This window comes from Fundulus heteroclitus, chromosome 11 (assembly GCF_011125445.2).
Source record: "Fundulus heteroclitus isolate FHET01 chromosome 11, MU-UCD_Fhet_4.1, whole genome shotgun sequence".
NCBI classification, from domain to species: Eukaryota; Metazoa; Chordata; class Actinopteri; order Cyprinodontiformes; family Fundulidae; genus Fundulus; species Fundulus heteroclitus.
In genome coordinates, this window is record NC_046371.1 from 21,304,283 (window position 1) to 21,443,794 (window position 139,512).

The 139,512-nt window shown below is 41.1% G+C and overlaps 11 protein-coding genes across 21 annotated transcripts in view; 9 read left to right on the forward strand and 2 right to left on the reverse strand.

Annotated features, from left to right (window-relative positions):
• Positions 1-16,250: 16,250 nt before the first annotated feature.
• On the reverse strand, positions 16,251-42,186 carry slc47a1 (solute carrier family 47 member 1). 2 transcript variants are annotated; one of them, XM_036143095.1, is made up of 17 exons: positions 41,917-42,180; positions 41,493-41,594; positions 38,198-38,266; positions 37,970-38,118; positions 37,580-37,622; positions 31,502-31,546; positions 30,978-31,075; positions 30,225-30,322; positions 28,634-28,747; positions 26,086-26,153; positions 25,790-25,898; positions 21,448-21,523; positions 21,295-21,364; positions 21,073-21,205; positions 18,370-18,464; positions 17,045-17,149; positions 16,251-16,938 (listed from the first exon to the last, which is right to left on the reverse strand). In XM_036143095.1, the coding sequence occupies exons 1-17, from the start codon at positions 42,127-42,129 to the stop codon at positions 16,570-16,572; spliced, it is 1,956 nt and encodes a 651-aa protein (XP_035998988.1). In that variant the 5' UTR covers positions 42,130-42,180; the 3' UTR covers positions 16,251-16,569. The 2 variants fall into 2 exon arrangements, with proteins under 2 accessions (XP_035998988.1, XP_035998989.1); XM_036143096.1 differs by lacking the exons at positions 16,251-16,938; positions 17,045-17,149 and having other exon boundaries at positions 18,371-18,464; positions 21,073-21,192; positions 41,917-42,186.
• Positions 39,094-56,772, forward strand: tmigd1 (transmembrane and immunoglobulin domain containing 1). Of its 2 annotated transcripts, none has more exons than XM_036143097.1 (6): positions 39,094-39,400; positions 52,337-52,423; positions 52,553-52,837; positions 55,491-55,778; positions 55,924-56,027; positions 56,113-56,772. In XM_036143097.1, the coding sequence occupies exons 1-6, from the start codon at positions 39,256-39,258 to the stop codon at positions 56,125-56,127; spliced, it is 924 nt and encodes a 307-aa protein (XP_035998990.1). In that variant the 5' UTR covers positions 39,094-39,255; the 3' UTR covers positions 56,128-56,772. The 2 variants fall into 2 exon arrangements, with proteins under 2 accessions (XP_035998990.1, XP_012710672.2); XM_012855218.3 differs by lacking the exon at positions 39,094-39,400 and adding an exon at positions 51,128-51,243.
• A 3,189-nt stretch (positions 56,773-59,961) lies between these two features.
• LOC105919817 lies at positions 59,962-66,612 on the forward strand. Of its 4 annotated transcripts, none has more exons than XM_012855221.3 (6): positions 59,962-60,091; positions 62,667-62,991; positions 63,069-63,370; positions 63,459-63,554; positions 64,169-64,207; positions 66,016-66,131. In XM_012855221.3, the coding sequence occupies exons 2-5, from the start codon at positions 62,695-62,697 to the stop codon at positions 64,197-64,199; spliced, it is 726 nt and encodes a 241-aa protein (XP_012710675.2). In that variant the 5' UTR covers positions 59,962-60,091; positions 62,667-62,694; the 3' UTR covers positions 64,200-64,207; positions 66,016-66,131. The 4 variants fall into 4 exon arrangements, with proteins under 4 accessions (XP_012710675.2, XP_021167867.2, XP_012710673.2 ...); XM_021312192.2 differs by having other exon boundaries at positions 66,028-66,121; XM_012855219.3 differs by lacking the exon at positions 64,169-64,207 and having other exon boundaries at positions 66,016-66,612.
• Positions 66,613-68,120: 1,508 nt separating this feature from the next.
• On the forward strand, positions 68,121-77,103 carry cct8 (chaperonin containing TCP1, subunit 8 (theta)). Of its 3 annotated transcripts, none has more exons than XM_012855223.3 (16): positions 68,121-68,271; positions 69,458-69,548; positions 69,643-69,722; positions 69,817-69,966; positions 71,896-72,076; positions 72,163-72,224; positions 72,311-72,448; positions 72,691-72,869; positions 74,833-74,899; positions 74,976-75,063; positions 75,171-75,286; positions 75,375-75,446; positions 75,544-75,708; positions 75,797-75,916; positions 76,161-76,292; positions 76,823-77,103. In XM_012855223.3, the coding sequence occupies exons 1-15, from the start codon at positions 68,212-68,214 to the stop codon at positions 76,266-76,268; spliced, it is 1,677 nt and encodes a 558-aa protein (XP_012710677.2). In that variant the 5' UTR covers positions 68,121-68,211; the 3' UTR covers positions 76,269-76,292; positions 76,823-77,103. The 3 variants fall into 3 exon arrangements, with proteins under 3 accessions (XP_012710677.2, XP_021167807.2, XP_012710679.2); XM_021312132.2 differs by having other exon boundaries at positions 76,161-76,288; XM_012855225.3 differs by lacking the exon at positions 76,161-76,292.
• A 694-nt stretch (positions 77,104-77,797) lies between these two features.
• On the forward strand, positions 77,798-89,774 carry rskrb (ribosomal protein S6 kinase related b). 3 transcript variants are annotated; one of them, XM_036143099.1, is made up of 13 exons: positions 77,798-78,183; positions 80,445-80,735; positions 80,846-80,929; positions 81,774-81,842; positions 82,242-82,311; positions 82,946-83,053; positions 84,075-84,115; positions 85,330-85,357; positions 85,609-85,698; positions 85,831-85,919; positions 86,108-86,218; positions 86,308-86,478; positions 87,481-87,563. In XM_036143099.1, the coding sequence occupies exons 1-12, from the start codon at positions 78,154-78,156 to the stop codon at positions 86,473-86,475; spliced, it is 1,179 nt and encodes a 392-aa protein (XP_035998992.1). In that variant the 5' UTR covers positions 77,798-78,153; the 3' UTR covers positions 86,476-86,478; positions 87,481-87,563. The 3 variants fall into 3 exon arrangements, with proteins under 3 accessions (XP_035998992.1, XP_021167777.2, XP_012710680.2); XM_021312102.2 differs by having other exon boundaries at positions 77,799-78,183; positions 80,448-80,735; positions 86,308-86,421; positions 87,501-89,774; XM_012855226.3 differs by having other exon boundaries at positions 77,800-78,183; positions 86,308-86,421; positions 87,501-89,774.
• Positions 89,775-93,056: 3,282 nt separating this feature from the next.
• On the reverse strand, positions 93,057-95,278 carry LOC118564555. The gene is made up of 3 exons (XM_036143100.1): positions 94,698-95,278; positions 94,174-94,327; positions 93,057-94,085 (listed from the first exon to the last, which is right to left on the reverse strand). The coding sequence occupies exons 1-3, from the start codon at positions 94,851-94,853 to the stop codon at positions 93,157-93,159; spliced, it is 1,239 nt and encodes a 412-aa protein (XP_035998993.1). The 5' UTR covers positions 94,854-95,278; the 3' UTR covers positions 93,057-93,156.
• Positions 95,279-97,528: 2,250 nt separating this feature from the next.
• Positions 97,529-107,521, forward strand: aldocb (aldolase C, fructose-bisphosphate, b). The gene is made up of 9 exons (XM_012855227.3): positions 97,529-97,668; positions 104,096-104,212; positions 104,383-104,594; positions 104,704-104,758; positions 104,843-105,003; positions 105,568-105,651; positions 105,749-105,923; positions 106,124-106,323; positions 106,428-107,521. The coding sequence occupies exons 2-9, from the start codon at positions 104,101-104,103 to the stop codon at positions 106,518-106,520; spliced, it is 1,092 nt and encodes a 363-aa protein (XP_012710681.2). The 5' UTR covers positions 97,529-97,668; positions 104,096-104,100; the 3' UTR covers positions 106,521-107,521.
• A 2,530-nt stretch (positions 107,522-110,051) lies between these two features.
• pigs (phosphatidylinositol glycan anchor biosynthesis, class S) lies at positions 110,052-123,256 on the forward strand. The gene is made up of 12 exons (XM_012855228.3): positions 110,052-110,176; positions 111,968-112,107; positions 112,190-112,301; positions 112,396-112,485; positions 112,587-112,678; positions 112,938-113,178; positions 113,285-113,427; positions 114,230-114,344; positions 114,441-114,586; positions 115,841-115,941; positions 117,592-117,802; positions 122,664-123,256. The coding sequence occupies exons 1-12, from the start codon at positions 110,149-110,151 to the stop codon at positions 122,940-122,942; spliced, it is 1,698 nt and encodes a 565-aa protein (XP_012710682.2). The 5' UTR covers positions 110,052-110,148; the 3' UTR covers positions 122,943-123,256.
• Positions 123,257-124,321: 1,065 nt separating this feature from the next.
• srsf1b (serine and arginine rich splicing factor 1b) lies at positions 124,322-128,553 on the forward strand. 2 transcript variants are annotated; one of them, XR_004931921.1, is made up of 5 exons: positions 124,322-124,805; positions 126,017-126,213; positions 126,339-126,511; positions 126,942-127,616; positions 127,965-128,553. XR_004931921.1 is itself a non-coding variant. In XM_012855229.3 (4 exons), exons 1-4 carry the CDS (start codon positions 124,615-124,617, stop codon positions 127,122-127,124), a joined length of 744 nt encoding a protein of 247 aa, XP_012710683.1. In that variant the 5' UTR covers positions 124,322-124,614; the 3' UTR covers positions 127,125-128,553. The 2 variants fall into 2 exon arrangements, 1 of the variants encoding a protein (XP_012710683.1); XM_012855229.3 differs by having other exon boundaries at positions 126,942-128,553.
• A 2,981-nt stretch (positions 128,554-131,534) lies between these two features.
• On the forward strand, positions 131,535-133,066 carry dynll2b (dynein, light chain, LC8-type 2b). The gene is made up of 3 exons (XM_012855230.3): positions 131,535-131,671; positions 132,089-132,233; positions 132,316-133,066. Exons 2-3 carry the CDS (start codon positions 132,102-132,104, stop codon positions 132,451-132,453), a joined length of 270 nt encoding a protein of 89 aa, XP_012710684.1. The 5' UTR covers positions 131,535-131,671; positions 132,089-132,101; the 3' UTR covers positions 132,454-133,066.
• A 1,993-nt stretch (positions 133,067-135,059) lies between these two features.
• heatr6 (HEAT repeat containing 6) overlaps positions 135,060-139,512 on the forward strand; it is a 17,559-nt gene continuing 13,106 nt past the window's right edge. The window contains exons 1-4 of the mRNA XM_012855231.3: positions 135,060-135,378; positions 135,458-135,565; positions 137,978-138,118; positions 138,579-138,694. Of these exons, the coding sequence (XP_012710685.2) occupies positions 135,085-135,378; positions 135,458-135,565; positions 137,978-138,118; positions 138,579-138,694 (659 nt within the window). The 5' untranslated portion in view covers positions 135,060-135,084. The remainder of the gene's footprint in view (positions 135,379-135,457; positions 135,566-137,977; positions 138,119-138,578; positions 138,695-139,512) is intronic.

Sequence of the window (139,512 nt, forward strand, 5' to 3'; positions counted from 1 at the left end):
TTTTCTCCAAGGTCAACCAGCTGCCACAGTCAATGATCCTTTTTCAGCCTGTGAGCAAACAAAGCAAAGCTGCTTCCAACCATGAATTTGTCATCAGCCCCCCCCACCCCAACCCACTGAGCCCTCAACAAACAAAAACATGTTTAAGAGCTTAATGAACTGCTTTTCACCTACTCATTCAAGATGTCCTCAAAAACCTGTTTGCTTTTGATTCTAGTTTTTTTTTTTCTTTATTCTAGCCCTTGTTTTTCCCCCTTTCTCTTCCCACAGTGGGCAGTCTCCATTGTCGCTATCTGTTTGTGTTTACTGCTGGGAAACCGACTCTGCGCTTCATCAGAGGTGTTACGGAAAGGACAGTGTGTCATGACGTACCGAGCAGCGCCGTGTCACACTGTTTTGGACACCGGATGATTCACGGAAGACAAATCGGGGCTGGTGGCATTTCAAAGTGGGCTCGTCCATTGCATTAGGACGGCGCTGGTAAATCAACAGCGCAATCATAATGTGTCCCCGTAGTGCCTGTTTTAGCAGGTCAGACATGAAATTGATTAAGGCATCGTCCAACCTAATTACGGGGAGAGGCTCCTTCACCGTTGCATGTCGTGACTGTAATTTATTTTGGGGCTTTTTCTCTCTCTCTTCATAAAAGATTATAAAAATTCCTAAAACATCAGGCCTGTATTTATAGCACCTACTTTTTACAATTTTACTGTTTCAAGTAATTTCCATATGACTCACCAGACTTACCACTCATACATCAAATCATGAAAAGAGCAAACTCTCGCCTGCTTTAGTCGTGGCTGAAATACTTTTTCATCTGGGTTGTCATTTTTTTTTTTTTTTTTTAAACATGTCCATGCTTCAATTGTTGGAAATTTTGACATGGTCAAGTGAAATGCTTGACACTGTGTGTCGATTTAAAGAGAAAATATCGTCACAAAATACGCTAGGCAGACAGACCCCACCCCATTGTACACCTCCCACTACTTAACTGAGGGGTTATTTTTTTTTTTTTGCCACTTTTCAAAATAATGGCTCTCAGCAGGGTTCTCTTTAGTAGATGCCTTAGATTTTTTTTTTGTCTGTATGACAAAAGAAAATTACACAAAATTGCCCCTTTATACAAGAGGTGCAGCTTTAAATGCGTTGGTTTTGTTTTTGCACTCTCAGGTCACAGACACGTGAATGTCAAGTATATGCAGCTGAATTTAACCCTGCTTTTTTTTGCCTCCATGTATCCACCTCTGTCTTCTCTTTGTGTCTCGCTGGCTCGCTCCAACAACCCGTCACACACACACACACACATGCACGCTGCCGACGTGAGAAAACAGAGTCTACGTATCTGGCGCGTGACGGCCTGTGACGTACCCCGTCACGTGCCGTTGGGTTTTAGTGCTCTGCGAGAAGCTGATTTTTCTGGTTTTTCTTTTTTTTTTTTTTTTTTTTTTTTTAATCGTCCGGGGGCATCAAAATCATCATCATCGTCGTCGTCGTGGTTGCTATCAGCTGGAGCAGATGTGGCTGGTCCTTCTGCGTCATGGTTTACTCCGAAACCTCTAAAACTATCACCGCCAAAGCTACCATCACCAACCAAATGGGCTGGAGAAAGGGGGTTGGGAAGAGGATGTAAAAAATTACGCTGCTGCTCTTTTTAGTTGTGTTTCCTCTCATGCCTACCACCCCCATTCTCTTCTCTCCAACCTCTGCTTCTCCATTAAATGTTCGCTTCTTTTGTTTCATCCACTCTTTCTTGTTCCGTCTCACTCCATCTTTCTGCGTGACATCCCTCTGCCCTCATCCCTCGTCCGGCTCCACCATTGTCTAAACCACCTATCTCCTCATCTCGCTCCTCAATTCCTATCTCTTGTAGTCAGGGCAAATTTTATATCTGAGAGAGACAGATAAACCCATCACCACCACCAAAAGAAGGAAAGAAAAGCTTCCCCTGTGCACACAGACCCCCCCACCCACCCCCCTGCACCCCTTCATCGCCAGAACCTTCTACTCCCCTAATCCCAATCACACCACAACCGTTTTCATTAGCCCTTATCTCCCTCCACCAAATCTGCTCTGACTCAAAACAATTTCCTATCATTTGTGTCTGTGTGTGTGTGTGTGTGTGTGTGTGTGTGTGGTGAGGGGGGGGGGGGGTTCAACCACCCGCACCCCCTGCCTCCTAGAGCCTCCTCCGCCCCCCTACCCTTCTCAAAGAAAAGCCCATATTCCTCAAAAAAAAAAGCTAAAATCACTCCCCATCCAGCACAAACCCCACCCAAAACACACAAATGCAGGGAGTGTGTGTGTGTGTGTGTGTGGGGGGGGGGGGGGGTGCACATTGCAAGTGTCACCATTAAAGAGTGACTGTTCGGCATGTGTAAGCGGCGACTTGCCAGTGTCATCCAGCGGGGTGCGAGAAGAACTGCAGTGTGACGTCACGGCACACGCCGGCCATGATGGTTGGTAGAGCGTGTATTACGTGTGCGTGATTCTGTGTGTGCAGTTGGGAAGGGGTGGGGTGTGGGGGGGGGGATTTGAGGAATACAATTTGGTTGGTGGGAGGACCCGTTGGGCCTTGCTGCATCATTGGGCCGGGAAAATGAATGAGCACTAACATTTAGTGTCCCCCCACACACAGACACCCCTTCATTGCCTGCTCGTCTTTGTGAATCCTTCCACTTTCCCCGTTGTTCCTCCCAACCAAGGCAAAAAAAAAAGGAGCCCTTGAGTCCAGGAAAGTTAACTGTTCGACAAAATCCTCTTCAGTCGTTTGAAGGGGACCCCCTTACGGTGTTTTAATGACTGAACCCAGCAGAGAGGGGGGGGAGGAAATAGTCATTAAATGTTTGATTAACTAATAGGGAATCCATTCAAAGTTCAATGAAGCAGGCTGGTGTGCCAAAAAAAATTTTAAGTGTTTGAATTTGAGCAGGTACAAAAACAGCACCACCCACTGGGAGAGATTTATACGAGAGGCAGAGAGAAGGGAGAAGAGCACCTCACCGTGTGAAGTATGAAGTGTTACCATGGCAGAGCAGAGGACGACGTGTACGACATGACGGCTCAACGGGAAACAAGTGTGCGCGTGTGTGTGTATTGCTTTACAGTGACGGGGTGCACAGCAATACAGAAAGAGAAAAATAAGATTGTTCCTGAGAGGGGAACATGACACGAGGTAGTTCTGCTGTCTCAGCGGTCAGTGAATGCATCGTTAGATTTCACTAAACTGTTAATCCCAAGCTGTTGGGTTAAAAGTTTGTTTGTTTGTTTAATAAGACCACTGATGATTTTGTACAATATAAATTGACTGCATCATGTTGTAACCTTCATCTTGATTTCTAATAGCCTGGCTGTACAGTTTGTTTCAGGCTTTTGTCACAGTACCTTGTTCAAGCATTCATACCTGTTTAACTTTTTCACCTTTTGACACATTGCAGTCACAAACTTCTGTGTTTTATTGGGATTACTGTTATATTCCAAGAACCAATAGTGCATAATTATTATGAATGACTATTTTCCACCAATAAGATAAATATAATACCTGTAAATACATTTTTGGACAACTAATTGCTTTCAGTTACTTAGTGAAGTGACGGTAGGCCTTAGAGAACTTAAAAACTGGGTTAGGTTACGTTTGATACATCTAGTTTTGAACACCAAGTGGAGCTCTGTTTCATCCATCATCGCATGGTGTACGTTTATTATAGGACTGCAAACCACAATGGCATACTGCAAAAAAGGGAACTAAAAGTAAGTAAGATTTCTAGAAATTAGTCTATTTTTCATTGATTTGAGCAGGTAAATAAGACTATTTGCCAATGGGATTAGTAGTGTTATCCCTAAAATAAGATATTTAGATATTTTGCACTTGAAACGTGATAATGGGATGAATTGTTCCAACTTTTAGAGCAAAAATCTTATTCCATTGGCAAATAATCTTATTTACCTGCTCAAATCAAAAAAATGCACTCATTTCAAGAAAAAATTACTTAATTTTAATTCCCTTTTTGCAGTGCATAGCCGTCTACCTAAACTGGATGAAACGATAGTAAATCCAGACAATGCAGTGAATGTGCACTGTGGGTTTTGTTTGTTATGGTGCAAAGAGAGGCTTAATCACAAAAGCAAAATCTATCAACAAAGCGATCTATCCGTTGTGCTCTCCACATAGCTGGGCTTTAAGTACAAGTGGCAACAAGAAGGTCGTTAGAATTCCTGTTTGCCATAAGCCATGTTGGTGACACATCAAATATAAGGAATAAGGTGCTCTGGTCAACAAACAAACTGTGTGGAATAAATCTGACTCTGCACATGAATCTGAACACACCATCCTCATAGTGCGACATGGCGGTGGCAACATCATGCTGAGGGGATGGCGTTTTTTTAGCAGGGACGAGAAAGTTGGTCAGAGGGGAAGATAAGATGGAGCTAAATACAGATCAATCCTAGAAATAAATGCTGTTAGAGATTGCAAGAGAGTGGAGGTTCATTTCCAGCAGTACAACAACGCTAAACATACTGTCCGTCCTATCATTGGATAGATCAGGATCAAAGGGTGTTTATGAGCTGGTCTGTCTCAGATAAAGTCCGGATTTTAGTCCAGTTATGATTACTCTTGACCTGCAATGTTTTGACTCAGGCAGGCTAAATTCAAATGCACTCCACACATTTCAGATTATTATGTGGGGGGAAAATAAAATTTAAACCTATGTCAGTCCAGATCCACTTCAGAATAGTGTGCCAACTTATCATCTGTCACATATAAATCCGTTAAAATACACTGAAGTTTCTGGTTGTAAAAAAAAAACAATCAAAATGCAAAGTTCAAGGGCTGTGAATACGTTCACCGGCCACTGCAGCATTTTTGGTTTGGCTTTATCAGCTCAATAAGACGCATAGGGATCAGCATCCCTAACCCTGGGTTCAGAGTAAGCTGGCGGTTCAAGTACGGCACTTTAAGCATCTCATGTGTATCTACCCTGCAGAGTTATTACATTTTTTATACCATAATCTTTAATGTTTTGTTATGTATTTAACATATTTGTTTTGGTGTGTTTTGTTACATGACCAGAAGTTTACAAGTTAAGTTGTTGTTATTCTTTTCATTTACTTGTTATTTTGCCTAAAGTGTTGGTTGTGTATTTTTTTCTCTTTTATGAATATCTTTTATTGTAACACATTACAACTGAGTGAAAGCTCTTCTGCTCATACATTCAGTTTATTCAGGGTTATATATATTCATAATCTGAATCAAAAGCATTTTATTCCTTTGAACATTTACAAACCCTTGAAAATTTGTGACACCTCTCTGACATTTTGGCACAGTTTCTTTCAGAAGCGAGAAGCTTGTTTACGCGCCGTAGCAGCACAATTGCCTGCTGTCCATTCTTAAAGTCTCTGTTATTGATTATCCTGCTGGTAATTACTTATTGATCACTCCGAGCTTTTCTCTCCGTTTCTGATGTGAGATTTTAGCACGCGATTATAATTTAGTATGGCACTGATTCTTATTTTCTGCAAAACCTCCTCTGAGAATGAAAGATTTAGGGAGCAAAAAACACAAAGTGGAGGAGTAAGGAGACGGCTTGAAACAGACGAATCACCTTCTTTGCTGCTCTGAGTGTTGACTCATGCTGCAGATCCTGCCTCACGAGCAGGGAGCTAAAAGAAAGAAACGCAATCGTTATATGACATTCAGATGCAGACGTCTTATTGTTGTGGAGATGGCCAAAAGATCCAATGCGAATGGTACAAATGAAAGAAACAGATATCGTGCATTAATTTTTCAACCTTGGGATCGGCCTGGATTCCAGATTCTTCTTTAACATTTAAAAAAAAAACAGTTTACACTGCAAACGTGATTATTTTTCATTTACCAAGACTATTTTTTAAAAAAACACTGTCATTATACTAAAAATATAAATATGTCAGTGATCTGATTGAATGGCTTGGAGGCATAATTAGTTTAGTTTATTAATTAGTTTAGTTATTCTTGAAGAGGCCATATGGAGGTTTATACAAGATTCTAATTATTTTAATTAAACAAATTCCTCACAAACGAGTTTTCTAGACATCCTTTTTTGCATACTTGGCAGATGTTTTCGTATTCTACATAAACAAAGTGCATTTGCAGGTGCCCTATTGGTATTTCAATTTTCGGTGATTACTATTCATTGCACAAATTGACAAGTTAATAGATGTCTGCATTTAGGTTCCTTTGTCCAAACCTTTTAAGGCAGAAAAACTTGTCAGAAACCTTCTTGAACGATCATGAATTATTTTATTTAAAAAAGTGTGACACTTAATGAAAGAGTTTCAGACACACAGAGGTACGGCAGCGAACTCAAAGCAACACAGCAGCTCCCACAGCAAACAGGAGAGCTTTCTCCTCAAACAGCATTTCTTCAATGATTCAAATCCATGTGAGATACTATTATTTTGTCCCATTCAGGGTTATAATATCCGAGCCTTCATTAGCAAAGACTTATTTTTTTTTATTGTTGTGGCAACACTGTGTATCTATGTAAAATGGACCCACCCCTGAACTTTGACATTTTCATCTTCAAAGAGACGGTTTTACCCGGCGATTTAAGATGACCTTCTAGATTTCATTTTGTTATGAGACTAAAATTGTAGTTTAGATGAAATAAATAATCTTTCAGTGCGTTGCCCTTTTGTGTGTAAGATAATTGGTGTGATGATTCCTGTCTGTTCCTACCTAAGAAGCAGTTTCTATGCAGTCCCATGATGTCACTCCCTGCACTGCACCGGTAATTAAGTCTGAGTGGTTAAACTTGCGGCAGCTCCAATTACTGGGAGTTGCTGCACCTGGTAGCAGGGGCGGTCCTAGCCTGTTTGGTGCCCTGTGAGAACAACTTCACCGTACAGTGGCACTTTGTAAAAAGAAGAAGAAGAAGAAGAAATGGCACTTTGATAGCGATGTAAATCTTACTGGACAACTGGAGTGTGTGTGTGTGTGTATATATATATATATATATATATATATATATATATATATATATATATATATATATATATATATATAAAATCAGCCCTAGGTTTTGAATTATTGTAGGGCTAATTGCAAAAATAGACTTAAAGACAGCTTCTTTTCTGAACCTGTAAAGGCAATCATCTCACTGTAATTACATACACTCATATGCCATCTGACCTTCACTCTCTCACACACACACAAACAAACAAATTCAATCTTGTGAGCGAAACAAGCGACTTGTTCCATGACAGCAAACCCAAAATAATGTTCCTACCTGAGAAGCAGCTTCTGTGCAGCCCCATGACGTAACTCCCTGCTCCCCGTGCTGCACCGGCAATCAAGTCTGAGTGGTTTTTAAGGGGAGCTTGCATCCATCACTGTTGCACTACTGCCATCTTTTGGATTTACTTCTCATTATTTCCTCCTCAAATTCTCTTCATGAGTCCAGTATCTTTCAAAAGCAAAATATATTTTCTTTCTCTCCATAACTATTCAACTGAGCAACCATATTTTCAAATTTCAACTCTTTGTTACAACTTATTTCCACACTGAGTAATCTTCTTTGACTCTCATGTTTCTTGCAGTTAATAAAAATGTGTTCCATCATTTCTATGGTATTGCACCAATTTCTGAGTGGTTACACCTGCGGCAGCTCCAATTACTGGGAGTTGCTGCACCTGGGCTCAGAGGAGCACTATATGGTCTTGGCTCTCCCAGTGGGTAGCCGCCAGATTCTTGAAAGCCATTGTGTGAGTAGACCATCCAGTGTTCCTTGTGTTACCTCCTGATCTCGACTTGTCTAGTTCCTGTTTACTCCTGCCTGCCTTGCCCCTGTCTAGTTCTCCTGTTGGCTTCGGATCTCTGGACACTGACCTCCTGCCTTGGCTCTCAACCAAGTCTGCCTGCCTCTGCCCCTGTTTGGATTTACCCGCCTATGGTGTATGACCCAAGCCTAGATCCCGGACCTGTCTCCTGTCTTTACCCTGCTTGGAAACTTCTGGAAGGTGTGCGTGCCTCCTGCTACCAATTATCTCGCCTGGATCCCAGATTCCGCTTTCGCCTAGCCCTTCTGGAAACCTCTGCCCTGTGGACCGTCTCCCTGTGCATGGCACTAACTGACAACAACCTCCCCGCTAGCCTTTGCCCTGTCTAGTATCATTAAGATTTAGATCAGTCACCTAGTTCTCCAAATCATTCAGACAGAGCCGCTAGGATCAATCATCAGAGCCAGTGCTACCTTCCCAGCATCTGAGAAGGTTAGTGGCTTTTATTCAGCGGATTGTCATCATTACTGGGTTATTCTCAGCCACTAACACTGCTCTTCTCCCTGCAGCACTACTTAAAGTTACCACAGCCGTGAAGTTCACGTCAATGTCAGACTAATCTCTGCTGACCAAGGTTTTTATTCTACCAGACATTGACTGGTAATTAGTACAGTTGTTTCGTGGCACCCTGCCTTCTCTTTCCTTTATTTTTTAGGGTTGTCTGATTTTACCACCATTCAGACATTGCTAAACTTCTGTTTGATGAGTGAACATCTATTCACCTGTACAGCCTCTCTGAAATATCACTCCCTCGCACAATGCTGCTCCATGAGGCTTTTCCAGTTGTGTGCAACGCCATGATTTGTCCTGTTTCCTTGCTGGTTCTCTGTTCGCCGCGCCCCCGGCCTTCACTGGATCCCTCATTTGAACTGCTGCACTTGTAGGACTGCTCATTTGCTCCAACTCTACCATCTGTCGCTTGTCTAGGCACTGGCTTCGAAAAAAAAATCTCGTGTCTGTTTCAAATATCAGGTTCTCTGCTTATCAGAGCATAACACAGTCCTGGTCTCATTAGACCTGTTCTCAGCTTTCGTCACTGTTAATCATGCAAAATCTAGTTTTTTTTTCCATTCATTCTCTTCCTCTTGCAGTTTTTGTGTGTTCACAGACACACAAGAATCCATCTTGTACTGCTCCCACTTCAATCGTTTGTGATGAACCAAAAACGGTTTGGGCAAATCACATTGAAGCAGTACGGTTTAAGGCGGGACATTTAGCTATGATGAAAGAAAGAGCTGCTGAGCCCACAGCCAAACCAACAAAAACATGGAAGTACAGGAGGACGCACGCATAGCTGCTGCTACCACATCTGTTTTGTTTCACATTCTCCACAATATTGACATTTTCCAGTATTGAAGAGTACTTCCAGGCAAAGGGGTTTAAGCCTACAAAATATTTTCCTGAGTGTGCACTTTTTGCATAAATAATTAGATTCTGAATCTAAGATTAAGAATCCCCAGATATCCAGAACAGCACAAAGGACACCATCTACAGGTAGATCTAACAAAATTGAACATCGTGAAGAAATGTACTATTTTGTATCACTTATTTCAAAATACGAAACTTGTAATTGAAGAAGCTGATAGTCTTTACGTTTATCTGATGTAACATTTTGGCTCCAGTTTGATTTTCTAAAAACGCTGATTCGTCTGCAGGGTTACTCTTATTAATTGTCTCGATCACGGATGGGGTAAGCAGGTAGCCAGGTGAACCTTTTCCACAATATCAGTGCATCATATTCACACAAAACTGCGGATCGGCATCATCGCTAACCACACATCAAGTAATTCAGGGATTTGTTTTGAGCTTTTTTACAATTTTCTCTTTTCTGTTTGCCATAAAGACTCACTCAGTGGCGTGCGTCGATCTTTATGGCTTCTCCGCAACTCAATTCAGCTTCTTGGGTTTGAGCGTGTCTTTTGTATCCGCATCCATACAGGCTGCACCGAACGGTTGCTGAGCAGCATTGTCAGTCTAATTAACCCCATTTAGCAGGGTGGAATTTTGAAGCCTGCTTTCTTTTTCCAGCTGCAAGAAGGTATCTTCAGAATCAGGTGCAATTCAGTCGCAAAAATAGAGACTGCAGGTTTATCGAAGGCAAGATTTCTTTATGTACTTTGTGAACCACTAAAGAAGCATCTCGTCGCTCGTGCCACCGAGGGAATTGGGGGGATGCCAGTATTAATTAAATCTCAGTCGGTATTCTGGTTCTGGGATTTCTGTGACAACACTTTCATTTGCTGTGTTCTTGTTTGCATATATCCACTCCAGAGAGCAAATAATTTATGTGACTAAAGCTTAACCAATGTCGCTAGATTTGGATTTATAAGTAAATAAGATAAAATGAATCAAAATGAAACCCTGAGCTTTGAAATGCACATATACAAATATAACAACTAATTTACACAATTGATCATTTATTTTTAGACTAAGATAATGTGTCGTAATATAAAACACCTAACACATTTCTGCTGCCACCAAAAGATCCACTACAAATATTTGTTTTGTCAAAATAATCGTTTTGTTTTATTTGCCTAGAGATAACTCAATGTATAAATTTTAGTATGTTGCACAGATTTGTTGTGTTGCAAAGTTGTGCGAACTAAAAATAAGCTCTTTTCAATGTTTTGTTATTTCTATGACGCTTGAAGCCATATTCAAAATAAATGATACGTTTGAATAAATATGCATCCATTACTTACTACAGATATTGATGGGTTACTTGTATCAAGGTCCTGACCTATACCAGCTAGTTAGAAACTCAAATGTCCTCTCTTTTTTGAGTTGATTATTCAGAAGCCCTACTGGTGACAGCAATACTTCAGTGTGGATGCAGTTAGTAGGGCTGGGCAATATATTGAGAATTTAAAAATATTGATTTAAAAAAAAAAAAAGATATAAGATGAGACTTTATTGTTTCTAACGATATGGTCTATGTTCCATTAGGTTCTATTATAATGCTTTCAAGTATTCCAGGTTATTCTTTCAGCCGTTTCTCATATTTATTAACAGCTGTTTAAGGAAAATGTGCCTGTGAGACATTTGGGATAAAGCTTTGATTCAGAGATGCCATTTTATAAGTACTTTATAAAAAGAACAACATATCGAGACAAATATTGTATATCGGCATTCAGCCTAAATATATCGAGATATCATTTTTGGTCCATATCGCACAGTACTTGCTGTTAGTGAGTTCGAGTCAAACAGCTATTTTCAGCATCAATGAGGTGTTTGGAATAACATCAAAGGAAGCAGAGATATAAGAAGCCATTTGTAAGGAAACCGTATTTAATTGGACATGTCAGCAGTTCATTTAGGCTGACACAGACCTAAAGCAGATATCAGACTTGAAGCATATAATAGCAAAGTTGCTCTAATTTTATTGTTTCAACTTCTCTGTATTGGAACATACTGAATTTAAAAATGTTGGCTGCCTTTTGAAAATCTCTAAGTTAAGATAAGGATCTATGCTCACAAAGCTTAAGATAAGATAAGATAAGATAAGATAAGATAAGATAAGATAAGATAAGATAAGATAAGATAGGCTTTATTGATCTCACATTGGAGAAATTCACTTGCCACATCGGCTCATTAGTCAATAATCAGAAGAAGGTGCAAAAGTAGGAAGATGCATCAGTTATATACAGTGTATCTTCATATATACAGTGAATCAAACAAAAAGAGAAAAATAAGAATAAAAATACAAAAAAAAAATAGGAATGGGCAGATGATCTCTTCTTATTTACATTCACGGTGATCTATGCTTAGATCTATGCTTGCAATGCTGCTCAAGCCAATTACTAATACAAGACCATATAAAATGTCCCCTCTGCAATCAGTTTTGCTTTGTTGTAAAATATCGGTAAAAACCCATCTTACAGAAACAGCTGTCTCAGCACTATACGTCCACCACCACCACCATTTTCTGTTGAGTAAAAGTCAATAAAGGCCACAAATTGTGTCAAAAATGAAACCCTTTAAACTTAAGATTTTCAGAAAGTTTTAATACTGTGAGAATGTCATATCAGCTTATGTCTTCTTTGGTGTGTTCCTCAATCTTCTCTTATTTTCATAGGTAAATTGAACAAATGTACTATTTTATGCTATTTTAAAACAAAACAAGAAATAATAATTCTTTACAAATTGTAGATGAATCCATATCAATAATTTAAACAAGACTAGGCTTTTATTGATAGATTTATGTGCAGCTATTACATTACTGTATTTGTTTTAGTTTCTGATAGCAAAACTAGTGATTTCTGCTACCCTAATCTGAACTATACATTGTTGTTAAACCTATAGCATTTAACATTTTTACAGTAGCTTTACATGTGACAGAGGATCTTTTTTTTATTATTCGTTATCTATCGTTAAATTTACACTGAATGATGAATGATGTCTCCTCTGCTCTCCAGACAACTGCTTAGTGAAACAGTGCTACAGCATTGTTACTATGTGCCTTTTAAAAGCTCAAAATCTCTCATTATATCGAAGCATTTTTCTGTTCTAGAGCCATGTTTACAATTTAGACTTTAGCCATGATTTTGATAAAATGAAGAAAAATGTAAAACTAAAATATATTTAGCTTTTTCCCCCCATTCACAAGCAGTGTGAGCTCGTGATGATACATTTAAATAGAAGCAATAATTTAAAACGGTGTTACATGTTATATTTAGGCTACAGTGCCTTTTTTGCATGTGTGCTTTCATCATCAAGACACAAAGGCTGTTTTTTTTTTCCTCTTTGATTTATTTTTTTCTGTCCTTTGATCTTTGTTGCCAAAGTTGATTCTAATGAAATGTCTGTGTGTGCTCTCTCTGCAACGTGCCGGATAAAAACATGTCCCACTGAGCAGATCGACCACCTGTTCCTCTGCCAGAGCTGATAACTAGCTTGCTATGGCTTATCAGCGATGAACAGGGTATACATTTCACCCTGGTTAACCGTGAACAATTTGCCATGTTGGATTTTTTTTTTTTTTTCTAAATGAATGAGTTTGTTCCTTGTCTTTTGGAAAATAGTTAATGTCATCTCTGTTTCTGATAAATAAATAAAAAGACAATAAGGTATAGGATGGTTAAGAATAACAAGGTTTTAAAAAGTTCTACTTTTAAAACTTCAAAAACTTTTATAGAGTTTGGTTTTGACCACCGTATGGAGCAGCATTGCCCCTCTCTTATCTGGATCTGCAGCTGCCAGTCAGCTGGCTGAAAGAGGGCTACTACATTTTTCGCTTGCTCACAAAGAAAAAGTTTTGGCCCACTTCTTAAATTATAAATACAGTTTGATTAACTGAATTGTTTTTGGTTCAGTTTCACCAGCCAGACCAAGACCTGACTACTTTTGTGGCCGGGCCAGCCAGACTGACAAACGCGGAGTAAGTCAGTCTGGTAAGGCTCCATTCCCTCCGACTCAGAACAGACCGGACCAATCACAGCGAAGAAGACGGGACTTTATGATGCATCACTCCTAGTGGCTGAATTACCTATAACGCAGCAGTGCTTTTCTGCTACCATAACAGCCAAGATACATACGGAGATTTTTGTTGGTCGGTGCCTTGGAAGACTAAGGAAGTGCATGTGGATACACCATGTATCCTTCTGATTTTTTTTTTAGACAAAAGCGGTAAAAAAAATGTTAATTGGAGAGTTTGCTCGATGGCATGACATGTTTCACGGACTACAAATTTAAAAAACAGAGCGCGTCACTTGGAGTTTTTTTAGCCGATTGGTTCTAACCTGATGATGTTGACCCTGTTAGTCCCACCTTTGAAACAGGGCTCTACCAGCTCCTTACCAGACATATACAGCGAAAGTCTGGCTGGCCAGGCTACTACTTTTGGGCCTGTAGATTCAAGAAATCCCTATCTGACAACTTGAATTTGGCTAATAGATCACAAAAAGCAATGTATCATGCCCAATCTAAATAAACTAATGAAAAGATGAGAAACAGACTTCATGAGACTTTGACTTTGGGACTCCAGGGAACGACTGTGAGAGCCATTATCCACAAATGGAGAAAACATGGAACATCAATAAACCTTCCCAAGAGTAGCCGCCCTGTCAAAATTACTCCAAGAGTCCATCAAGAACTTATTCAGAAGGGCAACAGGAACTCAGAACAACATCAAAAGCACCAATGTGGTCACGTGCTTGAGCTAACCTGTTTGGAATTCAACGGTTGGAAAAAGACACACCGTAAACCCTACAAACCTAAAAGTCCAGAAATGCCCGTCTCATATTTGACAAAAAATATGTTGATTATCCTCAAGACTTTAGGAAAATATGCTGCTAATTTCAGAAGATTGAAGTTAATTTTTTTACAGCATGTGTGTGTACAGTTACATTTGTCAAAGACCTCAGGAGAAAAATTTACATAACACCTTGCTGACAATCCAACATGGCGGTGATAGTGTGATGGCCTTAGTCAACTTTGCGTCTTCAGGGTCTGGATGTCTTGCTGATATTGACACCATGAATTCAGCAAAATCCTGAAGGAGATTCTCCGGCCAGTTATTTGTTATGCAACAACATATTGATCCAAATAAACAGCAGCAAATCCACATCTGAACTGATAAAAACACACACACACGCACACACACACACACACACACACACACACACACAACATCAAGGTTTTGGAGAAGCCTAGTAAAATTCAAAACTTAAACCTGATTGAGAGGCTGCAATAAGACCTTAAAAAGGCTGTTCATAGTTAAAACCCTCCAATTTCTTAATGAAAACTGATTTGCAGGAGATGAGTGGGCCAAAACTCCTCCACGACACATTTAAGTGTCACAAAAAATGGGGGAAGAACACTATTTCAAGGTATAATACTATCATCTGGTGCAAGTAGTATTAACAATTGTTTTGTGTCTTCCCATGCATCCAAATGCTTCTTTATATGGTGTACATTTCGCTACATGTTAGTAAAGTAAATATGGTATAGCTGTTAAATATAATGGCTAGTAAGGTTTACTTTCAGCACTATATTGTATTCTAGTGGGTTATGACATGAATACAGAAAGTCCTGGCCTACACAGTATTAAACCAGTTTATTTTCAAGACATTATGTTTACAGCAGATACTTCTTTGTTTTAGTCCCACAAAATGCATACTACTTTGTTATTATTCAATATGTAAAACAGGTTGGATTCATACATAGACACATTTTGCTCATCAGTGGAGATCTTGCCAGAGGCTCCTCACAGAGACTGCAATCTTGGCCCACTTACCTCCAGAGACTGCAATCAGTAACATGCTGTGGCATCATTAACAAGCAAAAAGAGACAAAAATCCCCTGTCTGAATTTTATTGCAAAGAGTTTATGGGGCATTGTGGTAGCCTAAGAAATATATTACCTTATTTGATGTTATTTTACAGGGAAATAATACACTTATGGTAAGTCACATCCAGTATGTGTGTGATTATTTTTAATTGTGAAATAAATACATGAAATTCAGCTATTATCCAAAATCAGAGCAAATTTTTTAATTCAGTGCATCATAGAAGTCATGATGCATGAATTTATTGTACTTTCTGCAGTGAATTTGCACTGCAGGACCTTTGGAAATTGCTGGTTCAAATATAAAAGCAGGCATTTCAGAATATGAAAATGATATACTTTCATATTTTTAATGAAAAACGTTTAGATTTGTCTCTATTGTAGTTCAATACCTATTTTTTCATTTTATATAGAGAATTCTAATTAATTATATTGACCATGTACGTCAAATACAAATAAAATCACATGTTAATCTAAAATATTTAAAGTAATCAGTTATGTCAAGAGAAAACTCAGGAACGATTTATGATGGCACAAAAATACAACCATTTAGTTTTATGTATTTACATCTGTTCATGTACATGTGTCATGTGTACAAGATAGATATTTACATTCAATACTTAGTTTGTTAAAACATGGGAAATTGATTTAAGGGTTAAGCTTTTCCACACAGAGCAAAAATAAATCAAAGAATATATTGACGCTGACAAGTATGGAGGTCAATGAATTAAGGTCAATAAATTAATACACAATGCTTGATAGAGAGTCATGGTTTGTCACGCAGTTTGTTTTGGTCTACAGACAGTGCTCAACAGCCCACCCAGCGGTGAAGTTTCACTTATTGCTCCTTTAAAGAATATCTGAATCTTCATGTTAAAATATTTGTACAATTTAAATGGAGCCAGGAATTTCCCACTATGCTGCAGGGAAAAAAAGATATGTGTGCTTACTGGTCTTGAAGGAAAAGAAATTTGCTACAAGACCAAGTAAATATGTAGCCAGGACAAGACTAAGACTAAGCCTGAAAAAGAAGTCTCAAGACCTGTGTTGGTACCATAACACTAGATGTTGGAGTCTATTTGATGAGCTACTTTGAGAATTTGAACATTTTCACGGTGCTCTTCACTACAAAAACCAAGAAAAGCTCAAAATATTGCAAAGGATTTTAATATGTAAAAACATATTTCTTACGATATAGTACAATATGAAGTGGTGGGTGTATTTCTGTTTTTATTTAAACTTATAACAGGTATATACAATATCATTACTTAATGTTTTATTTATCACGTTGCAGCTTTGGCACTTTCTACATGGTGTGTTTGCGAGCAATTTGTACCGAGGCTTGTCAGCCTAGCTAGGCACCCACAGACCAAGAGGGTCACAACCCAAGACATTTTACGAGACATTTGTTGACGATGGAGCCAGTGCAACAACCTCGTGCAATCAGCAGGTGTATTCATTTCAAGTAGCTTACAAGATTGTTGTCAGGTTCAGTGCATTCAGTGGTGTAGGAGTTGAGAAATTAAACCAGCTTAAGGTGACATTGGCCACGCTCTGGGGTTCTGGAACAGGAACGGCGATGTAGAACGCGACTCCTGTGATCAATATAAGAACTAAAAGCAGCACCGTTAGTCCCCGACGCATGATCAGCTGAGAGGTGGAGAGCTTCTCTGCAGCTTTGGTGCCGGAAGATTCTTTGCTCTTTTCAGCATCATTCAGAGTTACTGAAGCATTCGTGTGGTTTTCCTCTGATTCACGAGCCCCCCTCAGCTCCTGGTCTTGGGTATTAACACGACTGTAGCCCTCTGTTCTGAGAACAGTTTCACTCTTTTCCTGGGCCTTTAAGGTGAAAAAATAAAACACATTGAAAAGGCAAAGCACGGTTTGTACAGCACTGTTCATATGCAAGGTTACTCAAAGGCTTCATAGATAAATGTATACTTACTGAATCCGGGCAGTCGATGGCATCTGGTAAAAGGGCCTCATTTAAAACTGTACTAACAGGACGCACTGGGGGCACAACCACAGGTTTCCCTGCTCGCCTTTGAGCCTAAAGTATTTTGAGTAGACATTCAGTTATGCACAGCTGCAAAAGTTCATGCAAATTTGTCATTTACAGAAACGAGCCAGAAGATAATAAAATATCTAGTTATAAAACAGATTAACTTTAGTGGCAATTGTGAGCACATGGGCTGTTAGTTTTCCAGACATTTTCCACATTTTTTTTAATGAACTTAATGTGTTTAGAAAAGAACATGCTGGCCATTTCAACCCTTTGTCATTTCATGCTTTTGCAGTTTTGGTCATTTGGTAACAAAAAAATTTTCCAGTTCAAAAACAAAAAGTTTTATTTTAACCATACATCAATTTGTACCTGCCAAGGGGACCTCTTGTCCCTGCTTTGATAACTCTAATTTCTAAATCTAAGGTAAAGAAACGTGGTTTGGTGAGTCAAGTAAATACCGTGTTCCATAAGGGTAGTTATTTGCGTTTATTAGTTTAGGTTTGATAATCTGTGTAGAAACCACAAACAACCTCCTTTCTGACTTTTCACCCAATAGAACAATCTCTTCCAAGAGAGGATAGACAACTTTAAACCTGGTGTTCCAGCTGTTAATATGTGATCATTCCAGAGCGTCTACACTGTGAAACTGAATTATAATCACAAGATAAGTCCCGATAGACACGTCTCAAAGGAAATTAAAAGTAGCATTGACCGTGACTCATTTAAAAAATATTCTGCTATATCTTTACTGTTTTATAACAACAGGTGAAAATGGGATCAGAACCACGATCCGTTTAAACACTGTGGAATATAAAGTCTTCAAATAAATAATAAACAATTAAATTTAAGTATATGTGGATTTGAGTATTTTTATGACAGTTTTGCTTTGCAAATAGACAAAAATATATTATAAAAGGTAAAATATAACTATTAAGATGAGTATATATACCACAGCATAAGCGCATAGATATGTAATTGTTTATTTTATTTGAAACAGGACAGGTGAATTGGCAATGTGTGGGGAAAGAGAAGACTGACCCAAAGTCTTTGAAAAATTCAGATATGAAAACTTAAAACAGCAGAAAAAGCAGTCAGCTTGAATAGATAACTGATGGACAAACTGCACCCTTTGCTCAAGAAGCATAAAGGGAGGACCAAAAACTTTTGGTTTGACCAAAACAAATGTAGTTTTTTATTTAAAATTTAATTCACCTCTTAATTGTAAAGTTTTATAAGTTTGTGCAGAAAAAAAGAGAGCATCTCACCTTATCCGTCACTTTTTTCCAGTCAGCTCTAAAGATCAGTATAAGGAAGACGCTCGTCTGAATGAAGACACAAATCAGGAGACCGAGCCACAAGCCTGAAAAAAAACCCACATATTTGCATATATGATACAGTATTTACCATGTTCTTGTAAGGTTTTTACTTAATATACACAACAAAATCACAGTTCATACAGACTACCAGTGTGCAAAAATAAAAACTTAAACTAATTTGATATTTTTAATTAAGTAAAAGAATGTGGCTAACCAAAGTGGGTTAACTGAATTAAATGTCCATTCGCTGAGATATTTTATTTTTGATTCAAACCCAAGTACTAATCAGCCCATAATTACCTTTATTGGGCCTATTTCTGGATATACTTAAAGTAAGAGGGCTAGCAATAATCAGACAATTACAATAAACTCCAAACACACCGTCTGAGTTACTTTAAAGAGAATTTACCTTCAGTTTGAGAATAATTAAAAACTGTGAAATGCATATGTCCAAAACACTTTCCCAAAGCTCATCATGAATGTTGTACTTTCTTAAGAAAGGAAATATTTACAGAAGCTATAATCGTCTTGTTTCGTAAGGTCAGAGGTGTGATGCTCTTTAGTGCAGCCATGCTTTAAGTGGACGGGAAAGAGCTCCCCAGTGGCAGGGGGTAAATTGTGAACTGCAGGGAAGAAAACTGATGAATGGCTGGAAGAGCCGCGGAAGGACTCGGTGGGCTTTGTAAATCCCTTTAAGTTTAAATATGGAAATCCAACATAATTTTGAATTCATTTCCTAGTCGGTGGTCATTAATGTCATAATTTGTGGTGGTTATTGTTGGACCCAAATGCAGAGAGTCAGAGGCAGCGAGTAGCTTTTGGTGGATTTAATGAAAATCACTCACAAAAAACACTGCAGGATGCAGGAGCCAGAGCAAAAACAAAATGTAGAGACAAGATTGTGCAAAGTGACAGGAAGCAAACAGTAGAAACCAGCAGTGAGTGGGTAAAATGAGAGGAGCTTAAATACTGGGAAGAACAATGTTAGGTTGTTGATTGGCTAATTGATGGCAGTTGTGGAGAAGGAGCTGGAGGAAAACCTGAGGAGAGAGAGCGAGGGATATATATATGCAGATAGATAGATAGATAGATAGATAGATAGATAGATAGATAGATAGATAGATAGATAGATAGATAGATAGATAGATAGATAGATAGATAGATAGATAGATAGATAGATAGATAGATAGATAGATAGATAGATAGATAGATAGATAGATAGATAGATAGATAGATCGATCATGACATGGATATGGCTCATGTATAGTAGGTGCCGATATGCATCTAAAAGCCAAGGTTGCAATCTGCTATTAAAAAAAAGAAGAAGAAGAAGAAGAAGAAGAGCGAGCGGCAACAGGGGCGAGCGAGAGCATCAGGGAACAAGGGAGTGAATCCAAATGTAACTGTGGATAACTAGACACAAGGAATAAACTAAAGACCTGAAACAAGGCTGATCTGATAAATATAAGAAACACAGGACAACCAGGGGGAAACCTCGATGTAAGGAAAATAACTTGGACAACTAAGAAAAGACTGAGATATCAAATAAGGAATAAAACATCTAAAGATACTGAAATGATAAAACAGGACAAAAACCGAAAACTGTGCAGACCATGACAATTAAGCATACAAGAACTAATAATGTACCTATAAAAGACATTAGCACAACATACTGATTAATGAAAGCTAAATTTATGATAACTTTTACTGACAGCTGGAAAAATTACACTTAAAATCTCAATTTTAGTTTCTGCCAGGGTAATATTACCATGAAGTGTCCACTAAACAGATTACATGTGACTTTTCTAGCATCAGACTGTTTGCTTTGTTTGTAGTATCCCAACAAAAATGTTTGCCTGATGTAAAAAAAATAAAATAAATGTTTTTATAAAATTACTAAAACTAAACCCAGACACCCTACAGAGAGATCTCAATACAGCTGCTTGAGTCAATGATCTATTTCTTTCAGTAAGGATCCATATCTAATGACCGTAGATGAAGACTGTAAAGTAGATGAACCAGTAAATCAACAGCTCTACCTTTCAGTTCAACTCTCTATTTACCACCACAAAGTGACATCCTCATCACTGCAGACAAAGCCCCAATAGGTCCATCCAGCTTCTACAAGACACCAAAATACTTCATGCTTTCCTTGAGGCAGATACTCCTTTGACACAGAAGGAAGATTGCAGCTTTTTCCAGTTCAGAATCATGTCCTCCTAAGGCTTCACACCCAGCTGTGATCTGCACTGGTACGCCCTGAAGGTGCTGCCTTAAAGACGCCAGCAGAACAACATAATTATGAACTAGGTTTAAAGAAAAAGAAAGCGGAACCCAGAAGTGTGTGAATGTGGCACCCGGACAGTTTATTGCAAACACTTAAGCTCCGACCCAAGCACCATGCACCCTCTGGAAGGAAGGAAAAACTTGCTTGAATAAGAGCATTGGGAAATATTAAATATAGGTGAGGATATGGCAGATGAGATAAGTTCCATGTTCTAATGTAAACAGACCTCATGGATAAATCACACAATTTACTGAAAAGCCTTAAAAATTTTGTTAGGCATTTTTGTAAGTAGTGATGTGGTGATATGGACTGCAAATTAATCCTGAGCATCAAAAAATGTATGAGTAAAAAAATGAGTAAATTACCTAATACTCTCAGCTGTGCATAAAACATCAGTCCTATTCCCACAGGTAAGCCGATGAAATAGTAAAACACCAAGTTTGATAGGGCAGCAACTTTCTGCATCCCACATCCAACAAGAATTCCTGTGCAGACACACTGAAGGGTCACAAAAAGAGATAGAAATACTTATAGATGAAAAAATAAAACGCAAACATTTAGCATAAAAGAGGACAAAAAAAACATACCAGCAATGCATCAAGGAACTGAAGAAATATGTAAACTGACATGTTTTCTGACACGAGCCCTGCGATGTTTCTGCAGAAGACATGGAGAGATCATCAAACCAGAGCTGGTTCTTCACAGCGTGGGAACAAATCTGTGTTGGTCTGAAGACTTACTCGTCTGAGGTGAATATGTGGCCAATGACGGACTTAGAGCCAGCAAGGACGAACGCCTGTAATACAGCGAACACTCCTGCAGCGGGAAGAAAGAACATAGCACTACAAATTATATGAGTCCATGGTAATTAGGGCTGGGTATCATCTAGGATGAGCCGATTCGATACGATTCTCGATACACAGCTCACGATACGATACGATTCTCGATACATGGCTCAGCTTGCTTTGATTCCAATATCGATATTTATTACTTTGAATTAATGCTCAGTGATTCAATCACCAAAATCAGCCAAATATTATGTTTATGTTCTATTTATTGATCACAGACATATTAACAGGAAAATAAAGTGCATTTGCTTCAATGCATTTAACATGTCACAGAAACCAAAAATGTGCCCAAACATCTGATTTTAGGGACAAAGGAGCTTCTAAAATCCTGTCGGCGGTTCCACAAATTCATCTCACTTGCTCTCCTTCGCTGTGAACTGTAATGGTTGCGCTGTAATAACGCCCCCTAGAGGTTGGGAGGTATATCGATATTGAAAGCCAGAATATCGATATTAAATCGTTTTTAAAAATATCGATATTAATCTTTATATCGATTTTTATGCACAGCCCTAATGGTAATGTTAAAATACGCAATTATCAGAACTATTTTAGTTGATAAACTGGTGCCCAGTTAGCAAAAAGAAAGCCTTGAAGCTGTTTTGATTTTGAACTTAGACTGTGCCTTGCAAAAACATTAATAAAAATTTGGTATCCTGCTGTCATCCTGCTATCCGCAAGTCTTGTTGTCGCTGCTCACAGCCTTTTCTTTATTTTCCAGTCGGCATCCTGAGTCCTCCTAGTTCCCGGTCCCAATTCCCAACCTCTTATCATAAGTCACTCTTCTCAGTAAAATACATTTTATTAACTGAAGCCTCTGTTTGTTGCTTCTGGGTCAACCATGCAAAACATAAACCTGACAGAATGCTCTGACCCAGGAGCACATAATATACGGAGTACAGTCACATCAGGGAGTACACCTGGGACAACATGAGGCTTTCCCACAATCTGTGAGCTAACAACAGGATCAGATTATGCAGATCCTAACTAATCTCACCAAGCAGGTTTCAGGATATTCGAGTTCAGACACTGAGTTCGTTTACCGTTCCTCTGGTTCTCATCTACCCCGTTTACACTACCATTTTTTAACCGAGCCGAGACCAGTCCGAGCTCGGTAACCGAGATAACTCTGGAGTGTAAACGGTAAGCAGACTGAAACGGACCGCGCTAAACATAACCGGACCGCGCTAAATGCAGACCAGTTCCTGAGTAGGTCTCGGCCTGTTTTTATTTTGTCCCGGTTATCTGATAACGAAGAGCACATGAGCAGACCGCGTCATCCCCTTACAGTCAGCTGACTGTCAGCGTTTTTTCCGGCGTGTCTGGCTGCACGTCCCGATTCACACTCCATTCAGACAAATTTCAGACATTCATAATAATACTAGCTTCCTTACCGTGCCACACGATTTCCAGAGATGATTCTGCTTAGCAGCGTGATGAACCTCAGTGTCTGTCGTTGTTTCCTGCGTCTGTAAATCCTTATTAGACGTTTGTTTGTCTTATCCACGTCCCAAACGCTGACTCTCTTCAATCCCAGAGAGAAGCAGTACCGCTGATCGTCACTAGGAGGCGAGGAGCAACCAAGGAACCGGGATAGTGTGATGTGTAAATGGTCGTCAGAACGAGGCTCAGCTTGGTTAACTGATCCAAGCTCGGACTGGTCTCGGCTCGGATCGGTTTAACAAGGGTAGAGTATATGGTTCTCATCGTTTCCCCTACCACAGCCGCGTGTGCGTCCTCTGTTGGACGTGTCAGGAACGGAACTGACAGACCCAGAATTCGGCCAGACATTGAAGGTATATTTTAAGAAAGTTTATTAAAGGACAGGCTGTGGGTAGGAACCGGGATGACAGAACTGGAAGAAGTGATAAACAGGGCAAGACAGAGCTCGTGGTCGACAACAGTGCTAAGACAAAACCGGGTTCAGAGTCGGTAAACAGATCCAGGTTCGATACACGGGCAGGTTAACAGGCTAGACGAGATCAGGCAGGTACACAAGCAGGCAAGGTAAACAGACAGGAGTCAGGCAACCGGTTAGCAGTCAGAATCAGGCAGGAAAAACAGGTATGCAGGGGTCAGGCTGGCTTTGGTATCCGGAGGCAAATCGGGTCGGTATGGACTGAGACGGGTATAAATAGTGGAATGAACAGGTGACCGGAGCTGAGTACTAATGGCAGGTGACAGGTGGAAATAATCAAAGGGAAGGTGGGGACTGAAGTGAACCGAACTGATTGGTTACTGACTGGTGGCAGGCAAACAGAATGGGTGGTGAAGTGAGCTGATGACTGAGAATAAAGGAAAGTGCAAAACAGAACCAAAACAAAACCAACCTGTGACAGAAACTAAAACTACGACAGAGACTAGAATCATGACAGAACTCAAACTATGGCCAAGCTCTGTTGTAGGCAGAATCCATTATTAATGAAACTACGATAGCAACTTTCTACCACGGCCCTTTTTTGACTCTGGTTCCAAGCAGAACCTCATTAGTTGTGTGCTGGTGTCCAAGCTTAATTTTCCTACCGTGGTTCTTCCTGCGTCCGTTAAAGTGGCCACACTCGACGGTAATGTCCTCCGATCCATTTCCCACAAGACTGAACCCGTACATCTGATCGCTTCTGGTGACCACCATGAGTAAACAATGTTTTTTTTTCTTTTTTGTTTCCTACTCGAGAATCCAGTGTTGTCCTGGGGTACCCCTGGTTAGCCACTCACAACCCTCACATCGATTGGAGGGATTGAGACTCGGAGTCCGTTTTGTCTTGCCACCTGTCTCCAATCCACGGCTACCCTCAGTTCCTCCAGTCCATCTGATCCCTGCCTTGGTGCAGATCTTCTCAAGGTGCCATCTGAGTGTCATGACCTTCTGAGGGCTTTTAGTAAGGACCTCGCTCTTTCACTTTCTCCTCACCGTCCTTACGATTGCTCCATCGACTTTCTCTCTGTTGCTCCATTACCCTCGGGTCGTTTGTACTCCATTTCAGGAGCAGAATGTCAGTCCTTGGTTAGCTACATTAATGATTCTCTCAAGGCAGGCGTCATTAGAGCATCTTCTTCCCCTGTCGGTGCAGGTTTCTTTTTTTTGTATCTAAGAAACATAAAACCCTTAGATGATGCATCGACTTCCGAGAGCTCAACCATATCATGGTTAAGAACAAATATTCTCTACCTCTGCTGTCTTCTGCGTTTGAATCAGTCCAGGGTTCCTCCATTTTTTCCAAGTTAGTTAGTTATCGGCGTTATGAAGACCTTCATAACACCTGTCATCTTGTTCACATCAGGGAGGGGGACTAATGGAAATCCACCTTCAAGATGGCCATCCGGCATTATGAGTATCTTATCAGGCTCTAGTTAATGACGTCCTCAGGGACCTTCTTCACAACTTTGTATTTTGTTACCTTAATAACATTTTCATATTCTCTAAATTAAAAAAGAAAAAAAAAGAAAGAAAGAAAAAGAAGTGTGTGTTTCATATACCATCTATCTTTCTGGGGTACATCTTTGAGAGAGGACGAGTTAGGACCGACCCCAGTAAAGTCCAGGCAGTTGTGGCCAGGCCAACTCCCACCAACCGCAAGCAGCTCCAGCATTTTATAGGATTCGCCAACGTCTACAGACGCTTTATTAAGGATTTCAGCCTGATCTCCCAACCTCTCACAACCCTCACTTCCACCAAGACCTCATTCTCCTTAATGGTCTGGAAAGGCCGAGCTTTCCAGACCATTCAGAGCTGCTTCACCTCCACTCCCATCCTCACTCATCCTGTCCAACAGCGTAAGTTCACCTTGGAGGTGGACACCTCAGACTTTGGAGTAAAGGCTGTCCTGTCTCAACGCTCTGAAAAGTCCAATGATCTTCGTCCCTGCCCCTTGGCTCAGCCAGACACCACCACTGCCGGCATTAACCCTCCTCTGGAGCCCAGTCATCCTGCCATATGTAAGTCAGCCTCTGCTCCCCTCTGTCACCTCCTGGCTTGTTGTCAGTGCTCATTGCCTTTTCTTTATTTATCAGTCGCTGTCCTGCGTCCTCCTAGTGCCTGGTCCTAGTTCCCAAGCACTTATAAATCATTCCTTTAAATAAAAGATATTTCATTCATTGATGTCTCCGTGTTTGTTGCTTCTGGGTCAACCATGGAAAACAGAACCGTGACATTCACCTTTCAGCAGGTCTACCCCAAACATAGAGCCAGAGCCATTCAATAAACATTTCATAAACACTACAGTATGTGTCTTTATACCTGATAGAACTAGAGCAACTTTGCAGGTGATTTTTGCTCTGGATGTGTTGCCGGCCCCCAGAGCATTCCCAACACGAACACAGGCTGCAACGTGGATGCCTAAAGGAAACTGCAAGAAAACATAAATTAATTCACGTTTGTAAACAAGACCTGGTTCTCAAATACTTTGTAAAAAAAAAAAAAAAATTTAAGTAAAATAAAAGAAAAACATGATTGATGTAAATAGCTATTTATACTGTCTAGATAACAAACATATTTCCAAACTTATTCAACTCTGACATATTTTTAATGCTGACCATGTATGTTATGGCTCCTATTTCTACCATCACATGCTGAGCAGCCAGATCTTCTTCCCCGAGCAAACCTGGAAAAATAATACCAAGTTTTGGGATTGCACTTAATAGTTTGTGCAAGAGCAAATCAGCAGTAATTGGTGGAGCAGTCCAAAAAGGATATAATACACGATAACAAGTTAATTTCAGCTTTATTAAATAAAATATAACTTGAATCAATTAGAATGTATGTATTGATTTGGGGTCTGTCTGTATGATTCAATTTCATTTTTGAATCATACAGACAGACCCCTTTTTTTGTAAAGTTCTTTGAGACATTGTGTTGGGAACTGGCACTATATAAAATGTATGAAAGTGAACTAATACTCACTGCAGTTACAAATACTAACCCATGTTTTTTTTATACAACCTAAATAGATCCTTGTGTTCTGTTCTTTGTACATTTTGATTCTGTTTTTCTCATTTTATCCCCAAGGTTTGATTGTGTCTTTGAGGAAGGAAGACTTATTAATGAAATAAGTACTGTAGAATAAACACAGTCACCCTGCAATCTTCTGTCCCAGCTGTGTCAAGTTATCTCATGTTTAGTTCACCTGCATTCAGTGTCATTCTCCACTCGTCCCTCAGTATATGTGCTCACTTAGTCTCATTATTCATTGCTGGATTCTTCCGTTATAAAGCCTCATTTTCTGTTTTCTATCTGCTCTATCTGCTCTTGCTGAATCCCAGTTCTCCTTGAGCATTGACATTTATAACTTTTTCTATTTTTATTATCAAAAAAATTATGTTGCCAGGTAAACTATGTTGCCAGTTTGCTTTTAACCAACAAACATGACATCACTGTGACTATCACTGGAAAAACTGTAAATATGAAAGTTCATTCTCTCTAAAAAGCACAGAAACACTTGAGTTTTACCTCAGCATATAATTGTTTACACCTTTTCATATAGACATTAGCAAGTACCTGCCATCTGACATTTTGTCTAGGTATTGATTTGATTGGTCAGTTCTAAAAGTGGCAGACGTTTGCCATGTAGTTTTGATGTCGTTAAAAGAGTTCAGCTGCTGCCTATGTATAGCATTGCTGTTCAAAATGAACCCAAGCAAACATGACCTTTATCTCCAAGCTCATGCCTTTACAATATAAACATCCCCCTCCTCTTTGGGTTTTCCCTGTTATCAGACATTTACCCTGACCCAAGCCTACTAGGTCCTGTTCTGTGGTATGTGTTTCACTGAGAAGATTATCAGTAGTACACCACCACCTACATTAATTGAATAACCACAAACTCCTATTCATGAAACCATGTTTTGCAAGCCCAGCAAGGGTTTTATGCTTCATAATATACAATTTATATAAACCGCTCTAAAATCTTAGCATTTGAAGTTGTTTAAAAATTAAGTTGCCTCACTTCTTTTCCAGAAACAGGTTGCAGGTAAGTTATTAACTGCTCATAACCTTTCAAGAAAATCTAATTTCTAAACCACCAAATTATTGCACTAAAATCGTGGTTCCAAGCTCACCGTCTTACACTGGTGAAACTTGTATACCTCTCCACCACCATAACGGACTCATGAAAATTAGTGCAGACACAGACGCACAATGCACAGCAATAGAAAAACATTATTAATTAGTCATATTTTATTGGTGATATTGACACTTGTTTTTTCCATCTGCGAAAGGATCAAATTACAACTCCAACATGCCTTTCTTCTTTTTCTAACTCTTTTTCTGGGTTTTTACGGCACAAGTGGCTCGTTTTTCATAAAGTAGACTGACAGGAAAGGGGGTGTGAGAGAGAGAGGAAGACATGTGGCAAAAGGACCTCAGGCCAGAATCGAACCCAGGTCAGCCACATCCAGCACTAACCCTGCATTATCGGAGCACACTCATCTTTTTTTTTTTTCTATAGCTGTCTCGAAACCCTTTTCTCCCTCAAAAACAGCTTATAAACGTATAAATCCATCACAATGAATGGAGTTTATGTTCTCAGTATCACAACTTTTTTCCAGAAGCAGCCTCTGTATAAGACTTGGTTTACTCCCAAATTATATTGCAAACCTGTGCAGGAAAGATACTTTTTGTTCATTTGTCCACAATGATGAATTCCATCTGCCTGATAATTTCACTGTGAAGTGTAAGTATTTTTGCGGGCGATGCTGGTTTCAAAATAAACAAAAAAATTAGCTTATATTGTATATTTAATTAATTAATTTAGTTTAATATAATTAATTCAGTTTGATTCCATAAACAGACTTGCAATTGGCAGATGTAGGTGTAAAAGCAACATATGATGAGTTAAAGTTTAATTGTTCCTTTTAAATATTATGAGTGTGTTGTAATTTTTCATGTGCAAAACAGTCCACAGCCTTTTGGCATTAAAGCCTCCCAGGTTGAGATCAATACTCCATACCGGGAAACCAACCAATTTAAAGGAACTCTACCAAGTCTGACAAGAAGACTGGGGAATTGTCTAATCATAATTATGATGTGATAGGGATGATACAATCATACAAAATAAAACAAAACAAAAAAAACGACAACCCTTACCTGCAAGAAAACCTCCAACCTCCCAGACCCACCACTCAAAACAGATCATGAACGCACTTGGAACAGCCAGCTTCATGTAGGAGTCCCAGCCCTGCAGACATTCAGTTGACCAGCCTGCAAAGAGTTTGATTGAGAATATTAGTACAAAACAGGTTGTATGCACGATTCCACTGACCCAGATGAACATCTGTAATATTTCTTAGTCTATCAGGAATCCATACTTTTCATAAACCTTCATTGAACACAGAGTAATAACTTTCAAGCATTTATTTTTATTAATTTGGATAACTATAACTAATGAAACCCCAAAATTACATTTAATGAAAACATATATCAATGTTTTTATTACATTTTAAATAAATCAGATTAGTAAGAAATACTAATTTCTGATATAGAAATTGTATGTCACATCACACACAATAATGCAGAAAACGGCTATCTCCCCCGTTGTTCAATAGACAGTCAAAGACGAGGAACAAAGCTGAAAAAGGATGATGCTAAATAAGCTAGTGTATCCAAGCTTATTAATGGAAAGTTGAGTGGAAGGAAAAAGTAGGTGATCAAAGGTACAATACTAACAAGTTACTGCAGCCTTGACAGGATGTAAAGCAATGTCCTTTCAATTTAATTTGATTACAAGGTCTTCCCCATACAGACCCATCCAGAGTACAAACTATTTTATTTCTTGAGCTAGGCCACACCTGAACCAGAGAGACATCAGAAGCGTCTTGTCTGGGCTAAGAAGAAAAATTATTGAACTGTTGATGAGTGGTCCAAAGTCCTCTTTTCAGATTAGGGTTAATTTAATCATTGCGTTTGTAAATCAAGCCACAGCGTCTGGACGAAAGTGAAGAGACACAGGGCACAAGCTGCTAGAGGTTCGGTGTTTCACTGTCAGTGAAGACAGTGAGGACTATCTGCTAGTGCAAGTCCACTGTGTTTTCTGAAGTCCACAGCCAACACAGACATCTATCAAGTAATTCTAGAGCACATCATGCTTCCTTCTGCTGACAGGCTTTATGGAGATGCTGATTTAATTTTCGAGTAGAACTTGGCACCTGCCCACACTGTCAAAAATACTAATAACCGCTTTAACGACTTAGGTCTCACTGTGCTCGATTGGCTGCAATCTCGCCTGACCTAAACCCCATGGAGAATGTATGAAGTATTGTCAAGAGGAACATGAGAGACACCGGAGTCAACAATGCAGAGGAGCTGAAGACCTCCATTAAAAAAAATCTGCAGAGTTACCGGCTGATCACCTCCATGCCAGGGAGCAGTGATGCAACAATTCCTGCTAAAGGAGCTCCATCTAAGGACTGCATGGATTTAATGTACAGAACATTAGCATATTTTATAGAAGACATTTCTCTTGTAAAAAAAATCTTTACTTTTATTTCTCTAAAGTGAATTTTTTTCACTATCACTATCTGCAATTGTCAGAATTAACAGAAATAAACACTTAAAACACTATATCCCTCTGTGTGTAAGGAATCTATATGTTTCCCTTTTTCAATTGAATTGGTTGGATTTAAAACAATATATATATCTTTTCTGTGACAATTTATTGAGGTAAACCTATAGATCTCACCTCCCCATGTCTGCTCATACAGCTTCTTCCACCTGATGTAGCCAAACAACAGAAGGCAAATGATGATCTGAGAAAGGCTGTTGGCCACTGCCGATCCACTGGAAACACACACACACACACCAGAATTTATTTATGTTCTAATCTGGTTTTACGGCAGACAATTAAAAGCTTTCATTTTACAAGTGTATCTCCGCAGAACCATACAGAGGGGAAACATACACTCCGCTTTGCGCATAATGGCACAGTAAAAATCGTTCAATAGGCCCTGACAGTTAGCAGGTGTCCCTGCTTGATACGGAGCAAGAGAGGAGGAGAAAGACACGATCCGAACAAGGAGGCCCGACTGGTCAAATTGCTGGTGAATCAAATATTTGTCCAGCTGGAATCTGGAACAGGCTGTAACGTTTCTTTCTTCCCTGTCTTTGCCCTATTCTGACCCTTCCTCTCGAAATAAAGTTCAAAAATAATAAACCTCGGTGAACTGCTGACTCAGTCCGAACAAAAAACAAGTTACCCTTCAAAGACAAACAATGAGATAAAACGCAGGGGGGGGGAAAATGCTCTGACACGCTTCTTTTTTTTTATCTCTTGGATGCATGACCCAATAATTTTCTTTTCTCTCTGAGTTTCTGCTATGTTGGGGATCTTGATTGTTATATAGTTTATCTGTTCTGCCTATTGAGGCCTGATACCATATCAGTCGATGCAAAGTCCACAAAAATTTCAAAGGTAAGAAATGCTTGGTGCGCTTACATTACACCCAGGTCGAGCGCATGAATAAGGAGATAGTTGATCCCCAGGTTAAAAATGTTGGCCACAGCAGCCGTGTACATCTGAGGTAGAATGATGCCCTGACAGATAAAAGAAAGCATTAAATTCATAGTTAGGAAACAAAGATGCAGATGAATGAGAAATAATAAGAATAATAGTACATCAAACTTATATAGCACCTTTTTTTGGACACTCAAAGACGCTTTATAATACAATGAATGAATTTGAATCTTGGATATCGTAATGATTAAGTCAGATAAACCAATATGTGATGTCATGGACATAGATGGGGGAAAAAAAATGAAAGATTTGACGCACCGCTAAACTTAACAAACTAAGTACATATGGAAAAAAAGCAAAACATTACAACAGGATTAGAGAGTATATTTTGTTATACTGCCAAAAACAGGTTGTGTATTTCTTACCCCCTTAGAAAGTTTCCACAAACATAAAACTGTTGCGATATAATGTTATAGAGTAGAAGAATACTCCATACATACAGTTACCTGGTTTTGTAGATAGGAGACCTGCAGTTGGTGCAAAAACATAGCCTGTAACACAAAGAGCTGGACGTCAGTGTTTGTTGGACCAGTCTGGCATATCCCCTGGGATGCAGTTCTCTTTTTAAAGATTATAATTTGTTTTTGGTTTTTTAAATAAGAAATAAAATGAAACATTACAATTTAAGAATTGAATTGGAGCTTGTGGTTTTAAAATGTCTTGATTAGTGATATGTATATACTGTAAGAAGTTATCTAAAAAATAAATTTGTTTTAATGCTGTGTATCCTAATAGGAGACCTCAGATGTGGACAAGTTTGTCGACACCCCTGGTAAAGGTGCATAAAAATCCTTAAAGTAAATTCATCTTTCATTGGAGTAGGATAACCTCACATAAGGAGACCAATTGTTTAATTTTCGAGTCTTTAAGTGGATCAGAGACCCATTTGTTCTAGCCATTGTCCCACAAGGCTACAGAAGGACCCTATGCTTATCTTGCCTCCATGCACAGTGAAAAAAGGCCTGTCTGCTGCTATTACAAAGACAAACTTATGGATGTTTCTGTCTGTTGGATGCTGAAAAGCTAAAGAAAGCACAGCAAAATGGTGTTACCTGTTGTTGTCTTAGGTATCCCTGATAAAATACATACATAATGTGCAACAGATATGAGAAAAACGAGATTTTGATGCCATACTCAGGCAGTAGAGGACAGTGGTCCAACCTGGGCCTGGTTACAGTTAAATTTAATCTGAAATAGAGAATGGCAACTTTTTAACCCAACTGCAGACAAGAAAATACACAAAAAAACATTGAAAAATAAATTCTAAAGTCGTTTTCTTTCACAGCTTTTTCTAAGACTGCATGTGATATGCTGTTGAGTTGTATGCTGTATGAGTTTTTAAATAAGATAGTTGTTAGTTAAAGAGCTTTAAATTCATAGATGGCAAAACGAGCCTAGTACTCTGTCTCTGGTATTTTGTTGAAAGTCTGCCTTGATGATAACAGTTTAGCCCCCAGCATCGTCTGTAAAATGAAAACTGTGTTTCTTATCCATCTCAGTGTGCATTTGAATAATTGCATTACTCTTATCTTAGTTCATTAAAAATATGAATGGAACGATAAACAGAATTGACAGAATTACCATGCCAACCAATTCCTGCTTTTCTAAGCTTTGCTTTGAGTCTGAGCAAGGACCTACAGGCATGGCGAAAAGAAAGCACACCCCTGTTAATATTCGGAGATTTATAATTGATTTACTAAAAACAGCACACATACCACAGATCCAGCCATGCTGTTTTGTTTATCAGAGATGAGGCCAAAAAAGAAGAATAAGACAGATTTGTATAAAAATTAAGACTCTAGACCAGGGGTGTCCAACTCAATTTGGTTTAGGGGCCGCATACAGCTTAATCTGATCTCGAGAGGGCCACACGAGTAGACTCATTGCAAGATTAAATAGAACTAGTAAAAGTGGACTTGTTGTTGATTTTTATATTAAATGAATTTCACTTTTACACAATATATTATGAATAACCTCAGCGTTTTTAAGAAAAATATGTGCAATTTCAACAATACTTTTACTCAGTTAAACATTTACTTGTGCATCATGCATAAGAACAGATCACAGTGATTGTACAATGTTGGAAAACATTTATTCACATTTTTTGGAACTTAAAAACACTGTCCTGCACGACAAAATACATCAAACAGATAAAAATTAAGAAATGATTTAAAATAAATTTTCCAGATCTGAAGCTCAGTGCTATCATCTGCTGATTAAAACACAGCGCCCCTCGTGGACAATATAGGAACCGCAGATTTTCAATTAAAACGAAGTACATGTTATTTTCAATAATTGTTTTATCATTCTCTTCCTTTTATCTCCTCTTTGTTTCACCTTTTCTTTTTTCTTCTTGTTCTTCCCTTCCTCTCCTACTTTCCCATTGTAGTGTCCATATCATTTGAGATATTCCCCGCATGAATCATAATAAAACTATTCACATTCATAAATCAAGCGGAGCACTATGGCAAAAGCAGTACTGCTCCACTTGTGAAAGTCAAATCGGATGAGCTCCTTTTGGCATTAAGACAACAATTCTTATTGCCACATTGACATACAGGTCACTGGGGAAAAAAAAAAAAAAGAAAAGAAAAAAAAAAGATTTTTTTTTTTTGAATAATGATAATGCATTTAGCCACCGGGCCGGACTGAATTGTTCGGCGGGCCGGAACCGGCCCACGGGCCATATGTTTGACACCCCTGCTCTAGACACATACAAAACGTGTAAAGCTCTATGGTTTGAACACAGCTAACCTGGCCAGCCAGATTTACAATGCGTAGCACTCTCCATTCTGCACATTATCAATCTGGGACTTCTCCCATCAAATCCGTTTGGGAAAAGGAGGAACGTGCAGCAGAACTCTCCGAGCTGATTGGGTGATGCGACACCTAGTGCCCACCTACCAATGGTTTATTTTAGCCAATCAGAGTATCAAATCAATATGTTGTAAGCAGCAGGCACCATGAGGAACCACAACAGGTTACCCTGGTCAAGGCGCCCCTCGTTTGAATAGTTTTTGGCCTTAATGCAAAACCCTCTATGTGGTGAAAAAAATAACACGGAACATCATACTGAACACGCCTTCCCCACTGTGAAACATGGTGGTGACATCCTTGTGCTGTGTGCTTTTTGCTAGCAGGGAATCTCAGACATCTTTCTCCCCAGTGACAACTTCCAGCTCATTGTGGGGGACCCAAGGTGTTCCCAGGCCAGACAGAATATATACTGAGTCCCACCAGCAAGTTCTGGGTCTTCCCCGGGGTCTCCTCCTGGTAAGTGCCTGGAAAACGTCCAAACAGAGGCACCCTGGGGGCATTTTGATCAGACCTCCTAACCACCACACCTGACTCCTTTCAATGTGGAAAAGCAGCAGCTCTACTTTGAATCAACCCTGGATAACAGAGCTCCTCACCCTCTCCCCAAGGCTGAGCCAAGCCACCCTCTGGAGGAAACTCATTTTGGCCACTAGTATCCAGCATCTTGTTCTTTCGGTCATGATCCATACCTCATGACCATAGGTGAGGGTCTGAACAAAGACGTACCGATAAACTGGGAGCTTTGCTTTTTGGCTCAGGTCTTTCATCACCACAACAGACTAGAGCATGCCTGCATTAATGCAGACAAAGCCCCAATATGCCTGTCCATCTCTCGTTCCAACCATGGGCGTAGGTTTGTATAGGGACCATAGGGACATGTCCCTACCAATAATTCGATGTGAATAACATGTTTATAATTTACAATACATCGTTGTTACAGCAGTCGCTTATTTTCCTCTCGCAGCTCCGCTGCTTGGCGGCGGCTGCTGCTGCAGCTCCGTCTGCCAGCCTGCGTGTCCAGTCGGTCTTTCCTGTCGCTTTAACTTAGCAGCTCACGTAACTGTGCTGTGTGCTGTTTAACTCCACTCTCATTGGTTGTTTTGCCTTAAGTCCCGCCTTCTCTCTCCCTGGTTGGTTGTTTTCTAGTGCGTGCATGTGCGTGCATGCTTGCAGCGCGAAATTTAAATTTAATTCACACTAGAATACTGCGGTTACTACAACGATTAAAAAAAATATATTATCCACGCTATAACAGGCGATAGAAGAAGCAGGAGAGAGTAGTTTTCATTTGTGGAACTTAAGAAATGTAAGTAACCAACGTTAGCATCTTAAAATAATATTTAATTCTGAAGTATAATACATTTTATCAACAAAAATATTCAGTGTCAGGCAGGAGTTCTGAAGACTGCTGGAAAAATCGACAAGCAAAGAATGTAAGCTTTCAAAAAATCCCTTAAAGGCGGTTCAGATATAAATAGCAGGTGTTATTCGTTTTATAGAGTATAACCAGAGTGCGAAATACGGGGGGGTCTGGGGGGGCTCGACCCCCCCCCCCCCCCGATTAACCCATGAGTCCCCCTGAAAGCCTCAAAAGCAAAATTTAAAGGGGGTCTTAAATTGTGTCAAAAATATTAAAGATTAAATATTTTTTTGTCACTCATGGTCACTAAAATGTTTTTAAGCTCAACATGTCCAGTATTTAAAATTCAAAACATTTATTCACACATATGTTCTGTTTTTTGCCAAGTGGATCCAGCCAATCCTGTTTGCGTATGCAAATTAGCCATGTGTGTGCCAAACGGAAGAAAGACGTAATGTTGACAACAATTAATACTAAAAATGGCTACCAAGCTGTCAGGAAGATAAATTCTCTCCCCACAGCCACATCCTCCAGGTTGTCAGGACAAACTGTCTCCTGCACTACTTTACTGTTCTTTTGCACTGTTACTGTTACAAATATATCTTACATAATTGGTAATAATAATAATAATAATAATAATAATAGTTTTTTCTGCTGCCATTATCATCTGTCTTGTTGCACTAGCATAAGTATTGTATATTTTATATTATTGTACATTTTATTGTGAAATTTAATGTTTAAATGTTAGTATTAGTAACTGATCTTATCTGTTGTGCCTGTGCACTTTATCTGTTTCACTGTTGGTGAATGAGGAACGTCCTCTCGAGTCCTTGTATGTCTGGTGAATGTGAAGAATTGACATTAAAGCTGACTTTGACTTTGACATTTTAATGTTATAGGCCTACTGCATATTGAGAAAATTTAGATTGGTATTGCGCAACAATCGGGAGATGGGGACCCCCCCAAATATTGAAAAGTATTTTGCACACTGAGTATAACAATACGAGATGGTGCCTAAACATTGCTATTTTTTGTTTAGAAAGCATAATTAGGGTTCAACATAATAATAGTGTTATTTAATTATTTCTACTTTTGGAAATAGGATAAAGTACAAACAGAGGAACACATTGGTTTGATTTTACATAGATTTCCACACAGTCCATAAGTAAATTAGTACAAATATTAGTGTCCGGTAAAAATGCTTGAATCTGGCTGTTTATTTTGGAGATTATTACATTACGGATAAGATAGTGTTATATTTTATTTTAATAATTGTTAAAACCGATTTTATATTTGAATAAAGTTAGGCTCATGCTTAGTGTTGTGATTGTAGATGATGCCACCAAAAATGAAAAGAGACATAAGGAGCTATTTTAACACTCAGACAGTAAGTATCATAGGATGATATAAAAGGTTGTGTTACATTTAATCCTTTAATACTAAAAACACACTTGTATAATAGTAACATTATATGATTATAGGAAACACAGATATCCAGTAATAATGATGCAGGGCAGCTTGGATGTGAAGCAGCTGGCCCTTCAGTGCTTCAGGTGATGTCTAATTTATTTTAATTACAAATTAAGGAGCAGCTTTTTATTTATATACAATATATATAGTGCTTATAAAATTTGTATTAATGTAGCAAAAAATACTGCTTTTCTCTTTAAACGAAATGTCCCCTGATGCTCATGTCAAGTATAAAAAAATAGGGGCATGCATACTGCGTAGGACCAATGACATCAAACCAATGAAACTTGAGACCAGTAGTGTCCCTACCAAAGTTGAAATCAAACCTACGCCCATGGTTCCAACCTACCACAACTTATTACTTATGAACAAGACACCAAGATATTTAAACTCCTCCTCTTGAGGCAGAGACTGCCCGCCAACCAAGAGGGGGTAAGATCACAAAAAGACTCAGACTTGGAGGAGCTGACGCTCCACAGCGAACCACTCAAAGGTACTTTGGATGTCATGGCTCAAAGAAGCCAACAGAACCACATCATTTGCAAAATGCAAAGCTAACGCTCCCAAGCCAAACGCCCTCCTGTCTACGACTACGCTTTAAGATCCTCTCCATGAACCCCATAAACAGGATCGGTGACAGCCATGGCGGAGTCCAATGTGCAAAGGAAATTTTCAAAAACATTCCCTCTTTTTCCCTCCACATTACAATTATCCACCATAACCAGTTGGTCTGTCACATATTTTCCTCACCATGTGCAAAGATTCACATGAAACTAAAAACTAGCAAACCCACTGAAATAAAAAAACAACTACTTTTTAAATATGAATTTACTCCGGAAAAAAATAGAAGTAGATGAGTTTGGTTTATGGTACTCACGGGAACAGCAGGAAGAAACGCCATCACATAAAGGTAGGCTATTCTGAAACATTTCAAAAGAAAAAATACTTTTTACAAACTTCCATAAACACAGATACTATACTGTATTTTGACTTCTTGTGCTTCTGCTGTACAAAAGTAATCTATATATCCAACACATGGGCAAACCCATTAAATTAAGGAGATAGAAATCTGCACTTGGGGTCATACTAGATTTAATAAACTAGTAAAGGTACATACAAACTGAAAAATAAAATATGAAAAGATAAATTAGCAGTCAGTTCTACTAATAGCCTTAGCTTGAAAGATTAAGACAAGCCATTTAGCATTAATTCTCTAATCTCACCCAAACAGATTTTAAAGACAGTGCATCAGTATAGTATGACATACCGGGCCACTTCATGCTCTTGGTGGAGGAGAAGCAGTAAATTGTGAGAGTTGATGAGGAGACCCCAACAGGGCAGACAAAACAGCAGCAGGATCAGGGTACTTTTCTGTAGAATAACTCCCACACGTTTCATGTTCTTGCCGCCGTATGTCTGCAAAACAGAGACGTCTCTCAGCACATCGTTCCAGAACCACAGTAGCAGCGGTTCAGGGATGGAGCGCTTCGGTCACCTGAGATATGAGGGTGTCACAAGCCATCGTAAGGCCATAGCCTGGTGCAACTGTGGTCACAGTTATGGTCTGATGGCGAGAGACAAAAGCAGCCAGGTTAGAATTCAGATATAAGACGTTTCACATTGAACATACCATTCCTGCAATTATTTGGATTTGGTCTAAACTGTGATTTAGGTCGTTTCAAGAAGTTGATTTGTCATGAACTTCACAAAATCGGTTTTAGCTTGATGCCAATCACGCATAGGAACGTTTTCAGATGTGGGCTAAAAAAAAAGGACTTCCGTTTAGGACTGGAGTTTTACTATCCTACAGACGGTTGAGGGTTGAGGCTAGAGGTGAGTAGATCTTTATAAAGTGAATGGAGCAAAGAGTAGCCTACTTTTTCATGCATAAATCTAGCAACTCTCTTAAGCTGGGGCTCATCTCTCCTAAACTGCTTTTTATTAAAAACAATTACAAATAGTTAGGCTATATGCATTTAAGGCTGTGTTGCCAGAGTGAGAGGAGAAGTAGGTGGATTTCCTATCATATCATCTATAGGGATGATATGACAGGAAATCAGAAAGGCATCTCCCAAAAACATAAAACAATCTTGACATAGTATTTTTTTTCCACTCATATTGTGACAATTTAATGAGGGGTGCTGAGATTCAACGTCTTTGAGGTTGAAAGGTCTCCATGCCATAACGCTAGTCTTCAGCTCCCTCCACAGGTTCACTGTCAGGTTTAAGTTTGGACTCTGACTGGGTCATGCCGACAGGTTAATGTTACTTTTGTCCGGAGAAACATCTTGGTAAAACCACAAGATTAGTTCAAATCCAAATCTCCCTGGGGTAAGAATATGTTTAGGCTTAACTGCATCTGAAAGGCACACAGGCGAAGTTAATGACTGTCCGCTGATTTGTGTGAAACATTTGACAGACCAGAGTTCTGGCAGATTCTTTATGTTTAATTATAAACCAGTACAAATCTTGCTTCTAGCTTTTTTTGCTGTCTGTCTCTGGTATGTTTGAAGGCCCTTTGTCCTTCAGACACCCAAGGTGTTTTAAAGCATAATGTGCGTCACGATCCTCCACCGACACACCGTATTCTACACACCTGACATGCAAACACTCGAACACCAGGAAACCAAACAATGTCCGGAGCGTTACCTGGAAAAATGGGCAGGTGAACCAGAGACACTACACATCAATCATTTAAGTAAGTAAAACTTTATTTATACACCTTTCAAGATAAAAATCACAAACTTAAGCACAACTTCATCTGCCGAATCTTTGTGAGTCTTCTTAAAAAAGAGACTTCAGTCCCTAATGCAGTCACTGACGATGGAATTTAATTTAATTAGTGCTAAAGTAAAGTGCTAATGTAAAGGAATAGATCTGTAGCCTTTGTTAGCTAATGGGAAAAGGAATTTGAGTTAACAACTCCTTATCTACGGTTTTCATCGTGTCATTTATTTACCAATGAATGCACAGAAAATAAATTCATCCAGCTGACCACACCAATAATATCTAATAAAGGTACTTCCGTTTCTATATAACTCAGTACAGGGTCATTCTAATAATCCCAGTTTGTTTAAGGAAAATGATTTCATCAAATATTATATTTTTTCTCCCAGAAGAAAAACTTTAGTTTAAAGGTTAAAATCTTCCTGCAGATCAACAGGGACATTAATGATGTCTGTAATAAAATATGTTCTTCTGTATGAGGCGTTCTCTGCTCTACAGCGGTTCATGTACATTTATGCTCCGAATTGTTCGGAGTGTTTTTTATTTTCTGGAAGTAATGTTAATGTTTCAGAGTGTCCCAGCCAGAGTCCTGTCTTGAATCTGTTAGAGAATCTGAGGAGATTAGGGTGATGGCTATGAGGTATTCCAACCAAGACTTGTAACTTGTAACAAAAATAAATTGTCAAAATACTCATGGAAACATACATGGAAACATACTTTGGGCGACACCTTCTCATTTCCTATGAGAAAAAAAACTTCTTGGCTGAGTTCAAAAACAATTCTGCCCGGTGTATGAATAATTGTGGACCTAACTGTATAGTCTTCGCATCACAAAGTTCCTTTACCTTTGTAGCCAAAAATTCAAGAGCGAAAACCTTTCAGAAATAAACCGGAAACAATTGTTTAAAAAAAAAAAGAAAAAAGAAATTCGAGGTTCTAACATTTGTCACCTTTTTGTCAGAGCTTTTTGAGATATATAAAAAAAAAAGTTCTTTGTAATTCCCAATGTGAAGAAACGAAAAGAATTTGCACAAATAAGTCCTGCCACATATACGCTAGTCATGCATAAATCACCATGACCACTTGCCTAATAGTGTGTTGGTCTCCTTTTGGCTGCCAAAACAGCCTTAACTCTGTGGAGAGGTGGACTCCACCAGACCCCTGAAGGTCTGCTGTGGTATCTGGCACCAAGATGTTAGTAGCTGATCCCTTAAGTCCTGCAAGTTGCAAAATGGGGCCACCACATATAAGACTTGTTTGTTGAACATATGAGATATATAAATGAGATCTGGGGGAATTCGGTGGCCCAAGTTCACACCTCAAACGCGTTCTTCTCCTCAAACTATTCCTGCTCTCATTTTGCTTTGTGGCAGGGTGCTTTATCTTCTAAAAGTGAACCTTCAAAGAAATTCCTTGGAAGACAAAATAACACTGCCTTCACTGTTTTGCTTTTTTCCCATTATGCATTCTTGTATCATAAGCTTCTCGGGTACATGTTGTTGGGCTATACCACAGTTTTTTCATGGCCAAATCTTATAAGTGTAATTCTACATTGAACCTGAATGTTTCTTGAACTGTAGTGCATTGGTTAAAACACAAAAAAGAAAAGAAAATTCCAAATATAAAGATGTGACTCTCTCACAGGTCTTGAAGGAGGAGCTAGCCAAAGGTAGCATTCACGCAATGACCACCACAGATCAGGAAAAAAATCTTGTTTGCATTACAAGTCCCTTTATGTCACACAATAAAACTTACAACAATTTTTTTCTACTTAATTAGAAAAAAAGTCCCAGTGGAAGGACAGAGAAAAAGAGACGCTGCTGGAAACAAAAGCAAGCATCCCTGCTGCGATGCATCATTTTCAAAGCTGCAATTTGGTGACATGCAAAAATTCATTGGATCCATCAGTAAGAATGCATTCTGTGTTTGGGGAACTGCGACTCATACTAATGATTTAAACTCCTTTCATAGTTCCAAATCTCCTAACCCACACTTTCACATTTTTGAAGTTTACAGCATTGTTAATCTGCAGAAATAAAAGAAAGAAAAAAACAGTTTCATACCGCCGAGGCAAGGGCATATCCAGCCAGCTCTGCATTTCCAATGTGACCACAGAAAATGGTGTTAACAAAGGACAGGAGAAAGTTCAGAACCCGGGACAGCAGCTGTAGAAACAGAGTTTGGACTCTTTTAGTTATTGCCACAAACTGCAGCCTGGCAACTGCAAATGTGAAGCCATTCTGTGAAATTAGTTAAACAAATTTGTTTCTATAAGTAAAGCATGGGCCGTTTTTTTTTTTTTTTTCTTACTTATTGCACACTCAAAACATTTCACAACCGATTGCTCATTTAAACTGGGTTATGCACAGCACATTAAACAGTTAATCTGCAGCAAAGCAAAAAGAGCAAGCAAACTTAATCTAGTCGCAGCACTTTGGAAATTAAAGACAGTTCCCTTAATCGACACTTCAGCCGCCCTCTGCTTACCAGGGGCCCTGTGAGCCGTAAGATGTGGTAAAGTTCTTCTCTGTAGGCCAGTGGCAGCCAGCGCTTCACACATGCACACCAAAACAGTTTGGAGCTGGCAGGTTTTGCCCCCTCATCCACAGGAGGCACTTCCATTTTGGCAACATGAACCCCAGCAACGGGCTCTGCACCCGGCAAGGGGGGTGCAGGTTCCAGAGAGCCCGGCTTCTCCATTCAAGCCCGGGGGAAAGAAGACAGGAGAGTGAAGGAAAGTTACAGAGCAACAGAGGGAGGGAGGGGAGAGGGATGAAGGGAGGGAGTGAGGAAGAGAGGGCAATGGTAAAAGGGGGCAGGAGAGTGGGCCTGTGTGTGCTAAAAAATACTGCTCAGGCATTTTATAGAAGTTATTGATTGCATAGTGCTGTGGGAAGGAGGAATACAGTAATGAGGAGAAAGTAGAGAGATTCAAAAACAGGTGTTTGACACTTAGAGTTACTGTGACTTACAAAGTCATTAGACTTGATTACATACATGCCGTTCATTTTTTTGAAAAGCCAACAAAAAATTATGACAAATAACGATGCTGGCTAGCCAAGAGAACCCCTGACAGAGGGGGGGGGGGGGTCAAATCAGGGCCACGGAAGGTGGGTTATTGTTCGGGTTTGATGAACACTGGATGAATGTTTGAGTTACATACACACAGTGAGAGAGCGACTGCTTTCAAAGTGCATGTTTTGGTGTGTGGGTTCGTGTGAGTGGTGTTTGAGTCCTCTGTAGTAATCTGATGAGGAATGTCAGTTTGTTGCTCGTATGCAAGGAGCTCCGATGGCCAAAAACGCTGTGGGTTTAAAAAAATAAAATAAATCCAAATGTTGTTTATGTTTGTGTGAGTACTGGCATGCAATTTTTCTTCTCTTTTCTTTCTTTCTCTCTTTTATTTATTTATTTTATCTTATTTATTTATTTTGCATGCGCATTAGGCACTGATCTTATCTAACTCTCCATGTACTTTGCCCACCACCTGGATGCCTACGTTCTCCCTCCCTCCCCCTGTAATTTCAACACAAAGGGACGGAGTCATATGCACACACAAACCTGCTCTTATCAATGATTGCTGGCTCAGCTCTGCAACTTCATAGAAACATTAAAGGTAACTTTTCAAGATGGCAAGGGAATCGGTAAACAAGTCGGTTCAATCATGGGTCGCTGATTTAGGCGACTGTGGGTGTGAGTGTGGAAACGTGCAGCCGCACACGGATTACAAATCACACCAACAAAAGTCTATAGGGGTGTGTGTGTGTGTGTGTGTGTGTGTGTGTGTGTGTGTGTGTGTGTGTGTGTGTGTGTGTGTGTGTGTGTGTGTGTATGTGTGTGTGTGTAAGGAAGGGATTTGCATATACAGAGCGTGCATAGGTTACAAGCACGATTGTTGTGCAATCTAACGTAGAAAGAGCATTCATTTCAAACCAGTATTGTGTTGAAATAGCAGCTGACCCTTGACCCTTGATTAAACCGGGCACATAGTGATTTCCTGAAAAGAAAGAACATGGAGTTTGTAATGGCATAAGCAAAATAGTGTGACGTTTAAAAATACTAATGAACTGGGCATACGTGCTCAGCTACCTCAAGATAAAGGATTTTGGGTTTAAAAAAAACAGAATAAGAATAATGTGAACAGGGAGACCTTTAATGACTTCTCACTTTGAATTAATTTGGGAAAAGCATACAAATAAAATATGAATATATATATATATATATATATATATATATATATATATATATATATATATATATATATATATATATATATATATATATATATATATATATATGGCGTTCCGATCCTCGGCTGCAGAAGCTGGCTCTTGGGACGTGGAATGTCACCTCTCTGGTGGGGAAGGAACCTGAGCTAGTGTGCAAGGTTGAGAGGTTCCCACTAGAGATAGTGGGACTCACCTCGACGCACCGCTCTGGCTCTGGAACCAGTCTCCTTGAGAGGGGCTGGACATTCTTCCACTCTGGAGTTGCCCATGGTGAGAGGCGCCGAGCTGGGGTTGGCATACTGGTTGCCCCCCATCTCGGTGCCTGCACGTTGAGGTTTTCCCCGGTGAACGAGAGGGTGGCCTCCCTCCGCATTCGTGTGGGGGGACGGGTTCTGACTATTGTTTGCGCTTATGCGCCAAACAGCAGTTCAGATTACCCACCCTTTTTGGAGTCCTTGGAAGGGGTACTGGAGAGTGCCCCTCCTGGGGACTCCCTCGTTTTGCTGGGGGACTTCAACGCTCACGTGGGCAATGACAGTGGGACCTGGAGGGGCGTGGTTGGGAGGAATGGCCCACCTGATCTGAACTTGAGTGGTGTTTTGTTGTTGGACTTCTGTGCTCGTCATGGATTGTCCATCACAAACACCATGTTCAGGCATAAGGGTGTCCATATGTGCTCTTGGCACCAGGACACCCTAGGTCGCAGTTCAATGATCGACTTTGTTGTCGTTTCATCTGATCTGCGGCCGCATGTCTTGGATACTCGGGGGAAGAGAGAGGCGGAGCTCTCCACCGACCACTACCTGGTGGTAAGTTGGCTCCGATGGCGGGGGAGGAAGCTGGTCCGACCGGGCAGGCCCAAACGTACTGTGAGGGTTTGCTGGGAATGTCTGGCAGAGTCCCCTGTGAGACGGAGCTTTAACTCCAACCTCCGGGAGAACTTTAAACACATCCCAAGGGAGGCGGGGGACATTGAGTCTGAATGGACCGTGTTCCGCGCCTCTATTGTTGAGGCGGCTAGTCTGAGCTGTGGCCGCAAGGTTGTCGGTGCATGTCGCGGCGGCAACCCTCAAACCCGCTAGTGGACACCAGCGGTGAGGGAAGCTGTCAAGCTGAAGAAGGAGTCCTACTGGGCTTTTTTGGCCTGTGGGACTCCGGAAGCAGCTGATGTGTACCGGCAGTCGAAGCGGCAGGCGGCTCAGCTGGTCGCCGAGGCAATAACGTGGGAAGAGTTCGGAGAGGCCATGGAGAAAGGCTTCCGTACGGCTTCGAAGCGATTCTGGTCCACTATCCGGCGTCTCAGGAGGGGAAGCAGTGCAGTACCAACACTGTTTACAGTGGGGGTGGTGTGCTGCTGACCTCGACTCGGGACGTCGTGTTTCGGTGGGCGGAATACTTCGAAGACCTCCTTAATCCCACCAACACGTCTTCCATTGCAGAAGCAGAGCCTGGGGACTCTGGGTCGGGTTCTCCCATCTCTGGTGCTGAGGTTGCCGAGGTTGTTAAAAAGCTCCTCGGTGGCAAAGCCCTGGGGGTGGTTGAGATTCGCGTACCTTATGGCTCTGGATGTTGTGGGGCTGTGTTGGTTAACGCGGCTCTGCAGCATTGCGTGGACATCGGGGGCAGTTCCCCTGGATTGGCAGACTGGGGTGGTGGTCCCCCTATTTAAAAAGGGGGACCGGAGGGTGTGTTCCAACTATAGAGGAATCACACTCTTAAGCCTCCCTGGTAAGGTCTATTCAGGGGTTCTGGAAAGGAGGGTCCGTCGGATAGTTGAATCTCGGATTCAGGAAGAGCAGTGTGGTTTTCGTCCTGGCCGTGGAACACTGGACCAGCTCTATACCCTCAGCAGGATTCTGGAGGGGGCATGGGAGTTTGCCCAACCAGTCTACATGTGCTTTGTGGATCTGGAGAAGGCATTTGACCGTGTCCCCCAAGGGATCCTGTGGGGGGTACTCCGGGAGTATGGAGTAGGCAAGGCAAGGCAAGGCAAATTTATTTATATAGCACAATTCAGTACAAGACAATACAAAGTGCTTTACATGATTAAGATATACCAAAATAATAAAATGTAGATAGAAAATAGAATAAAAGCAAGTAGGGATAGAATGTAGTAACAAAAAAGAACATTAAAAACAGTAAAACTGTTTAACTAGAACAGTCAAAGGCAATTTTAAACAGATGTGTTTTTAATCTTGATTTAAAAGAACTCAGGCTTTCCGCACTTTTACAGTTTTCTGGAAGTTTGTTCCAGATAAACGGAGCATAGGAACTAAATGCTGCTTCTCCATGTTTAGTTCTGGTTCTAGGTATGTGGAGTAGGCTGGAGCCAGAAGACCTTAGTGGTCTGGAGGGTTGATACACTGATAACAAGTCTGTGATGTATTTAGGTGCTAAGCCATTTAAGGATTTATAGACTAACAGAAGTATTTTAAAGTCTATTCTCTGAGATACAGGGAGCCAGTGTAAGGACTTTAGAACTGGGGTTATGTGCTCTACTTTCTTAGTCTTAGTGAGGACGCGGGCAGCAGCGTTTTGGATCAGCTGCAGCTGTCTGACCCACTTTTTAGGAAGTCCTGTGAAAACACCGTTGCAGTAATCAATTCTACTAAATATAAACGCATGGATTAGTTTTTCCAGATCCTGCTGAGACATCAGTCCTTTAATCCTAGAAATGTTCTTCAGGTGATAGAAAGCTGACCTTGTAATTGTCTTTAGATGCTTTTGAAGGTTCAGGTCTGAGTCCATCACTACTCCCAGATTTCGGGCCTGATTGGTGGTTTTTAGCTGAAGCGACTGAAGCTGTGTGCTAACTTTTGATCTTTCCTCTATTGGTCCAAATATTATTACTTCAGTTTTGTTTTTATTCAATTGGAGAAAATTTTGGCACATCCATGCATTGATTTCTTCTAGGCATTTACTCAGTGCCTGAATTGGTTCATAGTCACCTGGTGACATGGTGATGTAGAGCTGTGTGTCATCTGCATAGTTATGGTAGCTGATGTTGTTATATTTTATTATCTGAGCTAGAGGGAGCATGTAGATATTGAATAGGAGGGGACCCAGGATGGACCCTTGGGGAACCCCACATGTGATTTTTGTCATCTCTGATGTAAAGTTACCTACTGATACAAAAAAGTCCCTGTCCTTTAAGTAGGATTTAAACCAGTGGAGAGCTGTACCAGAAAGGCCGACCCAGTTCTCCAGGCGTTCTAACAGGATGGAGTGATCAACAGTATCAAATGCTGCACTGAGGTCCAATAGAACCAGCACGGTGGTTCTTCCACAGTCTGTATTTATATGGATGTCATTAAACACCTTGATAAGGGCGGTCTCTGTACTGTGGTGAGCACGGAGTACCGGACCCTTTAATAAGGGCTGTCAGGTCTCTTTATGACCGGTGTCAGAGTCTGGTCCGCATTGCCGGCAGTAAGTCGGACTCGTTTCCAGTGAGAGTTGGACTCCGCCAAGGTTGCCTTTTGTCACCGATTCTGTTCATAACTTTTATGGACAGAATTTCTAGGCGCAGCCAAAGTGTTGAGGGGATCCATTTTGGTGGCCTTAGGATTGCGTCTCTGCTATTCGCGGATGACGTGGTCCTATTGGCTTCATCAGGGCGAGATCTACAGCTCTCACTGGAGCGGTTCGCAGCCGAGTGCGAAGCGGCTGGGATGAAAATCAGTGCCTCCAAATCCGAGACCATGGTCTTGAACCGGAAAAGGGTAGAGTGCCTTCTCCGGGTTGGGGAGAATGTGCTGCCCCTAGTGAAGGAGTTCAAGTATCTTGGGGTCTTGTATATGAATGAGGGGAAGATGGAGCGGGAGATCGACAGCCGGATTGGTGCAGCGTCTGCTGTGAAGCGGGCGCTGTACCGATCCGTTGTGGTAAAGAGAGAGCTGAGCCAAAAGGCGAAGCTCTCGATTTACCGGTCGATCTACATTCCTACCCTCATCTATGGTCACGAGCTTTGAGTCGTGACCGAAAGAATGAGATGCCGGATACAAGCGGCTGAAATGAGTTTTCTCCGTAGTGTATCTGGGCTCTCCCTTAGAGATAGTGTGAGGAGCTCAGTCATCCGGGGAGGACTCAGAGTAGAGCCGCTGCTCCTCCACGTCGAGAGGAGCCATTTGAGGTGGCTCAGGCATCTGCTCAGGATGCCTCCTGGACGCCTCCCAGGTGAGGTATTCCTGGCACGTCCCACCGGGAGGAGGCCCAGGGGAAGACCCAGGACACGCTGGAGGGACTATGTCTCCCGGCTGGCCTGGGAACGCCTTGGGATTCCCCCGGAGGAGCTGGCCCAAGTGGCCGGGGAGAGGGACGTCTGGGTCCCCCTACTGAAGCTGCTACCCCCGCGACCCGACCCCGGATAAGCGAATATAGCTCTGGGAGCTTGGGGGTACTTCTTAGGATCTTAGCTGTTCCTAAGACTGCGCTCTTCTGGACTGAAATGTCTGATGTTTCTCCGGGTATCTGTTGGAGCCACTTTTCCAGAGTGGGGGTTACTGCCCTGAGTGCTCCAAAGACCACAAACACTACTGTTGTCTTCACCTTCCAGGCTCTTTCTAGTTCTGCCCTTGGTATTTCTCCAGTTTCTCGTGCTCTTTTTCCTTGATGTTTCCATCACTCGGGACGGTCACATTGATCACAACCACTGTCCTCTGCTGCATATCAATGATCACAATGTCTGGCCATTAACATTTTGTCTGTTTGTATCTGGAAGTCACAAGGAATCCTAGCTGTGTCATTCTCCACCAACCTGGGAGGTGACTCTCATTTTGACCTGGGGGTCTCCAGTTGGTATTCAGAACAGATGTTTCTGTCCGCTATACCAGTCACTTGGTTATGGTGTTCCATGTATTCCTTCCCTGCTAGTATCTTACAACCTGCTGTGAGATGCTGGGTGGTTTCTGGATGCTGGATGGTGAATAGCCTGCACCTCTATGGCTCTGGTGCTCAAGGTCTGCTCCTGTGCTCCCATGATCAGTGCTTCAGTGCTGTCCTTTGGTCCAACCCTCTCTAGCCATTGGTAGGATTTGGTAGTATCAGCCACTTTAGCTATCTGTTGGTGGTACATCCCATGCAGGGGTTTTTCCTCCCATGACAGTTCCTTCAGTTCCTTGCTTTCCAGCTTCCATGGTCTGATACATTCACTGAGCCTTTCCTCCCTTTGGACCATCTTCCTAATATATTCTTGGAGTTTGGATGTTTCATCTCCAGTGGTTGCGTTGATGCTCACTAGGCCTCTGCCTCCGTCTTTGTGCTTAGTGTATAGCCTCTGGATACTGGATTTAGGGTGGAATCCACCATGCATGTCTTAACATCAGTGGTCTGGATTTCATTTGCTGGCCACCTTATTATCCCAGGAGGGTATCAGATTACTGGCAAGACATAGTTGTTGACTGCCTGGACCTTGTTCTTACCATTGAGATGTCTTCTCAGAGCTTGCCTTACTGGTTGCAGGTATTTGGCTGTTACTGCTTTCCTTGTGGGCTCTTTGTGGTTGCCATTTGCTTGTGGTATTCCAAGGTACCTATAGCTCTCTTCAACATCTGCTATTCTCCCTTCTGGAAGTGCAATCCCCTCTGTGTGGATTACCTTCCCTCTGTTTGTCGCCATCTGGCCACATTTCTCCAGCCCCAATGACATTCCGATGTCCCTGCTATAGATCGTGGTGGTGTGGATCAGCGAGCCAATGTCTCACTCACTCTTAGCATACAGCTTTATGTCATCCATGTACAGGTGGTGGCTAATAGTGGCTCCATTTATGAGTCAGTTCTGGGCCCTTCCGCCATAACATCCATGGGAGTTTTGATAAAGGTGGGAGCCGAAACACAAAATACACTTTTTGTTTTGAGAGCAAGCTGCACAAATTTTCCGTCAGCCTTGAAGTCTATGTCACTGGGCTCCACGTGGTGAATCCAATATTACACATTTGTTGGGCTTTTCCGCCTTGAAGCAAGCGTGCACATCCAAGATTTTATCCCCTCTCACCTCTCAGTTAAACAACCGCTGCCAGCCGGCGTCCCATTGCATCCAGTTTACGGTTCTGCTCGTCCAGTTTACGGTTCTGCTCGTTCACAGCCCTTGTGAGCGCATCAAATGCTGATCATGGCCATAATTGCCACCGACATCCTCTGCAATTGTAGATACATCAGGTATCCTCCAAATCCAAAAAGAAGAAATCCGAGTATCATGAGTCCAATCATGTTCCAGTAGCCCACTTGTCGTCAGTGCCCTGGTTCCTCAACACTTGACGCAGACCTTTTGTCACCAGGCGACGTCTGAGGTTCTCTGTTTATGCACTCTCATCATGTATATGAGGTAGGCAGTTAGCCTTTATGGTTTTGCCCAAGGGCCAACACTGGATGATGTCATAAGCTCACTATATGCTATATGTACATATGCATATATCCTTTTCTTCAGTAGTGATGGGGAAGCTGGCCAGGAATACTGAACAGTGAAAAAAACTGTTCGGGACTGTAAAACGCTTTGGAGTGGGACACAGGCAGGCAACAACTCCAAATACACAGCCGGTGATTATATATATGTTAAAATTTCTGGTACAAAGACCAGACCTGGAACTAATAAAATATCTGTGAAAGACTTGAAAGTGAATGTTCAAAGTGGCTTTCCACCCAGTTTTATTCATTTTTCTTCTACTTTTCAAAAGGATTTGGCAAAAAAAAAAACAGTCTCTGGATATGTAAAGCAACAGAGACAAACCAAAAGAGTTATTGACTTTCTACCCAAACCTTATCAATTCGTTTTTGAGTCTAGAATCCAGCCATAAGGAGGAGTTGGTAAACTGAGGTTTGCCAGCTTCGTGATCAGTTTTATAAAAGCTCTTGTATCAGGGTGTTGCATAGAGCTATGCCAGGGCCACAGCACAGTCCCCAGATCTGCTCATCCTTTTGACAAATTGAAGCAAAACCATTGGTCCTTGTCTACAGCAAGTAGTCTGAGTTTAACAAGAAAGCAGAGATAAGTCCAAAAAAATAATAATAAAATACTTCAGATAATATTCCTAAATACTTGTTCTGCTGTTTACAATAACTAAGACTCTTCCATCCCAATTTCTGTAGTTTCATGTTAATTTTAGCAGAAATTACAACAAAAACAACCATTTTGTTGTTTGTATGTTTTTTTAATTTTTAAATACGTCTACAGGAATCCATAAGGAAACGCCAAAGCCCTAGAAAAAGGGGAGGAGGGTGGAGAGACTCTTGTAAAATGTGAAGTTTCAGCCCTTAATCCACACCCATCAGGTTTTAGTGCGACTGTAATGACTATTGCCAATAAAAAGATTCCTTGTGTTTGCACATTATAACAATATGACAATAAAAAGGAGGGATGAAATAAAATCAGGAGTGGAAGGACTGAGAGGGTGTTGACAGGAACGGGTAAATAAAACCTGAAGGGGGAAAAAAAAGTTCTTTTGGAACCGAGAAGTTATAAAAGTGTCCTGAGGAGGTATTTAAGAGCTGCTGAGCATTCAGGCCACCTTTCATATTCTCGTGTTGACGCATTCTGATCAAGGCAAGGAGGAGGAAGAGGAACAGGTCAAATAAGAAACAGAAACTTGCAGGTGAATAAATCTCCTTTTACAACAAGCTTCCATAAAGTTTAGAACATTGCAAATGGATTTTAAGACCTTTTTGGGATTTTTTCCATTTAATGTATTTATGAAAACCTCATTGTGATTACAAAGCCTTGTTATGAAACAGTTATGCCAAGGAGCTAACATCTTACACAGAGAGTTTCTTTAAATGTATTCTTTTTTGAAAAAGACTGGAATCAGTCCAAAGATAAAACTAATTTGTTCCTCAGACTTGATAATTTTCTCTTTAAAAATAAGGGCATTAAAATTAACCACTTTAAAAAGAATACATGTCCTCATCAGTTTAATTAAAAAATATATATGTAGTGGCTGGTCTGATCTTTGTTGTTTGCATGCTTTAAACAAATGGGTTAATAAACTTTTTATTTTTATTCTGTTACAATGTGTACTTTTCCTATTGTTAGTTGCTGCATTGTTTGAATTCAGTTGTTTTTTCATGATGAAAAACATTTTTACATGTTATTGCATGAATATACATGTTGAAGGCAAAGAAAGTAAATAGTAGCCAAAACAATACAAACAATTCTTTTTTTCTCTTTTATTTTAAATTGCGCCGCAGCTACAGCCAATCCTTACCTGTCCTTAGGGTGTTTCCTCGATTAGAGGTACAGTATTTAACATCCTCAGCGAATCTTAATAAACCCTTAGCAAAAACCATAAAGAAATAATTACTGACTTTATAAATAACGTCAAACGGAAAGGATAGTTTGGCAGTTTGTCCATCTGAACAATTGCACTGCAGAGTTCAGCAATGGCGTTACATCATTTTGTCTTCAGGCTGCAGATTATGGGTTTAATCTTTATTAAAGAGGGGTCTCTCCTCTCGCTCAAGTTTATTTTGGTCAGAGCAGAGAACGAATTGCTCTTTAAATTATAAAGGTTGCTGATCTCCTCCGTAGAGACGTTACTGACATATGATCAGATTACAGTAGACTCACCAATCAAAATAAACCAAGCATCTTTAAACAGTTTTTTTTTTTTGTATCAATGAGCCAAACCTAATATATTAAAACTTCAAACACATTGTTTGGGTGTTTTATGGTTATCCTTACTTTTTCAGGTTTATCTAAGAACGCCATCAAAATGAAGCTGTTGTTCAGTGTTGTTCTTTTGCTTTTGCTGCCCAACCGCACAAGCCAAACATCTGGTAAGCTTTCCTTGTCACCTCTTCACAGCACATAACATATTTGTTTCCTCTTTGCTTTCAGGTTTTCATTGTTTACAGCTCATTGTCCTGTCAGTATTTGACGTTTTGTTTTTATTTCTTCTTTCCAAGATGTCAAAATTGCGGCCATTCCTCTGCCAAGCACTGACGGTGTGATCCAGACGGAGCTTCAGAAGATAGTGTCTCTGCTCTGTACTCTTGAAAGTGGCGCTCACGACAACAAGGAGTTGGTGTGGCTGAGGAATGGAGCTGCGGTTAATCTGATGGATGGAAACAAGGAGAATCGCAGCAGTGTGTGCATCAGTCCTGTCATCTATGAGGACGAGGGTGCCACTTTCACTTGTCACCTGAAGAGCAACACCTCCCACACGGCCTCTGTCACCCTCAATGTCACATGTGAGTCCCATTAAAGGATGTTTATGCTAAGCTACTAATACTAATGATTAGGTTTACTTAAAAAGCTACTAATGTTTAAAGTTTATAGGTTGAGATTATTTTAATATCTCACTATAGGAAAAGTACTGACTATGGCAATCCTCAAACTTCGTCTTTATGCCAATAACATTTGGAGCTCTATTTAAATATGTTTTCATTTTCATAATGTTGTTAGCATGGTCTTTTTCATAAAACTATTAATTTTTGTTATTCCCTTACTTTTTATCTACAAAAAAAATTATTTTGATTCAATTCTATCTAAACTTATATCCCCCCCTATGAGTTTCTGGCTACATTCTGCATTGATCAGACCCATACCAATTCCCAGATATCTTGAGGTCTAACCCGATGGATCTAGTTTTGACTTTTATTTTTATTTGTTGTTTTTTTTTTTTTCAAAGTGTTGCCTTTCCAAGAACTACTGTATGGTATAATACATAAAAGAGAAAAAAAAGTGTTGCAGGATCAATGATTTAAGAGATGGTTTTAAATCTAAGAGGACATAACGAGATTACAAGAGTCAGAGTATGTATCAATACCTTTTTGCTGATTTGTATTCGACTCAGAAAAAGACATCAAAGAACAAGTTGGTTGACGCAGTTAAAGACCGAAAATAATGCAGTTCTTAGTTTTGATGCATTTCAGAAAAAGAAATGTCCCAGGTTTTCAGTGTTTAACATGTACAAGAAAGAAATAGCCAGTTCTGATTTCTGGCCAAGTGATTGGTCTATAAAAACTTGTCTTTTTCTTTTTTTCATCAGTTTTCTGACAAGCCCAATGAATCTAATATAAACCATTTCTGCCTGGCAGACATCGATTACTAAATTAATACTTCTTATTTTGCTTGCACATATTTTTTAGTGTCGTGTCAAGAAGTAGCACTCGTCATATTCTGCTAATCAATTCACATGAAAAGGTTAGGAAACCACATTAAAAATATTCAATTCATTCAAAAGAAATGCTGAAATATTAATGTCTAAGCTTCTTTATTTTGCTCTGGAAAAGGTAATTAAATTACAGGTCAACACCAAAGATTCACCCCATATCATGTAAAATCTGTTCATAGATCGCTGCAGAAACAGGCAGGACATCCTACCCCCTAAAGCCTGTATTACCCACTGTGGTTGAAGTAACTTCAGTGAGACACTTCTTGTACACATAAAGCTGAGATCCTTCTGAAGAACGTTTACCCCTTCCTCACTTTTAGCGGTGAGACATTTGAAGGGTTTCTTGCATGTGTAGCCTTCTAAAGTCATCCCCACAGCATCTCAATGAGATCGAGACATGGGCTAGAGTTGCCCTAGGATCTCTTATTTTTTAACCCTTAGCCAGACCTTGGTGCATTTACTCGTATCTGTTTTGGGTCATTGTCATGTTACAAGGTCCAATTCTGCTAAAGTTTTAATCTTTTGCCATTTTCCTCAGGAAACATCTGATAAAAAGTAGAACAATTTCTTTTAAGAAGGTGAGCCAGCCAGGTTTTACTGCAGCAAAGCCCAAACCATAACATTTCTACCTCCATGCTTTGCAGTCTCTTTTTCTAGAATGCTGTATTTGTTTTTCTTTTTGTTTGTTTTTTTCAAACAAGCATTCTGTTCACGTAATTCCATTTAATATTAATAACAATAATGCATTTTATTTATTCTTACTAACCTTTGTTAAGTTTGTAGTATTCTACTTTAAGGGAGAACTTGCTTGGATTGGCCAGACCTGTGCAAGTTTGCAGTTTGTTGCATTCTAATAACTAGCCAATCAGAAGAAGGTGTCACTTTGGGAAACAAGTTGTCAAAAAGAGAAAGGAATTAATTCTGTTGGAAAACAAACATCTGTGGATTGCATGGTGACCCATTTTCAAGCATGGGAATGTGGAAAATTAGTTCAAAATGAAATTATGTGTTATTAAATAGTGAGGGGGGGGGGCAATGGAGAGGTTCTAAGCCAAAAAGAAAAACTTGAGGTGGCATCTGAGGTTGAGATAGAAAAGACAAAAGAGAACGTAGTGATAGAGGATCAGGAAGGGATGATGGTACCAGGAAAGGAGAGATTATAGTGGCGCCGTAGTTGGTTTGACTGTACAGGTTGGATGCCAAGAGGGCCAACCTCCAGGAGAATGACGCACCTAGATTTCCTTAACTTCAAAATGAATGTGGCCCAGTGTCTGGTGGATGTCAGGAATCCATTGGCAGCAAAGCGTGGAAGACCCAGCTCATCTCCTGATCCACACCGTGTCCACGGTGTTCACAGAACACATGTTCGGGGCGTAAGGCCTCCACATGAAGTGCAGCATGACAGGGTTGACCAAATTATGATGACAACATACAGGCCACCAGATGCAAGAAGCCATACTGCACAGGAGAAACACTTATTTTTTGTGACAAATGCGTTGTGCTATACCTAACCTGCTTCAAGGCTGCTCATCGAAGATGAGAAATAATGAATATACACGCTGGTGCTTTGTCAGCTGTTTGGTAACTGTACATGTTTAGTTTGCTATACTGAAAACTATGGCAATGCATCTGGAAGTTCTACGATAAAACATTGAAGGCGAAAGGCATTTTTTTCCAAAAGCTACATTACGTTTTAGCAACATTATGTCTTCTTTAACTTCCCTCAGATCAGGCAGACCTCTCTGGTTCAGAGGAGGTCACAGTAGAAGAGGAGGCATCTCTGGTCATGCAATGCAACACGAGGGCCAACCCGGCGCTCACGTCAGTGTCTTGGAAACTGAACGGAAGCCTGGTGGATCTATCACAGGGGGGCTTCATGGTAACCAACGACGGCATTACCAGCAAGCTACATGTCGGCAAAGTGGAGAGAAGTCTGCATGAAGGCTTGTACCAATGCACCACAACCTCTCCCATGTATGGAGAACGTAGCAAGACGTTCCAAGTCACTGTCACGGGTCTGTTTCCCCACCGAGTGCATTTAAATGTTTACAGAAGCTTTGTCTCTGAGTTTGATGCTTTTCTGGTGTATTATCTACATGAATAATAATCCTGCTCAGGGATGTGAGAGCTGAATCAAATTGAATTTGTCTTTGGCCACAGAAAAGACCATCAAGTTCCCACTGATGCCGATGATAGCAGGGCTGGTGGTGGTGGGCGCCACGGGGCTTCTCGCCGTAGTCTCGCGATGGAAGAAAATCACACGGGTAACACACATAGAATAAACTCAAACATTGCTTCATCAGATTCTTACTGCGCCGATTTCTGAAGGCTCTCTTTGTCTTTCAACAGTGCTGCAAAAAGTGATCCAAAAGAACCTGGTCGTCTGCATTTTCATCAAGTGAGGCCAACCACAGAGGCAACATATCACTGCATCGTGCAAGAGACTTTGATTAGCCATCTATGTGGCTTTATCTTATTTAATTTTGTTTACTTTTAGACTTCAAAGCAAGACATCGCCAATATAAATAAATAAATAAATAATACCTGACTCAACTCAGACCTGTAGGTCTGTGGGCTTTAATTTGTGTTAGGTTATTTTTGCAAAAGTTGAATAGATCGGAACCAGATTTTTTTTTAAGTTATTGTATTTTTCCTCTTTGTTCTAATATTGAAATATACTTCAAAATCTGACTAAATGTATAAGCTTTTGTATTAACAGTAAGGTATCTGGTAAATATGTTGTAATGATGGATTTCAGAATTGGGTAATGAGACATTAAAAGTAGACACTGTAATCATGAAAGAAATTAACCTATTTGTGTTTTCCAAGAAAGAAAAACTAAGAATAATCAACTATTGAGGTATACATTGTGTAAGAAACACAATGTAAATATAGAGTCAGCAGAAGAAAAAAAAAGGTTTTGACTTTAATCCAGAAGGTTGTGTCTGAGTTTAATGTTTGGTTAGAACAACAACAACAAAAAAGAAACATCTAAACATAACTTAGAACTAAATTACATTTGGAGTCGAATTATGTTTTGGGATTCAATTATTTTTTCATTCTTGCTTTACTTTTCTTTTTGCCAAAGTTGTCATATCAACTTAACTACTTGAACGGTTTTTCAAGCAATGTTTCCAACATTTTACAAAACTTCGTAGCTCAAATATCCAGTGCCCTGTCAATTTTTGATAAAATTCTGGAAAATGTTTTACAGGACAGCTTTAAAGTTTAAAGTTTCACTTCAACCACAAAGCCATTTTTCATTATTGTAAAATGGTTTAGATTTAACATATTATACCAGTTAAATTTAACAAGCTGATTATTAATTGAAATGTAAAGCTCAGTGTTGTTTGTTTTGGTCAGTTCTCGAAATATTTATCCGTGTATATGTATATTTACTCAGATTCCCTTTTTGTCCAAAATATGGACAATATGGCACGAAGCGATGATATCAGTTAAAAGATGGAAATCAGAAGCTCTCTGATTATTTTTAACATTCATATCGGGGTGATAACATCTGCAGCTTTTCGTTTAACCAGAACGATATAGTTTGTTGTCTTGAAGAGCATCTTCTTGTAAATCTCATTTTTAATCTCTGCTGTCCACATGTCCCCTGAACTTTAGCTCCTGACTCAACAATACAGCCCAGGCTTGTTAAAATCGTGTTATACATTTACTCTTAATGTGACAAAAGGACGGGGATTATGAGGTTGCGTGGGTCAAGGTCTGGATCTTTGTGTTCTTGCCCATGGACAAGCACTCGGAAAGGTTACATGAAACATGCTGTGATGTCATCTACGTCTGTGGATGAAATAGACAACACTGAGACATATTTTCTGTGTAATATGAGACTTATTGTGAAAGTTGAAGAATCTTTTTATCTTATGATTCAATAAAACTATGAGTTGAAAAATGAATCTCCAGTGGGAAAGCCTTGGGAGCCACTGCCAGAGCCAAAAGCTATGTCTAAAAACAGCCCTACAGTAGAGACATTCTCCATAATGTGTACAAAGACCTTTAGAAACAGATCTCTGCCCTCTGTCACATAGCTGCAAATTCACCGTCCCTTGAAAGTATTCAACACACAGGTGGCGTCTGCCAAACGCATTACCTTCGAACCTGTCCGTGGAAATGTGATTTACGTCAAAGTGTAAGCAAACAAACACAAATATCTATAAAAGTAACATAAGTATCAAATGACTGAGGAGAAATGTGAACTCCCATTAATCATTTTGTCTCCATACGCCACACAAACTAACAGGGCAGTTGTGAAAAACAGGAAACTTTAAGTTTTAAAGATTCATGACATTAAAGGAGTATCTAATTCTGACTTTTAGTATTCTTTTTGATTTCTAGGTAACTAGAACCGTCAAAAATATTATTGGGGTGATCAATGCAGTTGTGTGGAAGTTCAAGTTTCGAAAAATAAAATTAACATTGTGACATAAAATCTTCACTCTTTAGTTTTTTTTTCTACTTTATGTGTAAGTAACTTGAACTTTTGCATATAATTAATTTGAGCAAAAAGGAAATGCATTCTTTTGCACAGCTGAGGTTCACTGATTTTGTTGTAACTTATAAAACAATAAATGAAGTGCATGTCTATAGTTCTGCTATGGCAAATCAGCCCCGGTCCATCTCACTGTTATGATGCTCTTTTTCTGAAATGTTACACCTCCCCGAGTGTTTTGCCTTGTCAGTCCACATAATATTTTGCCTAAATATCCTGGATATCACCAAGATGTTTAAGGGAAATATTCTTTTCTTTTGATCTTTTGATCTCTCCCAGGGAGGCCATTTTTACACAGGCTCTTTCTTATTGTAGAACTGAGGCAAGTGTGGCATTATAGATAGTCCTTGATTCAGCTGGTCACACAGTATCCGGCCTGGGTAAAGAATAAGCTTATGGAAAAAATTATATTTACAACAGCTAGTTCATGATTTGACAAAAAGGAGTCAGTTACAGTTTCACAGAGTGCCAGGTTATTTTGAAAAAACTTTTCCCCCTTCAAGTAATAAAATTGTCATTTGAAAATTACCTTTTGAATTTCCTTGGATTGTACTATACTATCCACCTGATTCATCTGTTCATGATCTGTTCATCCTGGCTGCTAGTCTTTATTTTTGATATTTATTTATTTTATTAGTTGGAATATCTGAGTGTGACAAAGAAAAGTAAAAACAAAAGATGCGAGGTGCATCTATAAGAAGGAAAATGTCTTTTCACAGCACCATGACGTTATTGTATGAACAATCTCTGCTTTAAATTTGTATTTTTATCTTCTTTGAATGGATGTGGAACATTTGCATCTTATTTTTAAAGATTTTTTATTATTATTATTTCATCCATACATACATCCATTGTTTATACCTGCTTGTTCGTGCAGGGTAGTAGGGTGGCTGGTGCCTGGTCAGGTTGCCAGTTCATCACCAGATGACAGACACGCAGTGGACAAACAACCATGTAAACACTCACACGCAGAACTAAGGGTAATTTAGGGAGACCAATTAGTACTTCCTCCACCAGTCCATGATATTTTTGGACTGGTGGAGGAAGTACCTGGAGAGAACCAGGCATGCAAGACAATCATGCTGCCACTGTGCAGCCCTTTTTTTTTTGTCACCATGTGAAAATGGCCCACATTAATTGGTATATTGCAGGTTATGGCTAATAAAGAGGCTAAGTAGCAGTAGATAGTTTGTGTTTTTGTTTTTCTATCAATTCTTTAAAGTTCAAAATTATTGTTAGCAGTCAAGACATTTCCCAGGATCATTTGTAAAACAATTATTTCCGTTCTGAAACTTCCACCAATTTCATATTAATTTGTGGTCAACAACCCAAATACACGACAAACTTTGTTAAATTACTAAAACTGGGATAATTAAAGGACAAAAAAAATGTAAGGACGAACCGGTATCGGATAATATTCAGTGTTTACCTTAAAACCTTTCGAAAATGAAAAGAAATATGGAAATCCTGTTGCTTTAGGTATGTCACTGTGACAAAGACAGTAGCAGGGAGAGAGGAAAAAAGCATTAAACAGTAAAAGCATTGCACAATAAAATAAGAAAACACTACAACAAAACACGATGAGAAAAGCGTGTTTAGGCCAGTGGTTTAGGCTTTATCGAGAATAGGCTTCACGTAAGCGCTCAAAAACGTCACAGACGCAGCGTGTTGCGTCATCGCCTTGCGTGGGGAGCGTGGTGATGTGGTTAGGACGCTGCGGTCCGCGGCCAAATTCAAATCGGAAGGGAAAAAAGGGGGAGAACAGGAGCAGCTGCAGGGAGCAGAGGACAGACGAGTCTCACAAGTGTCCGTTTAGAGGTAAGATATTATAATTATTATTACGCAGCGGGAACGCGTTTGCTTCCTTCTTTTTCAAGGCTTGCTAAAAGCTGCCCTGTTCGGAGAATGTGGAGTTATTATTGACTACGGCTACGAGAGCAGAGGCCTTTAGAAAATGAAGCTCACGAAGCAAACTCCCTTCTAAAGCTAACCGCTATGTTTGCTTGTTTGTTTAGTTTATTGTTGGGTTTTACCGTCTAACGCACCGTTGCTAGGAAATGTAGAACCTCTCTTAAACTTTTAACGTGAATAATCTGGGTTGTTTGTCTGGGAAGCGGCTGAAGTTAACCAGGGCAGGGCAGCCTACACACACACACACACACACACACACACACACTGAGACAACAAAAGAAACGCAGCTTTCACTAACACGATTATCGCTGCTTGATTGTGAAGTTTGTTACGGGTCATTTTCCCCATTTTTCACACTTTTTTCCAATCATAGTCTAACTTTGAATATTCCCGTTAAAAGATAACGTGAAACCACTTTTTTTTTTTTTAATTATTATTATAATTGTTAATATTATTAGTAGTAACTTATTATTATTCAAGATTACAGCTTATTATATCAAATGAAAAAAATAAATAAAAAATTTGACATCTAACTGAAAAATCTTGTTTATACCTGAACTCATGAGCTCATAAAGATAACCACGCTGCAAAAATAGAACTAAAAATAAGTAAAATGTTCATGAAATTAGAGTATTTTTCCTTGATTTGACCAGGTAAATAAGATTTTTTGCCAATGTAATAAGATTTTTGCACCTAAAATAGTACCAATTCATCTCCATCATCTTATTTCAAGTGCAGTATATCTAATTATCTTATTTTAGGGGTAAAAATACTCATTCCATTGGCAGATAATCTTAATTACCATCTCAAATCAAGGACAAATACAACAATTTCAAGAATATTTTACTTATCTTTAGTTCTCTTTTTGCAGTGCAAAGCGAGATCAGTCCTAAATAAGTTAATTGAAAACCGTGTTCATAACTGTTCATAATGTGTTCGCACATTGTTTAGATTTATTTTTGCTTGCTTGCCGGCGCTGCATTCCAAGTAATACAGCACTGCCTTTCGCTCACTTGTTGCTGCACACTTCCCGGTCAGCTGGCTGAATGGAGCCTTGCACACAGTGTCCCTCACCGACCTGAATGACAGATCTGGCCTTTTGGGGAGAATATTCTCGGGTGAAAAACACGTCGCGAGTGGCAATGCTTGTTAACCACCCGACTGAGGCCTGGCTACCTGATTAGACGGACTGCCTGACTTATTAAGAGAGATACACCTTGCAGGTGTTTCCTGGTTTCTGACATAAGTGCATCAAAGTAACAGTCGTATTCAATAAATGAAAAAATTGCATTTCTAAGAGACTTGTTTGTCAGATGAAAAGGACCTTTAAAACAACAACAATCATTTAGCCATTATTGATCATAGTTTTCATTAAGCCTTCATTTCTGCATGGAAATAAAGAGCTTTTTTTTCTATTAGTCTGATGCAATATTCTGATCTTACATGCTTTATTTTTATTAGCTGGAGATGGGGGAAAAAATCATAACTAACAGAAATAAAGGCTTTTTAAACATCAGTCTATGTTAATAGATATGTGTCTCCCTTAGTAAATTGAGATACTGAACTACATGAACTTTTCAGTGATATGGTAATTTACAGTACATGGTGTCGGTTGAGGTATTCGGTGACTGAGGATGGTTGGAAATCCTGCGTTTGATGGATGCAATGAGGAGGAACAAAGGTGATCAGGATTTTTACACTGCAAAAACAGAACTAAAAGTAAGTGAAATTTTCTTGAAATCATTGTAATTTTCCTTGATTAGAGCAGGTAAATAAGACTATTTGCCAATGGAATAAGATTTTTGCACTTAAAATAAGAACAGTTTATCTCCATCGTCTTAGTTCAAGTGTAGGATGTCTAATTATCTTATTTTAGAGATGAATTGTTCCGATTTACATGCAAAAATCTCATTCCATTGGCAAATAGTCTCATCTACCTGCTCAAATCAAGGAAAAAATACACAAATTTCAAGAAAGTTTTGCTTATTTTTAGTTCCCTTTTTGCAGTGTAGGTATCGGTCCTGACTAACCGGCGTCAGCCAAGAATAAAAACTGCATATTCTGATCTCTATGCCACCGGTTTGTGAATTGTGGCTATGTATCAGCTTTGTGTCCTTCTTACAGAACGGCAAAAAACTGAGGCCTGTGGGTCATTGAAAACTGCAACTAAAACTAATGATCGTTTGCTCTATATTTTTGCTGATTTTGGTCAAAATTAAAATGGCAACGGTTAACAATGTCCGTTCTAGTTTGTGTTGTATTTAGCAGCAGTAGGAATCGTCTTTTTGAATTTTTGTGTGACCGCTTTGACACCGTGATGTATTTTTTTCGCTCAACATTATCATCTCTTGAGGATCCGGTACCTGGGCGTGCCTATTTATTGTTGTGCCTCGTTTGCTCCTCCAAGTTATGCTTGAAAATCAAAGGCGTTGACCAGGAAAGCTTGTTCTTCCAACATATATTTTTTGCTGTCTTGATTTAGATCCACATCCAGTGCAGAGTCCTCGGTCATGGATGGGCTTGGAAGAGCTGTGGTTGGGGTGTGGCGGGCGCACACGGTGCTGGATGAATCCGACGGAGCCGAGAGCTCCCCGGAAGTCCCCGACCGTTTCCGTAAGATGCCCTCCTCGTCCTCGCTCGGCTCCCTGCGGATGTCCTTGCGGAAGCGGCTGCCGCTGCGCTCCGTCCAGGCCAACTCCCTCCCGGAGACCTCGGCCTCCGAAATGCGGCAGGAGCAGCAGCCCAAACCCAACGCGGCCCGCAAGCTCTCCCGCAGCGCCAGGAACTCCATCAGCGGGATGTGTCAGGTGAATGTCTGCGTCAGAGTATGCTGTTCGATCACACAGGCGCCGTGAAACTAAGTGGGTTCGTCTCGCTGCCTCAGAGGTTTCAGAGGACGCGGGAGTTTTCGCGCGAGGAGTGTTTGGTGGCCACCCCCGGCCGAGATGCGGAAGCTGCCGGCGCGTCATCTTCCTGCTCTCCACGGCGTACTCCCCGTCGAGCCGCGACGCCCAGACGCACTCCCAGATCCGCGACCAGACCCGGCCGCACGCCCGGCTCTAGAGAGCGCAAGACCCCCGACGCGTCTGTGCGGGGGGTGAAAGCGGGCAGAGGCAGGAGGCAGCTGGTCCGAATGGCTGCTCTGCGGAGTCCCTTCTCTTCCCCCAACACAGAGAACCGAAGGCTGTGAGTCACCTATATGCTTTTCTGTAGAGTTTGTCAGTCCATCCTAATTTTATAACCTTTTTTTATTATTATTTTATAACCGTTTTAGAAAATTTGACAAAGATTTGGAGTCCGTTTCCAGTGGAATCAGAAGGCTCAAACATCTGTCCAAGGCTTTTGACGACATAATTCGAAGAGAGGACAGGTAAAGTCAAGGTTTTTATTTAAATGTGTTTTTTTGTTTTGTTTTTCCCAAGTGGTCTTTTGATGATATAGTAAAGAACATCATTCGATAAAGAAAATATCCCAATCGGCGTCTATGTCCTTGTCTTCATGGAGAACTAGGAGTTGTAGGTGTCTGTCCACCCTCCTCCCATCCAAAGAATCCAGTGCACATCGTGGGTCTCCAGACTTCCTCCCCTTGTCCTGCCACCCCCTTCCCCCCACCCTTGACATTCTTCCCGCCTCAGTTTGAAACCATGTCAGTGTTTCTGGTATTCGGACAAAGGGAGGGGGGGGGGGGGGGGGGGGGGGGGGCAGTGGGAAGGGATGGATTGTGGGTGTGGGAAATTGGAGCCAGATGGAATGACAAAAATGTGGGGTGCCTTTTTTTTTTTTTTTCTTCTTTTTTGCGTCACTTCCTGTGTTGACATTCAAAATCCCAAAGCGGCGCCAGAGCCTTAAACAATCAGACGCACTGTTGAAGGCGGAGGCGCATGTGAACAGTGACCTTGTGTGATATCTGTTCAGGAAAACGTGCCGCTACGGGTGATTCCTCACTGTAAAGAAACGTCTACTTAGAAGTTTATTTCTCTGCAGGGAGCTCAGACATCCCCTGATTGTGGAGTAGGACCGAAGGTAAATCAACTCCTGCAAGGGAGGTTTCAACAAACAAGGACGCCTGCACTATCTGTTACTAATTTCAGCATGAAAATGCATGACGGAGCTCCCGCTACGCCTATACGCCTGGCTTTGCGAACAGAGCTTCGACAATCTAACAGTTCTAACAGTTTTGCATTTAATGAATAACTTTCACGGTTCGAGCGGAGAGTGTTTTTCCTTCTGTCGGTTTTTACTTTAGGCTGACTTTTCTTTTCCTCTTTACGTTTCCATACATGCAGTTATACTCTCAGGTTTCAAAACAGCCTGGAGGGTCTTGGTGTTATTAAAAATCCAGCATGTGTTGCGATGTAACAATCATCCGAAAGTGTTAAAGTCATGGCTTTTTTATATCCTAATGAAGCTAGTTTTACACTAGATCTTTTATTACAGGATAATATTATTTCCATGTAAGTGGAAATATACAATGCCCACTCAGAAGTTTTTATAAACTCATCAAGGCCATTAATGTTTGAACGATTCTTGGTCAGAGGGGAATGATCTTTAGTTATAATGAATTTTCTCAAATGGGGTCAAATTTATTCATGCAGGCCTAATTATGTTCATCCATTCCCCCAAAATATTTTGATAAATGTGCTTTAGCAAGTGCTGGTGAAGATTCTCAGTCGTCATGGTCATTCCAAAAAAAGAGTAAAAAACAAAGCAACTGGACTTGTTTTCCGTAGTTGAAGATGTTTCACTTGCTCTCCAGGAAGCTTTCTCAATTCAAAACGTCTGGAGTAAGGCCTTTGTTAGGCAGCAGTATAAAGCTTGGTACTCCACATTACTCCAGACTTTTTGAATTGAGGAAGCGAAACGTCTTCAACTACGGAAAACAAGTCCAGTTGCTTTGGTTTTTACTTTTTTTGGAGTGTTTTTGCAAGGTTTGCCTAGGCTTGATATTTGACCACTCTTCTTGGCAGAGCTGTTAGAACTCAATCAAATCTGTTGATTTCCTGGCACAGACCCGCCTTTTAAGTGCACCTCATACATTTTTAGTTTAATACAGGCTTAGGATCTTCTAAAAGCATATCGTCACCCTGCTTTATCAATTCCAAAATAGATTTTAAAGTGTAGGGGATTTTATTTTATTTTTTCACTGAGAAGAGGTTTGGAGGAGCCAGGGTGATTCTTTCAAACTTAAATGTACCAAAAGTCGTGTGGTGGTAGTAACATGCTGTGGGATTGTATTGTTGTCAGTGTTACTGTTGCTTTGCACAAAGTGGATGGAATAATAACGATGGGCTACTTCCTAATACTTCAGCTTCATCTCGACTTAACAGCTTGAAGGTTGAAAATTGGACATAACTTAAAGCGTGTTCCGGCAGAACAATGATCCCAAACAAAGATCAAAACTGGATTTGGAACAGATGGAGCATTCCTTTATCATAAACTTCTAGGAAACCTCCCCCTGAAAAGTACAGAAAATGTGCGGAAAATGCCTAAAGGATGGGTCAATGCCAAGAATCCAGTTTATTTACAGCAAATCTCCTTTCTGAACAAAAGTGTGGCCATATATCCAGCTTCGAATTTGTAGGTGGCTACACAAAGCGTGTGGTTTCTCTGCAACTTCTTAAGGGACATTTACCCAAGAAATAGTGGTATAGGGTTCATCCTTGAGTCTGTATGAACAGGTTTAACCATTACTGAACAATCCTGGGGGGGAAATTGCTGAAGTAAACAGTTAGGAGCCAAAAATTAACATAATTCGTGTCAATGTGTGTGCATGTTTGTCTATATAGATTTAACAATCTATGTATTACATAAATATTCTACTCCTTTTTTAGGGTAATTAACAGGCCTGGTTCAGGGGACCGCCCTGGAGGGGCAGTGATGAGAAAATTGGACCCCAGCGGGAAACTCTCCCGGTCGAACCTCACACGTCGAGCGTCGCACATGTCAAACACAGTGGGAGGATGGGCCAACGCCGCTGTCAGCTCTATTCGGAAACCCAACTGAATTACGCGTGTGCGCTGAATAGAGGACCTCCTGTAGCCGTGTTTTAAACATATTACTATGTACTGAGAGACTTTTCTATAGCTACTTGTTTCTATGTACGTCTAGTATTATATGTGAGTCTTATGTTTACATGTCTCAGGTTCGCTCTGTGTGGTTTGAACATCCTCGTAACTACCAAAGGGATTCTGATGTGTTTGTGTCCATCTTCCCTGTTGAAGCAATATGTTTTTAGTTACCGTATATATTTTAAATAGGTCAAACAAATGCTGCACTATACTCGACTCGTAGCTGCAAAACTAACACTAAGTGTCCTGAGGGAGGGCTGTGGTTTTTCCTTTTTATATGTATCCAAAAATCCTAACATTTTTGTACTTTTTTTATTTTATTTTTTTAATAAACCAAATTTTATATTGTGCTTTTTACAATAGGGGGTCTTTTTTTTTATATATATATATATATATACAGCCTGGGTAGTATTTAAATGGGAGCTTTCGAGCAGCGGTTGTTGCTTGTAATGGTCTGTGAATGATTCATGCACCAACACAGTACACATAAATCATCAGATAATGTGATGGGGGGAAGAGTTAAAGGCTCATTACCAGATGACGGCAGTGATGATGATGTTGTCAGGAAAAGTCCAGCAAGTTATTAGTGTAGTGACAGCCTCAAATGAAGCAAAACGTTTCTTTTTCTTTTTTCCTTTTCTTTCTTTTTCTTCACTGTGCTTCCGTTTCCTGGCTTAATGGGGGAAAGGGAAGAAGCTGTGCCTAGATGTGAAAAGGGATTACACAATAAAAACTGAAAGCCAACAATACGAGTCGCCTTCTTTTATATTTTTGTTTGCTGTGTAACCTGAAGCAGTATTTCTAAGTTATTTACGTATTATTGGGATGTTTGGGCACGAAACAAAGGGTTTGGCCTATATTTGACATTTAATTAAAAGGATTTAAACTCTATTAGCTGCTGTGTGCATTTTGCTGCACTTTTAATGCAGTCGCTTTCTAGAAATCCTATATCTGTATATTTTAAATGCACCTTTCTCTGTATTTACAGTAGTGAGTCTTGGAGTGTCTTTAACAGCTCCACACAGCCAGAGACTGACATTTCTGCCCATTCTTGGTAAGAAAATATCTCCATCTCTGTCAGATTAGATGGAGAACCAGGCATTTACAGTTGCACTGAGGTCTGGACTAGGCCATTTTAACACATCTCTATGCTTTTGCTTTAAACCGTTCTATCTCACCCCTTTCTGAAAGGCTTGTGGCAAACTACGTCTTATGGCTTTCTGTCAAAAGCAGGAATAATTGTTTTCCTGTCAACAAACTCCATGTGACCTGCGGAGGACTGCCCTTTTAGCTGCAATGCCTTTCAGTGGAGGAGGAAATGCATATATTGGGAGGTATGCAGTTGTGCAGTAAACTGTTCCATTTACAGTGATGGATTGTACAGCGCTCTGTGAATTGTTCAGAACTTTGGATGTTTTTTTCTGACCCACGTCTAAAACCCATTTTTTAAACTTTCTCCACAATGTTCTCCCTGACCTGGCTGCTGTGCTCCTTGGTCATGAGTGATCTCTGACAAACCTCTGAGGCCTTCGCAGAACAGCTGGATTTATACTGTTAGGTTTATGATTGTGAGATGGCAAAAGGTGGAAAAACATCAAGTGGCGTGAATCCTTTTGCAGATAGCAATGCTATGACGTAATGACGACGGCACGTTTTGGACCTGGTGTAGTAAACGCATCCTTTTAATAAAAGATTGTTTTTAGAAGGCAATTAAATCACTGCTATTCCATGTCCTCTTAAAAATGTCGTCTTCGGTGATTGAAAGCGGAGCATTTTTCTTTGTAAAGACAATAGCGCCGCCGCGTGGCGGAGGAGAGAAGCGACCCGCCCGGTTTGTCCCTTGTCGGTACCCGTCGGGCTCCAGTTTGCGCCTCCTCTTTCTCTCCGGCTTTGTACCCAGAGCCGAACACGCGTTGCGGATACCTTCTCCAGGATACCGGGTCTGCATAACATCGAAGAATGGCTCTCCACGTCCCCAAACCCCCTGGGTTTTCCCAGATGTTAAAAGATGGCGCAAAGGTCAGCATAAATCGGCGTTTTAGGCCCTTCGGGGTTACTTTAAGGAGGGCGGCATGCACGTTAGGGTGCTAGCTAATGCTAGCCGTGAGTTAGCAAAGTTCATTCAGTCATGTGGGAGCTTTCTAGAAGGAGGCAGGCCGCTCGAAGCTAGCGGTTCGTGCGGCTGTAACAACTCGCAGAATGAAACATTTTTTAGCGCTTTCGCTGATATTTTACTGACCAGCTTGGACGTCAACACCGACCTGCGTGGGTTTTGTTGATGCTGCAGCAACGAGCGACGGTGTAGCTGCAGTCACACCCAGCTAGCTCTCAGCTAGCTGTCACTGCAGCTAGTCTGGTGCTGCCGGGTAGCTTCTGCGCATCTTTAGCTTAGAAAAAAATAACGTCGTTTCTTAGCAAGTTGTTCCTCATTCACAGAGTGGATTGCAGCTCACGTCCACCAGGCTGTAATATATTAACTGCACATTCTTAGGGAATTATTATAACATGGTTCCTGTCTTTTTTTTTTTTTTTTTTTTAAAGGGACGAAATTGGATTTTTCTCTACTTCCAAGTTGAAGGAAAAACACAATTGAAGTGATTATGCTGATTAATGTGCATTGTCTCTTAAAATGTAATAAGAATAAAGAAATAAAATCTAAAATAACTTCCGTGATTCACTCCTTTATCCTTTATCTTTTGTTTTCCACATCGCAGCATATGTTTTAGTGCGGCTCATTGATGGTTTTTGGCTTTTGAGGTACTAGCAGACTCACCGAATACAACCTCGCTGCTTTTTCTGCCCTCTCAGGTTGGGGTTGTGAACTGGACCTGCAGTTATTAAGCCAGGTCCAGTTTAGATGCCAAACAAAGTGTCAGAAGTCAGAGCGCGTGGTTATTGAATAGTGTGGAAACAGAACAAAGATATTCCATATTTAATACTGTAATACCCAGACCAGTCTAAGTGTTGTTAATTAGAAAACTGAAGCAAAGTACCAAGGAATAAATAGCTGAGCCAGGGATCCGCTTCATCAGTTTATTTAATAATCTGTTGATAGTATAGATGAGAACCCAACTGCTTTAGTGTTAGAAAACATGAATATAAATCATTCTGTAAATTTGTTCCTTTTTATATTAATCTTACTGGGGATTGCTCGTCGTTTTCTAAAAGGCACACTTAAAAAAACTATTTTCTTCTACCAAAACAGCACTTTTCAGGACTTGAAGAGGCCGTCTTTCGTAACATCAGAGCATGTAAGGAGCTTTCTCAGACCACGCGCACCGCATATGGACCCAACGGTAAGCGTCTTCCTCACACGCGGCGACGTCCAAAGAGATCGGTTCAGTTTGGAAAATGAAATTGCCGTTTATTTATCGAACCGGTGGTTTGCAGGCATGAATAAAATGGTCATCAACCACCTGGAGAAGCTGTTTGTCACCAACGACGCGGCAACGATCCTCCGAGAACTCGAGGTGAAGATTCTGCTCTGAGCATAATGTTCTGGCTGCTGAGCATCAGCTCTGCTGTTAACAGATGTGCGATTATTAATGCCGCTTCCTTTTTCAGGTGCAACATCCAGCTGCCAAAATGATCGTGATGGCATCCCACATGCAGGAGCAGGAAGTAGGAGACGGCACCAACTTTGTCCTGGTGTTCGCCGGAGCTCTGCTGGAGCTGGCCGAGGAGCTGCTGAGGATGGGCTTGTCTGTGTCAGAGGTGATCAGGAGTAGCTGATGAACCTTTGTTGTGTCCGTAGAGGATGGACTGCTGTAAGAGTTAAAGCGGGAAACTAATAATTGATGGTCTATTAGCTTTGTTTTTATAGACGTATTCCTACCAAGGGGTTTAGAATATTAAATGTATATGACAAAGGAGTCAATCACATTTACTTATACTACTGGTAGAGATCTTAAAAGCATAATCTAGCAAAAAAAAAAAATTTAAATCCAATTTAGTTTGAACACATTTAGTAAAGGAAAAAAGAGTCATGTTTTATAAATATATATTTTTTATTCTACAGCACCAGTATTGGCAACCATGCCGTCACTATTTGTACAACCTTGTTGTGCCAATAGGATGGCCATGAGTCTCCCCCCACAACATTTCACAGTTCTGGACCCTGCAGAGGGAGGGATCTATAACCAACCCACTATACACTGTAACTCTGAATCATGGTGGCCCCCCCCATCCTCAAGAGCCAGTGTTTTTAGATGTGTTCCTGCTCCAACACAGATGAATTAATGGCCACACTACCTCCTCAAGGTCTGCAGAGTCCTTGTAATGACCGATTTATTTGATTCAAATGAGTTGAAGCAAAGGAAAGAAAATGTTGGGATCATTTTGAGTTCAAAAGACCCAGTAATCACCCATTTTCAGCTTGCTGTCAGAAGTACTCAGATTTTCTTTTAAAATCTCTTGGTTTATGATGCCATCAAAAAAAAAAACATGATTTGTAAAACTCCCAGACTAAGGGTTTATTTTTAATAATTTACATAAATGAGCATTGGAGGACATTTACACACACGGTTTAGGTGAACTCATAATAGCAGGGTCTGTCTTTAATAACAGTTTTAAGTAACTATTGATTTCACGGGTCTTTAAAAACACCTCCGTCGTACGCAGCAGCGGGCACTAGGGCATTTTACACTCGTTGATCATTTTTCACATCAAAACCATCTGGAATCTCCTTAAGGCCCATTGATACCTCACGTAAAAGACGGATACGTGTGGAGTGTTTCATACGTTCTAACCGTCGCTTTCGTCCGTATTTTGACACGAAAATTGGGAGCTTACGATTACTGACGAAACAGATCAATACGTAGCAATACCACCGGAAACGGTGGGGGCGCTATTAAGTTTGTAGTACAAAATATCAACAAAATCACGAAGAAGGTTATAATTCTGGCCTTGAAACAATGGCGGGATTCGAGGAACGACTTGCAGAGCTTTTCCGCATCTACCCACACATATATGATGTGTCGTGTCCGGGGCACAGGGACAAACAAAAACTTTACTTACGGAGCAAATACAACAAAATCACGTCTTGGACCGTCGCCATGTTTGATCAGTGACGAATCATTGGCGCTCAGCACTGCCATTTAGAGGAAATATTGGTTATTGCGCACCTCAACGGACGGAGGTATGAAGGAGTCAACGGATAAAACGTACGGACAGAAATACGGACGTGTAGGCTAAACGTAGGGTATGAATGGGCCTTATCTGTAGTTTTCCAACAGTTACCTTTAGACATTTTGCCTCCCGTACCACCCATCTCACTGGGTCTAAAGGCAAGAGGAGTTTGGGTCCTCGCCTATTTTCTAGAGAAGCGACTTTTCTATCCTGTCATATTTATAACCCTGCGAGATAGAAAGTCAAGGAGTAATAACTACAGGTATCACAAAACTCTGATTAACTCAAATACCTTCATTTAATAGGGATTATTAGAGTTACAGATAATTGTGCCACTAATTGTATTTTATCTTTGGGATTTTGGAGTGAGATGATGCTACTGTAATAAAAGTCGCATTTGTGAAACGTTTTTCGCCCTCCTTACCCGGGGTGCCAATAAATATGGCCAACTTTGAGGGTTCCCCAAGAGAAAGCACCGGCGGCTCTTCATCCCCGCACGTCTTCCTCCGCCCTCAGGTCATCGACGGTTACGAAAAGGCGTGTAAAAAGGCTCTGGAGATCCTGCCAGACTGCGTGTGCTCCTCTGCCAAAAACCTCCACGACCTGAACGAGGTTACGTCGTTCATCCGCACGGCGGTCATGAGTAAGCAGTACGGGAACGAAGACTTCCTCGCCAACCTCATCGCTCAGGCCTGTGGTGAGTTGGCCATTTAGACGGCCTCAACCAGGATCGGCTCCGCTGTCTCACGCCTTCTGGGTCTGACCGTGTTCTTTGGTCTTTAGTGTCCATTTACCCAGAGTCCGGCAACTTCAACGTCGACAACGTCAGGGTGTGCAAGATTCTGGTGAGCAGTCGTTCTTGTTTTGACGCTGGTTCCTCTAAAGTTTGGAGTCATTTTCTCGCGGGTATTTGAACGTGTTGCGTGTTTAGGGTTGTGGGGTGACGGCATCCACGGTGCTTCACGGCATGGTGTTTAAGAAGGAGGCAGAAGGAGACGTCACGTCCGTTAAAGACGCCAAGATCGCAGTGTTCTCCTGCCCCTTCGACTGCATGGTGACAGAGACCAAGGTAACACGTTGTTTAAGCCTGTTTTCTCCTGTTTTTGTTGCTGTTGTTCTTTTATTGTTTTCTTTTGTGAACTTGTTTCCCTGTCACCTTCTAGTCCTTGTTTTTGTTTCTTGTAAAGAGCTAGTTTGTAGTCGTTTAGGTTTTTTTCTTTTTAATTTTAATGATCTCCTAAAAACTGGACAGGTATGTAGTCACTGACTGAATGTAGACGGTTGCTAACAGCAGGACTGTTTGACCCTCAGGGCACAGTTCTGATAAATAACGCACAGGAACTGATGAACTTCAGCAAAGGGGAGGAGGACATGATGGAAGCCCAGGTGAAGGCCATCAAGGAGGCTGGAGCCAACGTGGTGGTAACCGGAGGCAAAGTGGCCGACATGGCTCTGCACTATGCCAACAAGTACAAGCTCATGGTGGTCAGGTAGGAACACGTGCGTTACGGCTTTTAGATCTAAAGTCAAAGAAGAACTTTACAGGCGGCGTACAAGAAAGTCCACCATCTTTACATATCTGGCCATAGTGGAACGGGATCTGGTCTTTACTGTTTTTTTGCGCGGTCATGATTTAAAAAGGAAGCAGCACCAAGATGATGTTAACTAAATGCAATAATTGGCAGCTAGAGAGACCAGCCCTATCAAGGTAGGCCGTTAACACGACACCAGGGTGGAAAGATATCAGCAATGACATCAGAGAAGCACCTGTTGATGGCCGTCTATCTGGGACTTGGAAGTCCATCATTTTACACAGAGAAAGCTGTTTAGAAGTGGGAAAACAGTTTGACTGTTGCCTACCTTCACTGTGAAACATTAAAGCTCAGGGTCTCGTTTGTATAACTGCATAGAGTCCATACTCAAAGTGTACGTACGGCAAGAAGAAAAATGGCGTACGGCAATAAAATTGTGATTTGTAAAACCATGCGTGCGTACACCAGCACGCAATTTTCCTTTATAGTTCACCTGAATGTTTGCGTACCTGGCTCTGCCCTCTACACGCCCACGTTCGACCAAAAACGGTCAATGCAGAGCATCTCATGGACGTTAATGTGTATTAAATATCGGGCAGCAGATCTTTTTTATTTTGTTTTTTGATGGTGAAATGGCAACTATGGAGAAAAAGCAAAGAAACTGGAAAAATAAAATCTCAGGTGAAAGCACAGATATTGTAACCTGACGCCGCCAGATAGATTTGCTCCGCATATCCATCTGGAAACCTTCCGTTGAAGTAATTTTGGGAAGGGGCGAAAATACTGGTTAGCTGATTGGCCTATGTTGGTGATAGACGGGCCAAATGAACCAATCATATTTGTCGTCGCTCATAACAGAGCAACGACGAAAACACAACCACAAGCCAAGCTACTCTTGCTGTTGCAGGTAAAGGCTCGTTAGCTCAGCAAAGAAATACTCTGTAATTCCGATAAAACTTGCTCGATAGCCACGCTAACGCTAGTTTCATCAGCTGAAGCCGCCATGTTGTTTAGACTGAACTGTCGGGTTGCGTCACACCTCAACCCGCCTCAAAGCCAACGCTGATTGGACGTTCGTTTGGTGAACGGCTCCAAATTTTCTTTAACGGAGAGTAGCCAGACTGATCTGCGAGTGAAACCTTGAAAGCTCGCGAGATCAGGATGGTCTCACGAGGCTACAGATATTGTCCACATTAAAAGAAATTGTTACACCGTAAACTTGACTGCTGTTGTAAACGCCAGATGACGGGCTCACACCGTGCTCCGAGTTAAAATTCCTCTGAGGTTTTGCGATCAGATCGTTAGTCTGAGGGAGGGAGACTGTCATGTTTCCTGAACGCCAAACACAACACCTCATTGACTAAAACACGGTGTTGGGGGTGGTTATCTGGACTTGTTTGTCCGTTAGTTGTTGAGTGGACAAATATCTTTTCAGTGCACCAAAATCCTCCGGAATCTCGAACGAGGTAATCAGCAGTGAAATAATCCCAAACACAGCAGCTAATCTGCAGCAAAATATCTGATGGGAAACATATTGAGCCGTTTCAGTGTCCAAAACAAGGGTTTTCATCTCAAGACAGAGCAAAGGGGGGAAAAGACCCCAAAAACCTCAATGAACTGAATCAGTGTTGTAGAACAGGCTGAAATCTCTCCAAAAGGTGGATAACATTGTATAGAAAGCTATTGCTACTAAAGATGGCTGTAAACATTAAATCAATTGTTGATTTTTTTTTATTATTAGATATTAACAGTGTAGCATCAGCTGTCTTTTATTTATATATTTATGGTTAGAATGAACAATGCTATAAGCTAGTAATGACCAGGTAGCTTTTAATTCTTGATAACCTAGAATTGAAACAATTCTCTTTTTTTTCCCCCATGATGGTATTTTCACGTTTTTCCACTAAAATCTTCCCTGCAGGCTTAACACCAAGTGGGACCTCAGGAGGTTATGCAAGACCGTGGGCGCCGTGGCTCTGCCCAAAATGGTTGGTTTACTCGTTTTACCGTCATCAGACATGGAAGTCGTAGCCAAGCTAACTCGTAATACTGCGTCCTCTTTAGATGGCGCCGACCCCGGATGAGATGGGTCACTGTGACAACGTTTACCTAACAGAGGTGGGAGACACTCAGGTGGTGGTCTTCAAACATGGCAAGTCCGATTTTTCTTTTTTTAGTAAATTCACAATTTTCAAACCGGTTTTATCCCTTAAGGAGACTTTAATGGGTGACCCGTTGTTTGGTGTGGGTTTTAAACAGAGAAAGAAGATGGCGCCATCTCGACGGTGGTCATCAGAGGCTCCACCGACAACCTGATGGACGACATTGAGAGGGCTGTGGACGACGGCGTTAACACCTTCAAGGTTCTGGTCAGGGTACGTCGCGTACGCCGTATAATGCCGGTGCGATCGTAGAATAAAGACTCGGCTCAGTCTGCATAGCTCGCTTTTTCTCCGTCCCCAGGACAAACGGCTGGTACCCGGAGCGGGAGCCACGGAGATCGAGCTGGCCAAGCAGATCACCTCATTTGGCGAGGTAACAGAGATTCGCTTTGTGCTTTTATGTCGTTTGATCTCCGGACCACCCCCGGGCCTGATAAGTTTCCCGTCTCCCGTCTCTCGCCTCGCCGTAGTCATGCCCCGGCCTGGACCAGTACGCCATCAAGAAGTTCGCCGAAGCCTTCGAGGTGTTCCCGCGGGCCCTGGCCGAGAACTCCGGAGTGAAGGGGAACGAGCTCATCTCCAAACTGTACTCTGCACACCACGACGGAAACAAAAACATCGGCTTTGACATCGAGGTCCGCGGATGAGATCTCTTCCCGCCTGATTTTTTTGGTTTTAAAACGTGCCGCTCGGAGCAGCTGACGGTGTGACGTTTCTCTGCAGGGAGACGGGCCGGCTGTGAAGGACGTGCTGGAAGCCGGCATTCTGGACCCCTACCTGGTGAAGCACTGGGGCATCAGGCTAGCCACCAACGCAGCCATAACGGTGCTGAGGGTGGATCAGGTGGGTTTAAAAAACACGACACATGAGCAGAAGGGGGATTGTGGCTGATATGGAAGGCAGTTTGTTTGTAAAGTTACTTGATTAGGAACCGGATGAGTTTATGTAAGGTGTTCACTGTCATTAGGATGTTCTTCCTGTCTGGTAATGGCTCGATTTTATAAACGTCTCTTGCCTCAGCAGTCTAATGAAGATAGTTGAGACAGGTGATCTTTAGTATGTTTATATATATATGTATATGATCCAGATCATCATGGCTAAGGCTGCAGGGGGACCCAAAGCTCCCAAGCAGAGGGGCCACTGGGACAAAGACGGTTGGGATGAGGAGCCTGACCATTTTGATACCCACCATTAGGGCACGCTTAGGCCGCCCCCGTCAGTAGGTCTCCGAACGCGTGTTCACTCACAAGTCGCCAACAAAAAAACAAAAACGCCGGGGAAAAACCTGCTCGCTCACAGAACACCGACGTGGTTGTGTGGTTTGGACTGTCACTACTAATGTTGGATTTCGCACCGATACAGAGATGCGGCTAATGTCCGAGCGTGCCTCTAACAACACGTGGTTGTCTGCCGTGTGAACCCTCACAGAATGATGAATGGCGTGATGGCATGCTGCATGCACTTTACTGAAAACAGCCGGATTATAGCGTCGGGCGTCATGTAACTAGAGTTGTGAATGCTTTAAATGTGTCCCTTTTGACTCTGTTTGGAGAACGGAGATGCTCAGTTGACTGGAATAATAAATTGCTGTACCTGACTTGTTAGGAACTTGTAGTCATATTAAACGGTCTTTTATTGTTTGTTTGTTTTTACCTAATCTAACAAGGGCATTCACCAGGCCTGCCTTTACAGCTTTTCTTGAGGAATCTTTTAGAAAAGATGTTGATTTTCTTTATTTTTCTTCTTCAGATCATCATGGCCAGACCAGCAGGTGGACCCAAACCTCCCCAAGGCAACAAGGACTTTGATGATGATGACTGAACCTAAAGCTTCCCATCCGATGTTCCCGCTGCATTCACAAACCTTTTCTACTTGTTTATTTAAAGCTCAACTGTTTGGTTTATTCTGTAGACAACCTCCGGTGGCACTGATCAACAACGTGTGGAGGGGGAAAAGAAAGTACAGTTGGTTCTGTTGGCTTTTTATGTTCATAGGTCCCAAATAAAAAGACGCTTGTGCTGTCAACGGCTGGTTTGGCTTTTCTGGTTTGGTTTCTACGCGCAATGTGTTTTTACCAACAACAACAAAAAAACACAGTTCACAGGGCAAATACTCCAGAGGAGAGTTCTGTTAATGAAAAACATACATAAAAATGTACATATATGTAGGTATGGCCTATTAAGTGCCCTCACATGTTGATGAACTTTTTATGTTTTCACTCTACAGCCACAAACCTAGACCCGTTTGTGTTAAACCAACACAAGTCGTGCTCAACTGCATGGAGGAAAACAAGTGTTAATTCATCAGCTTCCATCTCCCTGTTGAAATAAAATCTTTTCCACATCATAATGCCGCCACCACCATGTTTAACAGCGGGGACGGGTGTATTCGGCATTATAAGCAGTGTAAAAACTCACAGTGGTTTACGTGTTTGCTGGGTTGTTTCATTTTAATCTCCCTTTAACCGCCTGCTAACAAATGGCCCATACATGTGAAAACTGCAAGGAGGACTTCTTATAATTGCAAAATAAAATCGTCAACTAAACACATTTTACATTGCTGCCGTGCTTTAATCGAGCAAACTTTATTTATAAAACGCTTTACACACCAAAGTGCCGCACAGGGTCTACTATGAAACAAAACAATTTAACACAGGGCCGGGCTTTTCTAGTGATTTTGTGGATTTCTGGACGTCGTAATTCTCGCTAAATGTTCCCGAGGAAATGAGCTGTAGAGTAGGACCGAGCAGCAGAGGGAGCTGGACTCGCTGAACGGCCGCGACGTGGGCGGGTTTGCGCTGACGTTGGCCACGTTCGGGATTAACTTGTTTTTCTTTTATGTCGCCATGTCCCTCGTTTCATCGAGCTGGCGACAGCGGGGAACGTCGCTTTGCTTCTTCTAGGCCGTTCCTTCGAGCCTCCTCTGTGCGCTGGATAGTGGAGATGGGAAGCGGCCGCTGTCCCGCGGCGCAGACTGACAGCCGGGCTGAGGAGCAGCGGACGTCGCGTTGACCGAGCGTACGGCGCTCATGTCCCGTCACGCGGATAATATTAATAATAATAATAGTATTAATAATAACAATGGGGGCTGACGGAAGTAAAAGCAGGAAGGTGAGTTGAACGGAACTCCTGGTTGCTAAGGTGTGACGCGCTACGTGGTTCCCTGTTTCTATGACGATGGTGTCCAGGATACGGCTGCGTTTAACCATGTTTTAAATCTGCATGCTAGAATAAAGAGTAATTTTGCTTGAGGAAGCATATTTCTAGAACACGTTTTACCCACAAACGTTTACCTTAAAGGTAAAAAAAAAAAAAAAAAAATCTCCCTGTTTTTACATATAAAAATATGAATACATTAGGCCATATGCACCGTGTCTTCCACTGTGGGGTGGCAGACAGTAAGTGCTTGTGATAAATTCCCTATTTTAGGTTGTGGCTGACTTCACACACCAACATGGCCTGGTTTCTGTGCGGCTGTGTGTAAACGAATTGCAGTAGTGCTTTTGATACCCGTATTTGTCCTGTATAAAAATGTAATTACTGTAAATGCATCACAGTGGAGGTTTTGATACTGTAAATTTAAAAACTGGCAATAGTGCTGTAAATTAAAAATACAGTAACCTGAATACAACGACCTGTTCTGGGTGCACCCTGCCTCTCGCCGGAGATATGGGCATCCAAATACCAGTAAGTTACTGTAGCAATTGCCATAACCTCAACTCTATTTATACTCGATGCAGTCAAATTATTTTGTTGTTTGAATCAGAAATGGGTTAAATTTTACTAAGTCAGTTATGCGAGAAACGGATCTTTTCCCCTAGTTGTAGTGCAAATCTGACCACACACTGCAAGGCAACCAGACCCGCCATGCAGTTCGTCCAGACCTCGCAGACAGACACACAAAAATAGCTGCTGCAAAGTGTAGAATACGAGTTTTGTCCATCTATCCACTATCTGTACCTATTTAGCCATTGTAGGGTCGTGAGGGGCTGGTGCCTATTTCCTGCGGTCATTGGGCAAGAGGTGGAGCAGCCTACACAGGGCAACACAGCAACGTAACTAAAATAAGCCTTTGAAGTTGGAAGCTAACTAAAGATTTAGCAGGACTAAAATCACTGTTTACCTCTGTAACCTTAAGATAACCTATAGGCTATGCACTTTCGCTTTGGAACAGATTACATAAACTCACAAAATGCTGTCAAAAAGTCTTAAGTAAAAATACATTTTTCTTAAATACAAATGTGTATGTTGAAAAATAAGACCTTGTATCCTTAAGTTTTTGTGACAAACACAACAAAAATCATTCACCATAGTCTAGGGGGTGTGCAAAATAATCATCATGACGATGCATCGTGATTCTAATTTTTGCGATCTACTGCATAGATTCTTGACGCCAAGTATCGATTAATTAATTAAAGAAATTATAAATAAAATTGCATGAATGGTCGGCGAACATCAGCCAAAAACAAGTAGAATACAACTTCATTGGTTTAAAGGACCACTGAGGCCATGTAAACAGCACTGAATATCCTTATTTTGTTATTTTAAGTTTTATAAATCCTAAGCACTTTTTGTCGGTGATAGTAATAGTACTATCCAGTAATAGTAATATTTGTTTTCATGGCAATACCTCCAAAAGTCGTTTCAATAAATACAGTTATGTATGAATTCAGTTTCTTTCAGTTATGTATAAATTGAAGACACTATCCAGATCATACACAGCAGGCATTGGTCAGAGTTTTTATAGGCCTGCGGCTTTTACATAGATAAACATTTTTCAACCTCCTTGTTCTGAATGCATAATGTCTTAACTGCTGTCAGGATGGATGGACCATTTTACCCATTATAATAAAAAGTGTTTCTGAGCAGGATTACCAACTATAGCTTTAATACACCCTGATATATTGTTTTAGCGATATAAAGTCAATGAAACTGCATTAGTGGGTGTCTATAGTTAAAAAAAATACTGTTATCCGTGTTATGCACAGCTCAGCTATGAGTAGATATGAAACAGTTTTTTTTAAAAAAATCTCTTCCCTTAGATAGAAAAAGGAAATATTTTAAAGACTTTTTCTTCATTTTTAGGAATTATTTTAAGATAACCTTGAGGGGAAAATGTGTTTAGTGATTGCATGCCTTCCTCAACAAATGCTAATAGCAATTCTTGGGTAAAACCAGCAAAAAAGCACTGTTTGTCCATTTAAAAAGACGAGTTCTGTAAATCCAGCATGCATCCTGGTGAGGTTATCTCATGTTCGCTAAAACTGTGTCCACCTTTGTTGTTTGCATTTATCATTCAGAAGATGTAGCACCTACTAAATTTGGTGTCTGTCTCTTTGGAAATGCCTGATCCCGTGCTCCTGCCCAATCAGAAGGACTCAGGAGGGGTGGAGGATGAGCACATCCCGTCTGGGTGGAGGGGTCTTCTCTCCAGCATGGGCCTGTCTCTCCCAGCAGGCCTCTGTCGCCTGGCCCCACCCGCCCTCCGTCTGGGCCAGCTTCGGATGCTCCAAGGCAAGGCCCCCGAGGTTCCTGAGCATGTCCTGAGGTTGGCAGGAGTCGGTCCGGGAAGGCTGAGAGCAGAATGGAGCCTTCCGGGGTTCATTGCCATGTTTCTGCCTGAATTCCCCCACAGAACCGTGCCAGGGCACGAACACTTCCAGGTAAAAGAAAAAAAAAGAAAGAAAAAAAAAGGCACTTCAAGTGTACTATGTTGTCTGTCTTCTATGTTTTTTATCTGTCTCGCTGGATCTTTACCCGTCTTTCTGAACAGGTTCTGGGTTACATTGCCAAAGGTTCGTTTGGACCCATTCTGAAAGTGAGGGACAAGTCCAAACAGAAAACATATGCTGTTAAAGTGAGTCTGCCATCTGAATCTTTTATGTTTATGTGTTTATTTTTTTCTAATCTAACACTGCTTAGCTCATTACTACAGTAAATGTTCTATGTTAATTCAGAAAAACTTTTACATTCTTGCTTCAGACTTATATTTTTCTAATGATACAGACTTGCATGCATTGCAATTCATAAATCACATGATTTTTTTGTTGATTTTTTTGATGGTCCTCTCTTTAATAACCTTGCCTCCAAGCTGAATTTTCACGGTATTTGTGTGTTCACAAACACACAAGAATCCATCTTTTACCGCTCCCGCTTTGACCATTTGTGACCAAACCAAAGACGGCCAATCACATTGCAGCGTTATGGTTTAGGGCGGGACATACCACTGTGACGAAAAGCAATAGCTGGTGAGGCCACAGCCAAACCAACATAAATATGGACGCACAGGAGGATGCATGCATAACTGCTGCTATGACATTTGTTTTGTCACGATCCACAATATCATATTTGAAAGAAGAACAGCAACAAGTGCCTTGACTAGCTTACATTGTTGTGGTTTCTCATGACACCTGCAGCTTACATTTTCATTTGATACCGTGATTGGCTAAAACCAACCTTTAGTAGGTGGGCACTAGTTGTCGCTTCGTCCAATCAGCTCGGAAAGTTGTGCTGAATGTCCTTCCTTTTCCATGAATGGATTAAATTGGAGCATATACGATGATGTAGAGCACATGATCAATCTGGCTCGCCAGAAACTTTTGCTTGACAATGTAAGTTACTGGCCAGTTATCTGGTGAGCTTTTAACATGTCTTTTAGTTTGATCTGTTTTGTTCAGCCTGGTGCTTGTGTCCACCAACAGGTCATACCTAAATCAGAGATTTTAAGACTGGCGGTTTTGGAGCAGGCAAAAGAGGAAGTTATAATTCAGGTAAGCAATTCCTCTGAAGGTCTTTAAAAGTATTTGTATTTTGCTTTATTGCAAAAACGTTTCATGTCACAGAAAATTTTACAACAAAAACATTTGTAATGAAATAAAGTAAACAGATATATATATAGTATAGTAACCTGGTGATTTTTAGGCTGAAATTTCATTAATATAGTTGTAGAAATGTCCTTTGGTAGCTTTTATTTACATTGCGGTCTTATGTTTGATTTTGAAAGTTTGAAAGTCTCCAAGCCCCACAGAAGTTCTGAGTTATCTCACATGCTTAAACACAACAAAAAACAAAAAAAAGTGATGTGAAAACCAAAGAGCATAAAAATTAAGGTAGAACCCCCCAGAATTAAGCTTTTCCAATAATTTAATTTTTGACCTTTGCCCCCGCAGAGTCAGGTCCGCCACCCATTTGTCCTCGACCTCCAGGACTGCTGGCAGACTCAGCGCCACCTTTACATTAGTGAGTCAGCCAGCTAGCAGTGACCCACTCGTACCTGAGAACCCCTCACTTTACCTTCTGTCGCCTCCGCTTTGGTAGTTTTATCCGTGATCTCCCCACAAACCCAAACCCAGCACCCAAAACACCGAGTGCCCTGCTTCAGCTGATTGAACTCTGGATTGTGCCTAAGCTCCCAACCCCTCCAACCCTCACCATACCAGTTCTGCACCGTGCAGCTGTGTGTTGCCCTTTTTTCCCTTCCCTCCAGAGCGTTTATCCCTTGTTCCAGAATTACTCACTGACTCAGAAAGTGTGACCCACTTAGTTTGCCTTCCCAACCCCCTGTTAAAAGACAACTGCAGTTCGATGAAAACACATGCCACGGTCAAAAAAGGAAGGCCCAGCTGCATGCCGTAAACCAGAATCCTCTCTGAATTCAAATGCCGCTACTATTTTATGTAATATCAATAGCACACTGGTATTGTGAAAACCAGAGGAGCATTTGTTTTGAGAAAGATATTGCGGCGTTCTTCCCTTGAGCACAAGTTTCCCCGTTTTTCACCCGTGATTTTTTCCTCCCTCTGCCGCCCATCGCTGCTTCTCATATGTCCCACTGCATCAGAGACTCACGTTAAAACCCACTCTGCTTCAACAGTGTGCGACTACTGCAGCACAGGGGACCTCTACACCTACTGGCAGATGATCGGTCAATTCTCAGAGGAAACCGTGCGAATGTTTGCAGCAGAGCTGGGATGTGCACTCGGTTTGTATCCTACACAATAATATAAACGTGTTTCTTTAACATGAAGGTGATAAAAATAAAGCTGAAAGTGCTGCAATAATTTGCAAGTCAATTAAACTTCTTTTATTAGTAAAAATGGATAAACGCATAAAGGATTAAATATAGTGTTTTTAAACTGATATAGGCTTTTACTCAGGGAGTCATATGCTGTACAAAGTTTGGTAGTGAAACAAAAACGCTGGCGAGGTTTTAATTTGGTAACACACACCCTAAGGCACCTCTTTCATGTAGTTCTGTCTCTTATTTTAATGGAAAACTTTTTTTAACTATCTCTCAAATGTTGTACACAATGGTTTTGAAAAATGCTAATTTGCTATGACCTTAATAATACAGTATAAATTGCTACAGTTGCGTAACGTTAAAGAGTAAAAAAATATCTAAAATACCAAAATGCCTTATAAAAAGCAAGGATGAAAAATTATTCACTTTGTTGCTCAAAAACGTTTTTCAGATAAAGTATTTCTTGTTTTAATGAAATCATATCCAACCCCATTCTACTACACTAGTCAGAGTCTATATGAAGCATAAAGGTAAAAAAAAAAAAAAAAAAAAAAACACCTGGCAGTAGCATCTGGTTTCTTACATTGCCAAATATTACTGAATTTTGATTAAAAAAAAAGAATCCCATTTATCAGAAATAAAAAATAAGTCATTGACAGGACATTTAAATATAGAACATTTCTAAGAAAACACAAAAAAGCATTCAACAGTTTCTGTGGTTGATATTAGTATCCTTATAAAACTGATGATTCAAATAAGTTTTTTTTTATTTATAATTCTTTTTTGTATTTTCCTTGCATACATTACAAAACAAAACCAGGACGTACAAAACAGTGTCAGCTGAGATTTTACCTTGTGGAGCGATGTCACAAGCTATTATGTTTAGTAAAACTGAGCTGCTACAGAACCTCCTACAGATTAGAAGCATATGTCATTTTAGACCATAACCTTGTTGCAATTTTGCTTACTGTTTATTTTACAGGGTTTTTGCATGACTTTGGGATTATCCACAGAGATGTGAAGGTAAGACAAGCAAGGAGGAGACACTTCTTACTTCTTTTAACTACTACAATAATAATACAAAGCACTGGTCGTATATTGTTAAACCTTACAGAAGTTATTTTATGTAGATTGTGCTGCACATTTAATTAAGAAAAGCTATACTTTATCCCTGTAGTTTGTTGTCAGGGCAGAGGGAGTTTTTTTTCCTCACCTGCGGATCTTTGTCTAGAAATAAATGTCCCACATTTAAGGCTTCAGATGTGAACTGATTTGCACTTCCTTTGCTTCATTTATCATCATCAGGTGTTGCTTTTTAGAGCTTCCTAAGCAGTATTTTCTTTTATTATGAGTTCACCTTGCAAACGTAATACTCCGAATGTAATTATTAAATAAAAAAGTCTTCCAACAGCTTATTTTTCTTAATTTTTTCATTTTATTTTTTGCATTTTTGTACGTATAAACAACATTGTATGTAACTAATCTATGCAGGGATTGGTGTTTCATGTCCTGACTGCTTAGACACTAACAGTATGGTGGGTCCAGTTGCCTCACAGTCGCGGCAATGTCCTTTTTTTGAATTATTGGCCCAAAATACTGTATCTGGTTCAGGCAGCAAATTGCGGAGGCCACAACAACTATAAAGAGACTCAGAAATGCCAGAGAAGAAAAAGGATGGAGAGATAACAATCCTTACAACAATGTCAAACAAAATGAGAATACTTAAAACAAATTTAATTAATTTAAATTAAATTAGATATATAAACAAAACAATACCAAAAGAACTTATCTTGTCTGGACCCACAACCATACCAACCCTAAAATAAGATAAAAAAAATCCTAGCTTCTGCAATGATGCTTGAATGCAACTGTAAAAATTCATAAAATATGACTCGAAAGTACAGATTAAAATAATTCTGTCCTATTGTAATTTGGGTATTAAACCATTTTTATGTTACAGCACTGAAGTTTTGTGAATTTTGCGGTAGATCACATTTAGAATTAAATTTTGTTATAAAGATGTGCAAAAAACTCACAAGTTTTATTATCTGGATATCTAAAAAATATTTTTGTAAATTCAAAGGCTTTTTAACATTCAGAATTTTGAGTATTACTGGATATTATGTGTGAATTACCTCTGTCATTTTATTTTGGGGGCTTATAAGATGACAGATGTAGTATGATTTCATGTAGGAAGACAATAGACCCTCATTCAGATATTATTTCCTCCCTTTCAGATGGAAAACATCTTGCTGACAGACAATGGTGAGTGAAACAGTCACCAGCAGAGAGCAGCATACCTCTAAACAGGCAGCACAGAGAAGCTACCAGAGAATCTAAAAAAAAATAAAGCTCTCAGCTCAATTCAGTTTTTATTCTAATAGCAATGAGTGCCTTCATTTATTATAAGAGAATGTTTACATGTCTCTTTGTCCTAACTGCTTTAGTTTGGCGAATGTCTTTCGAGAATCATGATAAATGCTCATAATGATGCAGAACAAAATGGTCCTTTGTAGGCCACCTCCGTTTGGCTGACTTTGGTTTGTCCCGTCGCCTGGAGAGAGGAGGCAGAGCCTTCACAATCTGTGGAACCATCCAATACATGGGTGAGGAAAAACCTGCCAGAGCTGCAGACGCTGGGATGCATTAATGCACCAACAGTCTGACGGCTGTTCTGAAGAAAATGTGTGAATGGAAAAAAAATAAAAATCTGTCTTTCTCTCCTTGCTGCTCTGCAGCTCCAGAGGTGCTCAGCGGTGGACCCTACAACCACGCAGCTGATTGGTGGTCGCTGGGAATTCTGCTTTTCTCATTGGCTACTGGGAAGGTGAGCCCTTGTTTCCAATGTGTCCTGCATGATAAGCAGGTCACAGCTACAGGTAGAAATCAAGAGACAGCCGAGCCCAAACTGGGGGTGTTCTGGTTTGGGCGGCTTGTATGTATCTTTTTAATATTTAAACGGATGAAATAAAGTGAATATATTGTGAAGATATGTCTCCTCATGTGCCTCTGCAGTTCCCTGTGCCTCCAGAACCAGACCACTGCAGTATGTTGTGGAAAGTGAGGAGCTTTCCCTATGAAGTGCCCCTCAGTCTCAGTTCAGCGCTCTCCATGCTAATAACAGAGGTACTTCCTCAGTGTGGAAACATATTTCTGCAGTAGCCTGACCAATTTAAAGAATCATCTTATTTTTTTTTTCTTATTTTTTTTTCCAGCTTTTGTGTAAAAATCCCCTGCGCCGCCTGAGGACCCTGGAACGTTTCAAACGTCAAACGTTCTTCTTCGGAACGTCTTTTGACCTCGACCTCCTTCAGCGCCAGCCTGTGGAGGTAACAGGCGAACGCCCGTCTGCGGAGCGCTCAGCTGTTCTAATGCTACGCTGAAAGTTCAATTCAATTCAATTTAATTTTATTTATATAGCGCCAAATCATGAAACATGTCATCTCAAGGCACTTTACAAAATCAAGTTCAATCATATTATACAGATTGGGTCAGATTATACAGATTGGTCAAAAATGTCCTATATAAGGAAACCAGTTGATTGCATCAAAGTCTCGACAAGCAGCATTCACTCCTGGGGAACCGTAGAGCCACAGGGAGAGTCGTCTGCATTGTACATGGCTTTGCTGCAATCCCTCATACTGAGCAAGCATGAAGCGACAGTGGGAAGAAAAACTCCCCATTAACAGGAAGGAAAACCTCCGGCAGAACCGGGCTCAGTATGAACGGTCATCTGCCTCGACCGACTGGGGGTTACAGAAGACAGAGCAGAGACACAACAAGAGAGACAAAAAACACAGAAGCACACATTGATCTAGTAATCTGTTCTACATTAGATGGTAGTAGCGGGTGAGCCGTCTTCTCTGGATGATGTCACAGTTAACAGAACGCCAGACCAGGTGTACCTACTATGAAGAAAAAGAGAGAGAGCAAAAAGTTAAAAGCTGAAATGACGACAGTCATTTCAATGTAATACAATGCAAAACTGAAGAACAGTAGAAATCAGTAGAGTAAGAAAATTAGACCCTGATGTCCTTCAGCAGCCTAGGCCTATCACAGCACAACTATAGAGATAGCTCAGGGTAACATGAGCCACTCTAACTATAAGCTTTGTCAAAAAGGAAAGTTTTAAGATTAGTCCTAAAAGTAGACAGGGTGTCTGCCTCACAGACCAAAACTGGGAGTTGGTTCCACAGGAGAGGAGCCTGATAGCTAAAGGATCTGCCTCCCATTCTACTTTTAGAGACTCTAGGAACCACCAGCAGACCTGCAGTCTGAGAGCGAAGTGCTCTGTTAGGAACATACGGGGTAATCAGAGCTCTGATATATGATGGAGCTTGATTATTAAGGGCTTTATACGTTAGAAGGAGAATTTTAAAAAGAGAAAGGTGCTTCTCTTCTCTGCCAGGTGATCCTGGAGCTGAGAGAGAGACCAGATCGTGCTGCCAAAGCTCGACGGGGGCTCACTCTGTCCCTGCAGCCTCTGAGGGGTTTCGACTTTGACTCACTGCTCAGCCCGGACGCCACGCCAGACACACAGCTGGACGGGGACGCACTCGCACGCACGGCTGTGCCTCTGCCCGGCCCCTCTGTGCCGCCCCCTCAGGAAAAAGCTCCACGCAGGGAAGTGTTTGTATGACGGACTACAAGTCAACATCTGATTTATTTGACACAAAAAAAAAAAACAGGAGATTAAAAGTAATGGAGTACAGAGCCGTATATCTCCCCATATTCACTGTGCCTCGCAAAAGTATCCGTACCACTTGAACCTTTTCACATTCTGTCACTCTGCAATCACAAACTTCTGGGTATTTTTGGGGGATTTTATGTGAAACACCAACTCAAAGCATGGCAAAATTGTAAAGTGGAAGTGAAACTATAAACAGTTTCAAATCTTAAAAAAAAAAGTCCTTTATTTGTGTCACACTTTGATATTCAGCCAACATGTATCAATACTTTATACTAATCGTTAACCTGGCAGCAGATTCTCCCACCTGAGCTGTGCATTTATACTGAGATTAAATGGCACATACGTAGCACTGGGTTTTATTTAGAGAAATTAGAGTAAAAGCATCTGAATACAAAAAAACAAAACTGAAAAACGTGTATATTTATCTTCCTACTTCACAATTATGTTTTACCTTATGTTGCGTTATCCCAATCCGAAAAATATAAATTAAAGTCCCTGGTTGTAATGTGATGTAATGTGAACAATTCAAGTCGAGTAAGAGCTTTTGCACGGCGGCGCAATAAAGTTGTACTATTTTCTGTTATCTTATTTTCTGTTACATGTTCACCTTTTTACACTTAACATCTTTTTTTTTTGTGGTATTTATTCAGTGGTTGTGTGCCATTACCCGTTTAATAAAACATCGAGAGTTCCCTCATGACTGGGCTGGCAATACGTTGGGTACGGAAGATGATTCAACCCTATAATGAAAAGTTAGGCTAGTAGCTGTATGTAACTTTATTTGTAGTGAAACCCAACCAAACCCCTTAAGAAAAGAGAGATGATTTTTGCATTTTCCTGTTTATTTGTCATTTTGCATCAACATGTTTTTTTAAAACAGAAGTAGATAACAGCTAAAAAAAAAAAAAGAAAAACACCGTCAAGCTGTTTTACATACATTACAAAATTTTTACCTCCGATGCTTGCAGCAGTGACTTCTTCCCTGCTCTCAGAGTGAAGCAAGCAACAGAGTCTGATGAACATGCTCATGGCTCTGCATTTATTGCTTAGAATCTGTGACTCAGGGGTGCAACAGTGGTTTTTTTTAATCCAACTTCCTTTTTCACATTAAGTCAAATTCAGAAACAGTTAAATCTCCACTAAACAGCTCTTTGACCAGCATCCATTGCTTTTTTTTAAATAAAAAAAGGCTATTTTCTATAGATTATTTCTCACTAAACAGATATCTGAATATATTATGATTTTATAAATGATGCATCGATGTTTACCGAGAATGCTTCACGTGCACAATTCTGAGCTCACCTCCTTGTCCGCAAAGACGCTTGTGTAAATATTTATGAATAAATGAGAAGATACCTCTTTATAAACTTTATATGAACATTTTTGGAAAGCATTTCCTCGTGTGTCATGATGTCTTTTTGTCCTAACCATGCTGCACAAACAGAATATTTTAAGAGTTCTTCTGATTTCTTTTGTCCTTGCAGTGTGACGAAATGATTTTGAGTCAGATCATTGTTGCGTAGCTTTTCCCCAACATTGTGTCAGATTATTGCAGCTTGCACTTGCTGAGTTAAGAAATCACAATTTGCATTTACTTAGTTGAGTTACTCAACACAGCTTACTAACAGATTGACATTTAAAATGTATAAAATAAGCAAAAATAGTAAGATGGATTGATTTGAAGAGGCCACTCTTATATTTTTTTTGCAAAACTTTTATGATACTTTGCAGCATTTTATGGAAACACTGCATGTTTGCTAAATATTGGCAGATGCTTTCACCTATATTCATCGTGATTGTTATTATTGGCAACATTGTGGAGCACACTTGGAGGGATTTCTTCTTTGCCATGTTAAATTAAATTCATTGACTGGTAAAAAAAAATGTCAAATTTACTTACAAATACTGTATGGAATAATGGTTGATGTTTGCTCCTACGAGTGCCAATTATATTCTCATTCATTATTTATTAAACATCTTTTTTTAAAAGAACGTGTCTATTTGATGTTTACGTTCCTGAAACCGGACCAGTATTTTGGCTACAGAATACTTTGTCGAGAATCAAAACACATTCAATGACCCACTTGCTCCAAAAATGGGAGACGCTTGTTGTCAGGCCAAATACAGCAACACCGCCGTTTTGTCACAGTTCAATCACAGACATCAGTGTATGCTATCGGCCTTCCATGTGGAAACTGACACAAAGTGGTACATCAGGGTGAAGTGGAAGGACAAATAAGCCCCGATTTTCAAATAAAAAAAATATACAAATCAGTATGGTGTCAAATTAATGTCAAAAATCGTCAACTTTTGACATTCTTTTACCATCATACAGTAAGTGAGGGGTTGTATTCAGCTGTATTCACCTCCCATGTGTAAACACTTACAACCCTGTTGCTGCATCTACAACTAAATTATTTTTCAGGACTGTCTTAACCAGCTTTGTACACCTGGACTGAAGTTTCTGCCTCTTTGCAAAAATAAAAATAAAAAATTACAGTCAGATTTTATTACACCTGTCTGTGACCATCAGTTTTAAAGTCATTATACAGATGCTTCGCTGGATTTAAGCTTGGACTTTATTGTGCCAACTCTAACGCATGAATATGCTTTTGATCTAAAGCAGAGATCTTCGTTTCCAGTCCACAAGGTCCAGTGTCCTGCAACATTTATATGTGTCTCTGCTTCCACACACCTGAGGCAAAAAAAAATCAGGTCATTAACAGGAATTTGGAGAATATGACTGCAGACGAGGAGGTAACTGCCCTATGTGACCTGTCTTTTGCTCTATGTGAAATTTTATCTATGTTGTACTTCTGTTTGTATTTTAACTGGTGTGCCGTCTTGGCCAGGTCTCCCTCGAAAAAGAGATCTCAATCTCAAGGGACTTCCTGGTTAAAAAAAGGTTAAATAAAAAATAAAAACAATTCAGCCATTTGATTCAGGCGTGTTAGACCAGGGACAAATCTGAAAGTTCCAGGACACCAGACCTCGCATTGAAGACCACTGATCTAGAACATTCTGCTGAAAGATGACCCTTCATCCTAGTTTTAAGTCTTTTGCAGCTTCTTTTTTTTATTTTTATTTTATATATATATATATATATATATATATATATATATATATATATATATATATATATATATATATTTTTTTTTTTTTTTTTTTTTATTGAATTTTCTCTTTTAGGACACAACAAATTTACAAGCAACAAATTAACTAACTTAATATTGTAGACATGTGCTTACATTCACTCACGCACTCACCATTCAAACCTGCATTTGTTCTAAGAAAGAAAAAATATACAAAACTCTTTAGATTAAGACAGAGAAAAATAACAATACAGTATGAAAGTAGATACTGTAGTCAAGACATCCATCTAAGACACTCATTAATAAGCTCCGCTTTCAGTCCTTTTGCAGCTTCTTGGGAAAACAAATCCCTTTATAGTCCCAAAGAGGGGACATTTGTCTCTGTGTCCAACCCATTCTTTAGGGACGAGCATGGTACTACATTGAGTGCCACATGGGGAGCAATCTGTGGTCAAATGGTTCTTGCTCAGGGACACAGAGTGACAGAAGGAATTTTGAACCAGCAATATTTGCAGCCTCTCCAGGAGGCAGCTAGACCAGCTTGACTCTTCCTGAAGCTAAACGCCCCCACGGTACAATGCCGCCAACACTGTGCTTAACGTGAGTATGGTGTGTTCAGAGGGAGATGTGCAGTGTTAGTTTTCCACCACACATAGCTTTGCATACAGCCTTAAAAGTTGACTTTTGGCCTGATCTGACCGGAGCACCTTCTTCTTCAAGAGGTTTGCTGCGCTTGTCGCAAATTACAAACAACTGAACTTTACTGTAACAGCGGCTGGATTTGTTAAGTGCACGGTCAATAGTTGTCCCATCAATAGATTCTACCACCTGCGCTGTCAATCTCTACAGCTCCTCTCACAGCTACAGTGGGGGGGTCTGGGACTGCCTCTGAGATAAATGCTCTCTTTTCATAGCCAGCCTGTTTAGACCCACCCCATGTGGGCGGGTCTAATAGGCCGTGGGCCAGAATTTGTAGGACGCTTCCTTAAGAAGTTTCGTATGAACTGTCAGGGGGCAACTTTCTTGCACTTGGATCTGTTGCTACACATAGCAGTGATCTCAAAACACCAATGTTCCCACGTTTTCGCTTGCACATTAATAAGTTAGAGCCGATTAAAAGTGTAAACTTTAGCGCTCCGGTCCAAGAGGTCACGTGATTCGAGTTTCGCTGCTCAGCCAATCAGATCGCTTTATTGTCAGCTGAGCGAGTTCGTCAGTTCATCATGGCCGCCACCGTGAGATGTTGTATGCATCTGTTTACCGACGAACAAAGTCCAATAGTAGCATTTTCTGGTGCCAGTTGGCAGAAATTTATTGAATGCTGCAAGTCCTGGATAGATCTGGACGGCAAGGAAAAAGAAATAGCTCAGTCTTTTGCCCATTTGACCGTTATATCGTCAAGACCTGCTGTAGGCTGTGGGAGGACCAGGAGTGAATGCTGCTTGTCGGGACTTTGATGCAATCAACTGGTTTCCTTATATAGGAAATTTTTGACCAATCTGTATAATCTGACCCAATCTGTATAATATGTTTGAACTTGACTTTGTGAAGTGCCTTGAGATGACATGCTTCATGAATTGGCACTATATAAATAAAATTGAATTAAATCTATTTTTATATTTTTTTATTCCATATTTTATTTTATTTTTATTCCATAGAAATTTATTTCTTTTAAGTTGTATGATTTAACTAAAACAGAGATAAAACCAAGTAGTATATTATCAGTTGAAAAATAATTAAGAGAAACATTACACATTGTTACAAAGATTTATTTAAACTTTTGTATAAACCTTGTATACATAAACATACATGATTTCAATGATTTCACACATTTTTACACTTCATATGTAAATCTTAACCTTAGCACATACATCACTTTATGATTCATCATCTGAACCCTCCAAGTCCTCATCATCATTAGTATATTTTCCATCAGTGTCATTCTCATTTTCTGCATTACCAGGACAGTTTTTACAGTTAAGACATTGGCACAGGTCACTACATGGCAAATTGTCCCTCTTGCAAGAACAGATTTGTGATTCACATGCATTTTTCTTGCACTTACATGAAATGTCCTTTGTGACATCAGGTGGAGCTGGGGGATCTAACATCCAACAGTAGGAGAGTTATGGGTTGTTGATGAGCCTGAGAAAGTTTCCTCTCTGAAGTCATTATTGTCCCATACAAGAGTTGCAGGGACTTGCTTCTTAAAGCCTGATGGGACAAAATCTTTTCTCTGTAATTCTAGAGTGGCTAGAGCTGTGTCATGCTCTAGAACAGAGCTATATGAGACACAATGACCAAACCCACTTAGTAGCTGGATCAACTGAGAGGAACCTGTCCAGTGCCTTATGGTCAGACCCAAAGCCAAAATGTTTTGGAGTAGGCTTGCAACCCCTAGATGCTAAATATAGGATATCCTGACATAAAGAAAGCAACTTCAGATGGATCTCCTTACTACAACAGACAAAGTCACTTGAGCTAATAGGGATATCACTGGAAGCATTTGTAATCCATGCCAGAAGATTATACAGCTGTGGGGGGACAAATCTCTCAGCAGACTGAATATTCAAATCACAGGCAGTAGGAGGCCAAATATTCTGAAGACCCTGTGTTTCACTAATGAGCATCCGTATATACTGGCCAGTCATATACAGATTTTCAACAGTTTGTTCTGGTAATTCTGGTATTGGTGAGCAACCACCTTCAGACCTGTCAGAGTAATCATTATTGTTACTAGTGCTAGCACTTGAACTGGCAGAACTCCACTCATCACCTAGTGTTGACTTACTACTGTTCACAAGGACAATCTCACTTTTGTCTCGCCTTGATTGTTTAAGAAACTGAAGGAGTGGATACTTCAACTGAAGTTTTTTCTTTAAATATGAAAAGGAAACACTAGGCTTTGTATCTAGTTTTTTAGTGTCCTGGATGATATCTACAAACATGGATGCAAGTTTTGTAAATCTTAATATTTCATTATTTTTTATGATACGACCTTCTATAACAGTCTCACAAAATTTTCCAAATGCTGCTCCGTAATAATCTCTTGCGTGTTCCTGACAGGTTCCTGTTTTGGACAGTAAGCGAGTGTAGGATTTATAGCACGATCTGTGGTACCGCACTTCAATCGCCACAACATCTTTTCCTCGTGTCTGTAGAAGGATTCTTTCATCATTGCGGACCTCTGCAGCCTTGATTAAATTGCCACCTAAAACAACAAGGCCATTACTTGTCAGTTTGACTTTAAATAATAAAATAAATTCAAGGCAGTGAATGAGAAACAAAATACCACTTACCACTCTGGTATTCACAAAGTGAAAGTTTTTCTCTCTGCCTTTTTCTTGTAACTGGATCTTGGATATAATTTGTCCTTGTTACATATGATGCATGACATCGGCAGGACATGTTCACTCCTCCTCTGTTTGTCAGCCAACTTTGATGCAGACTCCCCTAAAAATAAATGTAAATAATAAATAGTTGCAATACATGAGCTGGATAGAGGCTTACACTGACATAAATTACCATAATAAAAAGAAAGAAGGTTATGTCAATGTGATGAGCATAGGTTTTATATAATTATTGTATTTGAACTGTTATCTAGGTAGGATTGGGATGCCGGTTTGCTGTGTTGCTGAGATAGCTAGCACTGATTTAGACTGATGATATGAAATGTTGTTAATCTTAGTTTTCATTTATTCCCTACTTTTTATTCATGGGTGAGCGACACATTTGAAAACCAGCGTAGAAAATATTTATGCCAATAAAAATGGGCATTTTTACCCCAGCACAATCCCAAAAATAGAATGAATAAAATGCCTACCTTCCGCTCTTTCCACACGTCGTACTTTAGATCGGGTGTTAGCATGGCGTGTTGGTTCAGGGCCTGGCCTTTTGGAGTCCTCCTGACTTCTGGCTTTCTCGGCTTCCACTCGTTTGCGGGCTCTCGCAAGTTTCGTTCTGTCTGTGTATTTTGCATAGCACTTCCTGTGGTATCCTAGCGCAGCAGGTCTTGACGATATAACGGTCAAATGGGCAAAAGACTGAGCTATTTCTTTTTCCTTGCCGTCCAGATCTATCCAGGACTTGCAGCATTCAATAAATTTCTGCCAACTGGCACCAGAAAATGCTACTATTGGACTTTGTTCGTCGGTAAACAGATGCATACAACATCTCACGGTGGCGGCCATGATGAACTGACGAACTCGCTCAGCTGACAATAAAGCGATCTGATTGGCTGAGCAGCGAAACTCGAATCACGTGACCTCTTGGACCGGAGCGCTAAAGTTTACACTTTTAATCGGCTGTAACTTATTAATGTGCAAGCGAAAACGTGGGAACATTGGTGTTTTGAGATCACTGCTATGTGTAGCAACAGATCCAAGTGCAAGAAAGTTGCCCCCTGACAGTTCATACGAAAAGTCACCGTACAGATTATGGCCCACGGCCTATAAATTGGGTGTAATTTTAGTTCTGCCATATTCTTACCATTTTCACAATGGTGATTAAACATGAGACATGTTCAAAGTTTGGGATATTAGTTCTGCTTTAGCTTCTCCAGTACTTCATTGTTGACCTCTCTGAGGCTGCTTGTTCTCCATCTATCCCGTAACAAACTTCTGAAGCTTTCACAGAGTCGGTTTAAACCACACACAGCTGGATCCTGTTTTCTGATTAGGTAACATCTAAAGGGAATTGGTTGCGGAAGCGGTTTTTAGGGGTATCAGAGTAAAGGGTTAAGAATGCAAGACGCTGTAGATGGGCCTTTAAATACCTGCAGAAATGTTGTTCCTATTGCAGAGGTTTCCCCAGTTAACTAATGTTATATCAGACAAAGTACAGGCCTCAAGCATAACATCAAGTTCCTTGACAGTTGTTGACGTCAGCTGGCTTTCCTGCACCTTTGCTTGCAAAAAGTAAGTGGTAAACGGTCATGAATGGGAGGGGATGTCAGCGTGATCTTCACAGTTTGGCTGATATGTGATACTGAAGATCTCCGCCCGTTGTTACTGATGGTCACTCCTGTTCAACGTACACAGCTTTAGTTTATACCCCTCTCAAACCATCTACCGGTACTTACCTAGTAAATGTAATTCATGATAAATGCGGATTACATAGTTTTAACTTGCTACACAGGCTTTCCTCTAATGACAGTAAAACCCCAGGAGTCATTGTTTGCTCTCTTCTATATATATATGCAGGTCCACACCAAAAATAACTTCACCTTTTAGCAATAACACAACCTAAGGGTCTGGAAGGGAAGATGCCAGCAGCAGCAGCAACACGAAGGTCACAGAATTCCCTGCTGAAACTGGAGAACCCATGATGGATTACAAAAATGGCCCAGCAGATTTTAGATCGCACATTTTCAGTCTGTACACGGAGAAACCAGCGAGAGCAGAAAGCCTCCCCCACAGCCGGCCGCAAGAACAGGCATGTTACCGCCGTGTGTGTCAGAATCGGTATGTGAGAGGCCGCTAGGAACAAACCGAACACAGCAACTGTTTGCATGGAGAGCTTCTACACTGAAGGGATGCAACTCTGTGGTTAGAAATCACTATTTGCAACTATTTTTTTTTATGTAAAATTTGCTGTTGGTATCAAATCGAAAACATAAACAGATATACACTGCTTGCTAAAGTATTTGAGACACTTTTTCCCGTCTTGTTATAACCACATATTTCAATAAATTTCCCTTGGAAAATACATTGAAGTGGTGCATAGTTGTAAGGTGGAGGGAACTGATATGGTTTTTAATTCCAGGTGTTTTAAGAATAACTGCATGTAAAAATAAGAATATGGCATGTGTATGTATCTAAGCTCCCTGTCGTCAATGATTTGAAAAAGCACCTTTTGCTGGAATTACATCTGCTAGTCGTTTGGGGGTATGTCTATACCAGCTCTGCACGCCTCATCAAGAGATGGTTCAGCTATTCTTTGCAAAAGAAATGACATTTCAGCAGAGTGGATTGAAGGTCTTTGGATTATGCCCCAACATTGCTTTTTGTGTTGCTATCCTTCTGGAAGGTGACCTTCAGAACCAGTCCAATGTCTTTTGCAGCCATGTTTTCTTCCTGTTTTGTTTTTAGACCAAGTCATTGACCCATCTCTTATGACCAGTTCCCCCGTGTCTCTTTAGAATGAGCATCCCCTTTGTAGCTTCTTTTACCTGAAACGTGGATCTTTGCAGCTCCTCCAGAGTCCCTATGCTTTCATAGCTATTCTATCCAATTAACAACCGTGTGCTACTCGGTAGCTGCTGAGCAACCTCATAAGATACTAACAGAAAACAATTGGTTGCTGCAATTTGATAAAGAATGAAACCGTTCAGAGTATGAATACCTTTGCAAGGCACTGCAAATTGTTTGAGCTGTTACAGGATTGTCCCTATTGGCTATTTTGTCCCTATTCTCTTTACCTTTTGTCACAACCTTCTTTCTTATAACTACATAAATATCTGGCAATATTTGGACAGATTTCCTGCATCTATTTAAACTTTTTTTTTATTCAGACGCCCGTTTGTTTGTTACCGATGAAAGTTCAGCACCCGGCTCGGAAAAGATGCAGAATCATGCCGCGTTGCTCCTCTGCCTCCAAATGGAGCGATGTTATCCGGCGCATGCGCGTTAGACGCAGTTTCGCTCCATCACATGACGCAGTGGTATTGGCTCCTCCTCCGGCTCCAGAGGCTTTGTAAAGGGTCACGTTGCGCTGCAGCAGTGAAACAGGAGACGACTCCCGCATCTCTCACGCACAACTCACCTGCTCTATCCGCCGAAGACATCTTCCAACAGGTAAGAGCCAAGCCGCAGACGCGACGGTCTGGACAGCTCTACGCTGCCGCCGTTTCAGGTCCAACCCGCCGTAAGCAACGCGGCCCAGTTTGATGCTGATGGGGACGTGATGCTGCGCTAAAGAATCTCAAGCTAACTCTGTCCTCCTAGCTTGTTAGCCACCATTTATGCCTGCCGCTGTTATGACGCGTGTTTTTTTTATTTTTTTTGCGTGTTGGGGCCACGACCCGCCCGAAGCTCGCGAGGTTATTAACAAAAAATACGTCGTTTGAAGTGGCGCGTGTTGAGAATCGACGAAGTACGCCACAGGAAAGGGCGTCAAAGCGTTGACCTTCAGGGATGGAAGTGAAGGTCTGCGGCCTGTTCTCTCGGCTTTCTCTACTGGGTTAGCGCGCCAGAGGCGTGCTGTTTAACACGGGCTCGGTTTGGTGGCACATTTTTTTTTAGTTAAAAACGTGGTTTAGTTGCGGTGGAAGATGATGGGGGGGGAGGAAGAGGAGGGTGGTGGTGATGAATCAGTTTCCTGTCGGAGTGGATCTGTTCAGGCGCACGTAGACCTCTGATGTGACGAAGGCGGGGCGGGCTTTAGGAGACGCGCAAAAATATCCGCAGATGCATAATGTAGTGAAAAGATGCTTGACAGGGGGCTGAACAGGAAAAATCAGGTGTGAGTTTAGACGCATTTGAAGGCCTCCTTTTTAATTAATTTAATGTAATTATTTTTATTTAAAGTTAAATATATTTTAAAATTTAAAAGCTACTAGTGTCAAAAGAGAACTATTTTCTTGTATTCATATATATCACAACACTTTAATTATATGGATTAACAGAGACGCCATTAGTCTCAGGCCAGACTTTTTATTGTTGCTTAGCAACATCCCAGCTCTAATCCGCCTATGGCCATTCTTGTTTACTCCTTACATGTACGTCCCTTACATGTATAATTCTTTAAATTCTCACAACTCAATCCAATTCCTTGCTTCTCGGCGTCGTATAACAACTACAAATGTAATCAACCTGCCGCGTGAATGAAAGTAGATCCAAAGCAGCCGTGTGTCGCCGGTTTCTGACCTGAAAATGCTGCTGTCGTCTAACCTGCACATTTTCACGAGTGTCAACTTCTCTTTGAACCGCACCATGCATCACAGCCTTCACATCTGCTGTAGGCTCCCGTATCAGGGAGCTATGGGCAGTGCTCCGGCTAGTGCCGCTGGATCAAAGCCAGAAGATAGAAACAGCCCAAATACAGGAACGTGCGTCAGCTCCGAGGCCTGCCGCCTGTCTGGTAAAAACGCAGCACAGCAAGCAAGCAGGCTTTTTTTTTTTCCTCCTGTTTAGTGCTGCTCTGCAGGAGCCATTTCAGCTCTCTAGCTTGCAACCTGGAGACGACAAAAAGTCTGTTAAATCGCCAGGGGGGGTGGTGATAATGATGCAGCCACCGCAGCAGAACATAGATCCCATTTCTTTGTACCATCCTCTCCTGACCTGCTTGCTATGACAATAATAAATGTATTAAAATGTGTAATGCCACCCAGTCCATGCTTACCGCCCTATAAATGCAAGGCATTATAGTTTGAGCGCCTGCAATATGTCGAAGTTTAAAGCTTGCAGGAATGCTTCACGACAGACCAGCAGTAACTTGCTTATTGTATCTGTTGGCAGTGATGTTTAAATATTTGTGATCTCTGGGTGCAACAGGAAGATGGAGGCTTCAGACACATTGACTCAGTGTCTTCCTTTTTTTTAAAGTTTTAATTATACCCAATAAAGTGATTTTTCCACATGTAAACTGTGAGTGATGTGGGGCTAACCCTGTCAACGTGGGGGGGGGGGTTCTTGGTTCTTGGTTATAATTCCCACATTATGTGTCATTAGCGTACATTTTGGAGCCCGCTGGTCCGACTGGTGCGTCCTGTTAATGTCTGAGGGGATTCCGTGTGACGCAGCTGGGAGTTGGCCGCTTGTGTTGATGTCGCAATGCAGACTCTGCGTTTGTCTGGTTGAGGCGGACCGCTGTGCAACAGGCTGCAGGGAACATTTGAGACGTGACTGAGGGAAAGTCAAGCTGCGCACAAAATAATCCCATCTTCTCTCGCTCCAGAGATGCAGTGCGCAAATAATCTCAAAATCCCAATTTAACTTTTTTTTTTTTTTCTCTTCCACCTTCAGCAAACGTTGTCGCCATTCTATCAATGTTTTTTTTTTTTTTTTTTAATTGTGCATCTTGAAGTATCGCATCAGGAGTTGATGGAGACAGAAAAATTCGAATGAACTTGCTAAATTTGCAAAAAATAAAATAAAATGTATGCTCGCTTTGGGGGTGGGGGGTGGAAACACATTTGTCGACTCAGTTCTGACGTAGCGAGCGTTTACCTCAGATGACTGATCAGCTGTTTCTGCTGCCGCCGTCTTCTCAGATATTCCCATAGCGCTCAAACAGGTCTGGAAGCAACAGCAGATACATGTGGACCGACGAAGAGACGCGAGCATTTTTACATGTCATCCATTTTATATGAAGAAGGAAAAAAAAGCTGCACAATCATTAAAGCCTCGCTGCATTACTGATCTGTTGTCCGTGCTAGTTGGCAACATCCACTTCCTGTTTTATTACAGTCGACGCATGACGACGTTGCGCTGTGCATCTCTGGGTTAATTCGCTACAAACCAGTAAATTGGAAACATTTTCTTTTTTTGTGATATTTTAAAAGTTGGCTCAAAATTTGCCTGAGAATTAGATGGAAACACAGCTATAAGCAGTGCCAGCCCGAGCCTCTTGGGGGGCCTTAAGCAGAATGTGATTTGGGGGGCCCCCTCCCACCATGCAGAATCACCTATGCTAGAAAATTATTGGCACAAATGTCACGCTCTAATGTTATAGCGAATATTATAAACGAATACAGTGAAGTTATGTATTAATACAAAATAAATAAACAATACTTAAAATACTTCACTCTTCTATTAAAACTTCTGAATACAAACTGTCACAAAATATATTAAATCAATTATTTCATCATAATTAATTCATTCATTAATTTATATCACTTAAGTTATTTAATTGTTAAAAACAAAACAGCTGCTTGTTAAAAACAAGCAGCCGCTTAGTTCGCTAATGCCTCGGGCCGGCCTTGGCTACAAGGTTAACTGACGGCCAATGATTAATTTAACAGAATGCAATCCAACACTAAACATCAACTGAGGTGAATATTAAAGGTTGTTTTTTTTTTTTTTTTTTAGAATCAAAAACATTTCGCTAATGAGATGCTCTCCTGTTTCCAAACCATTGTGTAGTGAAAATGTCAGGTGGGGTCAAAGATTTGGATCCTGCGCTGCGGCGGTCCAGGTCTTTAAAAGCTCTGAGGACTGCGTGTAAAAAAATTGTGTGACAGTGTAGTTTACTGGTAAAATTGGTAAACTAGTAAATCTAGTGTGCTACTGGCATCATTTAGTTTAGTCAACTAGAAGAAGCTTGGTTACTTTTGTCATGAATATCAGAAAAATCGATTCACTCATTTTATTTGTGTCATTGGTGCCCGACCCACATGGGCTTATAAGACACTACACACAAAAAACATACAAAACCAAAATGGCCACATACAACTCACAGGCAGCATAAAAATGTCAATACATCTTAAAATATTTATACCCAACAAGGATACAGCACTTGTCTTCTATCCCAAGCTTTGCAAATGCAAAAAAAAAACTATTTTCTCCTCAGATAGCCAAAATACATCTGCTTTACTGCCATTTATACATTCAAATAAGGAAAAAATGTCAAATGGGTTTACAGGAAATGAAAAAAAACCTATTGGTCATAAGAGTAGGCAGCAAGGGGCCCCATATATAAACCACAGATGCCTTGTGGTGACTTCTATAAAATGTTACACCAACAGATCAGTGGTGTGATTATTTATACACATGGTCACTTAATGTCCGTTATCTCATCTAGGAGACCATCCACATATTTACTGCCTCCATCAAGCAGCAGCTCCACCAATAAGAGACAGAAGAAGCATTCATGAGCAATACTAAGCTCTGTATGTGTAGTGTTGGTCGGTAGCTGAAAGGCTAGAGAGACACGATCTGCTGAGGTAGATTATTCACTTTTATGTTTTTAATTTAATACCGACCTATGATCCCATAAAGGAGCTTAAAGTCTGAACTATATTTGGAAAATCTGAGAACGTTAGTTTTCGGCTGATCTGCTCATCCGCGTCTGGGATGGTCGGTGATGTCAGCACTAACTTTTATTTTTTAGTTTTTATTCTGAGCGTAAATGAAATGTATATTTTTTTTTTTTTTTTTTCAGGATTATAGTCTACAGAGGTGCATTTATGCTTTTAAGATGGGGGCTATTGATTGTCAACACACAAAACATGTTTAGGAAATCAATGAAGAGATGGAAAACCAGCGTAGATGAATAATAGAAAACGCATCAGTAACGTTTCCCATCAGTACGGTAAGCTGTACCGTCTCTGACCCGTGATCAGTCCCCCCCCCCCCCCCCCCCCCCCACACACACCCCCCACACCCCCGTTCTCCATCCAGGTCGTTTTTTCCTGCCCTCTGTCGACATAAACCTGAAACCACGTCGCCGTGCGCTCAGCTAGCTGTAACTTGAACAAACACTTGCTGCTGGCTCTGACAAAAAGTAGATTGAGCACAGAGCAGCCGTCATGTTGCAATGTTTTGTCAATGGAAACCTGAACACGCTTCAGGCTAAGCCAGTTGAGGAAAACGCATTGTCGAAGCACGCAGGCGCCTCATAAACAGATAACCCATATCTGCTGAGCCTGACTTTCGTGTCCGGCCAACAGAACACTGAAATACGCACAACACGTCCTCTGGGTTTCAATGAAGTCTTTATCAGGTGTAAATATTTAATTCTTCTCACTGGACACGGTTTCCTGCTGGTCTAACGGTTTCCCCCTAACGTGTCGCGTTACACATTCAGACCCGACCCGCTCGGCTTCACCTCCCTGTAGAATTTGACTAACAGTGAACCCGCTCCGCTCTCTGAAGGACGTAACCCAAAGCTCTAAGCTGAGGATTAACCGAGGATGTGACCCTGTCGGAGCAAACCAGCCCCGGTTAGGACCCGGCTGCTCGCTCCACTGATGCTGTTAAACAGTCTGGTTTTTATTCCCTAAGAAAAAGAAGAATTTACTCCAAACCAATGCGTCTGCCTCTTTCTGCCTGAACGAGCGTCATTCCAGCAGCTCGCTGCGACTTAAACGGACCCGTCCTGTTCCAGGCCGTCTAATCCATCGCTGATCCATTATGCTAACGGGTCGCTTTTCACTGGTGCAGCGGGGAACGAACCTATAATCAGCGAGGCCTTTGCAGGCAGTGCAGCCAGCCAGAAAGGCGAGCCGCAGCATGTTCTGGATGAGCGGAGCGGAAATTTACAGCCTTTATTTTAGCATTACCTGTGGACATGTAGTCCCAAAATGACAGCAAATGATTTGGGGGGGGTGGGGCATTAATCAAGGCTGATTAAATATATGCTGTATTTAGAGTTAAAGAGTGAAAAGCTTTAATAAAATTAGCGTGGGGGGGCAGGAGTGTTGCTATGGGAGAGGAAAGCGAGTCGTGCTGCATTCAGTCCTGCAGCTGAAATGAAACCCGGTAGCAGCGTCTGTGGAAGTGTTGTTTTATAACCCCCCCCCCCTCCCTCTTCAGTCTGGTGTGATTCAGATGCGTGCGGTGGGGGTAGGAGTTGCGTAACCGCTCGCTCACGGCCGAGTGGAGCAGGGAGTGATCAGGAGCGACGGCTGTGCAGGATCGCTATTGATTTAAACGCTTTCGCTTCGACCCGACCCTCAAATGGAGTGTGCATTTATAAAGAAAACCATAAAGCGCTGCGTTTGCAGTCCGGTGGGACAAAACTTTGCTGCCAAATATTGGAAGAACCTAAACGCTACATGACATTAAACACACACTGACCATGGTAAAACTGGTATGCTTTTGTAAAATCCGTTGTAATCGCGCCATATCCTCTTTAAATTGCACGTTTAAAAGCTTCTGATGGTAGAACATGCAGTTGTGAGAACTATGAACATGTTAGATTGCGTCTGTGTGCCCCCTAAGTTGAGTCAGGATCCTTTGTGTCTTACAATCATGTTTGGCCTTCCAGAACGGCATCGTCCCAATCGTGGTTTCGCTTCAACCCGACCGATCCTAAACCGTCAGCCAGGAAGCTGCACAAATATTCATTCCTAACGTGGACCATGTAGCGTTTGCTTTCCTGCAGGAAGCAGCCTGCTGCCGTTTTGGGGGTTATCACATCTCACACACATGCTGGATCACTGGATTGTGTGAAATTCTCCAGAGTTGGGTCACCCTTCACCCGGTTCACGCTGCGTCGCGGACAATAGAGGGGCCTGAAAGGAGGCCGGGGATAAAGTGCCGTTCTCGTCTTCTCTTTCAGCCGCCATGACTCACCAGTACCCCGCGCTGACTACTGAGCAGAAGAAGGAGCTGCAGGACATCGCTCAGAGGATAGTCGCTCCAGGAAAGGGCATCCTAGCTGCCGATGAGTCCACCGGTACGTCTAATGCGTCCTGCTGGTTTTCATATTTCAGCCTAACCCCCTAAAAAATTAACGTTAGCGATGCTCTAGCTAAGCTAAGTCCCTATAAAACGTGTGTGTGGACGTTTGTGCCCAGGTCTACGAGGTAAAAGTGAATTAACTCTTGGTATATGTGTCCATTTCAGGCAGCATGGCGAAACGCCTGAACCCCATCGGGGTGGAGAACACGGAGGAGAACAGGCGCCGCTACCGCCAGCTGCTCTTCACCGCGGACCAGCGCATCGACAGCTGCATCGGCGGCGTCATCTTCTTCCACGAAACCCTCTACCAGAAGACCGACGATGGCACTCCCTTCGCTAAGCTCATCAAAGACCGCGGCATCGTTGTCGGCATCAAGGTACCCCAGAGTTTTATTTAGGCTGTGAGGATAACCAGAAGCTTTCCTGTTGAATGACGTGAAAAAAGGTTCCCAGAGTTTTTGTTTGACAGATATCCGTCTGTTTTAGGTCGACAAAGGTGTCGTGCCCCTCGCTGGAACAAACGGAGAGACCACCACCCAGGGTAAGCCGAAGCTGAGGAATAAATAAATAAAGTAATGAAGGCGTGGCTTTAACTCTAGCCTGTTGTGTGTGTGTTGGGGAGCAGGTTTGGACGGCCTCAGCGAGCGCTGCGCTCAGTACAAGAAGGACGGCGCCGACTTCGCCAAGTGGCGCAGCGTGCTGAAGATCAGCGAGACCACGCCATCCCAGCTGGCCATCATGGAGAACGCAAACGTGCTGGCCCGATATGCAAGCATCTGCCAGCAGGTCGGTGCAAAACGGCGGACGACGGTTTAGTCTGTTTAGACACAAACATCAGCTTAAATAATAAATAATAAAATAGAAGAGACGCTTCTAAACATGGTTTTTAATGGACGCTGTCAATTAGCGCCTTGAATTGGTGTTCTTACTTCACATGGCGACCACCAGCTGTAATTGCGAAATATGTGATGGACCAACAGATGGAAGCGAGAACATTTTACATGGTTCTCAAAATTGTTTGCGAGTGAAAATGTCAATTAGAGTGCGCATTTATAAAAAAAAAACATAAAACGCTGCATTTGCAGTCCAGTGGGACAAAACTTTGACACCAAATATTGCAAGAACCTAAACGCTACATGACATTGATCACACACTGACCATGGTAAAACTGGTTTACTTTTGTAAAATCCGTTGTAATCGCGCCATATCCTCTTTAAATTGCACGTTTAAAAGCTCCTGATGGTAGAACATGCAGTTGTGAGAACTATGAACATGTTAGATTTGCGTCTGTGTGCCCCCCTAAGTTGAGTTGGGATCCTTTGTTTTTTACAATCATGTTTGGCCTTCCAGAACGGCATCGTCCCAATCGTGGAGCCAGAGATCCTCCCTGACGGGGACCACGACCTGAAGCGTTGCCAGTACGTCACAGAGAAGGTGAGGCGCCTGGAACCGTCACAAGCTGCTCTCTCCACACGCGATCCGCACGCGTCTCCTTTTTTTTAACGGCGTCCTCCTCGTCCCCGGCTTCTAGGTCCTGGCCGCCGTCTACAAGGCGCTGTCGGACCACCACGTGTACCTGGAGGGGACGCTGCTGAAACCCAACATGGTCACGCCTGGACACTCCTGTCCCACCAAGTTCTCCAGCGAGGAGATCGCCATGGCTACCGTCACCGCCCTGCGCCGCACCGTACCCCCCGCTGTTACAGGTCAGCCATGGCCTTTTAAACCCTCCGTTTATTTTAGGCCTGCAATAAGATTTGGGAAAATGCATAGCAGTTGTTTTAGGAGATTTATTAAGTAAACCTATATGCCGATTTAAATATTGTGAAAATAAGATTGCATTAAAGATATAAAATCATCTCTGGACTTCACCTGCAGTAGCATTTTTCTTTTTCTCCCCACGTAGGAGTGACTTTCCTGTCCGGTGGCCAGTCTGAGGAGGAGGCCAGCGTAAACCTGAACTCCATCAACACCTGCCCACTGACCAAGCCCTGGGCCCTGACCTTCTCCTACGGCCGCGCCCTGCAGGCCTCCGCCCTCAACGCGTGGAAAGGGGAGCTGAACAACGAGAAGGCCGCCACCGAGGAGTTCATCAAGCGCGCCCAGGTCGGTCAAAACAAGACCCACAATCACCCGCCTGTGAAATCTCTTTTTTTTGTGTGGTTTTTTTATATCAACAAGTCTTTTTCTTTCTCTTCGCTCCTCTCCAGGCTAACGGGCTGGCCGCTCTCGGAAAGTACGAGTCCTCCGGAAACGCCGGCGCCGCCGCCAAGTCCCTCTACGTGGCTAACCACGCCTATTAAACATCCAACTACCACATTCAGCTGTGGCCTAGTTCTAGTCTTAATATCTGCTCTGCTATTCCCTCCCCACTGTCCCCCCCCCACCATCAGTCACAGGCCTGCGCTGTCTACTGTACTTTGTTAAGAGTTATTAACATTACATTATTAGATGTCTATTTAAAATCTATGTAAGAATGCAATACTAAAGGGAACAGGCTTTTATTATTTTTTTATCCCAACAATTCAGGCAGGTTTTAGTGTTGAATTTCATGTCTAGCTGTGGTTAGACTCTAAGATTAATGCAGAATGTAATCCAGAGAACCCGTCAGTATTCCTTTCATGCCTCTTCATAAGAACTTCCCCTCTCCCCTCCCAGTACAGAGCAGCACGCGCGCTTCAGTGTTTCGCTTCCATCAGCGCACAGCGTTGGGCCTTCGTCGATGTCCTGTACTAACATTCACACTAACCGTGGGACCAACCAACCAATCGCGGCACCGGTACATCCGTTTTAAGGGCAAAACGAGAAGCTGAGCGGAGGGAAGTCAAAATGTGGAACTGGGTCGATGTTGCGTAGTTCGTCGGTGGCTCCAGCAGAGGTCACTAGACACAGATTACTGTAATAAACCGCTGCACACCGGTAACCTTTTTTCATTTTTTGTTCTCGTGCTCCTCATTACCATTATCCAAAAAAAAAAGCAACCATCACGTGTGTCTTCTCAGTATAACATTAGCTTTGACTTACACTCGGTAAATATCGTGTTTAGTTGTGTGAAGGTGTCGATATTATGTGATTTCTGTGTCACCCCCCCCCCCCCCCATCCTGCCCGGCCCTCCTGTTTCCCCCCTGCCTGCCCCACGGGAAGATCAGACGAATTTCTATCGATGCAGACATGACACGGACCAACACATGGGGTCAGCAGCGCAGAAACAGTCACTGCTTTATTGGATTAATGTGGTGTTTGTGATCTTATTATTGTTCTTGAAACAATCAGTGTGTCAAATAGTGCAGAAATAAACTAAAATATATATTAAAACTGAACTTGTGTTCTTTTTTTTTTTTTTTTTTTGGAAAACATCGAAAGGTCTATCTTCACATTTTCTCAATTTTGCTAATTTAAATCGGAAGACTTCTGGTTATATTCAAATGAGACAAGTGTTGTAAAAAGTTGAGCCATCTTTGACCCACTTGTTAGTGGGCCGGACCACCAGCAGCCGAGTGTTCTGGAGTTTATGGCATGGGATGGGTGATCGGCTAAGACATAAATTAATTAATCTCCCCCTAAAAAAACAAACAAACAAAAACAAAACTGTAGCAGTCTGTTCCCACTGGAAATGAGCTTTATTAGACTATACAAACTAAAAGCTGTTTGCAATAAACGGCAAATTAGCTATATTGACAAGTGGGTTCTCCACTTTTAAAATTATTCGACCTCTGAAAGCGTTTAGTAGTAGAACCTTTTTTTATTTTTTATTTTTTTTTTTGTAAATGTAGTTCACAGCCAGCCTCTGATGGCGTTCCTATGGGATCTTGACCCATTCCTCCTGACCAAAAGGCTTCCAGTTAAATAATCTCAGGTTTGTCTGCTCTAACCACCTCTTAGAAATCCCACCAGAGGTTTTTCCAATACAGCCCAAGTCACGTGACTACAATGGCCACTAGTCTCTCCCAGGACTTCTGAAAACAGGCTTTTCTGAAATTGGAGACTTGCTTGGGATCACTAACCTGTCTGAAGGTCCAATGAGTCCCGATCTTAAGCTGCTTTACAGACGGCATGACGTTTCTCACAGGGTTTCATGATGCTTGATGAAATCCATCTTACCCTCTACAGGTTTAAAGCATCACAGTCGCCATCGTGCTTCACTGTAGACAAGGTGGTGTTCTTATTCTTCTTACGACAGACTTCTGATCCATCGGGCCAAAAAGTTGGAGTTTCAGTTCATCACTACACTTAAGAGAATGCTTAAACCTCTTTGGCTTATTTATATAGTTGGGAGAAAATTAAGTTTTTTTTTTTTTTTTTTTTTCTTCTGATTTTGGATTAGTAATGGTGCGTGGCTGGAAGTTCAGGCATGAAGCCCTTCAGGGATTTGTAAGAGCTTTGCAGTCATTTGTTCTTATTTGACAATGTTTATTCCATTCTCTTGACTTCATCATGTTTCTAACATACAACAGCATCAGCATTGATCAAGGCCCTGACTATTTAGATCCCATCTAAAGTGTAAATGGGTTCTCTCACAAAGAAATGGTTCAGGAAAGCAGAGTATTTTGGGCACTGCAGCAGTCAGGTAAAGTTGGATTTGGTGTTGAATTTGGTTAAAATCCTTGTAATATCAGTTTAAATTGTACTGTGTGATTTGTTCATTAAAAAAAGCTGAACTGTTTCAATTTCTTCAACTTGTAAAGGAGTTTGAATAATTTTAGAGGCTTTTAAATAAGATGTGTACACACAATTATAAAAATGTCCGTCTTGCATAACAGTATCACATTTAGCTTTTGGATGTTTTAGGGCATTTTTCAGTGGACAGTCTAAACAAATAAGGGTTTTTGCACGAAGACGAGTGGAGCTTAGGTCTATTAGGGGAGCCTGATAGACCTTAACTCCTCATCTGATAGATCTCATAGGTCCATCAGATGAGCCCCCTGTAAAAGTATGAGGTGGCCAAGGGACAGTCAGGTTTCTAACCACTATCACTGATGTACAAAATTGCCTTTACTCTTTGACATGACTTCAGGCTGTTCCTGTTTGGACTGTGGATTTATTTTAAAGGTCCAATTGACACTTATCAGCTTTTATTAAAAAAAAACATATGAAAGTACTTTATTAATACATTAGTTGTTATTTTCTTTTGTACAAACACTGTATATTTACAAAAACAAAAAAAAGTTTCCCTTTTTATATATCTATTTTAAATTGAGAGCCAAATGAAATCAAAGTCAAATTAATTGTTTGTGTGCAACAACTTGGGAAATAAAGCAGATTTTTTTTTTTTTTTTACGCACACATGACTATAAGGAATATCCGGTATAGTCAGGGCGGTTTTGGTTCAGAAGGAGTTCTGAGCTTTTAAACCTCTTCACCCTATATTTATATTATTTTGTGTATTATAAATATTGTTGAATTGTATTTTTGATTTTACTTTAACTTGTTCCACGTCTTTTTTCACGAGCAAACAAAGAAATTAATCTAATTCAAAATTTAAAGTAATTTAATTGTTGTAATTTTGTGGATTTTGTATTCTATAGTCTTTACCCTGGCCTATCTACTCGTTTAGTTTAGTGAATAAGTAATTAATGCTAAAGAGAGAAAACAAGCGATGTAGCCTGTAGGGCTGAGAATAGGCGTTCACCAACCAGTAGGGGGTGCTGTGGCACAACGTGTCCAACATTGTGTACGTGCGCTTAATATGCTCACCGTTGTTGCCGGGGCCATAGCCCATCCTTGTCTCTATTTTTCTTCCGTCTGAGTTTATTAACTTTTTTTATCAGCTATAATTTGTATAGTTTCTAAACGCGAAAGACGATTTGCTTCTATTTTTAAAAGTGTAGCGGTGCATATAGACAAAGTAAACGACCGGTGAAGCGCAGTAGCATCCTCGGTCACGTGACAAGAAACGGCTAGTGTCTGGATGAACAAACGCACCCAAGCCAATGACAGAAATGGCCACCACGGAAGTCGGTGAGTTGATTAATTTGCTGATTCTGTGAAGATGATTTTTTTTCTTGTTTTAGACTGTGGTGCTTACTGGTACCATTGAATAATTTAGGATATATTAAACGCCTTCTACAGCATGTTTAAAACCATCTCAATGCGCTGTTTCGTTCATTAATACGTACATATGAGCTAACAGCTAGCTTGCCTGAGCTGGCTGAAACACCTGCAGGTTTCTTGTACCCTAGATCTATATTACTCTGACACTTATAATGCCACCATGCATTTCCATAATAATAATAATAATAATCTGTTGCGTGTTTCTGTTTTATCCCAAACTGGAATGATTATGGGTAAAGCCATTTATCTATAACAATCACATAATGCAGAAAGTGAGGTGAGGATGAAATACTAGATTCTATGTTTGTTACAATCCTAAAACACTGAGTTCTTGGCTCTGTAGTTGTAGTTAAAGTTTGTTTCGACAGTGACATACATTTTAAGCCATTTAATATTAAAATACAGGGCACGTTTTAACAGTTTCCTGTCTGTAGGCTGAGTTTTTGAACAAATGTGAGTCAAACGAATAACGAAAATGTCTGCAATTGTTTTACTTTAATATGTTTTACTGTTAGCGCCTGAAGCCGTGGGCTAAGAAATAATACACTTCTTTTAAACTCCCTCTATTATATTTATAAGTTCCTTGGTCATAGAGTCGGTTTCTAATCCTTTTAAGCATAACGTTGAACCTTTTTTATTATTTGTATACATTTATACTTTTTTGTTCAGTTATCCAACTTTTACCAATTAAGTATTCAGATAAAAGTTCATAACGTAGATGATCAGTCGCAGCATGGGGCTCCTCCAAGGTTGAATCTTCTTCAGTCCTCCACAGGTAGCATTTAATTTAAAAGTTTAATTAAATGGTGCCAATTCACAACAAACTTTTTCTCTGAAGCTTTTACTAGGCCAAGAGGGGCCGTCAATAAACAGAGGTTTTACAAGTTAAGGTTTAATTTTTGGAAAATCTGTATTTTATTTTGCCAATGCACTCACTGGGCTTCCTGAAAGAAAATGGCATGCAAAGCTGAATATACTTAGGAAAATGTGAATATAGTCAAAATACTTTATAGACAATTATTTTTTTACCACAAGACAAGACACTTTAATTTATTAATTTACTTTTTTATTTATTCGTTTACTTTTTAAATTAGTTTGAAGTTACAGGTGAAGGGAAGCCTGTTCTTAGTATTATCAATGTGTAATACCACCAAGATTTTGTTATATTTTTATTGTTTTCAGTGGCAGGACCGCCATCTTGTTTTCCAAGCATGTTTCACAGTCTGTATTCAGTTGCACTTTGAATTCAGGTCAACACCCACATCAAATAAAAGCAAATTTTTAAAAATGATTTCTTTTTTTTTAATAGAAAAAAACGACAAATCGGATTTAGTATAATAAAATGGGAGATTTTATGTTTAAGCCATATCGCTCAGCCCTAACAGAAATACAACTTGACTAGAAACACAGTTTGACCGCTGGACAGAAAATGAGCGAAGCCAAAATCCCAATAAAGATTTAGCTTCATATTCACATTGAAATATAGGTGGTCTTTTGTTGTTTTTGCTTTTTAAAAAGCAATATAGGGTTCTAAATGTGTTATTTTCATTTTTAATGATCTGCTCCAACTCTCTTTTAAGAGATGTCAAGATAAAAAAAAAAAAAAAAAACTTCCTCTGAGCCTTGAGGACTTAGTTGCAAATTAACTAACTTAAAACTGTTAGTCCACTCTCTTAACACCATCTCCCTCTCTCTCAGAGCACAGACGAGGTCAGCTCGCTGCTCTGTCTATAGCAGCAGTGGTCATCGTCGTGGGAGTCCCTCTATGGTGGAAAACCACTGAAACCTACCGCGCCTGGTTGCCTGTCAGTCAGATCCAGGAATTAGCGAAGCTGGAGGTTTGTTTCTGGCTCCGTCGACACTTGGACGCGTAGCTTCGTCTGCCTATCACACGTCTCACTCTCTGTCGCGGTTTCCCAGCTCCAGCTGAGCGCAGATGTGGAGGTTGTTTTTGCCCGTGGCACCGTCCCACCAGAGCAGCAGAAGAAGATGCCTCTGACACAGACCCAGGAGGAGGATCATGCAGTTGATGGTGACATATTAAAACAAACATATCAGCTTGTAGTCTTTTAACTTCCTACCTGGAAGCCTGCACACTCTTCTTGTTGTGATTCTCTTGGTTCCAGAAGATACAGCTCTGAAGTACAGGTATGAGACTAGATATCGGACGGCTACGGTCATGGAGGAGGACGCCCTGAACAAGCCTACGGCGGCGGGTGAGTTTTCTGGAGAATCCAGCTGTGCGTTCAGGCTAAACATTTAGCATTTTTATGCCAAAGCACAAGTGCTCACATATAGCTGGTGTTTTCTTTTGTAGAGGCAGATCTGGCTCTGCACATGCTCAGTGAGAGTCCATGTGGTTCTCTGGTCATATATGTGATCCCTGAGTCGTCCTCACAGCTGCCTCAGGTGAACATTTTACTCCACGTTTATTCAAATACTGTAATGTTTGGTTACTATTTACACTTGAAATAATATCTATTAGGTTTCTATTTGAATTTAATTAACAGCTTTTGACACTTTAGATCAAGAGCTTTTGATAATTAAAAAAAAAAAAAGCTTGGACGATATGGTATCAGTGGGATAGCACGTTCTTGGATAAAACGTCACCCTAATAATGGCTACGGATATATTACTAATTAACCATATGATGTAATTATGTTCCCAGGATGCCGACGTGTACATCGGCCAGCGGCGGACTGCGCTGCTCCGTGTCGTCGAGCAGATGAGAGCGGCGAAGACACTGGAGCAGCTGCTGCATCACCTGCAGCCTCAAATCAAGCAGGTGCTGAGAGTGATGTCTTTCAGCCGCGCCGACATCACCGCTGCCCTCAGCGACAGAGTCCGTTTCCACCCGGGCAGCAAAGAGAGCGTTGCTGACAGCATGAGAGCCTTCAAATCCAGTCCAGGTTGGTTAGCGTAGTCAAAAAGCGTCCCGCTGTAATTCCTCCTGCAGCCTGTGTGTCTGTGTCTCCACACTTTCCATCTGTTCTCTGCTTATCCTTTCGTTTTTAGGTTACGAGATCACATTCAGCTTGTTAAACCCCGACCCAAAGTCTCACCGGCTGTACTGGGACATCGAGGGTGCCGCGCAGACCTACATACAGCCTTTACTCACCAAAATGTCCCCAGTGGCTAACTTTAGCATCGACTCTCAGGTACTTGTGCTGGCAGTTTCTTGCAATAGGATTCATACATCTTGAGCATTTTTTTACGTTACAAGCACAAACCCCGATCTGCTTTGTTGTGATTAAGGCAGCAAAAGGAGCTCGTAAGTGGAAAAATTGAGGCATGGTTTACAAAACTTTTTACAAAAACAAATCTGAAAGGTGTGATGTGCAGATGTAGCTCTTCAATGTGCTGCCCGTAAAAAAAAAAAAAACATCCATTGGAATTAAACTTCTTAGGAAGTCCTTTAGTTGTTATTATGAAGACCAAGACTCTCAGGTGTTTCAGACCAGGTCAGGGAAACAGTTGCAAAGGAGTTTATTAAACTGTATCCCAGGCTTTGGACATTTCATTGAGATTTTATATCTATCATCTGAAAATGCAATGAACGTGCCACAAACGCATATCTACCAAAACACTTGGTCGTCCATCTGAATCCATCGTCTTCATGGTGAATCGTGGCGGAGGCAGCCTCCTGCTTTGAGGAAGCTTTTCTTTAGCAAATTTAGGTTACCTTTCATGTTAAAAAAATGTTTGATATTCAGAAGCTTTAGTTTTTCAATCAAACTTCCAATCTAAATCCAAAAAGTGTTTGTAATAAAGTATTTAAAGCCATATATGTTTCTGCTTTAAAGCTTGTTAGTCTATCGCATAAAATAGATGGACGTTTGTGCTTGAGCTAAAATGGACAAGGTCAAGTTATATGACTGCTTTCTCATGGCACCTTTTCATCAAAGTGCAAGACAAACCTTGTCATAAAAACCCTCCGTTCTCGTGCCGTCATTTTTACAGACCTTGCACTATACCATGCTTGGCGTGAACCCACGATATGATGCCAGCCGCGGTGCTTACACGCTCAATGCCGACAGTCTTGCACATGTCATCAACCCGGTGGAGGCCAGACTTGGTAAAAAGTTTTTTTTTTTCCCCCCAAAGGATAACAAACTTTTAAATATAATGATTTTTCTCAGTAACTTGTATAAATATTTCTTTTTTTTTTCAGGCTCTAATGCTGCATCTTCCAACCCAGTGTTGAATTTTCTTCTGTATGTCCCTGATGCCCACCATTCACCTCTTTACATCCAAGATCACCACAAGCAGGAGGTGCCCTCCAATGCATTTCACTCTCCCCGCTGGGGTGGAATTATGGTAAGAGGACCCGATGATACCTGATGATTTAAAAAACCAAAAACAGTGTAAGGCATAATAGGTTATAGAGAGAGCCATTATCATGTGATGATAAAGATTGGCGCTAACTCATGATGATTTCAAAACCTAAAGGTTGATAATCAAGAATCTTTATCGTCACCCCGTGTTGCATACGGTGGTGAATTTAGTTTTGAGACAGACTCCGGCTCAGGAGGCACACAAACAGTATATACAGGCAGACACAACAGACATAGTATTTTCACCTTTTTTGTTATTTATTTATATATGTATATATATATCAGTCAGTAATATAATTTGGATTGTTCTTGTTGGTGTTTAGATAATTTTTTTCCCCCCACTTTCGACTTCACAACTGCATCAAAATAGCTGTATTTACGTTCCAAATTACTACATAATGTAACTAATTTGGTAAAATAGGTGGTTTGGTAATATAAAAGTTTCTATTTTAGGAAAATACGTTTTCCTTTAAAAACGTATTTATTATAAGAAACACTGTGAGGTCAATAAATACCACCAAATATTAAACTTTTACTTTTTTGGTCAGCTTTTAATGATTTTCATCTGGATACAAATCCAACATATACGCTTTCGCCCTCCTTTTCTTCTTGGCCTGTGTAGCCGGACAAAAACTCTATCTCTTTGCTTTCCATAGTTACCAAAACAGAAATCAGGGATGTTCTCAAAGCCAGAATTTATTCTCTTCTATTGAGAAGGAGAACAGCAGGGACACAATCCCTGGAATAGATCTTTATCCAACCTCCTCTATTTTGTTTTAACTATACAAAACTATTCAGTACCTTTTTTTATATACTAGTGTGTTTTTTTTTGTTTTTTATCCAAGATGTGGCAGCACAGATTTTTCACCCTCAAGTTGTCTACTGGAAATTCTCCAGGTCATGACAAGAAAAAAAGCAATAATAGTAGACATAACCAACTCTGCAGCTGCACAGGGAGCCAATGTTTTTTTTTTTGTTTTTTTTTCAGGTTCTGAGGTTAAAAAGAAGCTTATCTCAAAATTCTGCAGTGTGCTTTAAATAATTATCTTGCTACATAGTCTAAGTTTGCTTGAGCTTAAGGTCACAACCTAATAGGGAGGCGTTTTCTTTCAATGAACTGGTAATAATAGTTTCGCATAGGGTTGCTTTCAGTTGTCAATACTGTTTTTTGTTTAATTTTTCTGCACAGTAACTTGGAGCTCTAGGTTAGTTTTGAATGACAATGTTGTGTTTTTAGGTTTATAATGTGGACGGTTACTATGAAACAGAGGCAGAGTTCCCTGTTGACATAAACATCAACATGGCTAAAGTCATGGGGGTCTTCCTCGCGCAGCTTCGGTGAGTGTTGACCTACATTCATTTTATGTTTGCCCCCCTGTCAGATTTCCTCTTTTTTTTTGTCATACTTGTTTCAGGTCATTAGAATAATTATAAGATTGGATAAAGATAGCCTGAGTAAATGCAAAAAGCAGTTTTCAAACGATTGTCATGATTGTCATTCAATGAGAGGAAAACTATCCAAACCTACCTGCCCTATCTGGCTTTGTCCTAAGTCCTGGCTTTGGCGAGGCCACCCCAAAACTCTCTTTAGTTTTTTTTTTTTTTTTTTTTAAGTCAGAGATGGTCTTGCTACTATGCTTTGCATCATTTTCCTGCTGCAGGACCAAATTTTTACTGGGCTTAAGGTTGTGTGCTGATAATTGGAGAGTCTCCTGCAGGTACAGAGTCAAATCCATGATCCTATTAATTATGACAAGCTGTCCAGGTTCTCCAGGGAGCTAAGCAGCCCCTAACCCTACCCCTACCACCACCATGTTTGACTGTCAGTGTGATGTTTTTTAAATTCTGCATTAGATCAGTTCCTGGATACAAGCGACCAAAATGAGCTTCTTATGAAAAGTGACCAGGCTCAGCCTCAGAGAGAGGTAAGGGAACTCTCTGTGTGAGTAGAGCCACTGCTGCTCTGTATTAGAAGGAGTCGGTTGAGGTGGTTTGGATATCTGATCAGGATGTGCCCCCTGGGCTCCTCTCTTTAGAGGTTTTGGGGCACATCCCACTAGAAGGAGACCCCAGGGAAGACCCAGAACTCGCTGGAGGGACTATAAATGCCATCTGGCCTGGGGATTACTGGGAATGAGCTGAAGGATGTCGCTGGGTTCCCTCCTAGATCTGTTGCCTCAGTGACCTGATCCCAGATGAATGGAAGACATTGGATGGCTGGGTGGGTTGGTTAGTTTAAGGTCAGATGATACATGACAAACACTTTCCAAAAAGTTATTTTTTTTAATGGGTTACTGGGCATTTATGGTGTTTTTGGTCAGCAGGGGTCTTGGCCTTGGAGCTTTCCAATGGAGACCCCTTCTTTATTTTATTAACCCCTTAGATAACTGAGCCTGTAGAGCTTTAGATGTTGTTCTTGGATGTTTTGTGACCTAGTTGAATTATTGATGTGGACTTTGAGTAAATTTGGGTGGCTGGCCTTTGGTTGGCGGGACGGTTCACCACTCCTGCATGTTTTCTCTAGTTGTGGATTATGGCTCTCGTTTTAGTTCACTGGCGTCCCTAAGTCTTAGAAATGGCCTTGTGACCCTCTCCAGAGTGATGGATGTCAATGACTCTGTTTTTTAATGTCTTTAGATGATTGAATTCATCAGAGGTTCTATTTAAATGATTGCATCTGCAGGTTTGCCAAGTGAAATTGAGCTCTGCTTTCCGAAAATGGAGTTTATTCACAGCGAATCCTTGAGTTAAAAAGGGGGGCAATTACTTTTTCACAAAGGACCAGCTTGGTTCAGATATCTATTCCCCTTAATAAATTAAATCTTAATTTAAAAAATGCTTTTTGTATTTACTCATTCTATCTTTTATCCAACATTAAAATTAGTTTCATAATCTGAAACGTGTAACAAAAAAGCAGAAACAGAAGAAATCTCTTTTTCACTGCACTGTTTATATAAGGTAACGTTGCGGCGCTCTTTCCTCTGTCAGACTGTTGTTGGGTGTGCAGTCATCTCCCCCTCCCACCGGCTTCCTGGTGGCACCGTGCGGCAGTACCGGACTCGCCGACTGGGAGCTGGACCGGCTCATGTGGAGCCGCTCGGTGGAAAACATCGCAACAGCGACCACAACGATCACCTCTCTGGCACAGCTGCTCGACCAGATAGGCAACATTGTCATCAATGACAACATCGCAGAACAGGTAAAACATAAATGCACGAAAATCATTAAGGTGGATGATAATTATATGAGTGCAAGGTTTTGCCTATTTATAGTATTTGTGACTTACAACAGGAAACCTTGCGGGTTTCCTCTTGGTAAAGGGGCGTTTTCTTTTCCACTGTCACAATATGCATGCTCGGTATGAGGGATTGCTGCAAACTCAAGGACACAATGCAAGCGACTGTCGCAACGTACACATCCAGGAGTGACTGCTGCGAGTCAGTGACTCGATGCAATCCGTTGGCTTTCTTTAGATGGAAGACTTTTTAGCAAAACTGTCCGGATTATTTGATAGAATTGATAGAAAGCTCCTTTTAGGGCTGGGCAATAAATCAATTTTTATCGATTCATTCCAATTTGCAACTCTTGAAGATTTAATTTACGAAAATCAAGATTTTTAAATCCCAATGCACTCTCCTGGGCATCCATGAAACTTTGCACTATATCAGTCCCAAAAGGGGACATTGTTTTGTAACAATGTTCAATATATGTTTAAGAAAATATATTGTCAAAATAATCCAAAGAGAAAACCTTTTTACCCCCAAGACGGGGCACTGTAATATTTTGTAAGTTGGTGTGAAGTTGCACAAATGAAGTCTGGCATGTTCTTAGATGTGTCATACCACTAGCAGTACACATTTTGTGTGATGTTTTCATTATTTACTATGGCGGGGTCTGCCATCTTGTTTTTATAAGCATGTTTTAAAGCTCGTAATAAAGCTGCACTTTGAATTCAGGTCAACTCCCAGATGAGGTTTTTCAGGTTGTCTTGTGTTTAGCTCCATCCACCTTCTCATCACCTGACAGGCTTCCCTCTCCCCGCTGAAGCATCCCACAGCATGATGCTTCACCGTGGTGGTGGTGGTGGTGGTGTGTTCAGGGTTGATGTACAGGGTTCGTTTTCTACATTTAGGGTTGACCTCTGACCTCATCTGGCCAGACAACCTTTTGCAAACTTCACACTTCTCCTCCAGTGAGTGGGTTTCTTTTCATCTGTCATCTTCCCCAATTAAGGTCTGAGGTCTTAATTGCCTCCAAGGCTGTGAAGACGTATACACGTGCGCTTTCTTATTTATGTTTTGAGGGGAAAATAAATTAATTTTGGAATACCGCTGAGACATATGAGACAAATGTAGAAGGCACTGATTCAGATTTTTTTTTTCATTATGTCTCAATGGCCAATTATTTACTTTATGCAACAATAAAAAAAATCTAAAAATATGACATCATTTGACAAGAGGGCATGGCAACAGCTGCAATCATAGATGGGTTAAAAAAGAAAAATTGTCCATTAAAAGCAGAAAAAGTGCCGATAAATAACTAACCTGCTAACTCCATAGCTTCCAGATAAAATGCTAAGTTTCATCAAGAATCAAAGTGACTATAATGCATAAAAACACAGTTGCCATCCGTAATGAAACCCCAGATCTCAGACACAAGCCCTTCCCTTGCCTAAATTAAGGAGCTCCAGGAATAAATAAATGTTTATTCCTCAGGGTTCTCCCCAGAAATTTAGAGTTTAGTGGAGTTGCTGTCAAATTTTACCCGAAGCAGCGCTCAACAGCGGGGGTCGGAGATATATACTGATATACAGATCATTATATCAGTGTAGCGGAGCTGCGCCCTTATTCCATCCTCTGGGGAGAACCCTGTACCTGTTTGGACAAGGAGGTCAACGCTGAGACTCAGAGTGGAGGGAGTGCTGACAGGCGGGATGGAGATGGCTTTTTTCTGACGGTGGAGGGTTCTGTCAGGCTGCTTTGCTGAGCACCTGTTAGTTTGCTGCTGATTAAGCAGCAAAATAATAGGCAGCCTTGGAAGCAAACTACCAATGATCCAGAAGATTCTGTTTTCTGTAGGAACAACTTTTGACAGCAGTTTCTCAAAACATTTCCTAACTAAACAAGCCAGTCTAAAATCATTATAAATCTGGGGGGTGGGAACATTTGGGTACTGGACCCACTACAGACTGTTTCTGAGCTCTAGGAACCGCCCACTGAGTCAGGGATCGCTGGAAAATGTGATAAAACATAGGAGCAAGTTGCTCAGCACAGGAGATTTTGTCGGGACCAGGGGCCTCATGTACGAAGCGTGTGTACGTGCGAAAAAACTTGCGGCGCAGTGTTTAACACCCAATTTGGCATGTACAAAGATCAACTCAGATTTTTGACCTGCCATTAAAATTAAAAACCACAAAGTACTAAAGCTCACCCAAATCCACTGAAATATAACTCCATTCAGTTTTATTTAACCCAAGGACCATCGAACCTGATGTTTGTTCATGAGTTTGAGCTTCTATGGTACAAATCCACACAGAGAAATAGAATCACATTTAGCCTCATACAATAATATGATACACATCAAGGTCATGGAAACAACCTGAGTCCAGGTGTAAACTCTGCATATTCCTCTGTGCGCCGTGGTGCATTAAATGCATGTGAGCCATTCAACAAGCGGAAAAATAAAACGTGGTCATATCAGCAGATTAAACCCTAACCAAAGAGGTGTGATGATTCCTAAGGTAAAGACAATCACACATGTCCGTAAATATCTGCATAAAGTAACGTGTGATTGTTACTAGTGTTGCGCCGATTACATTTTTTGGCCCCGATACCTGGCTGTGCAATATTGGTCGATACCGATACCATCTGTTTGAAATTGATGTGTGTGTATGAAGAACTGCATACTACTTAGGGTAGTAGAACTTTTTATTGCCTACATGGAATGGGTGACAATAGTTGAATAAACTTTTGGCTCTCAAAGGCCAAAATAGTGCAACATTGGTGAAATTATAACATGTATAATAGTAGTGCAACAGTAAGACAGTGAAATTACATTAATAATTGAATAATCTCTTTTAAACCCTGAGTTTTGGCTCTCAAATGTCAAAATAGTGCAACTTTCATCAACTTATATAACATGTATAATACTAGTCAGGAGAGAGAAGGCTGCGTTCAAGTGACATACAAACATCAAAATGCCCTATTTGTTGGTACTCGCTGATACCAATACCACCATTTTATTGCTGGATCGGGGGCGCGTCCGATACTGGTATCAGTATCGGTGCAACACTAATTGTTACTCGCCTGCTGGCACATGATGATGAGAGGCTTATTAACCGCTCCAGATTGCCCAGACAGTTACTATTGAACTGGCCCCATCGTTAAGGGAAACAGAGCTGTGCGTTGCCGGCGCTGTTTCAGGTTGTAACTCTGCTGCAGTCTTTGCAACCGGAACGTTTCAGAGGGAGCTGAATGACAGGTCGGGTGTCAAGGCTGCCCCCTGGGAATGTCCCATCCATTTGTTGTTCAGACACATAAAATTCCCCTGAACCGTGGCCCCCACTTAGTGCAATGTCTCAAGGCACTGATGCAAATGTACGCAGATTTATGAAACCGTTTCGTAAATCTGAATTTTTTTTCTGCGCCGCAAGTTTCAAGATTTTTTTCCCCTGCCGCCAACGTTTAGTATGAGAGCTGCGCACATACGTCTGTCCCTCATGAGGCCCCAGGAACGTTTTTCTAGCTTTGGACATGCAGTCCAGATGTTCTCTGTCCCTCCGCAGGATTCTGAAAGGTTGGGATGAACTGGACCCAGTCGTCCAGCTCCAGGGGGGTGGGAGGAGGAGAGATCGATTTGCTCCTCTGATTGACCCCAGTGTGTTTGGTACTCACGGTGTACTGATCACAGTGAAACTGCAGCCTCTGGATTTCTTGCAGTATAGTCTCAGCAGCTTTATCTGCACAGAAACGAATAACCAGAAAGAGAAGAGCCCCGTGTCCCTTCACCGCTGGATTTTATTTAGTTAGCAGAGCAAATGCATGCCTCACTATTAGGATTTCTATTGGTGAAAAGTAGCGAAGATTCTGCATGATTGCAACCTGACCCTAGCCAGATGAATTTCGTTCCACCTAGCTTCACCCACATCCATCTGGGACATCTCCCATAGAGAGTGATTTCTTCAACCAATTTTATTGTCTGGCCAATCAGGACGCAAGGCTGGAGTTTCATAGATGTGACGTAGTGGAGACGCGACCGTGACGTGAGACTGTTTTGATTCAGACAACAATGGCGGCTCACATCGAGTAAGCAAGCGTTAACATTGATGCTGCTATTTCTTCCGTGTTGTCCAATCTACCTAATATTGTTTCATTAAAAGAACATCAGAGAACGCCTCTGAAGGTTTTTGTTGGTGGAAACCATGTTTTCGCCCTTCTCCCAACCGGATTTGGCAAGTTTTGTTTTCCAGGGCGCGCCCGTGGCGGAGCGGTTAGCGTGAACCATGTTAGGAAGCCTTTAGTTCTCGACGCGGTCGGCCCGGGATCGACTCCGACCCGCGGCGCTTTGCCGCCTGTCTTCCACCCTCTTCCTGTCAGCTCACTGTCAATAAAACGCGTGCCACTAGAGCCGCAAACACATAAAAAAAAGTTTTGTTTTTTCCTGCGTCGCTCTCATCAGCGTCACGGGTTAGCTTCGGTGTGAGTGGTTGAAATAGCACGTCGATAGAGATGACAGACAAGTGGCTTATCCAATCATATGCAAGGATTTTTGATAAGGCCCAGCCTTCAAAAAAGGCAATTCCTATGGCGGTGTCCCAGATGGATGAGTGGAGCTAGGCGGAGCGAAATTCATCTGGCTAGGGTCAGGTTAGCATGATTGTCCTTCCACTTAACAATCATGCGCAACTTTAATGTCTTGTTATATTCCAGTGAAATATGTTTGGTTTGTAAAGTGAAAAAAGTGTGAAAAGGTTTGAGGTTTGAATATTTTAGCAAGGCTCTACATGTTATGCCTTTTGACTGCATGTTTCCTAACCTGTTATTCCTTTCCCTGTCTGCCAGGTGTCCAGCGCTGTGGCCTCTCTGCAGCTGGCCGTTGCAGAGCTGGAGGCAGGAAACCTCGGGTTCGCCCTGCAGTTCAGCAAAGAAGCCATCCTGGCTTCAGAGAAGGCCTTCTTCGATCCCTCACTCCTCCATCTCCTCTACTTTCCCGATGACCAGAAGTTTGCCATCTACATTCCTCTCTTTCTGCCGATGTGTGTGCCTATCCTGCTGTCTCTGCTCAAAATAGCTTCCGAGGCTAGACAGAAACGCAGAGAAAAGCAAGCCAAGAAAGACTGATAGAAAGAAAGGTGGAGAGTGTGAAATGGGGGGGGGGGGCATGTTATGGAGAAACCGGTTTGTTGGTGGCCTTGACATTTAGATGCAAATGTGGGCTCTAAGAAATTGTTCTTTACAGTGTTTGTGTTTGGGGATATTACTCTGTTGGTGGAGATCAAGATGGGTGTTTGTTGCAAGATTATATTAAATGACTACTGGAACTGTTGCTGTACATTCGAAAGCTTGAATTCTTGTAAATGTGTACAACTTTTATATATGAACTCCACTTTCTAATGTAAATTATTAAGAATAAAAGACTAAAGCTGTAAATCCCATGTTGGCCTTTGTCTTCACTTTTGCACACAATCTTTGAATTAAACTTTATTTATACAGCACTTCTTATAAAGACAAATATAGCTAAATGTTATCAAGTTAAAAGGACAGATGGAAAATCTCTATAGCCACATTAAAAATGTGCCAATTAAGTAACAAAATTGACAATAAAAATTGTTGATATGGTGATGGATCAATTTTATGGCATAAGGAACCGAAGAAACAACTTGTAGATTTGTGAAGAAACACAGTAATTGTTTAGTAAGGAAAACACTGGATATATATATATGGTCAATAAATTACAATATGTGTTCAGTGAGGCTATTTGTCAAATTAAACCTTATTTTTGTTTTAAATTTTTATTTCGTTCATTGTGTTCAAACAAAACAAACGCAGAAACAAAAATTTGAAAGTCCTGCAGGAAGATAACACCCTTTAAGCGTACTTTTAAGCCCACATTTTTGTATTAAAAATGTTTTCCTATTGGTCAGACGCAATCTAAATGTGTCGTGTTGATTGATAGGGTTATGCTGAGGCTGCGTTATCTCTGTTTTGTGTGCACTTTTCTTTCTGCCATGTTTTTCCTTCCACTCAACTTTCCTCTAATATTCTATTCAGCACTCATTGAACGGCCAGATTCTCACACAATGAAGGAATTGATGTTTATACTGTAGAGTGAGTCAATGGCTGTTTTCTGAACAGCCGTCAAGTCAAAGTCTTCTGCGTAGTTTTCTGTATTAAAAAAATTATGTTTTAGTGGTCTGTTAAATTAGGAATTTTGTTTGGCTTTAATCCATAATTGCACTGTCAACATATTGAGCTTCACTTTTTTTTTGAAGATTGCTTAAGTAAAATGTTTCTGATATAAATTAATTACAGTTTTGACAAATTTAGTCAGACTATTTGTAACTGACTATGAGCAATTAAAAAAGATTTTTTTTTTAATTATTGTTAATGAAACAAATCCATACATGTGTAGCGTTTGCTGGGCCAAACGGGCTGAATTAAAAACAAAGCAAAGCTCAGCCCATTCAACTGTAGCGACAACGCGGAAGTAAAGGAGCCGAACTGTTGCTTCGCTGCTAAAAGGTGATTACGTGAACCAGCGTCACTACATGGCGCTAAGTTCGCCATTAAAGTTAGAGCCGATTTTTTAGTAGCACCCTTTGAGCGAACAGGAGATCACCCAGGCGTTTCCCGTCCCTGTTTTTTTGTTTCTCCCCCTCCACCCGAAGTTTCCCGCCTCTCTCCCCCCCCTGCAGAGCTCGCGCCACCGCAGCCTTTTGTTCACTAGCTCGCAGCAGCTCCGTCTTTCAGTCACTTTGCCGACGAGGCTAGCTAGCTAGCTTTTTGCGCCAACATGTCCGGAGGATTCGCTCGAGGACCCACGGGGAGCAACGACTGTCGCATATACGTGGGAAACCTTCCCCCAGACATCCGCTCCAAAGACGTCGAAGACTTGTTCTACAAATACGGGTCCGTCCGCGACATCGACCTGAAGAACCGCAGAGGAGGACCGCCGTTCGCCTTCGTTCAGTTCGAGGACCCGAGGTGAGCCGCGGCGCCCCAACCCGCCCCGACGAGCGTTAGCCTTTAACGGCTCTGTTAGCATGCAGCTGCTGCGGCCAAAGTTGTTTTTTAATCTTCGCCGCTACAAATGTCCGCACGCACTCGGCTGCCGGTTTTTTTAGCCCCGACTGTGCGCCGCGTTTCTGACGCACTTTAGCATATCTTCCTGTTAGTGAGTGGCTTTGTTACACAGCGAGCGAGGATGGCCGCTTGCTAACATGTGGCATTAGCGAGGCCTAGCTGCGGTACATGCTATAGCTAGCAGCGCCCGAGTACAAGTTGTCATGGTGACAAATAAACCTGCCTTATGCTTAATTTAGTTTTTTTGTAACTGCAAAGAATCTCCCTCGCTCTTAATGATTGTTTTTGTTTCTTTGTATATTTTTTTTTAAATGTGATTACTTGCTGTTTTGATGTGGCCCCGGCTTTATAAAGGGTTAGCCCTTGTTCTCTGTCGGCCAAGGGGGAGGGTGGAGGTGTATTTATTTTTATTTTAGTTTTTGTATTTTACTACCCGTTTTAGGAATCCTTAAAAAATTCAAGTAAAACTGGAAAAGTGCCTATTAAAAAATAAAAGGAAATTATTTCTACTCAACATTGCTAAAACTACACACAAGCATGTCGCATGTGGTGCAGTGCCGGCAACGTGGTTAGTCTGCATTGTTTTTTACGGGAGGTTTACCCTGTTTGGTCTGGAGCACTCCTGAACACCAGATGGGAGATTTGTAGGAAGTTCTGAGTCCACAGGGGACGTTCAACATAGACAAGTCTGGATGTCCAAGCAATGCACCCTGGTGGCAGGCTGCAAGATGCTAAAAGAAGCAACCAAAACCTGTATAATCATTGTTATCTTCAAGGGTTGGTGGTTCTTATCTAGTAAAGAAATCATCAATCGACCAAAACAATCAGTTGCAGGTCTCTCCCGATGCCCACCAACACATTTTACTCCTCTTGACCTGATCTATTAAGTGCTTTAGCGTCGCCTGTCCTCTTATAGCCCTTGTGGTGCAGACAAAAAGGTGTAGCTTCAGCTTACCTGGTCTTTGAGGGTGATCAATGTCAAGCGTTGATTCAGTGAACATTACAGTAGTCCAGATCTGTTGTGATTGAGCTCTTTTGGTTTTTGTACTTTTTTTTTCTTTCTTTCTTCTTGCAATTAACGATTGTTTGATTTTTTTTTTTTTTGTTTGCAGGGACGCTGAGGATGCTGTGTACGGGCGAGATGGTTATGATTACGACGGCTATCGGCTGCGTGTGGAGTTTCCGAGAAGCGGGAGGGGAGGTGGCGGTGGAGGAGGGGGTGGCGGCGGCGGAGGTGGAGGCATGGGGCCGTCAAGGAACCGGTACGGTCCCCCGTCCCGGCGCTCAGAGAACAGAGTGGTTGTGTCAGGTAGGCAATCCCTTTCCCCCCGTTTGTACAGCTTATGCCTTTGTCTTGGGGAAAAAAAATGTTTTGTGCAACACCAGTGTTTTTTTATTTATTTATTTTTTTCTAATTTTTCTTTGTTCCGTCAGGTCTTCCCCAAACCGGAAGCTGGCAGGACCTGAAGGACCACATGCGGGAGGCAGGTGATGTATGTTACGCCGATGTCTTCCGCGATGGCACAGGTGTGGTGGAGTTTGTGCGCAAAGAAGACATGACGTACGCTGTGCGTAAATTGGATAACACCAAGTTTCGTTCCCACGAGGTACGTAATGAGTACGGAGCAGAAAGCTTTGTAACTGAGGAGGGGCTCTTGGACCACAGTTTGACGTTTTCTCATTAAAATGAAGAAGCGGGATTGAGGGTGACAGATACCCGACCGTAAGTAAAGCTAAACATCAAGTGTCCCTGAATAAAAATTGACTAAGTTCAGGTTAAGATTGTTGCTCCATTAACAGTTTTATATTACAGCAACATTAAGAGAATTATTGGCCTTTTTAGCTTTCTTAACTATTAAAGTAATTGTTTTTTTCCCCCCCAACACATCTTTGTTTGAGAAAATGAGATTTAAGGAGTAGCTCTAGGAGTGTCATCATTCTGCTCTCTAAGGGAAGAAGGACATGTGGGCTCCTCCTGGTGTGTATTTGAACCCTGCTGTGCGCTTTACCGATGGTAACGGGTGGGTTTGTGTTTAGGGGGAGACGGCCTACATTCGCGTGAAGATGGACGGCAATCGCAGCCCCAGCTACGGCCGCTCTCGCTCCCGGAGCCGCAGCAGAAGCCGGAGCAAGAGCCGATCCCGCAGCTACTCCCCGCGCCGCAGCCGAGGATCGCCCCAGTACTCGCCGCGTCGCTCCCGCTCCCGCTCTCGCACCTAGATCTGTGTAGACTGAAGCAACGGTGTACCTCAGAGCCAGAGAGGAGGCGGTCACGTTTAAAATCCAGTGTTTCCTCCCAGGATCATCTCTCACCTGTGTTACAGTGTTGTTTTGTCTGTTTCAACCCCCCCCCCCCTTCTTTTTGTTGTTTTTACTGGTTTTTTTTTTTGTTTTTTGTTTTTTTTTGCAGACCTGATGGTCTCCCCATACTCGCTGGCTTGGCTCCCTCCTCTTCCCCCCCACCCCCCTCCTACTCTTTCAACTATCCATCCTCCTCTCATCCATGCATTTTTCTCTTGTTCTGTTTGAATGCTTTTTTTTTTTCTTCTCCTTTTGCCGTCTTCTCTGACTTCTCCCCAGCATATACGACTGTCCTTTGACCTTCTCGTGTGTTTCTCTGTAGAATTCAGAGGAACAGGATAGGATGGGAAGAGAGGAAACAGTTCATTTTAGGATAAACAGGAGGAGGAGGAGTCAAATATGGCACCAATGGTATGATGGCTGTGCCTTGTCAACTGTGAAATCTACACTTAAGGCTTTTTTTGATTCTCTTTTCCTTTAAAACACTCAGTTTACAATTGAGTATTGCTGTTGAATGTTACAGTAATGTGTGCTGTAAACTGTTGTATTTGGGGACACTAAAAAAAAACATTTTTTTTTTGTTTGCTTCTCATCTTTTTGTAGACAAAGTCATTTTCGATTTGAATATACATGGTGTCCCTTTTTTTTATCTCAAAGTAAACTCCCTGGTAGCTGATTTATTGATAATTTTAAAACTGTTTTCCAAAGGTGTGATTCTAACTCACCTCCTTCTCTTTGGTTCTGCTGGTTATTCTAAAGGTTTTGGACTGGGCTCATTGTCTCCCCTTTCCGGATCCGGATCAGGATTCAGGATCAGATTAGGATTAGGCTTCAGGATGGATACATGGAGCACGACCCCGGCCCTGTCCACCTTACCCCAGCTAACTGGAAACCTCGTAGTAAAAGACGTAAATCAAACTGAATTGGCTTCCGAATTACCCAAAATTAGTTCTTCCTGTTTGGTTTGGGACCTCAGAGATTCAGTTACTGCCGGCACAGTGGGGGAAACCATTATTTTTTTTATTTTTTTTTCCCCAAAATTTTGCCTTTTTTTCCCCCCTCCTTTTTTTTAATTGTAAAAAGAAGAGCAAAGCCTGGATAGGATCCAGTAGGAGGGCTTGGAGGTGCAGGATGGATCCACACGCGTAAGGAGAGCGGTAAATTGTGGGGAACATTTGTCAAGGGACAGGGGAGGTGTGGGAGGGTAAAAATAGGAAGGATGCTTTAAAATGGTATTTGACTTAGGTGAGTCTTTTCCAAAGATGGATGATTTCTGATTTTTCTTGGATATAATCTTCAGTATTTCACTGCTTTATTCCCTTTTAATAAAAACATTCAGTAACAGTAAGTGGTATGGATTTTTCTTTTGTATGTTTGTATTTGTCAGACGGTTTTATGCAGTATTTCTGTTAAATCTTAATCTGAAGATACATAGCTTAGGTACCAAGGCTGTAGAACCAAGTTTTTCTTCTTTTTTTTCTACCTATAGTTACAGAAGCAAAATATGCTAATTATACATTTCCAGATAATTCTTTTCATTTTGGTTATGGTGTTCAGTTTTATGTAGCACACATTCACTACATATGTCATCTCAAGGCACTTAAGGAAATAAAAAGATCCCCTAAATATCCAGTCATGAGATCTAATTAATTTCACATGAATCCAATTTCTACCACTACCATTCAACCATATAGTCTGGGAACTGCATTTGCGTAGTGTGAGGATATTATGTTTTGTGGAGAAATGCACAGAAAACTTGTTAAGTGAGTTATGTGTTTGAGGATTGGTTTTTAATGTTGAACAATCACACTAAACCTCCCAGTTAATCCAAAATGTTAATGGACTCATTCTCTCAATCTTTATCAGCATGTTTTTTTCTGACTCATCCCATCAGTTGATAAAACATTTAAAAAAAAATGTCCATGCTTCATCACAGAACACCTGGTTCTGCTGGGTGCTCCAGACAGGTTGTAGTTCTGAATTATGTCTGCACTTGGTTAAATTGCATCCTGGCAGGTTCTGACACCTTTGGCGCCTCATTTGTCTTCCTCAGTACATTTCTTGCCATCTTTTTGCCCATTTGCAACAAAATGATTGTTTTGTTACTTTGCAAAAAGTAATTTCAAGAGTGCCACGTCCCTCTTCAGAAGAATTTTATTTAGTTTTTAGTTTAAATGTTTTTTTGGGGGGGTTTTTTGCCTAAGGATCAGAAGCTTCCTAATTACTTCATGCCCTGCTGGAAGGGACATTGTGGACGTTATAATTTGACCTTTTCTTTTAGGTCATATATTTTGGATTATCCTTTTTCTGTATTTAGGTTGTTGCAGCCCCATCAAATATCTTGTGAGATTGTAAGTCACTGGCTGTATGGTTAAACATTGAAAAATGGTGAACGGGGTTGTGGAGAAGGGTTTTTCTTCACGTGCCAAATGTCACTATAAGATCAAGAGTATGATGGAAAGAATGAGTAGGTCAGTGAGCATTTTTGGTTTAATCCAGATAAAGATTGCAATGTTTACATGAAATTTTAAATCCCTCACTATAATGACACTAAACCTAATGGGAAAACCTGTTTTTGAAAATGGAGCAGTACCTGGTGTGACACAACAGTAGAAGTCAAGAGTTTTCTATTTTGGACAAGGAAACCCAAATTATATTAGAACGTAAAACATCTCTTTACACTTCTGCTTTGTCATTAAATATTTACACAAGAATTAAATCTTACAAGCTTTTTTGTTTCAATTCTAGAAAGTACCACATGGCAGAAAGTTGTGGCAACTCAAAACAGTACAAAAACTGACAAGATAAACTTCAGGAGATGTTCTGTTGCTTTACAGAAATATGGCTGCATGTCAAGCATATATTCTAAATTACCTATCTACAATGAAATAAACTATCCAAAACCAAATACTATTAAAAAAAAAAATACTGATGTAGAGCCCCCTTTTACTTACACTTGGAAAAATGATAACATGTTAACTTACAATAAATTATTCCAACTTTTTTTTTTTCACTCTTTGTGTCTTATATAAATTCGGAGCAAACTTGTTTTGAGCAACATCACACTTGTGCACCAAGGCTACGCTGATCCAAAACCTGATATTATAACAAGTTGCACAGCTTACAAAAATAAAGTTGCAGCGAAAATTCCCTTTGGATTACTTAGGTTAGATACAATTTAGCCCGATTACATAAAAAACACAGAAATCTTGGATTTTTTTTTTTTAAAGAGCTGTAGCTATAGTATGCTTTACTTCAGCGTAGGGGTCCTGCTGAGGAAGAACAGAGAGGCATGTATATCTTTCAGAGTTAAAATTTTATTGCCATTAAATTATTTACATTTTCTGCAGTGAGATTTAGCACAAGCATGTGGTACTGTGCAGCCTGGCTACTGTCAGTCTGCTCCTGGGCAGCTGTGGCTACAATGTAGGTCACCACCGTCAGGGTGTGAATGGATGCATAAACGGGTGAATGACTGACCGCCTTTGGGGTCGTCGAACTTGACAAAACGCGGTACGAGTACAAGACATCTGTAGTCCTCAGGCATGCGCTCATATAGAAATGTATACAAAGAGTTGCTTTTCAAAGACGGGGGTAGAACAAGAAGGCAGGTCAGAAGCCGTGCACTGCAAAGGACTTCATCTGCAGCAGGTGCGGTGCTCAAAGACCAACTAAATTTATGGAACCAAAGCACAAATTGGTTGAAAAACGCCAGTTACGATCTCAGATAGGTAGATCCCAAAAACGCAGCCCCACAAACATGCAGCAGGAGTAACAAAGGCGCACCACTGCAAGCTGCCCAACTATGGGTCTGCCCCACCCATAAATCAGTGGTGCGCTCGGATCAGCACCTGGCACACAGAGTGGGACCGTGGAACACCATCTCCCCAGAATTGCAAAATAGTATAAAATAACTTGGTTTATTATTATTATGTTTACAGTTCAGCTTTGATTTTATTTTCTGCACAGCATAGATTTGCTGTGCGCACTGAACACATTTATTTTGGTAATTCTGACCTACAACAAAATCTGATTTTATTTCAGTGGGTAAAGAAGGTTAAAAAAATGCTATTCTCCCTTGAATCCCAGTTTAGATATATTTATCAAGCAGAGCGGACTCCTTTAATAATAATAATAATAATAATAAAAACGTTTTTAGAAAAGGAATTCGTGACGAACTAGCCACTCAAAACATGGCGGACGTACCGCTTTCAAGAAACAAGCGACGTCGTCCACGAGGCAGCAGACGAAAGCGGTGCAATGTGGGTAGAAATAAAATGCGGGCACTTCTCCGCGAGTAGAAAATGACCGTCAGCTGAGCAAAGGCGTAGCCTCGGCCAATCAGAGGGAGGAGGAGAGGCAGAGGGAGGAGCGGGAGAACCACGCGTCCTTCAATAAATATAAGAAAAGCCGTGCACCTTCTCCAAGTGTGCATCTCTAAACACTGAAACTTCCCACGGATAGAGGTAAGAGGTCCTTATATATATTACACGGTGTGCGTTGCTGTGACTGAGTATACCGCGGCCGGTGCGTGGAGGAGAGCTTTGCAGCTTCCCTGCGTCGTTTGAGCAGACAAAAACCGCATGATCCCCCCTCTCTGTGGAAACCTGACTACAAAGGCTAATGGTGGCTGATCCAAACATCCTCTCACACAGAAGCACCAAATATAGTCGGATGCTCTCAATGTCGAGTTATCTTTGCATGACTACTAAATGGATGCAAAACGCCTCCCACTGTAAAAATGCTAGGCCATGTGGCTGGCAAAGGGAAGCACAGCATCAATGAAAGAAGTGCAGATGGTTGCCAGTGCTCTTGTGTGCACCAGTGACTGTCTGCGTCCTGTGTGTGTGTTTTTTAACTTTCAACTTTTTGTCCACTGACAGGCAGGAGGGCATCATGTCGGACAAGAAGGCAGTGATCAAAAATGCAGACATGTCTGATGAAATGCAGCAGGATGCAGTGGACTGTGCCATGCAGGCGATGGAGAAGTATAACATAGAGAAGGATATTGCTGCCTATGTTAAAAAGGTATGTCGCTCTGCTAAATATCACCTGTCAAAGGCTTCGTTGTCTGTTTTTTTTTATTATTTAATGTTTGTCCTTCCTGCAGGAGTTTGACAAGAAGTACAACCCAACGTGGCACTGCATCGTTGGCAGAAACTTCGGTAGCTACGTGACACACGAAACCAAACACTTCATCTACTTCTACCTGGGTCAGGTGGCTATTCTGCTGTTCAAGTCGGGCTAAAGCATACACCTCCCCCCTGTGCCGCAACGTGTATGCTGTCGCCTTTCTGCAGACATGCCTACCTCCCTGGTCCACCGCTTTCATCCGTCAAATTACTTTGTGCCAACCGCGACGCAACCATCAGTGTTCAATGCTTTAGTCATGTCTTGACCGACGAATCATAGGAAGTCCAAGCATTAGGATCAATCTGATGGCGGCCCCCTTGGTCGGTGTTTGTGCATCTGACAGCCTCGGTTATTATTTTGGTGTTCTGCTTTGTGCTGGCCTGTTCATTATTTCAGACAAGTTTTGATGTAAAAAATAACTTATTTTTCGGCGCATCAAAATGAGCAACAGAGTTTTTGTTTCAAATGCCTTTTTGATTTTTCAGTGACAACTGATGGACTTAAGATGCCAGGACTGTTGCTTATAACTAATAAAAGCTGTGACGTGCAGAGAGCTGTGGAGGTTTGTATGTGCTTTAACATTCCGGGTCATGCCTGTAAAAGACGCGCGGCGTCGACGCTGCGCATCTGTGAACTCGTTGGGTTGCCTGGCATTGTGATGCTTTCCGTCGACACATCAGAAATGTTGAGCACAAACCAACTTTGACAATTAAATAGTTCAAAGAATGTCTCTGTGTGTACGTTGGTTATTAATTTGGTATTGTATGACACAAGCGGTGTTATGTTTGCCATCCACTGATGGTAGTGATCTAAATACTACGGCATTGACCAGTGTTTTCGTTCACTAAAAAAATGTGACCAGGAGATGGTACGGTATTGTCTGGATTTGCAAAAAGACTAAGTTCATTTGAAAAACTATTGCAAGGTTTCAACTTATGATATAAAAATATACATTAAAAAAATTATTTAACTCCAGTTAGCACTTTATTTAAGGCCTTATCTGTTAAAGATGCATTTGCCATAAAACCAGATATTTTGAAAATGGCTGAATGTGAAATGCCCTGTAAATGTTAATGGCCCTAAATGCTTTCCATAATTTTTTTTTTTTTATATTATTGATATATATATATATATATAGTGCTGTAAATGAGTTGACTTGGATACTATATGCTCTCAATAACAAAGTGGTATTGAACAAAAGGGGAATCAATCTTGAGTTATAATTGCAATCTTCTGTGGGATTTTATGTAATTTAAAATGATTATAGACATACTGCCTGTGGTCTTGAAATCCTTTGAGCCCCTGGTGCTGAAAAGCATCTGATACCATCCTATGTCCCCTGCTGGACCCCCTGCAGTTTGCTTACTGGGTAAACGGGTCAGAGTGCGCTGTCAATCTGGGCCTACACTTCATCCTGCGCCGCCTCAACCATCGAGGGATCCTCACCAGAATCCTGTTTGTAAACTAAAGTGCTTTAACACAATTAGCCAAGACATGCTCACAGTGCCGCCCTCAACCTGTCACTGGATAATCAGTGATCACAATTAAGGTTAGTGGGTGAGCCTGGGGACCATCTCCTACCCAAGAGTAATCAGCACCGGCGCCTCCTAGGGATGTGTTCTCTCCCTTCTCAGTGTACTGACTGCAGACCCGTCTGTGACACTGCTGAAGTTTGCAGGTGACACCACTGTTGTTGGGCTTATCGAAGGCAGTGAGGAGTCTGCATACAGACAGCAGGTGGATCGGCTGGTCCACTGGTGCGCCCAGAACCACCTGGAGCTAAACCTGCCAAAAACTGTGGACCTCAGGAGAACCTCCCTCGTGCTATCAGTTTCATTTCCTAGGAACCAGCCTCTCTCAGGACACACGTTTCAGAAAAACCGAGCAAAACTTCAGTTGACACTGCTTTAAGCCTGTTAAAAATCTATTTGAAGCTGGATTATAAGCAATACCCTCACAATTTAGTACTGACTTAATCACTTCTGTATATATATTCAGTGATTTCCAGTCAGCTCCCACTGTCTCTTCCAGTTAAAAACCTTAATGGTCAATGTCTTTTTACATTTATCACTGACTTTTCAAAACGAGCTGTTCATATTCATTCATCAAACAAGGTGCCAGAAACTTCAATTGTTTCACTCTTTCAAGGTTGTGACCATAATACAAGTACAGTTTAATTTATCATTTTCTTGTAAAATTTTTTTGATTATTTTGGCTTCAACTGGTGAAAGCATAAATCCCTATTTACTTGACCACTTCACAATAGTCATAATTGCTGTTTGTGAATTTTTTTTAACCTATAAAACTACAACCAATACATTTTTTTTCCCTCTTTTCCAAAAAGCCCTATCATCCGCAAATAATGAACGTCACATTCCACTTTCTATGTAGCCAAACATTTATCAAAATGTACATTTATCAAAAATATAACTCACTATGGTCCCTTAACATGAGAGCTATTTATAGAAGATGTAATTTATAACTGTAGGAAAAATCAAAGAGAAGGAGCGAACACACAAAAAATCGTATTCATCTATTTCAAAAATATTTTGAAGTGAACAATAAGATTATTTCGTTATTTGTTGCAAAGTAGGTTAGCATAAAATCTTTTTTTTTTTTCTAGCACGCTTGTCCTGTTTCACACTCCTCGCCAGTAGGTGGCGGTAATGCACCAAACTGCTGTTTACCCACTTTCATTAAAAATGAAGACGAAATAAAAAGAAGAAAGTGCTTCCGGGTAATAAACATGTCGGCCTCCAACGGGGTGTTAGCACCGGCTCCCGGCCGTCCTGCCTTCCCCGCTCCCCCCTCGGTGGCTCTGTCCGCCGAAGCCGCTCCGTTCACCCCCGGAGGTCCGGACGGCTCGCCGCTAGCTTCTCTGTCGGACGCGGAGAGACAGTTTTCTCGCTGCGCCGCCAGGCTCCGCGCCCTGCGGCCGGACTGCGGCCAGCTGAGGGAGGAGCTCAACCAGCTGTTTGACCAGCTGCTGTCGGAGAACTACAACAGGAGGTGTGAGCTCCCCATCACCATCCGACCGGAGGTAACACGCCGTGCCAACCAGCCGTCGCTCCTCCGTCATAACTTTACGTGGTTCTGAGCGACTTGCTTTTCCTTTGCAGGACGTGTGTCTCCTGCTGAAGCACGCCACCGCTCTGGTGCCGCTGAGCCAAGAACATTTAGTTGTTAAATTCTGTCAATTAGTCCATCACCTCCTCAATCAGCTGAAGGTAAGATCGAGCGCGGTGCATTCTGGGTTGCCAGGTCTGACTGACAGTTCCCAACGTAAATGTCGCTCCACGTTAAAGACACACATTTGTTACACGACCAGTAAAGAACACACAACAAGCCCTCTACTGTACCAGAAACAAAGAAGAATGGTTGGACGGGCTCCCCACAAAGCGTGTAACCAAATGACCAACACACAGATCTCATCCTAGTCATAGTGACCCAAAAAAGTTACTATAAAATTATGTCGATTATTAAACTTTTTTCTTTCCCTCAAACGCACATCTTTCTCTTTCAACTCTCAGCAATTATACGTTTTTAATTTCATCAGCTAAAAAATAATCAATTAAGTCTGTCACAAAGTGAAACATGGAGACAATAAAGTGATCTTTCCTTTTGTGTAGTATATTAATTTGCCTTCCCTTAAATTTTGTTGCCGACATGCAGTGGTGTCAAAAGTACACACATTTGTTACTTAAGTAGAAGTATAGATACTGCAGTTTAAAAACACTCTGGTAAAAGTTGAAGTATCAACTTGACCTCTTTACTCAAGTAAAAGTGAAAAAGTATGTGCTCCAAAAACTACTTAAAGTATAAAAGTATAAAGTAACCTTTAAAAAAATGCCACTATATGAATTGAAAGCTTAATTTAAACACCGATTAGTTCTACATGTGGCCCAAGACACAACATAATCATTAACCCATTAGTCAAAGACAAAGTCACTCAAGGAGCATGTTCTCTCTCAAACTTTATTGGAATTCAATTCCAAACAGAGGTAGTATTCAAGCCTGCAGAACTGCCAGAACATAAATGTGTGAGTTCCATCAAATACCTAAGGTAAACTATACCCTTTGGTGCAAAAACATTCTATGAAAGAGAGGGAGAGACTATAGAATAGCTAACCAATGAGTGTTTGCGTTATATGACTCATCCAGTTACACTAGTTCTCACTAGGTGTGGATGGCGCCAATGATCTGCATTAGATGGCGCACATTACGTTATTAAAGTATAGATACCTAAAAAGTGTAGTTAAGTACAGTAACGAAGTATTTGTACTTCGTTACTTGACACCTCTGCCGACATGTTCTTTCAAATCACGTTATTGCAATTGGACGCCGTCTCTTACCACCAAGTCAAAACGTAGCTTAGACCCGTGATCCTATTCACGCCGTTCACAATTGACTTGACCAACATCACTTCCCAGTGACGCTTGATTAATCGACGACTGATCTCTGATTAAAGATGTCAGGCTCGAAAGGTTTTCTACATTGCAAAATAACTAAACCAATGACATGAGTGCAATCTGTGTTTTTCCTTAGATTTAAAGGCCATTGTGGGCCTAGTGGTTAGAGCAGTGCGCTTGCAGTCAGAGTAGGATGCAAGTACCCTGTTCGATCCCCAGCGCCTGCACTCTGGGTCCCTGAGCAAGACCCTTAACCCCAGATTGCTCCCCTGGCGCCACACATGGCAGTCCACTGCTCCCCAAGGGTGATGGGTTAAATGCAGAAAACAAATTTCATTTTAATGTATGTTTTAATGACAATAAAGATGATATTACTATTACACAATAGAGACATTTCATTTGGCACTATGATGATCTGGCTACTTGGATGTTCGAGGGTCATTGCGTCAACTCAACCAGAGTTTGGCTGCTAAAATTTAAAATTTAGTGCGTGGTTTAAAGAACTAAAGTCGGCCCCCTGGTTTTCAGTCGACTTCTGAAAAACGTCTCCCTCACACTTCTGAGATGAAGGTTATGCCCTTGTGGATGTTAAGAGTTAAACAGCTCGGTGGAGCCCCTGTTCTTTTCCCCTTAAGCGATCTCCACTTGTTGCATACAAGCGTTTAAGGAATGACGCTCGAAACAGAATGCTATACATTAACATATTTACGCTACATGGCGAAGGGATGGTTACAGCTTCAGTACTGGACTCTCATACATAAAACAATACAGGAAATGGAGAGACCCAATCATCACTAATGTAAGAATTATACACAGCCAAGTGTGTATACCCCTGCAAGGGGATGCTCCGCATGACATCAGCGTTCCTGCAGCCATACTGTAGCCATTACACCATATTCTGGCTGAATCCTCCATAATCAGTCCATTTCATCCAATCTGTCACCCTCTAAATACTTAGTGTCTGTGAGTTATCTGCTTTCTGCAGCTTTAATCTCATAATCCTCAACAGTCCCCCTGTTGGTGTGCTCAAATGGCACACTCAGACCAAAGCAGTTCCGATAAATGAGCCGGACAAAAATCAGTGGAAACATTTGTCATCTCCACAGCGTGATGCTCCCACCATGTGGTTCACCAAGGCGGATGTCATGTTCAAGATGATGTGCAGCGCTAGTTTTCTGCAGCGTACTGCGATATAATAACCCGCTTTTGTTCCGTTTGGATTTTCCCAAGGTAATAATGGACGAACAGACTCTGGAAGTTCTGGTAAACTACACCGCCAATGCCCTGAAACAATGCAGCACGTGGACCCACTCGGATGTCCTCCTGGCATTTTCCACAGTAGTGTACGGGAACGGATCTCAGTGCCACCAGGTAGATGTTGTTATTTTTCACTGTTTTGAGAGTGTGTTTGTCGTTAAGATGCACCAACAAGACTCACTGGTTTTCTTTAAGCACTAGTATATTAAAGAATTTGGTGATCACAACTAAAGCTACAATCAAAGAGTTAAATGTAGCGGACGTTGACCGATAAATGAATAAAAAATGAGCCGCAGTACTGATAGCAATAGTAATAGTGGTTTTGAACAGTAAAGGAATGTGGTACAAACAAATTATGTCCCTAACCTTCATGTCATTTTTTTAACTCAAAACAATGTACGCTAAAAATGGCGGACATTAAAACCAAAAAAGGCAGTCTGCAGTTTTGAAATCTGTAAGAGTGAAACCTAATTCACATTTTAGGTTCTGACATCTGCGCTGTCAAAGCCAATCAAAGTCAAACTGTTTCTGTCACATTTTTCGGTATTTACATGGAGGTTTTTCTCACTCGCAGCTCGTCAGTGACTTGCTGCGTGAGGACGGAGTCATTCTGCAGTACAGCTCCCCGTCTCAGCCAAACATTGAGCTGCGCCATGTTGCCCTCACCTGCATGGCCAACATCTGCCTCAGGTAGGCTTCGTAACGAGCGCGTTTTTCATAACGCATGACATTTTCCACATTTTGTGTCATTATAGCTGTCCCCCTTTTCTTTATCTAACTCTGATTTCATGTGATAGACCAACACGATGCTTAAATGGGAGGTGGGAAGAAAGGGAGACATTACTTTCTAAACTTTTCAAAAATAAAAGTTGATAACTGGGTAGCATTTGTATTCAGGGCCCGCTACTCTGATATCTCTAAATAGAATCTCGTAGAACCAATTGCCGTTTGAAGTCATCTAGTTAATAGAGTTAATTTGTGTGTAATTTAATAACGAAGGCACCACTCCCATGCTTAAACACGGTAGTGGGAGCATCATGGTGTGGGGATTGTTTTCTTAAGCAGAGGCTGGGGAGCTGGTGTGAGTTAATGTGAAGAAAGGGCTGGAAGCAAACCACTGGGCGATGTGGCCTAAAAATAAAATCTCTGATTTTTTTTCACAATACATCCGACTTACGATTTTAATAAGTGCACAAAAATACAGTCGCTCTGCTATATCATATGCTTTACATTGTTTTAACATATGTATGAATAGATTCTGAAGGTGTGGCAGCTTTTATTTTGGTGTGGTGTGGCGGTGCGCCACGATCAAATACATGTATCGGAAACTTGGGCTGAACGATTTTGGAAAATAATCTAATTGCGATTTTTTATTTATTTTTTTCCCCAGTTTTATTTATCATGTGTTTTTAAATATATACAAACAACAAATCAATTTGTTTCCTCGCCATGCGGATTAGTTGCTGAAAGACCCACAGCATCTAAACTCGGAGCAGTAATGATTGCGT

What these genes read in the sequence shown, in the direction of transcription:
- tmigd1 (XM_036143097.1), top strand. Translation starts at nt 39,256, where the DNA reads ATGTGCGTCACGATCCTCCACCGACACACCGTATTCTACACACCTGAC. An exon ending in ACTACACATCAATCATTTAA is followed by an intron (nt 39,401 to 52,336) that starts GTAAGTAAAACT and finishes TTACTTTTTCAG; the next exon opens with GTTTATCTAAGAACGCCATC. An exon ending in TGTCACCCTCAATGTCACAT is followed by an intron (nt 52,838 to 55,490) that starts GTGAGTCCCATT and finishes AACTTCCCTCAG; the next exon opens with ATCAGGCAGACCTCTCTGGT.
- slc47a1 (XM_036143095.1), bottom strand. Translation starts at nt 42,129, where the DNA reads ATGGAGAAGCCGGGCTCTCTGGAACCTGCACCCCCCTTGCCGGGTGCA. An exon ending in TCTCCTATCTACAAAACCAG is followed by an intron (nt 31,076 to 31,501) that starts GTAACTGTATGT and finishes TTTATCTGTCAG; the next exon opens with GGCATCATTCTACCTCAGAT. An exon ending in CCATCGACTGCCCGGATTCA is followed by an intron (nt 16,939 to 17,044) that starts GTAAGTATACAT and finishes TTCACCTTAAAG; the next exon opens with GCCCAGGAAAAGAGTGAAAC.
- LOC105919817 (XM_012855219.3), top strand. Translation starts at nt 62,695, where the DNA reads ATGGATGGGCTTGGAAGAGCTGTGGTTGGGGTGTGGCGGGCGCACACG. An exon ending in AACACAGAGAACCGAAGGCT is followed by an intron (nt 63,371 to 63,458) that starts GTGAGTCACCTA and finishes TAACCGTTTTAG; the next exon opens with AAAATTTGACAAAGATTTGG. An exon ending in ATAATTCGAAGAGAGGACAG is followed by an intron (nt 63,555 to 66,015) that starts GTAAAGTCAAGG and finishes CTCCTTTTTTAG; the next exon opens with GGTAATTAACAGGCCTGGTT.
- cct8 (XM_012855223.3), top strand. Translation starts at nt 68,212, where the DNA reads ATGGCTCTCCACGTCCCCAAACCCCCTGGGTTTTCCCAGATGTTAAAA. An exon ending in TGTTAAAAGATGGCGCAAAG is followed by an intron (nt 68,272 to 69,457) that starts GTCAGCATAAAT and finishes CTACCAAAACAG; the next exon opens with CACTTTTCAGGACTTGAAGA. An exon ending in CCTCATCGCTCAGGCCTGTG is followed by an intron (nt 72,077 to 72,162) that starts GTGAGTTGGCCA and finishes TTTGGTCTTTAG; the next exon opens with TGTCCATTTACCCAGAGTCC.
- rskrb (XM_012855226.3), top strand. Translation starts at nt 78,154, where the DNA reads ATGGGGGCTGACGGAAGTAAAAGCAGGAAG. An exon ending in ACGGAAGTAAAAGCAGGAAG is followed by an intron (nt 78,184 to 80,444) that starts GTGAGTTGAACG and finishes CTGCCCAATCAG; the next exon opens with AAGGACTCAGGAGGGGTGGA. An exon ending in AGAAAACATATGCTGTTAAA is followed by an intron (nt 80,930 to 81,773) that starts GTGAGTCTGCCA and finishes GTCCACCAACAG; the next exon opens with GTCATACCTAAATCAGAGAT.
- LOC118564555 (XM_036143100.1), bottom strand. Translation starts at nt 94,853, where the DNA reads ATGCAAAATACACAGACAGAACGAAACTTGCGAGAGCCCGCAAACGAG. An exon ending in ACGTGTGGAAAGAGCGGAAG is followed by an intron (nt 94,328 to 94,697) that starts GTAGGCATTTTA and finishes ATTTATTTTTAG; the next exon opens with GGGAGTCTGCATCAAAGTTG. An exon ending in ACTTTGTGAATACCAGAGTG is followed by an intron (nt 94,086 to 94,173) that starts GTAAGTGGTATT and finishes TTGTTGTTTTAG; the next exon opens with GTGGCAATTTAATCAAGGCT.
- aldocb (XM_012855227.3), top strand. Translation starts at nt 104,101, where the DNA reads ATGACTCACCAGTACCCCGCGCTGACTACTGAGCAGAAGAAGGAGCTG. An exon ending in GCCAGTACGTCACAGAGAAG is followed by an intron (nt 105,652 to 105,748) that starts GTGAGGCGCCTG and finishes CCCGGCTTCTAG; the next exon opens with GTCCTGGCCGCCGTCTACAA. An exon ending in CGTACCCCCCGCTGTTACAG is followed by an intron (nt 105,924 to 106,123) that starts GTCAGCCATGGC and finishes CTCCCCACGTAG; the next exon opens with GAGTGACTTTCCTGTCCGGT.
- pigs (XM_012855228.3), top strand. Translation starts at nt 110,149, where the DNA reads ATGACAGAAATGGCCACCACGGAAGTCG. An exon ending in GAACAAGCCTACGGCGGCGG is followed by an intron (nt 112,486 to 112,586) that starts GTGAGTTTTCTG and finishes TTTCTTTTGTAG; the next exon opens with AGGCAGATCTGGCTCTGCAC. An exon ending in CCCGGTGGAGGCCAGACTTG is followed by an intron (nt 114,345 to 114,440) that starts GTAAAAAGTTTT and finishes TTTTTTTTTCAG; the next exon opens with GCTCTAATGCTGCATCTTCC.
- srsf1b (XM_012855229.3), top strand. Translation starts at nt 124,615, where the DNA reads ATGTCCGGAGGATTCGCTCGAGGACCCACGGGGAGCAACGACTGTCGC. An exon ending in GTTCAGTTCGAGGACCCGAG is followed by an intron (nt 124,806 to 126,016) that starts GTGAGCCGCGGC and finishes TTTTGTTTGCAG; the next exon opens with GGACGCTGAGGATGCTGTGT. An exon ending in GAACAGAGTGGTTGTGTCAG is followed by an intron (nt 126,214 to 126,338) that starts GTAGGCAATCCC and finishes TTGTTCCGTCAG; the next exon opens with GTCTTCCCCAAACCGGAAGC.
- dynll2b (XM_012855230.3), top strand. Translation starts at nt 132,102, where the DNA reads ATGTCGGACAAGAAGGCAGTGATCAAAAATGCAGACATGTCTGATGAA. An exon ending in TTGCTGCCTATGTTAAAAAG is followed by an intron (nt 132,234 to 132,315) that starts GTATGTCGCTCT and finishes TCCTTCCTGCAG; the next exon opens with GAGTTTGACAAGAAGTACAA.